The sequence below is a fragment of the Gadus macrocephalus genome, chromosome 9 (genome assembly GCF_031168955.1).
Source record: "Gadus macrocephalus chromosome 9, ASM3116895v1".
Taxonomy (NCBI): domain Eukaryota; kingdom Metazoa; phylum Chordata; class Actinopteri; order Gadiformes; family Gadidae; genus Gadus; species Gadus macrocephalus.
This window is the reverse complement of record NC_082390.1, coordinates 17,629,146-17,772,378: the sequence shown is the minus strand read 5'-3', so window position 1 is coordinate 17,772,378 and position 143,233 is coordinate 17,629,146. Positions and strand designations below refer to the sequence as shown.

General features: G+C 43.3%; 8 protein-coding genes across 13 annotated transcripts in view; 5 read left to right on the top strand and 3 right to left on the bottom strand.

The window, feature by feature from the left end:
- The window catches only part of LOC132464730 (RNA polymerase II elongation factor ELL2), a 20,774-nt gene extending 9,857 nt beyond the window's left edge, over window positions 1–10,917 (top strand). The window contains exons 3-12 of the mRNA XM_060061268.1: window positions 1,812–1,939; window positions 2,625–2,779; window positions 4,703–4,947; window positions 5,526–5,650; window positions 6,292–6,406; window positions 6,586–7,045; window positions 7,550–7,613; window positions 8,055–8,226; window positions 8,357–8,401; window positions 9,243–10,917. Of these exons, the coding sequence (XP_059917251.1) occupies window positions 1,812–1,939; window positions 2,625–2,779; window positions 4,703–4,947; window positions 5,526–5,650; window positions 6,292–6,406; window positions 6,586–7,045; window positions 7,550–7,613; window positions 8,055–8,226; window positions 8,357–8,401; window positions 9,243–9,353 (1,620 nt within the window). The 3' untranslated portion in view covers window positions 9,354–10,917. The remainder of the gene's footprint in view (window positions 1–1,811; window positions 1,940–2,624; window positions 2,780–4,702; window positions 4,948–5,525; window positions 5,651–6,291; window positions 6,407–6,585; window positions 7,046–7,549; window positions 7,614–8,054; window positions 8,227–8,356; window positions 8,402–9,242) is intronic.
- Window positions 10,918–13,146: 2,229 nt separating this feature from the next.
- On the bottom strand, window positions 13,147–16,506 carry pex11a (peroxisomal biogenesis factor 11 alpha). The gene is made up of 3 exons (XM_060061273.1): window positions 16,189–16,506; window positions 15,984–16,099; window positions 13,147–14,429 (listed from the first exon to the last, which is right to left on the bottom strand). The coding sequence occupies exons 1-3, from the start codon at window positions 16,242–16,244 to the stop codon at window positions 13,861–13,863; spliced, it is 741 nt and encodes a 246-aa protein (XP_059917256.1). The 5' UTR covers window positions 16,245–16,506; the 3' UTR covers window positions 13,147–13,860.
- A 12,372-nt stretch (window positions 16,507–28,878) lies between these two features.
- gnrhr4 (gonadotropin releasing hormone receptor 4) lies at window positions 28,879–35,688 on the bottom strand. Its single transcript, XM_060061265.1, has 5 exons — window positions 35,409–35,688; window positions 34,081–34,748; window positions 30,529–30,733; window positions 29,780–30,116; window positions 28,879–29,703 (listed from the first exon to the last, which is right to left on the bottom strand). Exons 2-5 carry the CDS (start codon window positions 34,633–34,635, stop codon window positions 29,580–29,582), a joined length of 1,221 nt encoding a protein of 406 aa, XP_059917248.1. The 5' UTR covers window positions 34,636–34,748; window positions 35,409–35,688; the 3' UTR covers window positions 28,879–29,579.
- Window positions 35,689–65,527: 29,839 nt separating this feature from the next.
- slco3a1a (solute carrier organic anion transporter family member 3A1a) lies at window positions 65,528–92,152 on the top strand. Its single transcript, XM_060061259.1, has 10 exons — window positions 65,528–66,218; window positions 68,114–68,570; window positions 86,404–86,502; window positions 86,627–86,908; window positions 87,532–87,696; window positions 88,333–88,531; window positions 88,658–88,826; window positions 89,293–89,465; window positions 89,623–89,687; window positions 90,482–92,152. The coding sequence occupies exons 1-10, from the start codon at window positions 66,060–66,062 to the stop codon at window positions 90,838–90,840; spliced, it is 2,127 nt and encodes a 708-aa protein (XP_059917242.1). The 5' UTR covers window positions 65,528–66,059; the 3' UTR covers window positions 90,841–92,152.
- Window positions 92,153–92,289: 137 nt separating this feature from the next.
- Window positions 92,290–100,275, top strand: st8sia2 (ST8 alpha-N-acetyl-neuraminide alpha-2,8-sialyltransferase 2). 2 transcript variants are annotated; one of them, XM_060061261.1, is made up of 5 exons: window positions 92,290–93,027; window positions 94,117–94,260; window positions 94,352–94,609; window positions 96,178–96,471; window positions 98,462–100,275. In XM_060061261.1, the coding sequence occupies exons 1-5, from the start codon at window positions 92,930–92,932 to the stop codon at window positions 98,784–98,786; spliced, it is 1,119 nt and encodes a 372-aa protein (XP_059917244.1). In that variant the 5' UTR covers window positions 92,290–92,929; the 3' UTR covers window positions 98,787–100,275. The 2 variants fall into 2 exon arrangements, with proteins under 2 accessions (XP_059917244.1, XP_059917243.1); XM_060061260.1 differs by having other exon boundaries at window positions 94,099–94,260.
- Window positions 100,276–101,197: 922 nt separating this feature from the next.
- Window positions 101,198–104,089, bottom strand: fam174b (family with sequence similarity 174 member B). The gene is made up of 3 exons (XM_060061263.1): window positions 103,534–104,089; window positions 102,951–103,082; window positions 101,198–102,378 (listed from the first exon to the last, which is right to left on the bottom strand). Exons 1-3 carry the CDS (start codon window positions 103,806–103,808, stop codon window positions 102,375–102,377), a joined length of 411 nt encoding a protein of 136 aa, XP_059917246.1. The 5' UTR covers window positions 103,809–104,089; the 3' UTR covers window positions 101,198–102,374.
- Window positions 104,058–107,187, top strand: LOC132464725 (sodium/nucleoside cotransporter 1-like). The gene is given in 8 exon segments (XM_060061262.1): window positions 104,058–104,198; window positions 105,568–105,652; window positions 105,758–105,838; window positions 106,033–106,139; window positions 106,141–106,156; window positions 106,236–106,366; window positions 106,730–106,925; window positions 107,076–107,187. Coding segments are annotated over 6 exon segments (576 nt in total). The 5' UTR covers window positions 104,058–104,198; window positions 105,568–105,652; window positions 105,758–105,769; the 3' UTR covers window positions 107,133–107,187.
- Window positions 107,188–107,198: 11 nt separating this feature from the next.
- chd2 (chromodomain helicase DNA binding protein 2) lies at window positions 107,199–141,496 on the top strand. Of its 5 annotated transcripts, none has more exons than XM_060061254.1 (44): window positions 107,199–107,327; window positions 107,411–107,516; window positions 115,209–115,465; window positions 116,557–116,619; window positions 116,751–116,814; window positions 119,396–119,450; window positions 120,476–122,253; window positions 125,495–125,732; window positions 125,934–126,020; window positions 126,344–126,405; window positions 126,737–126,838; window positions 127,584–127,760; window positions 128,316–128,455; window positions 128,745–128,970; window positions 129,071–129,171; window positions 129,281–129,322; window positions 129,458–129,645; window positions 129,728–129,852; window positions 130,132–130,348; window positions 130,454–130,543; window positions 130,671–130,861; window positions 130,983–131,171; window positions 131,665–131,827; window positions 132,029–132,181; window positions 132,520–132,591; window positions 132,716–132,865; window positions 132,963–133,117; window positions 133,225–133,321; window positions 133,410–133,502; window positions 133,689–133,862; window positions 134,367–134,536; window positions 134,690–134,731; window positions 134,840–134,979; window positions 135,255–135,393; window positions 135,524–135,674; window positions 135,768–135,890; window positions 136,040–136,153; window positions 136,256–136,396; window positions 136,480–136,593; window positions 136,785–136,963; window positions 137,095–137,194; window positions 137,351–137,534; window positions 138,764–139,004; window positions 139,567–141,496. In XM_060061254.1, exons 7-44 carry the CDS (start codon window positions 122,192–122,194, stop codon window positions 139,874–139,876), a joined length of 5,442 nt encoding a protein of 1,813 aa, XP_059917237.1. In that variant the 5' UTR covers window positions 107,199–107,327; window positions 107,411–107,516; window positions 115,209–115,465; window positions 116,557–116,619; window positions 116,751–116,814; window positions 119,396–119,450; window positions 120,476–122,191; the 3' UTR covers window positions 139,877–141,496. The 5 variants fall into 5 exon arrangements, with proteins under 5 accessions (XP_059917237.1, XP_059917238.1, XP_059917240.1 ...); XM_060061255.1 differs by lacking the exons at window positions 107,199–107,327; window positions 107,411–107,516 and adding an exon at window positions 114,265–114,644 and having other exon boundaries at window positions 120,476–121,821; window positions 122,145–122,253; XM_060061257.1 differs by lacking the exons at window positions 107,199–107,327; window positions 107,411–107,516 and adding an exon at window positions 114,265–114,644 and having other exon boundaries at window positions 129,458–129,639.
- The last annotated feature ends 1,737 nt before the right edge of the window (window positions 141,497–143,233 follow it).

Here is a 143,233-nt window from a genome sequence, read left to right as displayed (position 1 = left end):
CACAGGAAGCAGAGAGAGAGGGTGCGGGGGGGATGGGGCAGGTCGGGGATGAGTATGCCACTGGGTTACCATGACTACCAACGCTAACCCCGTAAATCTGAAACGCAGTACTCTCACCTCTGCGTAAGCGAGCTTTTGATTAGCATTTTTATCATATTGAAGGATAAAACACTGTTTATTTATATTCAGCGGGCTTTGACCTACTTCTGCAACCTCATTTTAATGACTTGTTGCTTCTAAATCCAGCAGAGATGAATGCACTGAAGAGACAGACCCAGTGTCTTTAAGTAATAGCCCTGAGGATATAACGTATATTATGTATGATACATGTAAATATATATATACATATTCATATGTATAGATATATGTATACGTATACATATTTCTATATTTGTATTTATATATATATATATGTAGATATATTTAAGTTAGTTATATTATGGATATGACTAATGGTATATATGTTTGTTGTAGTTAATTGGCAAAAAAAAAACAAGCACACATTTATGGCAATGTGCCCTGACCCCTCACGTGAGGAGAGAGACGTAAATAGGTCAAAATTAATGGTCAGTTGTACGTCTGAACCCGTCTACGGCCTTCTGGGCTGCCGTGCGCTTTGTGGTGTTCACATTAAGGAGGGCTAGAAGCTGATGGGGGGCAGGGTGAGCTCCATGTGCTGAGCTTCAGAAGAGGAGGAGGAGGGGAGGAGGAGGAGGAGGAGGAGGGGGACTGAAAGAGGAGCTGCTCATTGGCTCTGTGCTGCAACAAACTGCTCCTGGGTTTGCTGCATGACTGGCCATTTGTGACAGATAGAGTCCTGGCTGACACATCTGCTAGGGGCACTGCGCTCTCTGCCAGCCAGCCCATAATCAATCACTTGCCATTGAAGACTAGAGAAGCCAATTTGAGTGCACTGACTGGCGTGTTTTCACGGGACCTGCAATAAAAATGTTCTTGTGCTTCGATTGTCCCCATGTGGCTTTTGACAAAAAAGAAGCCTGAGAATTGACTGCTGGGAATAAATAATAAGACTGCAGTTCATGGAATAAAAAGAACAACATTCTAGCCAAGCATATCTTTATGAACAATACAAGCTCGGCATTACACCACATTAAACGTTATGCGAGGGGTTATATTTTTTTGGGACAAATAGGCAGTCATTTGGCCGACAAGGCGAGGGAGCTCTGTGAAGAAGACGGAGCCAGCATTCATTGTGTTGTTCAGGCACACATGAAGGCTTTATAAGTACTTCTATTCTACGCCAAACTTGCCTTTTAGGGATAGGAGGTCATTTTGCCTGCAGTGCCATGCTGCCCTGTTGGCCACTTAGTCCTCAGGGACAGAGCGCCTATATGTTGTTACGGTGGGGCTATCAGAGAGGCTCCATTGCTGGCTGAAGGTCAACCTCTCAGGCAGCTAGCCTTGGTCTCTGTGATGGCTCAATTATTATTAATTAGATCACTTTCTTGTCAAAAGACACTGAACATCATTTTGTATGACACATACATGATGCTGATAACTGATAAAAATTGAATGCATTACACCAATGAGGTCCACTGCTTTGTAGTTGTAGTCAGTCATTTTGCCAGCTACAATTCTTCATCAGTTGTCATAAAATCAATACTGTGCAGTCAAAGTAACAACATTAGTATTTTGTAAATCTTGTTGTTATATCATACATAATTAATACAGAATGAGTATTTATTTGTTTTTGATAGGTCATCATGTTGTAGTCCGCCTCATCACCATGCCATTTAACTATTTTAATGAATATTGTAATTAACTTTATTGTTGATTTCATTTTGTAACAGTACATTAAGATCCCAGCCTCCACCGCTGAGACGCCAGACGCACTCCGAGTCTTCTCCTTCTACCTGTCCAGCGACAGCAAAGACAAACCTCAGGCCAGCTTTGACTGCATTCACCAATATGTCTCAGGGTAAGCACCACCACTCTTCAACATAGCCTCACCCGGTTCAATGTGGGACTGACAACAGCCACACTGTGACACGCACCCACTGTTTTTAATGAAGCCATTGCCTCAATGTAAACCACAGAATCACATAATAGCAAAGGCCAGACGGGCTATTTTCTAATGTTGGTCAAAGAAGCAAAAAATAGTCCCGCCTGGAGAAATAAAACGTGTATCCAGATGTGTGTATTTTTACAACAATACCAAAACACTGACATGTCTAAAAGAGTCTTTAGAGAAAAATGGAGGTTGTTATTTAATAAATTGTGGGTCTATTGAAATTTCCATAATAAGCCATAATAACACATAACAGGCGATCCCTTGAATATAGTATACGTGCACACAGGCTATACAGGGATACCCCCTCCTCCAAACCCTGACTCAAACCTCCATAGACATGTGTACACAAGAACACAACACAACAGTGTCCCATGGTGTTTGCGGCTGGCCCTTAAAGCCTTAACAACTCCACCACCATTCATTAAGGACAGGAACACTAAACAACAACATTAAATGTCAGATAAAGATCACGTGCATTGTGTGAGCTCTGAGTTAAGGCAAGCTCTCAACATGTGTCTACCGTCTTTCCCCTGCCCTTTGGTCCACTTCCTGTCTGTGGCCCACCGACCAACCCACCATCCGACCCACGCAGGGAGGGGCGTGAGCTGCTGGCCGGTAAGGGCAGCATCCAGGACAAGATCACGGTGTGTGCCACGGACGACTCCTATCAGATGACCCGCGAGCGAATGTCCCAGGTGGAGAAGGACATCTGGAGCCGCGCAGCCATCGAGATCAAGCCAGGTCCCAGTACGTGTTCAAGTGGATTCATTCATCCATGCATTCACTCATTCATTCATTCATCCATTCACGAGGGGTGTTACACAATATATTTTTTATATGACGTAAACTAATTCCCAATGAGGCGTACGGAAACAGGAAGTTTTAGCATTCCTGGAAAATGTGTCATTCCAATGTCGGTTGCTATTTTAAGGAAGCGTCATACTGGCAGATGGTTAAGTCATTATCACCAAATAACCGTTATGACAAGTGTTTTTTCTTCCTTGAATATTTGTGTCCTCAGCTGTTGAGGCACTCGACCAGCCGGCCTGTCTGAAACGTGAAACTGATTGAGCTTGTCAGCTAGTATGCGCTAACTAGTGTCACGCTGAGAGAGACCAAGTAATTAATGAGACTAACGACTTTGCTGGAATATAGTTTCATGTTTGAACATTCAAATAAAAAAACGGATAAAAGTACTCTTTAGATGAACAAGGCTTTGTTGGCTGTTTCAATCTCATTAGAATGGCCCTGAATCTGATATAAAACATTAATGATACAAGAGAGATAGTGGTTTGAAGCAAGGCTAGCTTAATTAAGCCTTAAGCTAAAACTCTTATTCATGACTTCTCACTTGTTTCGTTTTTTTGCAGTATCCTTGTGTGGTTTCATAAATAATTTGATTATTTTAACTAGTAGTAGAGTATAAGATCAAGAATGTCTTGTTGCAGTTTGGCAACTTTGAACGTAAAGGTCCCACGGGCACGTTTGGGTCACGCCTCCTATATCATCATCATTATTGATCATGGTGGATGTTTTTGGTTTTCGTAACAACACATAATATGTAGGATTGACTTTCTACAGTCCGCCAGAAACATGATTAATACTTAATGGTAAATGATACTGCATAATTTGAACACTGCCAAGCATTGTAGCGGTGAGTTAAAAACCCAGGCTGTACATTAACTGCATTCTGTACACTAGACTTTACGGTCCCCACTTAAAGAGCCTCTGGTTTCCTTGTCCTATAGCAACCTCCAAAGCATGGCTTAGTGCTCTGATGAGATTACAGTTGAGACAGCTTTTTTCCTGAGCGCTGCCTTGCAGTGCTCGCCGGGGTCTGGCTGAATGGGGAAGAAAGGGCCTCTCTGTGTCGGCCGCTTTGGTTTCCATGCTTCTCTGTTTACTCAGCAGCAGGCCTGCCCCATAACTGTCAGCCCTTCCTTTCACTGTGTCCCACTCTCAAAGACCTCGCATGGCCCCGACTTCCAAAAAGCACCGCCTTTTAGGATTAGAGAAGGTGTCTCTTATTTAACTATTCTCTTCGCGGCCATGTGAAATACTTCAACAAAAGACAAAGCATTTCTTGTTCTGTCTTTTCATTGACTTTGAAAATGTTTTTTCTAAAATTGGAATCAAGTGCACATGGGGGCACTCGGTAGCTGCTGCTGTTGGAAAAGTTTCCGCTGACTAGAATGAATTAAAGGGATCTGATAGGATAGGCTAATATTTGGGTATGCTCTGGGAGGCTGTGTTCATATTAAAAACGAGTGCCTTGTTTGCATAACTAGCCTGAGGACTTGATTTGGGGTTGCTTTGTTAACAGACAATTCAAAGTATGTATATTTAAATTCGGACCAACAGTGATACTATGTTTAATCCCTTCTGCACTTCCCTGGTCTCCTACGCCGCACAGAGTCCCCATTCAGCGAGTGTCTCTGATTATCTCTGATACAGATGCTGCTATCACCAACCCAATCACTGCCCAAACAAACCCCTGTTTATCTTGACGCCACCACATGGAAAGGGAAGCCGCTGAGGCCACAATCAAATCTGCATTGCCCCAACTTCACACTACTTCTAATCGTACTCCGTGCTAATACTGAGGCTAATACTGACGCGAATACTGACGCTAATACTGACGCTTATAGTTGTTTTGTTTGCCCTCCCCAGGTAAATGCGTGAAGGTCCAGAGGAAGCAGGGCAGCGCGGTTTCAGGCCTGGACGGCAGCAACAGGCAGTCCCCGAGCAACAAGAGGAGCGCCGCCCCCAGCTCAGTGGCCCACCGGCCCCTGAGGGAACGCATCATTCACCTCCTGGCCTTAAAGCCCTACAGGAAACCCGATCTGCTCCTGTGGTTGGAGAGGGAGCGGGCCAGCCTTAAGGACAAAGCAGACCTGACCTCCGTGCTGGAGGAGGTGAGACATCTGGGCCAAGTGCTAACAATGGAGGAACTCTGGCGCCGTCCTGGGGGGAAGACGGACAGACAGTCAGGCAAAACGCAGAGAGAGTCGTCTGATGTGTCATGTGTGTTGGATATCGGGAATGCTAGACACAGTAGACAAACTGGACATAGAACCAGACATTGACGGTGACACTGTAGTGCAGCTGAAGCTATGAGGTTAAAGGTGTATATCTGTGATGGAGTTCACTCCAGGTATACTAATACCTGGGATCTATAGTTAAGTGGTGCACTGCTTTCTAGTGTGAAGCCTAAAACCGACCTCTGGTCAACCGTGATTAGGAATGTTGGGGGATTATCTTCAGAAGGCGAAGATTGAGTTTTGTCAGGAGAGGTTAAGAAGAGTGTCTTTAGGCTATCCCATTTGTTAAAAGGATGAACCTAAAGGGATCCCTGACCTGTATGTGCCAAGATTACATTATGGTCTAGGGAATGCACTGCTCACACGCAATAGCCCACTCAAAAATGTGTGTTCTAGTCAGCCTTGTTTTCCTTTTGGCGTATTGTTGACATTCTGGGTCTGCTGATTTCCAGATTGCTAAACTTAACCCCAAGGACCTGAGCTACACGTTGAAGGAGGAGCATTACAGGCACGTCCAGCGCGATTGGCCGGGCTTCGTAGAGGAGGAGAAGCAGCTCATCCACAGGCTCCTGGCCAGGTGAGCATAAAGATGGTTCATATTCTTCCATGGGCATCACGCCAACCATTAAACCTGGAAGGATATTACCCGTTCTCGTACTCATTACCTATGTTCCGGTAAAGTAAATCCTGAGAGATAGTCAAGTTGGAATCCCATAATGAAACATAGTTTCAGTTTGTACAGGAACCAAGAGACGCTGGAAAGAGTTATTTCAGGAAATTGGGTTGGATGCACATTGACAGCTTACTGAAATCAGAGCTTCTAAAGGGTGATGCTTCATCAAACAAGACAAATATTCACTACCCGTTGCTGACAATGATATTAGTAATGGCTGATAGCATTAGCAGAACCCAAAGCCCATGGATTTGAGGCCGAGATGCATCCCTCTTGCATTTCTTCTTGCTACCTGTGACCACACTAACTGGAGGGTTCCATCAACTCATGGGTGTTTCGGAAAGAAGCCCAATCCTTACTGGTTGAGTGCACCTCAGGGAGCACTAGGGCGGATGAAAAGCAGCTCAGTTGTTACAAAGTAATTCCAAATAGTTTTGCTAAGAGAAATGCTCTAAGGTAGTTGTATATTGTCCTGACCAGGTGTCTTCACTCACTCCCCTCCTCTCTGTCTAAGTGAGGATTTGTTCTTCTCCTTGTTTTTTCAGGAAGCTCCCACCCCTCCATGGCAGCCAGGTAAAGAGCCTGCAGTCCAACCCTTCATTGCACAAAGCGCCTGGGGATTCCCCATCGCAGCTCAGCCCTGCCAAACACCTCTCTGTGGTAAATATGAGCTCCTATCAATGATAACAATCTTCACTTCCACAACATCGTGCGATACCCCATGGAGTGGAAACACCCATGGGGAGCAATAAAAGCCTGCCTTTATCATCGGTTTGATAACGACGGATCGAATGTAAAAGGAAAACTCCTGAAACCCTCCTCTGTTTTGTTTCTTCCAGAAACGCCCTTTGCCTTCTGACTCTCAGGTCCTCTGTCAGACGCCCAAGAAGCAGAGACTATTGGACCACGTTTTGCCTTTGCAGTCCCCGTCTAACGGGGAGGTCGGGCCTGGGAAGTCCCGTAGCTCTGCGGCTCCAGGGAACACCAGCGTACAGACCAATACAGAGTTTGAAAGGACCCACAGTCACGCCCAGGGGAGCCCCACCGGCCCCTACCTGAGACCCACCCTAAGCCAACCCTCTGCCGACCCCAGCCCCCAGCGGGCCGAGCGGGCCCCCCCGGCGCCCAGTCCCCGGGCCCCTCAGGCTAACGTCTCTGTCTGCGCGGAGCAGCGGCTCGTCAACGGCCTGCAGAGAAAGAAGAAATCCAAAAAGCACAAGGACAAGGAGCGAGAGCGCTTGAAACCAAACTGGATCGAGACCAGCCCAGACCAGAAGCAGAATCAAGAGAACATCAACGGTACGTACTACGTAGCGATAGACCCAGGTGCTTTGTGATCTCTAGGTTTCTGTCCCTTATCTTTGGACTGCTTTCTTCCTTATTGTTCGAGATGTTTTTCTTTAGTCATCACACAGCTGTGTGTGTGTGTGTGTGTGTGTGTGTGTGTGTGTGTGTGTGTGTGTGTGTGTGTGTGTGTGTGTGTGTGTGTGTGTGTGTGTGTGTGTGTGTGTGTGTGTGTGTGTGTGTGGTGTTTGGACACGTTTTCTTTCACACACCGTCCTCCCAAGTCAGCCTGTTAATGTTTGACTGGAGCAGCTGGCTAACCTCTGGTCCAGTGATACAGCGCGCGGTGCTGGGCTGCACCCCACTGTGCCACTCACCTCGCTATGAAAACACTGTTATCAGGCCCAGATATAATTCACTCAATCACCATTCAGATGATGGATGCGTTATCACGTTTGCAAATTTGCATTGGCAGCATGCCTGGCCCCATTTTGATTTGTGTGTTTCGTTCATCCACAGACCAAGAGGGGGACAGCGCATCTGTTACTCACGCCTCTGACGAGGAACTGCCCGACTATTTAATGTGAGTAGAAAAAACAAACCTTAGTGCTTACTGGAGCCATCCCTAAACATTAGATATAGACATATGGACATAGACATTCAGAATGCAACTATACCCCACTCTCAAAGAATAGCTGTTGGTCATAACATCTTTATCATATGATCTGCCACTTTCATATTGTGTTGTCTACTCTAGCTTCAAATTATTTAAATCAAGTTAACTTAAAGGATTAGTCGTCATGATTTGTTCACATGATTAGTTGAACTAGAAGGCTTTAAAGCACATTTGGTGCTTTAAAGCACCAAATCACTATATACTGCCATCTACTGGCAGATAAGAGTAAATAATGTCTCTTGTTTTAAAGTCTCATTGAGGTAAATAGGTAGCAGCGTCAGCATGTGCAGGAAAAAGAAATATAAAGTCAGAATAAAATGTAAGCATACTGTCTGTTTCCTTCCTCAGTAAATACAGAGCCATAGCAGCATTGGAACAGCGCCAACAATATAAGGACGACTTCTGTGCGGAGTACGATGAATACAGATCCCTTCATGAGCGCATCGGCACTGTAACAGAGATGTTTGTTCAGTTGGGCTCCAAGATCAACACACTCTCCCCGGGCACACAGGAGTACAAGGTACTGCAGAATGTATAGAACAAACTGTTGTGAACAGCAGGGTTTTTCATCAACATATACGAGTGTGAAACTTTTTCCGACTAAACTGAATAAACAATGCTATTGCTGACTCTATTTGTACTCTTTACAGCTCATGGAGGACCAAATATTACAAAAATATAAAAAGTATAAGAAGGTAAGATTAATTTTTTCTATCAGTCCTAAAAGAAAACACATTTTTCATTTTATTATTTTATTAAATTAGATATGCTGAGATATCTGTCAGTTGGCGCTAGCTTGAACTACCCAGATCAATTCAACATTCATCATGGTGCGTCCAAAATGGGAATTCCCTGGGGTAGCATTTGCTTTACATTTGCCCGTTCCATTGATTTGCATAGTTACAGTAGCCTAGCTCTTCTTGATGTGAAGGGAATAACATTGCACTACTTTCCACATATTTTGCCAGGGTTTGCTTGTTCAAAACTAGCACCAGTCTGCAAACCCAGATAGTTTGGCACTATTTTCTACGTCGGCATTGTGAGGCTGACTGTGATGCGCTGCTGCCTGGTACTATGACATTATCAGCCGCTTCTGGCTGGGCAGCCTCCGCGGAGGGTTACCTGTGAGCGGCGTGTCACAGGTAGCCTAATAATCGCCGAAAATAAGTGCCAAAAATACTGCTCAATTATCTGTTTAGTTTCAGACAAACGACTATCTTGTTGTGTTGTTACTGGCCCCTCGTTTTTAATCGGCATGATAGCATGAACACATGAGAAATATTTGGAAAGAAATTAGAAGTGTTTTGCCTCACATGAAAAGGAGCTAGGCTTCTGTAACCCTGCAACTCAATTGAAGCGGTTAACGGAAGGTAAGTGTTGGGTTAGCATATGCTCTCCCTTAGCTGCTTCCATTGAGTCCCCAGCTTGACTCACAACCATTCATTTTTGATTAACGTAAAACTACTCGTCTGAATCTGGGTAAGACAGTACAGTTTAATTGAATTTGGGGTTAACACTTTGCCTTTGTCTTTTCAGAAGTTTCCCGGTTATCGGGAAGAAAAGAAACGATGTGAGTACCTGCATCAGAAACTTTCTCATATCAAAGGCCTGATTCTGGATTACGACCAAACACAGACTCCCACCTAGCAACTGGCATTTGTCCTAGCTGCTGAGTGTAATCCTCTTGGGACAAATTGCTCCATATGGACCAATAGACTGTCAGGCCATGGGGCCGGGAGAACTTGGATGAGGCTCGTGTTACTTCACCAAGTGTTAATTGCATCAACGAGAAGTTTGGTGTCGAACACTTTTTATTTTTAATTGGACCAAGACCACAAGCTTCTTATCAAACGATGTCCCCTGAGAAAATGTTTTTGGAGTTGATCTTTGATGCAGTCGCTGGGTATTTTCAAGCTGTAAAACGGTTAGATTACTGTGAAAGCCAAATGCATTATCATGTTTTCCCGTGCAACATAATTATAAACAATCCTGCTGAATTAATTTGATGCTCGGCCCTCCTCCTACGGAATTAAAGTGATCTTGATTGTACAATCATAAGGGAAAAATAAATGCTGCAATATAATTCCAAACAAGAAGGTTATTGGCAGTGTTATTGATGTAGACCATAAACCTTGAAAAATATGAGTTAAAATCCATATGTGAAAATAATGAAATGCTATGTAATAACAACATAACAAAAGACTTATCATGTCAAAAGCAGTCTATTATTTGCCACATATAAAAGGAATCGACCACTTCAGACGCTAGAGGGAAGTGCCATCTGTGCATAAACTATGCATTTGAAATGCATACATTTATGTCAAGCAATGCAATATATTCTAACAGGCCATGGTACTTTTCACACCAGTATTGCCATCCTTCCAAAGCATATTGGACTGCAAGCACTCCTCTGAATAAACCTGTCGGTTTATAGGCCTGCGCTTGTCAGGACCAACGTTTATTGGATCGACAACTAGCATACCGGAAATTGCCTTTACACCATGTCATGTAAACAAATCCTTGATGCAGTGCCATGGAAGTATCATTTTGTAAACGCTGAAACGGCAGTCCATTGCTGCTGTGGATGTATGGATTTTGTAATAATGTCCAAATGCCTTTTTTTTAAGCTTACAGGGTATTACACGCATGATCATCTCAGTGTTTTGGTTCTTTTTGGTTTTTCTATCTTTATTGTGTATTTGTGTGGGGTAATACAAGTTAGTTCTATAATGTAATTTGGTGAATGTTATATTTTGACATTGCACTACTCAATGTGGTCTTACGCCTTCTGAAATGGATTGTTTCATGTGAATTTGTTACATATATGTGTGCAGGTACATTCCCATTATTCAGGTATATTTGCAGGCTGGGTTGGAAATGTCAATGTCTGTTGACAAAATTGGAATCAGTCGTTAAACCGCTGTGATTTCATCATAGAATCTGTAATAATGCCTGATACACAATTCTAGACCGCTGATACCCCATTGTGCAACTGTTCGTTTTGTGAAGTTTAAATTATTTGTTTGAATGTTCTTTTGTTTTGTTTAATGCAAATATGAATCAAGCCAATTGTTTGTTTTTTTGTGCTGCACTTTTTTTGCCACAATTTTCTCTTCATAAAGGTCTTACTTGTTTTGTGTTTTAAAACAAATTTGTTTTCTTACGTCATAAATTATATGAAAGAAATACATAAAATGACTAATTCACTGAATTACTTTCACTTTCAATAACAAACAATGAGAGGGTAAACATCTGGACATGTTAAGCTTGAAACAACAAAATTACAATTATTATTTTTTACTTTTAAATTCAATCCAATAGGATGTTTATATTATTGGAGTGTAGTATTCGACATTGACAAATATATCTGATACCACCTTATAGAAGTATAAATAGCAATAGAATAATAAGTATACTGTTTGAAAAGGTCAGAAACAATGTTTTCTATTCTTATTTTAAATTGGTAGCCGCCAACGCTTGGAAACGAGGTAAAATAAAAAATATAATAGATGATTTGCCCATGGATTACAATTTAAAAAGATGATATAGACCAAGACCTGTCTGTTTGAATGGACAACTTAGGCAATCTTAATTTTTTACAATATGACAGCAGCCAGCACATTAATGTGTTCTTTCTTTTTTGTTGTTTTTTGCTCTAATTGCCTTAAAGGGGACATACAAACTTTGAAAAAAGTCTGTACATGATTTTTTGAGTGAGATATGCATTTCTGAAAGTACCTTTGCCTACAGTTACCAAACGAGCGACACAGTTGAATATTACCTCCCACTTCCCTACTCCCCTTCAATCAGAGCAGTCCGGAGGAGGAGAAAGGGATTGTACTCCCGGAGCTGAGCTGCCGGACTGCCGCCGAGCTAACCCCCGCTGGACTTCCGCCAAAGCTTCGGCGGCTGTCTGGCCGGTGGCCGGACGGCTTCGGCAGCTAAGGGCCCCCATGGCCACCGGGGGGCCCCCAAGAGAGCTTGAAATGTTTTTTTTGTGATATATTAAGTCAAGGTCATCATTGAATAAGCATGGGCAATGCTGGCAAAAAAGATAAATATTTGCAGTGACCAGACGTGTTGCTCTTGTTGGTCCCAACGTGCCAATGTTGCACCACAAACGGCTGGTGGAGCAGGTCATAGACTACGCTATACAACGCGACATGATGCAACATGATTCTACACGATGCAACGCAAGGTGACGCGCCACTTCACGACGTAACACTTTTGTGCTCAGTGTAGCTCCTGTTTTGGACGTCAACTTTTTGGCATTTTGATGCAAGCACAGTCCGTCTGACTAACTAGGGTTACCATCCGCTCATGTAGACAGAAAAGTAGCAAACTTATTTTTTTACAACGGAAAACTCCTAAAGTGGTTGACATGTTTATGTTCAGTACTACTTAGAACTGTATAACATAGAATTTGTAAGTGCTAATTAATACCAGACCACACCATTGCCTTTTCAGGTTGAAAACCATAGGAGGGTAAAACGTTGGGTAGGTTAACGTTGGGTAATGGGAGCAACACAGCTTCAAAATACAATAAGTGATAATGGACATGTATGGACGACCATTAGATTTGTGAATGATCAAGCATTGACAATAGTCAATGCCATGCCGAGGTGGTGGGGGGCCCAAAATCAAATTTTGTTTCGGACCCAATTGAGGCTTGAGCTGCCACTGGTGATTTGAGCTACCCTTGTGCCATGGTTGTTTGTAACTCCATGATGGCTGTGCCCCAACATCAATGAGTTAATTTGCGATGCTAAAAAACATTTCTTTAATGTTGACTACAAACATGGTTGGGGAATCCTACCACAAAGAATGGATACGTATTACATATAGCCTACATTGACCTTCACTCCCATTTTGTTTCAGTTCCGCTGAAATTTGTTTTCCAAGATAAAGTTATGCTGGCAGGTTATATTAAAATAAAATCCTTAATCCTTTAAATAAGGAAATTGAAGCCAACTAACATCTAAATTGTCATTGTCCATCTAGCAAATTTGCCAACAATCTACCTGTAGGTTGCATAGTTGTTATTGTAAGCAGAACAGTGCTTGCAAGTTGGTGGTTTTCCCAGTTCCAAGCTTCTAAACCAGTTTTGGGTGAACAAGTCAATATTATTAACAAGTAAACATTATGTACTTGTTTAAACAATTTAAAAAATGACCCTTTTTAGTTACACCTCAGATCCCTTTAAATTATTGTAAAACTAAGGCTTTGCCCAATGTGCTCTTTGAACTGTAGTTAAAAACAGAATGAACTTTACTCTGTTGGAAGAACACATGAGCCAGTAATCTGCACTACAAGTATATCTAACACACCTGTAACAATATAAAGCAGTATTTTTTTTACTATTAAGTTGGACGTTTATGTCTAAATAATACATAGCATGAACAAAAGTAACTAATTAAACATGCAATCACAAGAAAACGAGTTCACAGCAATGTATTAATAATTTAATTCAAGATGTACTTCATACTTATTACAAATCTATTAAGGCTTTCTATTCGAGCAACACAATTTGCATAGATCAGGCTTGAGAGCACATAGATTACATCATGATCAGCAGTGCAATCAATTACCCTCTTCTCATTCATGTTTTTAATCTGTTCATATGAACGTGTGACAAGGCATTAAACAAAATGTGAGGTAGTCAATTCTTTAAATGACCCAATAAATGTGGTACTTCCTCCTGTTGGGATACAATGAACACAATTCATGAATTTTGTGAAAATCATCATCATAAAAAAGTGCAGAGGAACACCATTAAATTGCAACATCGAACTTTAGTGTGTGCCCTAAACTATTTAAGGTTAAACTCCTACATATTGATAAATGCAGAACATTGGGGAGTTATTTATGAATAAATGCAACACATTGTAGATGGGGAGACCTACATCAATATTTCACTTATGATATTGAGTTATGAGCAAGTTGCGCCTCTCCAGTGTATTAAACATACAAACAAATTATAGGCTGCATTACAAAGTGCTGTAAAGCCTAACAAACATTAACATTCACTCACAACCATCATAAAAGAACTTTGCAAGAATGTTGCGTATCCTATAAATTACATCCTGGCCTTCAACACTCAAAATGGTATTATCATCCATATCTGCACATAATCAAAAAGTGTCCTTAGCCATCATCACGGCTTGATTTTTAGGCTAGGCTTCAGCAGTGTTACGATCCCTAACAGAGATGACACCAGCCCACAGAACCCAACCACTCCGCCATTCGTTTTGTATATGCCCAAGTGGTTCATTGGAATGAACAGGTCGCAAATATTTTTCAGCGTATCCAAGGCAACAGCAGGATTGTCCCTGAAGCTCTCCTGGAGGAGGAAGAGAAAGGCGTCCAGCTGGGGGACGAGAACCTCTGCCACCTCAGGACTCTGGTTGAGGTGCTGCCGCATTCTCTCCTGCATGTGCTTATCTCTCGCCCTCTGCGCCATCATCTGGGAGGTCTCGTAAACATCCCTGGTCAGGTTCAGCACCAGCGTCACAAAGTAGAAGCGCGAGGCGTTCCGGCTCCAGCGCTCGGCGTCGATGTCTCGGACCAGGCCCAGGCTTCTGGCCCAGAGCACGTTGTCGCAGAGGAAGTAGAGAGCACGGTTGATGTTGGCTATGGTCAGGCACAGGTTGAGCACGGGGTCGGCCAGATGGATGGTTCTCTTTGCCGTCTCGATGGCGCTCACAGTGTTCCCCAGTCTGAGCACTGGCAGGGAAAACATCAGCAAACAACATTCACTTTTACCTTGTGATATCCATGAACATCCTAACATCTTCAAAAGGGACTTTGTTGCACTTGTTGAAAGTCTAATCTACGATGATTGTTCTCAGCCCTGCTTCACGTGGAACACTAACAGTTAAATACAATCTTAGGTGCATGATGAGAATGGGCCAATAACATACTATCGTCATATCCCATATCACTCTTGCCAAGAAGTTAAGGCGCATATGGATATTTCACAAGCAGGTGCCAAATCTTATTTTATTTTTGAAAAAACTTCAAGAAGTGCCTTGACCTTGGACTTAAAACATCTCTTATCTGTTCCTGATGCTTGGTTTATGATAAATCCCCAAAAGGAATTTTAAGTGTTGGTGTGGCAAAAATACATAGCATTAAATCTGCATTTAAATATTTAACCACCCTGTCTCGAAGATATAAAGCGCTGTCAACTTCACAGTTGTTGATCAAAATATTTATATGTATATATTTTTTAAATAAAATAAATATATACTATCTATTAGGGAATAGATAAAATGCATAGTTTTATAATGTAAATATCATTATATGCCATCATATAAATATATATATATATAGTCTTCTTCACAGTCATTACACATGATGTCCGCATACCATCAGCACCGAGGGCGGCTTTCACTGATAAAGCATCGTGTCTCACATTAGCGGCCTTGATTGTATCTCTCAAGCTGAGTTTGTTTTTTAATATGGCTGTATTTATGGTACAAAGCCAGCAGCACAGACACATTATACTTCTTACACCCATTAAACATTGATGGTGAAAAACCAATGCCGGATTCTGTCACCCTACCCTTTTTGAACCGATTTTGATATAGAGGCCCATATTCTACTGTCAGGTATTCAGGTTATCTGTGAGTCAGTAATGTGGACACGTAATTAAAACCAATTCCCAAAATATCCACCAACACACCATGCATGCACTTGTGTGAAGTAGTAAAAAATGTATGTGCATGGGTTGGTATCTACTCATGTATCTAGTATCTACAGTTTTGGTTTTTCTCTTAAAATATTCCTTTCCAATGTGTGCTTTTTCACATTAGATATGTAGAGAGGTTGGCTGTTGGAATGTTACCTCTCCAGCGCATTGTCATTTCTGTAACTTCACAATACTGTTAACTAGCACTACTGTTATTTTCAGCAAACTTGCAAAAGATGTTTTTGAATATTGGCCAATATATTGCTACATACACACACATAACCTAAACTTTGAAACACCATAACAGTTATCAAACAACAAGTGTGAAGTGAGGTGGGCGTGGTGTAGTCGGATTGTCTTAACTAACTGCACGTTGTAACATAACAAGCTATATGTGGCATGTCATAGCCTATATTCTAATAAATAACATTTGTAAGGCATCAAAATGTGCAGAGTGGTGTCTACTTATACTTCAAGATCTTGGTTAGGGTGAAGGCATGAACGTTGCATTGTTTAGTACGTGGATCCTGCAGAACAGATGTGCATAATTATACAGAATAAATGGAGCATTTCAAGTGTAGACTTACATTTTCTCCCACTGCTCATGCTCGACTCCAGACTTTGCAGTTTTGCAAGGAGTTTCTTCCTTTCTGAACTGTTTCGGAGTAAGTATTTCAACAGAGCACAAGCATATTGGGTCGCCCTGAAAACAAAACATCGTGTTTTTAGCCCGCATTCGCAAAGTTCATTCATTATTATTTACTTACTCAATGATTGTACAGAATGTATTACCTGAAAATCCTATCACGTCCTTGACTTTGATTCGAGATTTTCACAAACGTGTCCATTGGATCAGATTTGAACAATTTGTTCTAGATCAGCTATCCAGTTAGCTTTAATAACTTAACGCAACACTGCCTTTAATTATTGCCAAATGTTAAACGTCTATCAAGCAATAACGCTCCTAAACTGGTTGTAGCGTCTTTTCCGTGTCGGAATGAGTTATAGACAACAGGTACGATAACCCACTAAACCCATAAGTAGATAGTAACTACACTCCCTACTATGCTGCCCTGGATGTTTCTGTCCGGACAGTTTTGCAAGCGGACCAAAAATAACAGGATGTGTTACCTAGAAAAAGAAAGAGAAAATACTCAGACTTCTATACTAATAATGAGTCATGACTAATGACTATATAATGCTTTAATGTTAAATATTATTATTATTATTATTATTATTATTATTATTATTATTATTATTATTATTATTATTATTATTATTAATAATAATAAAAATAATAATGGGAATTATTATTTACATTCTTTCATCTTTGTTATTTATTATATTGATGATTCAGAATAAATTAAAACATATAACTTTGTCAAAATATTGAAAATGTATTTTGTCCATTATAGTAAAATAACTCAAGACGATTCTATTATAGATATTTCATTCTGTTCAAATCTAATACCTAATAAATATTTAACTGAAACTGAACTAAAATAGAAGGAGTCTCTGTATGTATGCAATTAATGTATGTCCTCCAAACACTCAACAACATCATCTGATCGCCTTCACACTTGGTGTAATGTTGAGAACCAAGGAGGGGCAGCATGGACTTGATTGGATGAGCAGTTTTTGATATAGATGCAAGCAGTAATACCGGCTGTCAAGCAATTGGGCCTTTCATCAATTGGTGAGCAGGTAGCCCAGAGGTCACAGAAGCAGACTAGTAGCCTGCAGACACACAAACCAGATCAAATAGGTTGCTGGTTCAAATCCTTTGCCATAACACACAAAAGCCTGGAAAAATGATACCTGGCAGCAATTTTGTTCCAACTTTGTAAAAACGAACTTTTTTGTTTTATACAAATTAGCTTAACGCTCCTTGAAGCATTATGCAAATCAAACATGTGTTTTAACCTATATCGAAAACAACCAAGCCACACTGACAATGGATTGATCTCTCCACAACATGAACTAAACTTATGTTGCGTACTTCTCCAAGATTTTTCTGTTCGTCCTTGCAACAGCAGCATGCCCGAGAGACTTTGAGTGCAGCTGGGAAGGTCTCCCTCAGAGCTCTGCGTGTCTGAGCCTGGCCCAGATGAGAGGAGGGACGCGCGGTGGGGGTGAATTTGGAGAAGGGCTGTAGGCTGGCAGCCAGCGCTACTGGTATTTTCTATGCTATTTTCCATTGGCTGAACAATTTTCTTTCTAGACTGGGCGGGCAAGACGCATCTTTGGTGGGCCGAGTCCAGCCCTGCCCCTAGGTACCAGCGGCCCGCACTGCACTTATAAAAGGATCATCTTAAAGGACATTTATTTGGCTTGTGCTACTTGAGTAAGGGTGCTTTTGGATAGCCGTAGCATTTGCCCTTGTATGGTCATCATTTCTATACCTTGAGGATAGGAGCTCTTTTGTATGCTTTGATCTCCTCTGATTCATCTGAAATATTTTCTCAGGATCATCTGAGAAAAGATTTCTCAGCGGTCGATATATTCTTTGCAGAATGGGTTTCTAATCACATAAATAGCTAGCATCAGTAGCTATGAAATCCTTCTCATTGTTGTTTGTCTTGTTAGGTAAATAATCTATATTCATAGGATCCGATCTACTCTAATTTTGTTGACACTGAATTTGAGATTAAAATAATGAGTAATCTGGACTGAATAAGTGGGTGCTGAGCTGCTGTCCACCGCCATGAACTACTTGTTAATTAACTTTTGGAATTTGGATGGATGGTGAGAGCCTGTGTTAATTTAGGAATGTGTGTGTATGTGTGTGTTCAGTGTCACTTTGTTCAAAGAATTATGTGCTCTGGAGTCAACAGAGTATCATTGCACTCAGGGGCGCCGAAAAGGGGGGGTAAAGGAGACAGATTCTAGGGGCCCATGATGGAGGGGGGCCCAGAGAGGCCCCTAATGATGATGAAATTATAATACAGAAAAAATAATGACAATAAGTAAAGATTATTTTCATGGGGCCCAAAATCCCTAGCGGCGCCCCTGATTGCACTGGCATTGAATCTCCAACTCATTATATTATGATTATACTTAATTTATTACTTTAGATGTTGTTCTTTTAACTCAAGTTTCGGGAATTTGAAAGTCTTTATTGTATTATATTTCTGTTGTGCGCCACATATAGGCCTATCTTACATTTCGTTGCATATTATAGCATATCACAAATATTGTGATGCTCCCATGTACAAAGCAAGGATTATTTCATCACCATGCCATGGGAATGATTGTAAGATACAGCGACGCATTTGTAAATCAGCCGATGGTTTAAGGCCAAAACAAATCTGTGAAGCTCCATCGACGCAAACAGTCCAGACCACGAGTCCTCTCAGACGAGCCAAGTAGGGACGGGATGGGGGATCAGCCCAGAGGATGTAGAACCTTCTTTCTGGGCTTAATTAGTCAAATTCATGAATACTCAGAAATAAGATGTTTTTATTACACATTATGCCACACAAACCAGTATACGTCAATGAAATGTAGAATGAGCAAATGAAGAGTTGTTAAGACACAAAGGGTTACAACAGCGCTTGTTGCATTTGCTCCACTGATCCATGAAAGGTTCAGCCCTGCTGGTTTCTTTCAGTTAGGCTACTGCGCACCGCACAAAGCGTCAGTTAATAGAGCAAACATACAGCAATCACACATGATACAACCCATAGGCTAGGCTGCACATTCATACAATACAACAATGCCCCAATATATATATATATATATATATATATATATATAATGGCATAAAATGATCTATACATTATAAAACTATACATTTTATATATGCCCTATAGATAATATATTTTTATTTTATTCATAATTAAATAAAATATATATATACATTAAATATTTTGATCAACATTTCTGAGTAATCTTTCATTTATTTGGCAACATTAAATTACATATGAATATTCAAACAATGCCATTTAAACCTAGTCAAGTTGAATAAAACCTTGTTCATGGTATTACTTCTAGCTAACTGATTCAAGCTAGCTATGCCTCACTCACAATTTTTGAAGTGAGGCAAGAAATAAGAAAAATAATTGGTTGAGTACTTTGACCACCAGTCTATTTGTGTTTGAAGGCATGGATGTTATTTTTCGGTTTTGGGATTCTATGTAGGCTGTTAGGTTTGGTTTAATAGGGGTGAACGCCATGGCCAATTCCACGTTATTCTGCATTGAAATCGATTCGTAAATTAATGAATATTTACACTACATTTAGGGCATTTAGCAGACGCTTTAATCCGAAGCATGTCCTAAATATCTAACAATGACACTGTTTATCAGCCCCCCTGTTGAGGACGACTCTCCTCATCTGTTGCTCTCTCAAGCCACTGTGTGGGCAGAGCTGTCTAAAATCACAAAGCCAACAGCAGCAGCTCAGATCCACAAATAAATAAAACCAAAATATTATTTTTTTCTCCCGTATAAATCTGCAGTAGCAAAGACAGAAATAAGTGACCCCCTACTGATCCAAGTGAAAGGGGGCCCAAGGGCGCCCCCCCCCCCCCCCCCTCCTATCGCCAACCTTTCATAACCTTGAGCAAACGTGCAGCTCAGAGAAGGCTCCCACAGTGGTTCCTTATGAAACCAATTCGTCAAAGCCATAAGTAATCATTTCTATCTTGTATTGCTGTATTTCTTCATGTTTGTGTTCAGGGCTGTTCTTGTAAATTTCTTGGGTCTATGAATTGCGAAAGGCTTTTTTTTGTGCTGATAGGTTGACGTATTTGTCGCTTTTGGTATAAGTTTAATGTAGTTCATTTTTTTGTTGCTCTTTTTGTTCAATAATTATATTGAGTAGGAGACAGAGAGAGCTAGCAGCAAAGCAGGTCTTTATGTCTACATTTATTGAAACAATACTTGACCTCCTATCAAAGTTAAAGTCAATTGACTCTCCCACAGAATTGTCATTTATGCCAAGTACAATGACAAGTCCGTGCCAATACTAAACTTGTTAATATTTAGCTTTTATCCAAAACAAGTAACTGTGATTTTAGAGGTCTTATCATTAAGGAGCATGTTTTGTATGCTTTTACAAGGATGCCTCGGTTAGGCTGTGGACATCGGAAAGCTTTAAACACAGAAACTTTCAGCTGGGGATTGATCCCCCCGGCCACTGCACCATTTACCCCCACTATGTCAAGTCGTGTAATTACTTAAAACCATTTAATGGACCTAACATAATTATTACATTAGATGCTATGGTTTATAATCAAGTTTTTGGACCACCTTACAGAAATAATTTGAAAGTCTTAAATCTATTTGTATCATCAATATTATATTATTATTATATTTAAATGCATTATATAGCAGATCGTACATATTGTGAGGCGCTCATCTTAAAAAAAAAGTGCACATGAATAGAGAGAAATTACTGATAAAATCACAACAAAGCGGTCACTGCACTGCAACAAAGCAGTCATTTGAACAAAGCAGTCAATTGGAATAATATATTTTAAAACAGTTTTGGCTGTTGTCTTTTCCCTTTGGAAATCACTGTCAATTAATTTAAAAGTTGGCCAGTTAACCGTCCTTATATCCTGCGCATATAAAGAGATTTTGCCTCAACCATTTACTCAGTGACAGCCAGAGGCATTTTATTTACCTGAAGATCCTTTGTGTAGAGTAATTATACAAGGCCTGTGTGCTGTGAGACTATATGCTAACAGCACATTTGTAAACGTCTATTGCTTTGTAAAGAGATGAGGGACTGGTTTTGGGATGCCCCAGGTGACTACAACGCAGCAGCAATTAAACGGCCAGAAAACTCCCCCTGTTTAAGCAGGCGATCTTCCGCCTATGAGTTTCAAAAAATGTGCAGGTTTTAGAGAAAACAGCCACGTAGGGTTCAACAGGAGCAAGTGCAAAGGGCATGGTGATCCCCCATCGCACAAGCAGGGATTGCCATAGAAATACATATATTCATAGACGCCGCATTGACTGCTTGGCCCATTGCTGCGATACAGAAACGTCCCCACCATATTGAAAAGGCCAAGACTGGCCTGTTAACAAATACAAGTAAACAGGGCAGATTTTTCTTTTCTGGAAAAAAAGCCCCGTAACATGTACATTTCTCCACCGATTTCAATTAGTTGTTTTTATTAAAGTCTTATTGATCCACGTGGAGTTGAAGCGACAATCATCAACAGTGATTATCGATCCAAAGATTAATGCTGAATCTATGTTTAATGCTGAATCTATGTTTTGTGTTAAAAATCACTCTGAACCCATTGGTACAACGATATAATAAAATATAATACACATAATTTAAATCCTACAAACACATATTGCAATATTACGAATCAAAGTGTGATATAACTTCAACGAACACTTCAACAAATAATTTCACTCTTAATCTATGTTTGATGCTGTCAGCTACAACAAGGTGGACAACCCGGAGATCTGAGCTGCAATCCAAATTTCTGCCCTGGAATTCCAAGTCGGACACCAAGTGTAAGCAAATAGAATACTAGCAGTGGGTACATTCCACTGGACAGGATGTTCGACTGATCTTTGAAGCAAACATCATAGCACTGCCCTATGACTTCTATATGTCTTAGTGCTGGGCAGAATATGAAATGGCTTGTAATGGCTGATCACAATCACAGCTGGTGGCAAAAAAAGGGTGCTTTAATATCCCCTAACATCAAAAGACAGTGTCACCTATTGCATTTCGCCGTTGAGATAAGGTGGAAGGTCAGAGCTCTTAACGTGACCCGGCTGTCTGTCACTCAGCCTGTGCCTTCCGGAGACATACATCTCTGCCCCACTATGGAGCCAAAACAAGCTACCTGCTGAGGATGAGCTACCTCAGCTATTGAGCATGCTCACGCCGTATTTTGTATGGTGCCCGCGTCCAATCTGCAGAGACGGTACGAATAAACTCTAAGGCATTTGATTATGTAGCAAATCAGTTCACGTCAAATGTGTAAATATCAAGGCTCCACCTTTTGATTTGGCTGGACTTTCAGTATGCAATGGACGAGAGAGGGATATATTGTCATCTAGCAGCCAATGAAGACGAAGCACTGAGTGATGTGATATGGATGTTGGTGCGGAGGACTGCACTTTCTGCATCTGTAGGCAAGGAGTCTGGTGCCAAGGTTGGAGGATATCATATTCCTTGCCTCAGAACAATGGAGGCTGCAATCAGGGACTTGGTTGCATAATTAAATCGAGGCTGCAGAACTAGGGCCCCAGCTGGGACAATCTTCAGAGGGGCCCACTGCAGGAAAGTGTATTTAAAGAAATTGATTGGTTGTTTCGTTTGACCTTGGAAGTGGTCATTTCCGAGTTCCCAGTCAGAAACGACCACATGAACAACTCCTTAAGTCGGATTTTCGACTCAGAGTTGGAAGAATCTCACAACCCCAAGACCCATGATGGCTGCTCCGTACATCAACCGTAATGAAAGCTGTTTATTAACACAAACAGTCATACACACAGTGGTTTCCATCCTCTATTTCTGGAAAAGATGCTATTGTGAATGATGGGTAACCTGGCTAGCTATGTGTCTAACAAGGTCTGTTGCTACACCCCACCTGGGTTGTTTTCTTTTGGACTCCTCAAGAGAAAGCACGCAGGGGGGTGATGTTGAAAGCCGTTTTATTGTAGAAGTTGGTGGTTAATGATACATGGCGCTGGTGCTCCATGCTGCCATGCAGGAGACCTCCCTGAGTGTGTGCATTGACGGCTGGTTGAACCTCTGCACGTTGTGCAGCCTTACCCAGTCCGAGAGTCCAATCAGTCCGACTCAACGCCTGCTTAAAACAGCCATCACCCACACACACACACACTCCCTCACACTGATATTTGCTAAAGCGCATATCGTTTTTTTCTGAATTGTTCTACCGGAACACTGCTGCGACATCCGATATCAAAGGTAAGTAAACTGGAATAGCGGTACATTCTGTTCAGCCTCCAGTCCGAGCTCCAACACCATTCAGAGGAGATAGTGTGGGTTGAGTAACTGCTTCCCAAAACAAAGGAGGCCATTGCAGTCGCTGTGTGCTATGGACCACCAATACAAAATGAATTGTATGAACTATTGGAGGTGGAATATAAGAGTGCAGCCTACCTCTGGAAAAGGAAGGAGTGATAATGGGGGATTTGGAAACAAATGAATTTATGCCTGGCAGAGTAGATAGCAGCCGACTTAAATCCCTTGCAAGCTTCTGTCATGAATTTGGGTTGCATCAAACAATATTGAAAACCACTAGAGGAGGCCTATGTGTGGACAGACTTGTTCTGATAGTAGAGTCTGATAGGATAGGCTGGCATGCTGGACATGGGGGTTAGTGTTCAAGAAACACCACTAAAACCCCAGGTGTTACTGGTTTTCATCATTCTGCTAAGATGAGATCCACCAGAGAGTATTCTAAAGACACCTTTGAACCACAGCTCATGCTGTTGGCATCGATGTGATGAATTATAAATCTGTACTTTACCATGTACAATGTTTCAAAGAAGAAATATCAATAGTTTGAGGCTAAAATCTGATGGGACACACAAGTAAAGCTGGTCATATGCTCATCTTCTTCTTGCTGTTTTTTTTTAACAACTCATTAAAAGCCGCATTGCTTGAAGTTTGAGAGCAATACTTTTTCATTTGTTTGCAAACTTTTGAGTTGTTAATTGCTTTGTTTCACTAACACCGAACAACGAAAAGCACATCAATCCTGTGCATATCTTTCCAACGGCTAATTTAATTCATCTCTCACATTTCCATATTCCTGAAGAGAGAATTAAACCAAAATTAATTCTCCAGGTGCTGCCAGCCACAGAAGTCAACCACACAAGCTGTCAGTCTGTCAGCTGACCGGTATGAATCAATATTGAGGGACAAGTTCAGCGGATAACTTCGAGCAAATTCAAAAACTCCCCCGACCATGAATAATGAAAAATGTTTGGGCAGTTTCCTCAACGGCTCAATTCATTTATTTTTGTCAATCAACAAACAATAAAAAGAGTATCACAAAACAGTCGGAAAACGTTATGAGCCTGTGCCCAATGGGAATACAGAGGAAGATTGAGAATACATTTTTCGGAATCAATTATGAGCAGGCGAAATAGCCGGCTGAAGCAAACAGCGGCCCCAAAAGCTGTTTCTTAGTTGACACTGTGCAGCATGTTATCACTGCTAACAACCCAAGGCTTTAGAACAACACGCCTCTCAGGATAAGACATGCGTTCCTGCTGGTTTCAACGCCTCCTTTTGAAACCACACGTTACATTTATTTTTGGGAAAAAATATGGAGAAATATGCCTCATGACACCGCAGAGGAATGGCGGTCTGGATTAAGTTTCTATTTTAGTTTATATCTGGAGATCTTAGTTTATACTGACATAGAGTCGAATCTAAGGTAGGGTACTGCCGGAAACCCCCTGCCTATTACACTGGGACAGAGGTGTCTGGGCTTTCTGAATACGATTCCCTGAACCAGGTCACTGCATGGAGGAAGAGGCTTCTTGTGGCATGTGACTGGGCTGTCGGGGTGAACGTGTTGCTATCATCACATTAGCTTTGTGCAGGATGCCTTTGGGAGTGGCAGAGCAGTCAGGTGCTCATATAAAACAAGACAGGAGCAAGAACCCATTCCACTTATTATTCACTAATTTACTTATCAGACTTCGGGGAAAGTTTATTCCGGTCTGCAGGGAATATGACCTCCCTAACCGCCTCGCTGGTATCCGCGTGGGTATTGATGTCTCGGTACATTTCAATGTGTTGTGCAGGGAGGCGTCTCGCCAGGGGCTGTGTTGTGTAGGAGGCAACGTAGTGCCTCATTCCCCCTGAGCCTCCCAGAGCTATCGCCTGGGCAACCCGCCAACAACACTCTTAACAGCACAGCGCTAATCTTTTCATATCCAAATACAATTCCCCAAGCATTTTGAGAACCACACAACGGAAAAAATACATATCGAAAACGTGTATTTTAGACAAACACACCTTTCCAGATCACCTTTCAAAATGACACCTCTGTTGATGAGACAAAAGGGTTTTTTAAATCAGCAACTGCTGTCATCAAGATTGTTTAATCAAAGATACCTGGTTTGTTATATGATATTTATTACAGATTTAAAATCCCGTAACAACCTTATATCTGAGGTATATTTAGTTCAGTTAATGAAAGATTAAATTTAGACTGTATTGAAGGGCCTCCATCCAACAGAAAGTCGAACCATGGCCTGATGCCAGTCAGCTGGGACACACTCCCTGTGTTACACCTCGCAAATTGGCTTTAATTCCATGTGAGTCTGAAATCATCCCACTCCAGAGAATATGTAATCTTACAAGGAGAGCCGAGGTCCGTCTCTGTTCAGCTGTGTGGCTTGGATGGGACTCCACATCCTGTTCCTGGTTAGGATGACTTTATATAACCTTCTTCCCATTCCTGCTTTTTATTATATCCTAGTGTGTCATTCATCAAGGCTTTATGAATATATTAAGCAGTGGTTTCTACCTCTGTCTTACCATCTTTCCCCAGTCTAAATAATATGGTCTAGATCCAGACGACACTGTCATGAGACAGGGCGCACATCGTTCTCAGCCAGAGGAAGTCTTGGTACATTTTGAGTGAGGAAAAAAGTTAAAGGACATCATAACAAATATATATGCCTTATTGTTCTTAGTACTGTGGAAGAGATGAAAATGGGTTGATAATTGATAAAATGTGTCACTTTCCTCTTCTTCCACCATGCCTATTATGTTGTACTATTTTGTAGATTTTTCCAGAGATTTGTGCAGACTTTATTCACACTTTTGAATAAAATAACTCACTTTCTGTTGTTTCCAGGCATTTTTTTATTTTTTGTTCTCATTACCTTATCTTAACCTGAACCAAAACGTAAGAGGATCGAATTAACAAACTCAAACGATTTGATGGAAACAATCTCGAAGTGGGACGTACGTATGAGCCAGAGCAAAAAAAGGCCAAAAAATATATGAAGGAAAAATAAAATGGAAACCTTTGATATATCAACTGTGCTCTCATATCACAGCTGATATATTGTCTTGTTGTAGCTGCAGCTGTGTTTTCATTACGAAAGTTGAGATCTGGCATTGTATTATTTTGCAGGGTACCTTCAACAGCTGAGATCTTATCTTCCAGGACATGGTTTCTGATGTGGTTTGGGAATAGCGCGGTTGATGTTCGGTGTTTCTACGAACATGGAATAATGAACTGCTATCTGATCCATATGGGATGCCCCATCGCTTTCTCCAGGTCACTAATGATTATTTCCCCATGAATCACCAGCTGGAGCCATCAGCCATCTGACTGTTTCAGGGCTCATCGGCCTTGGTGTAATCAGAACGACTTTTGAATAGTTTTCATAACGCTTCAGCAGAGTACTGAATCTGCTGCATTCTGTGGAAACTTACTAGAAAAATCCTGTTTGCAATAGTTTTGTTTGGTTTTGCATCAATAATCAATCAATAATTAATTCATAGCACAATTGCCTCAGTGAGTGTGCCTAGAGACATGACGGTGAAAAAACAACCATTTCCACATGGAGCTATCAAGCCAACCCAGATGCCTTCGCTGTATTCATGGCACTCAATTGAAAAGCGTGATGTCATGGTCGGCCTCTCGGGGTTGAGGATTGTATTAATTGTTAAACAGTTAGATATGGCTTTGCCTCATGTTGTTTTCCCCCTCCCTGCCGGATACCTTTCTCTGACCCCCAGATGGATTAGTGGATAAATATGTTTCACCTTCATCCTGTTATTAATCCCCCTCCCTGCCACCCATCTGTCCCTATCCCCCACTGCTCTTGAGGAGTTGATGAAACAATGTAATGGTATTCATCTTCATCCTGTTCTCATCCTCCTGCCTGCAATACCTCTGTCTCCAACCTTTGGTCAAAGGGGGTTGTCCTGTTGTCTTAAAGCAATTGATCAGTGGAGCAACTGAGGGGTTGGTATTAGCATCAAATGCCCCTTCTTTTGTGTTGACAAAGGCATGACAGGTGTATTCTCCTTTCCCTCAGCGCAGACCAATCCAATTTCAACCCCCGCCCTCATGGAAAGAAAAAGTACAAGTAGTCGTACACAGAAAGCGAGACTTGTTTTCTCCGACAGCCTGGAGGAAGAAAAAGAAGAAGAGCGTTCCAGTGTTAAAGTGATGCACTGGCCTCAGTCTTAAAGGGCCTGCCAAATACAATGCAACTGTTTGAAAATGTCCTGAGAGTAATAACAACTACATAACAAACAGCAAACAGCAGACAAAGCTTGAAGCGGGCAGAAGAATTTCAAGTAGTGGTGTACAGGGTGTACTGAAGGACACGGCACCAGACGTACGGCGAGACATCAGCGAAACGAGCGAGATGATTTTCTGTTACGACAGACAATAAAGTTTTCTGAATCTGAATCTGAATCTGAATCTGAACCATCGGCACAGAGGTGAAACCTTGTCCCTCTCCTCATTGCTCATTGGTTGCCAACAAGGACAAAGTATCAGGGAGTAGGACCAGCAGACCGACAGCACAGACCGACAGAAGAGTCCAGCAGACCGACAGAAGAGTCCAGCAGGCCGACAGAAGAGTCCAGCAGACTGACAGAAGAGTCCAGCAGACCGACAGAAGAGTCCAGCAGACCGACAGAAGAGTCCAGCAGACCGACAGAAGAGTCCAGCAGACCGACAGCAGAGACCAGCAGACAGCAGAGACCAGCAGAATGACACCAGAGACCAGCAGACAGCAGAGACCAGCAGACAAGCAGCAGAGACCAGCAGACCGACGGCGGATGCTGCTATCTTATCCCCCACTCTGCTTGTTCGTTCCTCCTGGACTTGAATAATGTGCGGATGCATGAGTGCTCAGTTGTTTGTATGTTTCACGTTGGAGTGCGGTGTACAAAGAACTTTGGGCAGCTATGTGTTTAATGGAAGCTGTACACAGAAACTAAGTTGCACGGCACATTATAGGATGATGGTTGTTGATGTTTCGGTGCGGTTTCCCTGCTCCCTGCTGGATCCGTTTCTCAGACCCCCAGTTTTAGTGGATGTTGTGTTTCACCTTCATCCTGTTATTGATCCCCCTACCCACCCACCATCTGTCTCTATCCCTCTGCTACACTTGAGGAGTGGATCAACAATGTATTTACCTTCATCCTGTTCTCATCCTCCTCCTGCCAAATGTTTGTTCTTAAAGCAATTGATCAACAGAGCAACTGAGGGGTTGGAATTGGCATCAAATGGCCCTTATTATGTCTTATGGCCCCACAACCCCCCACCAACACATCAACATTGGACATATTAAATAGGTGATTGCATTGTTTCTCATTAAAATCCCATCGGCAGTCTTGAGGTTAAAGTGACCTCCAGGTGATTGTGGTTGTCAGCTGTGTTCACCGGGCTGCTCCCACTCACCTGATGGAACAGCTGAATTCTATTACTTTCATTCTTCCCAATCCTCTTTTCCTCAAAGATGTGACATGCGATTAAAAGTGTAGGCGTGATTGATGTTTTGGTTTTATTTTCCCACACTGGGAAGATAACGTATGGTTTTTGCATCACAGACAGCATATAAAAATATCGATACGAATGTGTACAACTCCATGTGCTGCATTTGCACACATCGATGGCATGCAATTATCCACATCTTATATGCAATTGTTTATTTCGAGAGAACAGAAGAAGGGGTGTGAGCTCATCAAATTCTTAGTATACTCCAAGTACAATTTGTCCTGAAATTATAATTTTTTTGTAGTTCACACCTCATCATTAGAGCAGCAAAAAGTACATAAAATATGAATTGCTGTTCCCACATTCAACAATTCAAAACAATTTAACAGTAAGTTCATATGTAACATTACGTAAAATAATTTGAACAGTTAAAGATAATTGCACAATATAACATGGCCTTATATCGACTAGGATGGTTGTGCTTCGTATGTATTTTCATAATTATAATGTTATCTATAATAACAAAACATTATAAATACTGCGCCCAAACTGTTTCACACAAAGCACACCACAAAAGCAAACCACATAATTGTACATTCTGCTGGACAAATCACGTCATATTGTAACTTCCTCTGAAAATAAAACATTACAACACTTTATTATTTTTAATAGTCAAGTATTTCAAAGTCCTTACAACTAAACCAATCTCTTTTGCACACATTCCGGCGCTCCGTGTGGCAGCGATTCAGGAACGTTATCCTAACTCATTACACCTGGCTGATGGGGTCGGACTTCTGGGCGTCGTCCTGGCTCCCGTTGCTAACGGACACAAAGCTGCTCTTAACGCTGTGGCAGGTCTCCTCCTGCCGGCCCCTCTGCTCGCTGCCGCCGACGGGGCCCGCCGTCGGCCTGTGAGCGGGGAGCCGGCGCATGTGCAGAGCCCTGGAGAGCAACCGGTTGTTGTGGTCGGCCGAGGCGGTCGCCGTGGCGGCGGCGGCATTCAAGTGATGCCTCTTGAGGCCGTGGTGGAAGTGGATGGTGAAGAGGCCGTACGTGATGGGGTCCAGGCAGGCGTTGAACAAGCCGAAAATGAACAGCATGTGCGTCAACGAGTGGGACACGGTCTCCTCCATGTCCTCGGGGAACAGCCAGTACCACAGGCCCAGCAGGTAGTAGGGGGTCCAGCAAACGATGAAGGACGTGACGATGACGATGCTCATCTTCAAGGTCCTCATGCGGGCTTTGGGGATGTTGTTGTGCGAGCGGCGGAGGTGGACCTCTCGAGAGAGCCCTGGAACACAGGAAAAACACTGATTTAAATCTGCTCACGCCGGATTCAAAGGAAAATGTGTGTCTGATTTTACACCATCTGCTTCATTGGCAATTATGCTTTAATCCAAATCGACTGACATTGAATTAAGATGGGGGGAATTAGGGGCCGGTAGGCGTTGGGGAATCTCAGGTCATATACATCCCTGTGGACATCTCTCCATCACTATAGACATACCTATGTGGACATCACTATGGACATCCCTGTAGACATCACTATGGACATACAAACATATGGGTTTGGGTCTGCAGAGGTGGTGGTTCTATACAGCCCTTTGGTTTGGAGTCCAGCACCGTAAGCTCTAGGCTCCCCTGCACCCTGACCCATCGACACATGCATGGATACGTCTCGTGTGGATTTGATGATCACTCACGGCTGCCTCTCCCCATGTGGCTGGAGATCTCCACCAGGATGCGGGCGTAGCAGAAGATCATGATGACCAGGGGCAGCAGGAAGAGACACACGAAGGTGAACAGGTTGTAGACAGTCTCCTGCCAGTGCCGCACGAAGCTCCCGCGAGTGGTGCACTGGGTGAAGGGCTCTGGCACCGTGATGGTCACGTTGTGGAAGATGAAGATCTGCACAGAGACCCATGGACAGAGGCAGCTCAGTGCATGGCTCTTCTATGATATAAACGAGATTCATTCGATACGTTGACCAAACGCTCAGGATGGCCCTTCCCATCTTGTCAATCAACCAGTGAGGAGTCGATAGAAGGAGGGTTGGATTAGGATCAAAATATCATTATATAACTTTTTATTCTTTATCAAATGTGCATCCATCAATCCAGCACAATTCACACAATTTACGTCAATTGTGATAAACATAAAGGGTTTGCGTCATGTCTTGTGCAGATTTGAATGTCTCAAATAAAGAATTTCAGCAAATAAAATAAGGCCAATGCAAAAATGTGAATCTTTAGTAGCGTTTTAAACTGGTCCATAGACAGGGCAGTTCTCAGACTCGGGGGGAGACTGTTCCAGAGATTGGGAGCGGCCACAGCGAAGGCTCTGTCACCTTTTGTCTTTAGTCTGCACCTAGGTACATCCAGCAGCACCTCCCGAGCTGACCGTAATACTCTAACTGGAGCCTGAATGCAGAGCAACTCTGACATATATTGAGGCAAGTGCACCTCTGTGCAGTTATTCATTCATAACTTGTTTCAAACATGAACTCCTACTCTTTGCTTACATTCAATGTCATATTTATTATAAATAATATAATCTAACATTCTCAAGATGTCTTTGTTAGTTTTTAGGCTTGTCAGAAAATGACAGGAATACAATGTGTAGTGTATACATTTTTTTAATTATTCCATCAACATTTTTATTGACTGACAAAGGCTCTCTCTCTCTCTCTCTCTCTCTGTCTCTCTCTCTCTCTCTCTCTCTCTCTCTCTCTCTCTCTCTCTCTCTCTCTCTCTCTCGCTCTCTCTCTCTCTCTCTCTCGCTCTCTCTCTCTCTCTCTCTCATATATATTGGCTATCACATCAAACAAGGGCATACTTAAGTGAAGAGTTTGAAACCATGTCATGTTTCTGTGTTTCATCCCTCATCACAAGTGCAGTCTGCACTTGTCATCACGGCTCGATATACAAATAAAAACATTTAAAATATGAACCAATATGTGAGGGATCCATCCTCATGAAGATCAAAAGATGATAGCTAGAGAATAGAGTCTGCATAGTAGTGAATTGATAAGGACTCCTGAAATAAGATAACAAAAGTGTCACTGTAGAAGTAAATGGGAGTTAGTCTTCTGCTTATAGGTGTGTCTGATTCTAATCAATGGATCCACGAGTGCAGAAATAATAACAAAGGTCGTGGGAGGATTGAGTGATCTGATAACCGGCAGAAGAGAAAATGTTGGAAGTTAACCGCATCCCCTCACCTTTTGCTGAACGACAAAGTATTATCTTGTCTGGTCCGTCTCGCTTGCTGCATGTTGATCAAGACTTTACACGTTCAAGGCTGTGTGTTCTAATAACCATCTTCTTCACAATCACCATCATAATCATCTATTGCCCTGTAAGCACAATCCTCGCCAGAAATGGGTTTTAGATAACTGCAAAATGAGGCTGGAGTACCCAGCCACAGGCAGACTGAGGAGAGAACAACCGCTGTGCCCTTGTTAGTGTGTCAAACACCGCCTATCTACTGGGAACATGTGCTGTTGTCTTCTCCCGTGCGAGCTCAAGGCTGATGCCGGATTTATTGCCGTCTCTCGATGACTTTTCAGCTGGATGTCTGTTACATGGTAATCAGCATGTCGCCATGCAGGCTCTCTAGTGTTAGATTGATGTCACACGCCGCCGCCAAACACAAAGTACCGGCCCAATTGAACCAATCATGAACGAGCCAACAGCTGCCTAAGCTGGATTGACTTGAGCAATCCATCACTATTTTCAACATGCACCTGTTGCTTGCTGTACCGGTACCGTTTACGCCCCGGGCCAAGATCATGGATGTTCACCCCCTGCAGGGAGGATTGGGACTCAGCCAATGAATGGGCCAGGCGCAAAGGGACCCCTGTGGATAGACCAGGGAGTCGGGGGGGTGGGGGGGGGGGGGGGGGGGTTAGATGCAGACTCGATATTCTGTGCCAAGCAGCAGTGCCCGGGGGCAGTGGATCATGAATCACAGCAGCGACAAGTATCAAAAAGGGCATTATCAATCCAAATATAAACACACAGCACACAAGGTGGGGGAAATGGTCGGTGAGGTTTCGGAAGAAGCCGACCCCTGTCTCCCAAACAAGGCTCCCACTACAAAGCGTCTCTCCATCTCTATAGATCGACTCTGAACTACACCGCCCCGTGGCATACGGTGCACTGATAAAAAGCTCTGCCTACTATAACAGTAGGTGGTGTGTTTGGCAGTGTGAGAGTGGCCGTGTCAGCCAGGAGACGGGCCGAAGGCCGGCAGCCGTAGTCACATCGTAGACATTTTACGTAGTTTAATGTTTTGTTTTTAGTGTCTTCCTGGCCAGGAACTGCAGATGCTCATTAGCCTTATAGCTCACTATGGCCCAACGGTTGTGTTGTTGACGGTTCCTGTTAAGTAATCAAATGAAATAAATTAAACTAGTTATTTATTGATGTTTTTTGAATGGCTGATTGCAGTGGTGCTAATAATCCAGCGGAGGTGCTGGGCCACTTGTGGATCAGTGTAGGGGAGACACCGCTACGCCAAGATATATCGTACAAGAGGGTACCATTGTGCACTCCAGCATGTGCAAGACATTGATAAAAAAGTTGTCAATAGATAGAAAAAAAGACCTTGTCGGCGCAGCCTAGAATCCAACTACTTCATGCCAAGCAGCTGCTGGATTTACACTTGAAATCACATGTACCTCCCCTTAAGAAAGGGGAGGTACAAATCAACCTGACTGACGGCACATTATCACTCGGCAGTTGTGGAGTGTGTGTGGCTTCAGCGGCCTCACCTGGTCTGAGTCAGGCTGATTGGTCTCCGGGGCCGGGTGAGGCCTTCCTACCTGTTGCCTTTTTAGAAATCAATGTGCACAGCTTAAACCAGCCACCATCCACCGCACACACCCAGAGATAGATCCCCTGCATGGCAACATTGGAGCAGCGGTGTCGTGACTCATTGTCTGCAAACTTCGACAATAAACCGGCTTTCGACAACACCACCCTGCAGCCTCTGTCTGGAGGAGCCCAGAAAAGCCACCTATGAGCCGCGTCGCACAGACATTTCTACAGCAGTGTTTTCACGCTGTTGTGTTCAGATGGATCTGTTGATGACAAATCAATTGCTCATCACAATTATCGCAACATGTTTTCCAACCATGTATCTTCTAACAAGATGGTTAACACAGCTTGCGCTCGTGTAATTAGACGACGTGCACGTGCCCCCGAGACCCAGAGAGAGAGCGAGCACATCAATAAGACCCTGACGCCTCTTACCTGCGGGAGCGAGAGCAGCACGCTCATGGTCCACGCCACCAACAGCATGATCTGACTCCTCCTCTTGGCCTCGCTGATGCCCAGCGGGTTGAGGATGGCCGAGTGGCGGTCCAGGCTGATCACCACGGTGACGAAGGCGCACGAGTACATGGCCACCAGCTTGAGGAACATGAGCGCCCGGCAGGCCACGTCTCCCGCCTGCCACTGCACGGTGATGTTCCACGCCGCGTCCACGGGCATCACGATGAAGGTGACCAGCAGGTCGGCCGCCGTCAGGTTCACGATCAGGATGCGGACGTGGGACTTGCGGCGGCCGCCGTGGCTGGCGGCCCACAGCACGGCCAGGTTGCACACGGCGGACACGGCGCACAGGGTGAAGGTGATGACGACCCGCGCCTTGGCGGCGGTGGAGAAGGTGGGCAGCAGGAGCGCGTCCCCCCCTCCCCCGCCCGCGCTGGAGTTGCAGGCGGCGGCGGAGGAGGAGGAGGGGACGGGCGAGGGCTGCTCCTCGCAGCTGGCGTTCCCGCTGGCCTCCTCGGCGGCTTGGTGGAACATGGTGAACGGCGTGCGCTCGTTACGGGATAGAGGGCGTCTGAATGACTTCCAGTGTGTCGTCTGTCTGGGGATTCTCCATCAGGGACTCCGCGGCAACTTCTCGCACAGTTAATCTGGGCGTTTTAGACAATTCGCAATTAGTGACGGAATGGGCTGTGTTTTTTTAGTGGGAACGTCCTAAAGCTCAATCCTATAGCTATAATTATACAGATTATATTCCCTCATTTAGTTCCATGCCATTCATCATTCAACACGCATACGGGCTAGATGCTGAGTGGCGCATGCCACCTGTTTCTATTGTTTGTATTTCTTAATATTCTCTCCTTTTACAAGGCAGCCTAAAGCTGCAATCATTTAGACACAACGCATTCTAGACATTACTCTCAAAGGCAGTGGAAAACACAATGAGTGATATCAATACCACAGCAATTAGAAATATGATTGCATTAACTGACATAACCGCATGAGGTAAATCTCCCGGTATTACCCGACGCCACGATCAGAAGAATCATTTTTAAAAAGCAGAAATTAAACGATTGTCCTTAGTCTGAGTGACTTTCTGTTCAGCTCTATGCAAATGACCCCTTTAGTCTATATACTGAGTCGTAGGTGTACCTGCCCCGAAATTACCTCATATTCGCTCTTGCACAATTATTTGCTCACAAATAGCCTACAATAAAGACGCTGCCGCCCGTAATGAGGAGGCGCATCTCTCTTTTTTTGTTTTTCTAAACTAAGATCAAATTGAAGAGAAAAGGCGAAGAGCTGCTTACCTGTGAAACAATCACGCCATGTGAGAGCTGTACGATGCTTCTCTCATTGTTGTATCTCTGTCAGTGTTCCTCTCAGTGGAGCAGAGCGGAGCTGGTGGTGTCCAACGGTACCCGGTGTGTTACTGCAGCTGAACCCCGGCTCCCTAGCATTCCTTTGCACAGCTCTAATGCGCGACGCAATCCACCACAAGTTACAAATATGTGGTGGCTCTATGATGATGTGCTGATGGGCGGTTTTATAAACTCAGCGTCCACAGTCCACCGATGTCTTGAAATGAAAGAATTCCTATCGATTTGTTGTTCGAACGGAGTCCATCTGCCCTTGTCTTTCTACTGGAAATAGGAAAGTAGAGTGTACAGAATTTGAACTTACACATTGGTGTGATTGTTTTTTTTATATATGCATGGTGTTGTTTCAAAGCGCTGGTAAGCATTATATAAAAATAGAAAAGTAATGCCCGTTTTATAAGTAGGTTATCTGTGCAAGAAGAGGTCGACACTGTCTCGTGGCCAATCATTTTGTCTAACAAAGGATGCAGAAGGGTCAAAGGTACAGCCGAGAACGAGACGAGCCTGCACGATTGAAATTGTTATGCGCGTGCATGACCTTGTTGAAAGGAAAATGATGAACCAGCTATTTTTCTTCTCATTGTTTTTTTAGTTTGGGTTTGTTTTGACGATGTCATTTTCTTATAAAATTTTCATGGAAGACAACACATTTATTTTAAGTTAAGTTAAAGTTAGACTTAAAGGTGTAGTGTGTTGGATTGTGTGGCATCTAGCGGTGAGGTTGCATTTTGCAATCAACTGGATTCCCCCCTCCCCCTCACCGTCCCTCACTCCACCTCACTCCACGACTACGCAGGAGAAGCTGTGTCCTGTACTGGTAAGGTGCCGGTATGGTACTTCCAAAATGATGTCCTCATCTACAGCATAGAGAGGTCAAGGGTGTGATGTGATGGGGTTCCTTGATCGATTTGTTTAATTGCATTTAGTTATTTAATTTGTTTAACTATTGATCAGCTTACAACTAAGATGGTGATCCTAAGATGAGATGAGAAGTTATCTGTAGAGCCGTTTGTCCATTCTGAGCTATTGCTATTGCGGTGAACATGCAAACATGTAAAGATAAAGAGTATTGTATTTCAATTGTAACTCATGCTTAAAGGCCTCTTCTTTGACTTCCCTGGAGGATTTCTTTTTATTCTACACACCTTTGAAAAGGCCTATATACGTATATAGAGGGATGATTCATGGCCTCATGACCTCTTCAATAGAAGACTGTTCCAGAATTAACTTTGAAGGGAACTAATTATTAGTCACTATTGATGTCCATAGACCACAACAGGAGAGCAATGGGTAAACAATATGTGATCCTATTAAATTGACAAACCCTGATGAAGAAAGTTCCCTTTTATAGACAAGTGTAACTTCGCACAGCCTTGCATTTCAGAAGGCCTCAAGCGACATGGGTCTACTTGAATGAAACAAAGCAAATTGTGATTCAGCATTTTAAGTTTTGTGAGTCACAATGCTGAGCAGAATAGTTTCCTTTGACTGAACTCAAATCCATCTTGAATGCCACCAAAGAAAATCGAGTTGAAGAGTGTATAATTTACTGTTTCGTCATCGTGGAGAGTTGCTCTGAAGCCTTTCCGCTATACAAGGGCTCAATTTCCAATGAAAGAAAACAAATACATCCAAGGGGCAGAAGTTGTGGGAAGCAAAGTAGTGAAGTAATTTGATTGATGTCCTAAAGACAACCTGAAAGCCTGAAGCCATTGATGAGCTGCGTGGAAGAGAAAGTGCTTCTGGTGGTAAACAAGAATATAGCTCTAGGACATCAGCCCATAAATATATATATGTAATATGTCTGTATACATATTCAAGGTGAACCACTCTATAACATGGACTCCACCCCCCAACCCCCTCAACTTCCGAGCCTAGGCGAGTGCCTGGGTCCCAAGAACCGTCCTCTGTGCCTGAGCCCGCAGATCTATCCTCCATGCCTGAGGCTGACCATGACCCAGGTCTGTTAAATATACCACTGTAGCAGTGTACGTGCTACACGCCACCTAGGTGGCTGCAGCACATGTAATGACCAGGACACAGGGTGAAGATGATTCAACCACCCACACTTCCCTATCACGCCCTGTCTATGCCTCCTCATGATGTGGCAGCAGACCTCCTAACTGGTTCCCCCCTTCCGAGCAGTCGCTTGTATAATCTCTCCTGATCCGATCGGTAATTGGCAATTTTGAGAATCAAGTCCTGCCTTTTGGTCTCACCAATGCCCCAGCCTTTTTGCAAACCCTTGTTAATGATGTCCTCCGTGCATGCTTAACATTTCAGTTTCTGTGCTTTTAGAATACCTTTTGGTTCTCTTCCAGGCCTTAGCAACACGTGTGGCAGGTTCTCCAACGCCTTCTAGAGAAAGAACATTACTTGAAGTTGGCGACATGTCAATTACCGAATCCCTCATTGTGTTACCTTCAGTCAATTATAGGCCAGGGGTAGTTAAGGATGGATCCCACGAAAGGAAAACACCGTTACGGAATGGTCCACTCCGTCAACCATCAAGCTGCTACGGTGGTTCCAAGGCTTGGCCAATTTAAACAGCTGTTTTAAAGCGTTTTTGTGTCTGCACTTATTATTTTTTCACCCACACCCGTCTCTCCAGTTTGTTCTGAAAGTAGATGTCTCAGACACATGGGTAGGTACAGTGTTGTTCCAACGCTGCTGCTTTTTCCCCAGGAAAGAAATGATGTCTTGAATTGGAGCTTCTGACAGAGAAATAAGCACTGGTGTAATGGCGTCATTGGCCGGGAGACACAGAGCAGCCATTCATTGTTATGATGGACCACCGAGACCTGTCCTACATTCAGTCCACCAAAAGGCTGAACTCCCGGCAGGCCAGGTGAGCCCCTTCTGGCCACGCTCCCGCTACGTCAAACCTGACGCCCTGTCATGCCTATACTTTGCGAAGGACCCCTACGCAAACTTTTTTAAAAGCGCCTTTCAAGGTACCCAAGGACACTACAAATAAAGTGCATATACTCAATAAAAGTACATAAAGAGTCAATAGCAGTCAGACACATGATCGGATAACACTGACAATATGAACATAGTACACTCAGTACTGGCCCCCCAAACGCTTATTCGTCCCGTCCCGTCTCTTTTATGTGCTCACTCTACACTACTCACCTGCCACCCTGGCATAACCCACAACCGGGATTTCCTGGTCATCCTTGTAATCAGTACCTGTTGCACCTGTACACAGAATATGTCCTCCTGCAGACCCCATTCTGGCCTACTCGCTCCCTGTGTCTATTCCCTGGTCGTTCCTGGTCACACACCTCCTTGGACTTCCTCACCAGTCTTCCACTGTCTGGAAGAAACATGACCATTCCTCATCATCATCAACAGTTTCTCCAAGACAGCCCACATCATTTCCCTACCTAAGCTTCCCTATGCTAGGGAGAATGCTGACCTGCCTGTTCTTGATGTTTTCCGTTCACATGGCATCTCTGCGCACATTGTTTCTGACCATGGGCTCCATTTTATCTCTACCCGGGGTGGTGGGCGTTCAGCACGGCTGTGGGACTCTCCGTCATTACCTCTGCAGGCTACGAACAGCAAACCATCAGACAATCTGGCAGAGCTAATCACGAGATGAGTGACGCTCATCAATGATCAATCAACAATCATCGATCATCAATCAACGCTAGCCCCTCCACATGGAGTTCCTAGTTCCCCTAAATGGAACAAACACATCACTCCCTCACCAAGTTTTTCACCTTCCTGGGTTAATGTAGTGACATACGTAGGATGTAAGGAGCTGTATGTAAGGAGGTTGGGGAAGGTTTATGGGTGAACACACTGTTATGTAAACAAGCATGTAATAAAGTACCCGAGGCTACCCTGGCAACACGAGTGTCTCCATCTGTAAAACCTGCACAGCATATTACAGTTTTTTTAAATTTTGGTTTTGCAAAACTTTGCTCAAAACTCAACACACAAGCAAGACGCACCACTGAGAAATATACTATTCACATCTACGTCAAATTGAAACTCTTCTATCGAAACCTAACAAACCTTTGTCAAAATGTCACTCTGATGACAAAATGATACACACTTGTATAATACAGTATGAATACACTTTCAGATCTGCATCAACACACTAGTCTACTTTACATAAAACACTGCAGTCTTCCATGTTCACTGTTTTTATTCAGTTCCACAGAAGGCACGTTTTCACAACAACCAAAAAATCTAATACTCAGTACTATACATTGCAGTACGGTACTTTACATTGCAGTAAATTCAGTTTAAGCAAAAATAAAACAAAAATACACAAATGTACTGTAAACACAGAAAAACATGGCAATTGTGCGTGCGTGGGCTTATGGATCCTCACTTGTGTGCCGAATCCATCCATGGATTGACCTTACCCCAATGTCTCCGCAGGCCTGTTCCATTGCCTGCAGAAGAGGCATGCGGGCATGTGGTTGGCGCAGATAAACACGCCATCTTCAAGCCAAAAAAAAAACTTCTATAGGGTTTAGAAATGGCGAGTATACGACTTCAAATAGTTTATGGTTGATGTACCAGTGCCGGACCAAAACAGCCCGATTAAAACAAACATTATCCCAGACAACAACAAACCTGGGCTGCTCTGATCTGTCCTGTTCAGCTGCATCAAGAAGTGCATGTAGAAATGTGATGATATGTTGGGTATTGTAGGGATCTATTTTTGCATGATGGTGCAGTTACCCTCAAAGGCTTAGGGAGGCACACAATGATATATTTCCCCCGCGCTGCCCCGGGACGTGCACAATTGTCCTTTGGCCTTTTTGTAGCTGGCTGCTGGTGTTCAGTTTTGCGAGGACGTTTTTTCCAGGTGTGTATTTAAGTAATTTAAATTAACCAATGTGTTCTGTGTTTTGAATCAATGTGTTTTCCCAATGGTATTCCCAATTTTAATTTTGAATTAAGTGTCTTATGTATGAAATAGTGTGTAGTTTGCAGGAGTAAGTGTGTTGCACAATTGCAACTAAAGTGCAAAGCAGCGCTTTTTACAGCATAGTAACAACAACTTCAAGTTGTGCTACTTTTGTCTAAGCATGTGTCCATTTGTGTTCAAGCAATTTGAAAAAACGGTAACAACCTTGTTACAGTTACAAGCCCCCCTTTTCCCCCTCCCTCCTCTCCAGGCCCTCCATGTGCCAGTGTCGGTCTACATGGTGACACTACCGTCCTCCTTCACCGGACCGCACTACACCCCAGGCCAGAGGGTCTGGCTCCTGTTGAAGGAAATGCCGTTAAAAAGTGTTTTCCCATAAGCTGTTGAGCCCTTTGTGATTGAGCCCTTTCTGAACCTTGGCGCTAGCCATCTTAAACTCCCCGCCTCTCTTTGTGTACACCCCGACTTTCATGTGTCCAAGGTCCAGTCTGGGTCCCCCGGGGGATGGGCTGGGGCCGTTCGCAGCACAGTAGACAAGATCCAGTGACTGGAATCAAAATGGGCCAGCTACCATTAGCCAGTGTAGTGTTCAGAGGAGTGATGTCTTGTGGGAGAACTTGTGTAGTGTTAGAACTACCAACCTGCCGCCCATCTTGTTCATCAGCAGTATGCAGTATATCAACCGCGGTTCTCAGGTATATCATCGCCAGCCTGTGTTTAGACCTTTTCAGCGGGTGTCATTTGTGGGCCCTCCGCCCTATTGGGTCATTCTTGGGAATTGTCCTGTCTCTTTCAACCCTCCCTTGCCTGCCATTATTTTTGGCCCCTTTATTATGTACACTCTCATTACGTTCTCATTCTCTGTGTTGAGCATCTGGGTCCACTCACTCCTACAACTATAATGCATGAGGGCAGGCTTTAACCTCATTTCATTTCCAACACTCATATAAAGCCTTTTCTCTATTGATATTTTATTTTTATTTTGATACGTGAATTATCCATTATGTTTTTATTAAGACAGTTGGTAGTGATGTGCGATTTTATTTCCTTGCAGTCTGTTGATAATTGTACTTCAGTCTTAAATGTTTTAAATGGATAATCGTAAAAGTCTAATGTGGTCGGAGAGGGAACATAGGAAACGCATGTGAGAAGGAACCAAAACACTCATTGTCATTTGTTTCTTTTAACGTTTGCACATTTTAGGGGTAACACCGGAGAGAGATTAACTGGATACTTGAATAGATTATGACATACATTATACACTAGATACATCAACTCAATATCTCCCTACTCATACTCTGGATCTGTTGCTAAACATATGTACTAAAACAACATTTGAATACCCAACGTTTCTCAGAGGGGATAACAACTTGGAAAAACTCCAAATGAGGAAGCCGAGCGGCTGACCCAATGGGAGCAGATGTTGTGATTAAAAGTAACTAGGCTGCCTTGCCTGGTCCACGTCCAGAGATGTGTAGAATCCTATTCTAACAGGAATTCTCCATTCAACTTGACTTCAAACTCATTCATTTCAGGACATTGGTACAAATCACCTGGAAAGTCCCAAATGTAATCCACCGCTGTTAAAATGTTTACAGCCATGTCTGGCAGCACTCACTCCACTGTTGATGAAGGGATGTACATAGTTCAACATTGATCCAGAAGGGGTGCTAAGATGCCTTCAAACACAGAGTGACAGATCGAGATGGATGTTCCCATCACTTTGTTTTCTTCAGGGCGATACGATGCAGACGAGTGGATTCATCATCTGTTGACAAAGTTCATGATGTGGCAGCTCAAGCTGTCACCAAGGTTGACAGAATGTCTGAAAGTTAACCCTGCTGCTGTCAGCATCCCATCATGCTCGGTGACCTCAGTTCAATCGTCCAAGTGTCAACAAATGGTTGCTTTGAGGATAACTGTGGATGGAACAGGGTTACTCTTTCGGATCACCTCCCTCCCTTATGTGAGTTGTGTTAGAAAACATGAATGTCAAAAGGTCAGTGAATCTTCAGGAATTCAATGACTTCTGCTCCCCTTGCACTGACCAGGAATGTGTATACAAGCTTTTTCCGACTGATCTGAGGCTCGTATCAATCAGTGTCTCTTGTCTCTTCCCACCGTTCATGATGACAAGACTGGAGTGCCCTTATGCACCTAGTCCTCATCGTTCATCTCCAAGCTCTCTTGCGTCAAGTTCGGTTGGACTTATATGATGGGCGACACAGATGAGTGAAACACACTGAAGAAACCCTTTATTGGTGGACAACTTTATCGGCACCTGCCAAGGCAACACTTTAAAGCCGTTATCGTTAATATGTCCAGACAGTTGATCCAATTGAGAAACCCGCCTCCAGTATGTTAAAAGAAACAGATTGTTATATATAGCACTATAACTGTATTATACTTCAATTTATTTATTTTAAGTTATCCAAATGTATATGTTTTGAGGTCTTTATTGTTAAAACATTCAATGTTAACAGCATTCAATTTCACCATAGACAATAAACCAGATTTTATGGTTTTACCTGAAACTTGGTTAGACCAAAACAACAATGGAGTAGTTGTGGTGAATCCGCTCCTCCTGATTTCAGCGTTAGGAGTGAAGTCAGGGAAGGTAAGAAAAGTGGAGCAGCGTTCTTGTTTAACAATGCTCACCAATGCACAATGCACAGCAGGGCCCAAGAACATCGTTTCATTATGGATATGGAAGACTCCACATGAGACAGGACGCACCACCTGTAAGGGGCACACACTGGATTTAATTATGTCCAAAGCTCTTCGTTTTTCTCAGTGTGTGGTAACTGATGTTAGTCTTACCGATCACTTTTGTGTTTTCTCTGAGATGTCGAGACCTACTTTAATTTGGACCGATGGAATCTTGCGCTCATTTTACCCTCTCCCGATGATCTCACAAGTATTGTTGATGGCTTTGCACCCACAAAGGTCAGCACAATCTCTGCTTAAAAAAAAGGCCTGTGGGATAATCCCATATCAGTAAAACTCAAGAAAAAACTTCCATACACAAAATGAGACAATGATGTACAAAGATAGACTTTTAATGCACAATTTGGGAAGGGAAAAAGAGAAAGAAATATTATCTTTTCCAACTCAACATAAGATAGGGTTAGGGTTAGGGGCGCACAGGATTTCCCAACCCCACAAACAGTACTTCAGTATTAAGCAAAACTCTAGTACTGGCTTGTGTGACTCAATTGAAGCCAATTGACCATAGAAGCCTTGATGAGATTCTCAAGCATTTGAAAACCTCTGCCTGCAGCCTTGATGCTCTGCCAGTAAGCATCTTTACAAATATAAGAAAGTGAGTTGGGTCAGATAAAAAGTGCTCTTCTATCAGATGCATTTCCACAGGCCTTGAAAACTGAAACTATTAAGCCTCTTCTGAAAAGAAAAATCTTGATGAATCAGTAATGAGTAATTACCGGCCTATTATCCAATACTTCCTGAGTAAATTCATTGAAAAAGATTTTCTTATGCGTTCAGCAAATTTTGTGGTTTGATTCCATCGCAGCACTTAATCTGCTCTAATTAAAGGGGTAGTTCGGAATTTTGGACATAGGGCCTGATTCCCAAGTTAGCCTTGGTGTTCTTTATCATTGGAGACAGTTTTCAACACATTTCATTCAGTCCTGCAGAGTTTGCTCGTGCTAGGCTAGCGCACGGCAACGGGCAATACTAGCCTGCTAATAAAACAGTCTTAACCACTCCACAGTACACCCGAGGCAAATCAACTATAATGCCAGACTATAGATGTAAATGTCTGTGTTAATAGAATATATTTAGAAATAAAACCAACCTTGCATTGCATTGCATTTTGAGGTACTTGCTGTGTCTCAGCAGCAGTGTTATATTCCTTGTAGTAGGCTACGGTAGCGGCGGACTGATACCTAGGTTAAATTCCGCTGCTGCTAAGAAAGTAGTCCCTCAAAATGTGATGATTCATGCGATGCAAGGTTAGTTTTATTTCTAACATTATTCTATCAACACAGACATTTACATCTAGAGTCTGGTATTATAGTTGATTTGCCTCGTGTGTACTGTGGAGTGGGTAAGACTGTTTTAGGCTCTATGTCCAAAATTCCGAACTACCTCTTTAAGGTTTAAAATAACAAGCCAATGCCTTTGATACGGTGGATCACAGCATATTGATTGACAGTTTCAACTTAATTGATTGACAGAGTCAACACTTATACTGAAGCTTTATCGTGGTAGATTTCAATCCAAATCAGAAATCTTTGTGTAGGTATGGATTAGGACCTAAACTTAAATAGCCACATAAACAGAATAACAAAAGAACTATGACCTTAAAAATATAGCAAGAATTAAAGGGTTGGTGTCCAAACAAGTCCTCCAAAAACGGATTCATGCTTTCATTTTCAGAGGGCTTATTACAATTGTTTCTACTCTAAAACTTGTGAAGGTCTGAATGTGAGGTCTGCCACAACTATCTATTCTTCAAATGATGGCACAGAATATTTCTGTTTTCCACAGCATTAAACAAAAATGTATATCAGCATCTTACATTTCTAGTTCTCTTTTTAATATTTTTTAAATGTCTTGTAGGCCTACTTTACATTCCTCCTTTTCTTGTTGTATCCCCTTTATTAATTGTCCTGTTTTTTTCTCTTCTACCTTTGTATCGCACTATGAATGGCCTTGCGTTTGACTGGTGCAATATAAAATAAACATACCTTGCCTCACCTTACAATTTAATACATCACTGCCTATTGTACATTTGAGACTTTATTCGTTCCCATGGCACACGGTATACCAAAACTGAAAGTTTGAATGGATAAAGAGGGGCTGAGATTCAGGGAGCAATCCACATTTTCTACTGTAGAAAGACATTTATCAACAGCTGAGCTCCAAAATGTCAACACATTTGACATGTTGAGCACGTTGTGGGATCCAGTTAAGAAGCTACTGCCGTTTTTGGGCTTTCCTTTGCTGCAGCGCTGAAGTGAAGTCCTCCCACATGGGGTTTCTGTGTGCAGACAAATCTCCCCAAGCGTATTCTCTATGAAAGTCAATATTTTGTCCCAAGGCCTGCACATCAATTGAACACACACTGTAGAATATATTAATAAAATGCATTATTTATCTGGTCACATGTTATTAAACTGTCTTGGCATTTTACCACTTGTACATTTGTCTGTTGCTTGACAACAGTAGAAAGTGTTATCACAATCTTTTGAATAAGTTCTCAAGCAAAGCATGTAAATAAAGTGGCCTATAATACAGATGCTGTGGGTGAATATGTGTCATGTTCTATTTATTCATGACGGCTACAAGACTTTAAATTGGTTACATTCTCATTCATCATACCGATATCCCACCATACATCACAAGCTTGTACAGATTAGATGAGGTATGGAAAATGTTTGGTTAAAAATCAAAAAACGAACTGATGCAATTCATGCAATCAACAATTTAACCCTCCCAGACATTTTATTCATTGCAGAATTTGAAAATGCAACAGATCTGGTAGATCGATAGGCAACACTTAATGCACTTTATTTATATTATTTTTTTGCAATTTGGTTACCCACTAAATCCCACTCAAGGAGAAGTCTTGCGAGAGTTAAGTTGCTGCAGGAACAGAACGTTGGAAACATGAGCACGGCGAGGAGCGAGATTTGAGATTGGGTTGAGACTGGGAGGGTTGAGATTGTAATGCCAATAGGGACATTTCCTGCAGAAAAGCAACCACCCAATTTCAGAGCAAGACTTCTCATTGAGCGAGTTGCAGTTCTCTTTAGGGATTCTTTCCATAATGTTAGAACATAATCTGGGCTTTACAGTGGCAAAAGATCCCTTTTAAGGACCTTCAAAAAGAGCACTTTTGCAGGATTTTCAGATTCAGATTTTATTTGTCACATACACAATACATTGCAGTGAAATGTTCACCGTCGGCTCCATGCTAAATAGACACATAACAAACATAACAAAACAGTAAATACATTCAAGATGTCAGGGGGTTATTGCACATAGGAATAAAGGGGGTTACTTAAATAAATATATAAGTGCAGTTGCTCAAAAGAGCTTAATCAGTGCCATTAAGATACCTGACAGCTTGGGGGTAGAAACTCTTCCTGAGTCGTGGACAGGGAGTCAATTACCAAAATGATTACATTGCAGGTCGTTTTTTCCCGGATTACAACCACAGTGAGCTTGCTAAATAATGGACCAATTTCAAAAATGATTGCTCGCCTTAGTCAGTTTGACCCAAAATGATAGGAAAATATGATCCAGGTTGAAAATCCTGAAATTCTCCTTAAAGATCCATTCAGTTTATAATGTATCAACATGTTCCACGAGGGAGTCAAGACCACCATGCTCCTTGACACCATCCTCTTTTGGACTTTACTTTATGAATCCTGCAGAGTGAAGATATGGTAAGGTCATGTGTCTCTCTCTCGCTCTCTCGCTCTCTCGCTCTCTCGCTCTCTCTCTCTCTCTCTCTCTCTCTCTCTCTCTCTCTCTCTGTCTCTCTCTCTCTCTCTCTCTCTCTCTCTCTCTCTCTCTCTCTCTCTTGGTTGAACAGCTTCTCTGGCCAAATGGATTCAGTGTGTGCTCATTGAAAACCCCTCCACATAAGTTGATCCTTATCAGCTACTTAACTATGAATCCCATTTCCTTTTAAATTAATTAGCGGGTTAAGAGAGTGCATTATCTAGTCTTCTGTCATTACATTTAGGTCAAGGAATGTTCTTCCTAATCACAATTTCCGGGCTGGCTTTGCAGAGAGGTCTTAAGTCCCTCCCCTCCTACTTGTTGTATTTTGTACGTCCTGGCACTTAATGTACACACTTATTGTATGTCGTATATAGTACTGAGTAGCATCTTATTGATATATTGATATTGATACATACTTAAATTTCCCAAAGTGCAATTTTTATTGGACTCACTGGCTGCATACAAAGCACAACAAAAATAACAGCACAGTACAGCCATACAGCATAAATAAACAGACTTACATAGTTTAATAGAACAGACAACCTCCCCTCCCCCCATATTGCACACACCCAAAACTATCATCGCCATGGTAAACTATTGCACAGTTGCTACCGCCTCAGGCAGTCTCATTTAAAAGTTTGATAGAATAAGGCACAAATGACTTTTTAAAATGGGATCAGTTTACAGAGTGGAACTCGGTATCGCCTACCAGACGGCAGAAATGTGTATTCATTATATGGGACATGTGATGGGTCGGATAAAATCCTCTGAGCATACCTGAGCACAGACTTGTCAGATAATAGTTGAAGGCTCTAGTACTCCTTCTTTCCCATCACCTTCATGGCTGTGTGGATCAGACGGTTGAGCTTTGTTTTTAATTGCCCAGTGAGGTTGCCAAACCACACTGACACCCCAAACCTGACCACGCTCTCCAGTTCAGCCTGATAGAACCAAAACATGATACTCTAGTCCACAACAAACACTCTCAGTCTAGGACCATCTCCTTGGTCTTCGAGACATTTAAGATGAGATGGTTGATATCGCGACTCGCGCCCCTGAACAAAAGAGTGTATACTGATATAGATGAGGCTTTGAGCAGTAGGCTAAGGACAGATGCATGATCTGAAATTTTAAAAAAGCAAAGTTTCCCAGGCGGATGTTTGTGCATTCGTTTGTGCACGGTGTGAATAGAACTGGTGAGCTGACACCCCCCTGTGGAGCACCTGTGCTGCACCTGTCCCTTCCACTCAGTGATCACTCAGTGACCTGGACCTCACCTCCCTCATTGGATGCTGGATTTCCTAACCAACAGAACAGTTTGTCAGGGTGGACCACCGAACCTCAATCCTGCCCACGGCGCCCCCCCAGGGCTGTGCGCTGAGTCCTGTCCTCTCCTCTCTCTTCACCTGCGACTGCACTCCTGCACATGGTTCTAGCGCCAGTATCAAGTGTGCAGAGCTCACCGCCGCTGAGTGGCCCACGGGGAGGAGGACCTACGGGGAGGAGGTCCGGCGCCGGGCAGCGTGGTGGGCCTCACTGGTGCTGAGTGCAGTGTTGCCAGATTGTACGGGTGCCCGCCCAACTGGGCTTCTCTTGACTACGTCGGGCGGGGGGGAAAGAGCCTTAGGCGGGCAGATAAAATGTGGGCTACTTTTAACGAGATTGGGTGGTTTTGGTTTTCACACCGATCATACATTTCATCAAACACAATTAAAATGTTGTTCTAACTTAAAGCTTCTCAATAGCCTGTACATAATGCAGCGATCACACCCTGCCGCAGACATAAAAGCTAGACAGACAGATTTTGAGCAAAGTCATCGAAGTGGGGGAAATATAAAAAGCACTACAGAAAGGAGTGGGAGGCACCTGTCGCGTAAGATCCGTCCACGGTACTGTGGGAGCAAGATACAAGCTCAACTAAGAGATCTCAAAGACCCAGCTGAAATGGAGAGACATAAGGCTAACTGGCTCCCGAATGGGACTGTCAGCATTAGGTCGTTCGCTAGGCCGAGGCCAACATGCTCTGGAGAGGGAGACATCAGTAATAATCAGAAGAGAAGGGAACTTCGAATCGCAACATGCGTGGCTGTTCCACACGTCAATCAATGCCGTGGACGACATGTCCAATATCCTCGAAGAGGAATTGAGAGAATTCAAAATGCACCGCACCAAATTCACGGCCATCATATGGATGGACTGCATTCATGATGTAGCACTTTTATCCAAAGCGCTTTACAATATTGCCTGACATTCACCCATTCATGCACACATTCACACACCTACGGCAGAGTCAACCATGCAAGGCATCAGCCAGCTCCTCGGAGCAGTCAGTGTGAGGCGTTACACTCAGGGACCACTCAACGCTCAGCTAGGAGGAGTCGGGAAACCAACTAGCAACCTTTCGGTTACAAGCCAACCCACTCTTCCTCCTGAGTTACTGATGCTACTACTGCAGTAGCTACTGGAGCTACTCCCCATCAGCATAACATCTGTGCTGGCCCCTCCCTTCAGATGTGAGTTAAAGGATGAAATCGGTGAGTCTGCATTCTCCCTTTACTTGGATGAGACCAGTGATATATCTTTCAATAAACTGCTGCATATGCATATAAATGAAATACTGGTCACTAAAACATGGCAAATTCATCAGCTCTTACCTGGGGTTAGTTGGAGTGATATGCACAAATGCCAGGTGCATCACAGACGCGATCCTCACCTTCATGCAAAAGTATTGCCAAAACTTAAGGAACATGGTGAGGATCGCCACAGAGGGATCAAGCGTTATGGTAGAAAAAATAAACTCTGTATACACTTAACTCAAAGAAAAACAGCCGGCAAACAAGTGGCAAACAAGGCCATAGATCAACTCCCTAGCGATCTAGAGTATATCATTTTATTTCTCACTCAGCCCAACGTCAAACTGACAACAAAATTCTCTGCGTAACTCCAAATGATGCAATGTGCCCACTGAAATTACTGTCACCAACGTGCACTACTCGTTAGGTGTAGCTGACTGCATCGACAGAATTTTGCAAAAGCAAGATGCACTGAAGCTGCACTTCAGTCTCGCAGCCAGTACAGAACACTGCTACTCGGCAAGGCTGTCATCTCAGAGAACCTGATCTAAAATCAAACAGAATATACCTCTCCGCACAAGACGCAGACTTCGGCTACACATTTCAAGAGTGGCTCAGTGCAAGCTCATTGAAAATACATACAAGCTCACCTCAAATAAAGGAAATTATCTCTGTGCGGCGCTTCACTTTTATCGAAGAACTGCTGGTGCAATATCAAATGCGATTACCCGAATGTCTGGCCATGCTTCGGAAACTGCTCTCCCCTAAGTCAGTGATGTCCACCATAAACAGACCACGGTCAGAGAGTTGCCTATGTAATTGTTTTCATGCTCTGGAGAAATATCACATCTGCTGGCTTCTCAAGTAAGGGCCACTGGCACGTTTGGGATGGAGATTGAAGCCTTCAAAGACGCTGCGGGGAATAAGTGTTTTGATGAACTAGCACTGGATACCATCAGATTGCTGTCTCTGCCAATATTCGACCACTTAGACTAGAGGGAGCATTTTCCCAAGTGGCACTCTTGAAAGATGACATGAGGAACCATATGGGACTGCCGCTGCTGTCCGTTCTTATAGAGGTGCGCTCTGGCCTGCGCAGAAATGAATTGGCGTCCGCTACTTTCAGACCTTCCCAGCAGTTGTTGCGGAGGTTTGATTCTTTAATGTATGAGCAGGCCTTGGGTACATGTTTTGCAAGATTGTCTTGCTGTAGGCTACATATTGATATGTACATTTTTTTGATGAATATGCTGTTCTACATTTTAAATAACTTGCTTTCTCAATACTGGCAATGTTAAAAACCTAACAATGGATTGCATATGTTTATTCAAATATGAAATGTTTTTTTCGGTGACAAATGAAAATCCTGTTTTACATTTGACATAACATGCTTTCTCAATACTGGCAATGTTTTTAAAAAGCCAACCTCCTCTCCTAGGGAGGAAGACCGGCACCAGGCAGTGGGGAGCTGAGGCCCCGTCCACACGGAGCCGAAACGGGCGAAAACGATCCGGTTTCGTTTTATGCGGTTCAGGAATATCTCCGTAAAGACGGAGTCATTGCGAAACCTCATCGAGCTGTAGAAACGCTGTAGTTAATATTCAAGGCGCTGGTTCTCCAAAGAAAAAAGGGAAGCGCATCAAGCCTGCGCGCATACAGTATATAAACATTCAGTCATGTACAGTCAGTAATTACATTTATCAAGGGGCTTTATTTAAAGCTACAAAATCAATACAAATAAAATAATAGATAAAAATTCAGTGCAACTCTGACGTCCCCCAGCTGGTGGGGGGCTAATGACGTCATCATTTGCGTTACATGCGTCCACACGAATCCTAACAAGAAACCGCATAGGTCCAGATGGATTTGAAACCACCTCTGAGGGTGGTTTCGGAAATGTGCGGTTTCGGGCACCGGATTCGCCGGCTCCTTCTGGACGGTCGGCCGAAACGCACAAGACGTACTATGCGGTTTCACCGAAAAATCGGCTCTGTGTGGACGGGGCCTTAGTGGCCTACAGGGAGGAGGACCTACAGGGAGGAGGTCCTACAGGGAGGAGGACCTACAGGGAGGAGGTCCGACAGGGAGGAGGTCCAACGGGGAGGAGGTCCGGCAGGGAGGAGGTCCAGCAGGGAGGAGGTCGGGAGGAGGTCCTGCAGGGAGGAGGTCCAGCAGGGAGGAGGTCCTGCAGGGAGGAGGTCCAGCAGGGAGGAGGTCCTGCAGGGAGGAGGTCCAGCAGGGAGGAGGTCGGGAGGAGGTCCTGCAGGGAGGAGGTCCTGCAGGGAGGAGGTCCAGCAGGGAGGAGGTCCTGCAGGGAGGAGGTCCTGCAGGGAGGAGGTCCTGCAGGGAGGAGGTCCTACAGGGAGGAGGTCGGGAGGAAGTCCGGCAGGGAGGAGGTCCAGCAGGGAGGAGGTCGGGAGGAGGTCCTGCAGGGAAGAGGTCCAGCAGGGAGGAGGTCCTGCAGGGAGGAGGTCCTGCAGGGAGGAGGTCCGGCAGGGAGGAGGTCGGGAGGAGGTCGGGAGGAGGTCGGGAGGAGGTCCGGCAGGGAGGAGGTCGGGAGGAGGCCCGGCAGGGAGGAGGTCAGGAGGAGGTCGGGAGGAGGTCCGGCAGCGGTCATGATTGTGCACCCACAACAACACCGTGGCTAACGGGACCATGGCGTCTCATCTCCCTGAGTAGACGGAGAAGGTCCAACCATCTCCTCAGGTGTCGGTGCTTCTACCGCTGCACCACTGAGACCAACTGCGTCACAGTAGAGTTTAGTTTCGGACCAGAGAGTACTGCAGAGGGTGGTTAATAATGGCTGAAGCATCACTTGTTCTTCACTCCCACGAGCGAGGTCGGAGGAGGAGGGCGAGCCGCAGCGGCGGGGACAGCTCACCCCGGCCACAGAATGTTGGCCCTCCTACCCTCTTGGGACGTGCGACAGGACTCTGTTCCTAGACCAGCAGGCTCAGGTTCACCCTGGTGAACTCACCACATATAGCCTGGCAAAGGCTTTCTCAGAAAATATGTACCCCCATTAAGTTGCACAGAACAGAACTTCAAAACACAAGTTGTGCGCCCCACACACACGGACGCACGCACAAACGCACGCACGCAGACACACACACGCACACGCACACACGCGCACACACACACACACACACACACACACACACACACACACACACACACACACACACACACACTCATACGCACAATAAGCTTCCATTCTGAAATATGATTCATGGTTTGAAGCAAAATGCACAACTTTTAAAGTGGTCCCATCAACCTACAGAGAGCTTGCTTCTGATTGAAGGCTATATATAACAGTGATAAAGGGGTTTTCGACAGCTCCTGGAAGAAGGTCTTCACTGCAGGTATTTTGAATGCTCTCAATACATTTTTCATTAAAAGATGACTGCAATATAGAGGATCTGACTTGTTCACACATTGATTTAAAAATATACGCTCTATCTGTGGGTATAGAAAGACAGTATGACCTGAAAATGTAAATTAGATTTAGGACTGCATGCAAGCAGACAATTACTCGTTCCCCATTCATCAATATTTAACCAATGTCATCATGGGGATAAATCCAGAACATCTCCAGCACAGGGTTGAACCACTTGTTGAGCTTTGGCACTGCACAGGGTAGCAGGACTTTGCTATCAGTCTGACAGCCTCTTGAAATGCAGCAAGACTAAGGACCCTGACTTTGTCACACACACACACACACCTACATACACACAGTCACGGAAGTGGTTCTCCCAAAGTAAGAGATGGAATGCAATTTCACACTGTATTAAGTAGAAATAGGACTATATTTGCTCTTTAAATTAAAGGGGAATCATTGTCTAAAATAAATGTAATAGAGGAGCGGTAATAGAACACCCTGTCCCCCCAGAAATGATTGTGACAGTTGAATTAATTTGAGTATATTTTCATAATTACAAAGAATGTATTGTTTTGCCTGACAATCACACAATCTCCCGAATCCATTCTCCTGGATAGTGTGCACTCAACAAATAAGATAATCACGGATTTGTGTTTGCGACTTCATTCTTATGTTTATTTCATGTCTCATCTTGCTTATCCACACGTGTTAAACAGTGTTCGCTCTCTGATCCTCCCCTTTGAGTTATTCTTAGAACCACCTCATTTGTTACCTTGACATTAACAACATCTTACTGGTGCCTTCACAGAGGAACTGGGTACGATGAAGGAAATATAGACCTCTGTCTGTCTGTCTGTCTGTCTGTCTGTCTGTCTGTCTGTCTGTCTGTCTGTCTGTCTGTGTTTGTGTCTCTCTCTCTCTCTCTCTCTCTCTCTCTCTCTCTCTCTCTCTCTCTCTCTCTCTCTCTCTCTCTCTCCATCTCACACTTACATTGAGAGCCATGTTATGAAAGCATGGCGAGGAGGCCATGCCATGCTATTGGTTTTATCTGTAGAACATGCTACTAGCAAAATCTCGAGTGGATCAAACCTATTGTTCCATATGCATGAATATGCAAATTGCAGAGCCCGACCGATATATCGGCAGGCCGATATTATCGGCCGATATTAGGCATTTTTCAAACTATTCGGTATCGGCATTATAATGGCCGATAAATGAATATAAAAAAAAGAAGAAAAAAAAGTTTGTCCACCAGAGGGCGCTCTAACGCCCCAAACCCGCTGATTCAGGCAGAGTGAATGACGGAGATCGACGGAGATCATCGGTGTTCATAGCTGTGTTCGAAATCATTCCCTATCACGGATATAGTGCACTATATAGGGGGCTCGCCATTTTGCAGTGGTGTTCGAATTCTCAGTGGTTAATTTCATGCACTAAAATTTGAGTGTACATACGATGTTCCCTACTTGTTACTCCGTATACCACAATGCAATGCGGTAGTGTTCTTCCGGAGGAGAAGAAGAAGCTGAATAACCGCAAAAACTAATACATTTAATGATGGAGTCTCCGGCTTTCGTTTAGAGATGTCAACAATTTAATTGGGAGTTAACATAGAAAATGTAATATTCAAAATTAATAAAAAAAACTTGATGAAGGAAATGTTGCATTCAACATCAATACAAGCTCCAGCTTTCCTCGGGATTGCCCGGTTTGTTTACATGATGTGGGAGCATCTGTCTGCGTCACACAAATACCCGGCGCATTTACTGACGCAAATGACGCTTAGAAATGTTCAGCGTAGTGTCCGAATTCTCGTTTGTTCGTTCCCTATATAGTGCACTATATCATAAACACTATATAGGGAATAGTGAGGGAGTGAATAGGGAATGATTTCCAACACAGCTCATGTGTGCAAGTGTGTTCATGGTAAGTTGGCAACTGTCACAAGACATACATTGCTTGAATAACAATTAAAAGAACATCCCCATCAATTCTCTAAAGTCGATAAGCATGACTTAATTCATGACTACCATGTCCAGTTTTGCTGTTGTTACGTGTTAGTTGAGAGTGAAAAGGATTTAAAGGATAACTACAAATAACCAATGTTAGGGAAATCTGTTTGTTTTGTTGCGCGTTTCTGAATTATTTTTTTTTATATATATCGGCATATCGGATTTTTTAATCACAAAATATTCGTATCGGTATCGGCCTTAAAAATCCTATATCGGTCGGGCTATTGTGAACCACCGAGGGAGGGGGTGGAGGGGTGACGCAGGGAGAGGACTACGTGAAACATTCATTGCAACAGTTATCCAGACCTAGAGTAAGGTCTTGATAGGCTTGCTATGCAATTCTCAATGTTTATTTGATCTTAGCAGGGTCTAGAATACATGCAGGGGAGGTTTTAGTGAAGACACTGTTTCTGTCAGCTCAAGAAGACTTATCACCCGAGCATCTGTTCCTTGAATGGGACTAGAGATATACTGTCTATATACATATAGCTTTAGTGACCATATGCAAATTAGGTTGTGTGTTGATCAAGCTGACATACGAAGCGTTTATTCAAACCAACCTAATGCAATAATCCCAGCCATCCCTGCCAAGTGTCAATAGGTCTCATTACAAGTAACTGTTAGCATTCTCAATGCACCGCTACTGAGTGGACCACAGTATAAAATATGAATGAATTGCAGCCTTGGCTCTTCGTGTAAGAGTTTTATAATTAGATTTATGCAATTTACCTGTAGAGAAGATCCCAACCAGCCTTAATTTTTCTTCCAAATGTTAATGTGCATAACTCAATAGGTTGGCTGAAATGAAAGGCCATCCATTTAAAGTTGGATTTTATATAATTTTTTTCACCCATTATCACTAATCCAAAATGGACAGATTTGTCTGAGTTATGTGGTGATCAGGTTGTCATGTTGTCCCCAATGAACCCTCTCACATTCCACCAACATGTGTTTGCTCAGAGGCCGAAATAGTGTTGATGCGGGCCGGTAATGAGCCAGCTGCACAGTGAGATCACTCTTTTCCTCAAGGAACTGAACCAGTCTTTTGATATCCATGTAAGCTGACGGCCATTTTAAATCAGATCCTGTTGCTACAGTCAAAACCATCTCCAGAGTAAGACAGTTTTTTCGTGTTGCTGGTTATTAAAGAAGCGTTAATAACGCATGACTGCGGTCCATTAACCAGGAAAAGTGCTCCACGTGGCTATCATTAGTACAACTCCAATTCATCTCCATTTGCACACTTTCATCACAACATAGAGGATTAGCTAGTTATAGCTATGGTGGAAGGAGGAGACCTTAAGGCCGATATATGCTCTGTTTTAGACGTAACGCGTAAGCACGTAAGATACATAACCCCCCCTTGCGCGATAAAATATCCCCCCTTACGTGCTTCAGTGCGTCGCCCAAAATTCCTGACTATGCGACTAAAACCTATGACTAAAACACTACGGCCCTACGCAGCTCGCAAAGACTGTGATTGGCCAGCTAACCACATCCTTTCAGGAGTCTCACATTTCCGGTTTTACAGCATAATAGAGTGGCGAAGTCACGCCTCTTCCGGTAGGGCTCATGGGACCTATGAGATCGAAAAATATGAATGGGTGTCAATGGAGAGAAAATAATTATTTTCTGGTCCCAGTCTTTATATGCCCTGGATTACACATATGTTGTTTGTGGATTTAAATGATAATTTTTCATCCAAAGAAAACTAAAAATGTTCGTGAAGAAGTTTGATAATTTTAGGTTTTATGTGAGGCCGCTTTGTGAACTACATCTTCTGAGGTTCTAACTCTAGATATACAGTTAATTCCTGTACATTTGTCTAAACTAGGTGATAGTCGAATACCTTAATTATTTAGGTATCAGTGTAGTGTCTGTTGCTTTTTGAGCCCTCTGTGAACATGCAGGCTTGCTTGGGTATTTAACTTGTATGCTACACCTCCATTACAAGAGGAGGCTTATGAAGTGAGAGGCTATCCCCATAGATAGGCTGTGTGAGTACTATAAATGAAATTATTGAGAGTAAGGACAGATAAAGGTTAATTAATTTTCTATGGGAGTACGCCAGTATCAAGGCAAAAAGTGGTGTCAGACACTCGCAGCGTGGAGTTTTACCATCCCTCTGTGTAATTATTCAACCCCGTCTCACGGAAATACGTGACACTGTCACGTCATTTAATCTATTCATTCGTGATCTGGGACACGTAATTTCAATATTTTCGTGCCAAAAGCACAATTTTCTAACAATATGACAACTTTTGGCCACCTGTTCCTACTTTCACCTTGATTCTGAGAAATTGTGACAATTCACGGATATATTTAATGCAGGTGTGCTGCTCTCTAGGCAAACCGCGGCGGAAAAAAGGTAGCTGCTTCGTCTCTTCTTTTTAGAATGAGTTTGAAATATGTGCTTTTGGCACGAAATAATTGAAATTACATGTCCCAGATCACGAATGAATAGATTAAATGACGTGACGTGACAGTGTCACGTATTTCCGTGAGACTGGGTTGCAGTCTCACATTACATTAGTTATTAATAGGCCAGTGTGTTATCTCTTTATTGTTCTGCTTCATGTCTCAGTAGGTGACGACGACTTACATAAAGTAAACTGAACGATTTGTTTGGGATTTTGTATGTGTCCACAACTGAAATCTGGTACCAAACACTTGAAACAATCGCCCACCTGTCCTGCTGCAATAAGGAAATCTCACCACTGGGATTTATACAATTCTTTCAGATCTAATCTTATTCATATATTTTATACAAAAATCCCATCCCTCCCTTTACGCCTCCCTCGTGAGCACTCCCCGAAAAAAAACATTTAGAAAAACATTCACAGTTTTATTCGAAATGTCTTTGATACCACTACACTACCCATACAGTACTAATCCAAAAGTGTAACACGACTGGTGATGATTGGTGGAGCTCGCTATTATCAGGAAACGTTTACTGCACCTGCGAAAGTCAAGTCGTAGATGACTGCTGCAACTGAAAAAAGATTTTAAAGAGCTAGAGGACATGAGTTCAACATGTTGAAAAACATGTTGAAAGAGAATATATAATGAAAAGAAAAAAATTCAAAATGTATGATATAGCACTAGCAGTGCTTTTTTGCGAAAAAGTTTGCAATGGTTTATGGGATGAGGAGTTCCACTCGTTCAAAAAATACCTTGATGAGCTATCGACTTAGTTCCAGTCGTTAAAACTCTTTATGTAACAATTTACGTCAATGGATAAAAGGAATGGGAATCTTACTACTTTCAGAACCGGTGTGGGTACCAGATTGACTCGGCTGCCAGATCGACTCGGGTTCCTGCGCTTACAGATGACGTATCGACACGTGACGTGACGTATCGACACAAGCCAAAGGGACAAAATCCGGAAGGGTTGTTTATAAAGCACTGATGAATGCATATATTTTTATTTTCACACATGTTAAAGTAAGGATTGGCATTGTTAAAGTTATATATTAAGACAGTATTTTCTAGTTTCTATTCACTGAAAATTAAGAACTTGAACAGTCGTTTTATTGAATTTATTTATTATGCTTGTACAAAAAAATAATTAATACGTAGGGGAGAGTGGCACTGATGCCCAGTGTACACTGGGTGTTCTTTGCTGTTCGGTCTTTCTGGCCTTTGGGACCCTATAAACTGGCTCCAGCCACCCTGCAAGCAATGCTCGGGCTTCGTTGGTCCAGTACGCAAGCCTCCGTTCGTGGCTTTTGAGATAGTAATATAATAGTTAACCTATTTATAAAAAATTGTATTTAAGAAATTACTTTTAAAGTGTTGTCATACCCATCAATCTGGAAATGTTCCATTAGTGAAATAGGGTTTGATTATTATTCATAGATTAGAAAACAAAAGGAGATCGTTAATACTTACCTAAATAGCGGAATAACATAGGAATGAATTAAACTTTTTTTTACAGGAAGTGCGTCATTATTGCGCATCTAGGACCCGGAGTCGATCTGGCAGCCGAGTCAATCTGACACCCACACCGGAGCCGGTAAAAAAATGGGGCGGTCACTGTTACCCCCTATAGATCTCCATAGCCTTGTGGAAAACTCTGCTCATACACAATGAGTGCACGGGCAGAATGCACACACGTAGCTTGGTAGGGAGGGAGACAGGTAGGCCAGCCAATCACCTAATTAGGGACGAATCATCTCAGGTTTACGGCCGCCAGAAATAACGCATCAATATATTGTCATTTTTTTCCCTCGATTTATTGATTGCTGTCGGGATATAAAGGGAAATGTCAGCAAATATAATAAAAAAATACCTAACCCTACCTTTTAAGTGATGTTGGAGATTGCCGTTTTGTTGTCTTTGAAAACATGTTTGCCTTTAAGCAGTAAATTCCCTCAGAGACACAAATGCCTATGGCAACAATCAGTTTGAATCAACATATTACCAAAAATGCGAGGGCGTTCATCAGCGGGCCATACTCAATCACCCTTATGTTACCTCATTCAGCGATAGATAAATACTTAACAGACACTTATCAACATGAAAACCTTCAAGAAGCAACTTTAATGGAAGACCTGACAGAGCTGTTAGGCAAGAGTCACTCTCCATGTTCAATTCAATGTTTATAACAACAGTTTTACTTTAAATCCGAGGGATTGCATTCCTAGCATGAGACTCTCTAGTTGTAGGAATCCGTCGTCTCATTGGCGTAGCAGTGTGACTCACCACGGGTATAGAACTCATTGATCTCTTCTGTCTCCCATAATAATAATTACGCTGTTACAAATATGACTCATAGATAATAACCCCAATAAAAGGGGGGCTCCCAACCAACCTAAAAAAAAAAAGGGTTAGGAAATAAAGTTACACAAGCGGCTCAAATAAATGAAAAAAAGCTAACATACGCCGGTAAGTATTTGGCAAAGATGACACACTTTTGTTACGGCTACTGCTGGGTATGCAGACAGCAGCAGCAGCAGCAGCAGCAGCAGCAGCAGCAGCAGCAGCAGCAGCAGCAGCAGCAGCAGCAGCAGCAGCAGCAGCAGCAGCAGGTGAAGACCTGTGAGAGGACGTCAATAAGTAGGACTCTGTGTCAGAAGCGTGTGATGTGGAGAACAATCTATATTTTCTCTCTTCTCTCTCTCTCTCTCTCTCTCTCTCTCTCTCTCTCTCTCTCTCTCTCTCTCTCTCTCTCTCTCTCTCTCTCTCCCTCACACTTTGTACAATGTTTAAAATGTTCAATCTCAACTGTAATGTTAATTCACTTACAATATCCTGTATCTGGTGCATGAGTTTGTTTGTAGAATGATTGAAATGTCAATCTCAAGTGCAATGCAAATTGCAACCTCACTCACAAAGTAAATTATTTATCTTATCTTTGCTTAGTATATGGCTGTTTGTGATGTTTTGCTAAGTATATGACTGTTTGTGGGGGTTTACTCTAACTAATTGTCTTGCGAGTTATATTGATATTGATTTGATCTTAAAAAAAATAAAAAAAATTGCTGATTTTCCTGGCATTTTGGCAAAGACCGGTGCTATCTGAAACCTTATTCTCTTTTGGATTCCATCGTGACTATTAGTACATTAGCTTTACCTGCATATCCACCATTCAGTCGGTAATTGTTTTTTCTCCGTTCTCTTTTAAAGATCGGATGAGGCCACATGCATATCTTTGCCTTGGGCCCCCAATTTGCTAAATCGGCCACTGATCTGATTAATTAATGTTTTTGTTTTTTTTACCTGATCCATGATTTAATTTCTGTCGATCAAAACACATTATGTGGATGAGTTGTAGGCTAGATGACAGGGACATAACAAGGCATTGAAAGCCAAGCCCTCCATAGAAACAACCTTGGGTCCGTAAGCCCTTAAGGCTCTATTGCTGCATTATTTACTGTGGCCACAAGAGGGGGCTACAGCTTAATGCAAGTGCTAGACTCGAGGTGCTGCACCACGATGAGATGTTGGGCAAAACAAAAATTACACAAATTCAACTGAAATGCACTTTCCTGAAAGCTGTTTTAAAGCTGAAGTTACTTTTTATTGCAGGTATCCTACTTATGCAGATCTTTTTTTTATAGACCTAGGGCAAGCACTATAAGAAATAGGCAAATTTATTTCGTCCTCATACTTACAAGAATGTAATTTGCATTCGTCTACATTTTTCTTATTTGTTTAACTGGGATTTACCCAGCTTGAAAGCAAAACAGATATTAATAAGCAACTATCAAATGATAGTTGTCAGTTTCTTCTGTAACACCACAGACAGAGATTTGTTTTAGGCTTCCTACCCATTGTGTGGGTAGTTCACTCGGGGCAAAGTAGATTAGGCCTATAACTACCGTAGTTATACTTTCTGCTGTTAGGCCTTTGCCTCCATGCCAATCAGGGCTTCCAACAAGGATGCTGGTAACCGGCAACTTTAGTATTCAAGGCAAGCTGGTGAGAACACTGAAGGCATCCGTCAGCCAGTCATACACTGATGCAGTCATTAGACAGCTGTGGTGAAGGACCACTATAGAGATAGGAGGAGACGTTAACATGTCATTACCCTGACAGGAAGGAAGCCCTCCCACTGCTAGTAAAATTAAAAGATGAGGAGAAAATCCTTCAGCACGCTGCAGGACGTATGGCAGATACTGAGGGCATACAAAAGAATCATCATCTCGTGTTTCGCTTTCAGAAGCTTTAATCGCCGCAGTCATTGCCGCATATATGAGGGTTTTGAACTTGAATTGTTGTTGATGTTGTATTCATACCAACATAAAAATAATATATATACTAATATCCATATACCATACAAAAGTATGGTATATGCAGAGGCCAAGGATGAGGTCACAGAAGATCACATCACACGTGTTGCTTTGAGTATGGTCAGCATTTGACTTGAGGAAATGCAGGGTTTATATCCGGTGAAGCACTCCAGTCATAATTGATAGATTAAATATAGTAAGTGGTTTGTAATGCTTCCCCAAAGAGTCCTGAGAATGTCACACAGTATCATTTCTATTGGCCTCTGCTCTACAGTATTATTGCTTGGACGAGTGTTGTGGAGATCAGCATGTCGAAAATGGCTTGTGGATATAGAAAAAATATGGATGAATGCATATCAACAAACAACACAATAAACAAACTACACAAATGAAATGCAAATAATACATAGTAGGTAAAATTGTTGAAACCAGCACGCACATGGGGAACATGCAAGTACATGTTGAGCAACAGTGAATACAGTAGATGGGCTCTAAGGAGGGGAAGAAATTTACTAGACAATAAAGAATGCTCGGTATGGAAGCTTTACAGAGCCAGTTCAGCAGCTGTCCCTTAACACAAGCCTAAGAACGTGCATTTACATTTGTGGTTTGAGTACATTGTTTAACGACATGATGCACGAATGTTGCCCTGAGGAATATGTAGGACATGTGCCATGTGATATATGTTCCATATATTCACTCAACTTTTTGTTCGAAAGGACAGTGGGTTAATCAGAATATATTCTTAAAAGTGTTGCTTTGAAACAAGTAAATGTTTGATTTGAGTTGCTGAGTTATTTAAACAGTAACTGAACCTTAACTAAGATTATGGGGTTTTGTCCATCATTTACAAAAGAACCGTAAAAGAGGTTTCAGTGCTTCACTTTGGACTGTTATCATAAAGGGATTTTCCAATGAAAACATCAGGAGTCCAAGCGTTGGTTTTATATTTTCTGCGTTGAAAGAGAAGTTCCATCATGTTGATGATTAATATTCTCCATTAACCAACGCTGAATATACAGAGCAGACATCTACTAATCTGCTGAACAAAAATCCATATTTCAAACATGGATTATGGTTGGAATATGGAACATTTCTCAGCACACTTGTCCTAGATCGTCCTTTAGATAGAGCTTCTAATTAGTCCAAAAATGACCTACTTTAATAAATTGTATCTAAACAGATTGTAGTTAACATTTTTAAAACGAGAAATGTAAATCATAGCATTAACTCTGAATGAATACGATATTAATATGATCATGTAAACTGGTTGCATTATACATTAAGCATAAATAGGTTGAAGTTGACAGTATGTTTTCAGGCAAATGTATGCAGATGTAAGGTGAGGCCCGGACCCATTGTCCCCCGCTCTTAAGATACAGAGAAATACCAGTTGGATTTTCACAGCTGGCTTCAATCATTCCTTTCGTTTCTCTTTTGAAAGCAATCCGACGTGTATTTCTGGTAAAGGTAGGTAATGTTTGTCTTTCGTTTACTCAGTGCCTCGTCGTCTGGTTGGATTAGCCTTTTGAAGAGCCTCGAAGGCATCAGCCAATATCAACATGCTGTCTAACTGGGCCACTGAATAGAGCGGGGCGGAGCAGCTCCAGCTGGGTTTTGACTGTGGTGTGAATCAGGTTTGTACTGTTGGGCATCTAGAAGTAAAGCCTTTACTTCTGTATTCTTTGGAAACACTTTCGCATTGAATACAATATGTTGCCACGCTATTATTCAGCCACAGGTGCATAGATGTGTGATAGCTTTAGACATTGAACAGGGGCCATGGCACAATATTTTTAGACAACACGTTCTCAAGAAGTGCTTCTTGACATTTTAAGTAACTCTCGCTTGGAGTGGAAATGCCATTTGATTGCCTTCAGCTTAATTCAATATTAAAGTTCCCTGAAGAAGCAAACCTCTGTCCTGGTAGTGAGATGTATTCCAGGCACCACGTCCCTATTGGTCACCACACAGCAGGGAATGCAAATTACATGTAATAGCTATTTGTCTTCTAGGCAAATATGTACGACAGACTCTTTCAGTGGCTGGTCGCATGTTAAACCTTCACACTGTCAATTGTTTGTGTGTGGTGCTGTAGGGGCAGTTAGCGACCATGGGATACAAGCCAGTCAGAAATGCAGTTTAGAAACACTTTTTTTTCCATAAACTCTAGTGGGAATTCCAAGATTAAAGTGATGCGTGTATCCAAATTGGTAAATAAATCGGAGGCACTGCTGTGCTGGGGTTATCGCCCCTTTGGAAGGCCTGTGCGGAGTTCATTTGACATCATGAAGAAGCCCCCCACACATTCCAGCCCAGAGGAGGAACACTTAGCAAACTTGTGCTGAGCGCCAGATACGCTGAAGGCAACCGCCAATAAAAAGAAAAATACACGAAAAAATGACCCCCAAATTCGAGTTGATTCATTGACTAAACGTGCAGGGACTACTGAGAGAAAGAATCCAAATGTGTGCATTGGGAATGATCCTTAACTCAGTCACTAAGTATTGTTTTCACTCAAATAGTGGTACATTTTAACTTCTCTGTACTGGGGCTACAAAAGTTATTGGTTATGTGTTATTTCAGGCCTACAGACACATTTCAATGGTTGCAAGACATATGCATCACATCGCTCAAAGCAAAAAAGTTTTGAATTTTAGTTATAAGGTACTTTTTAGGAAAGGATTAACAACTAATGAAGCATCTGCCTCATTAACCCTTAATGTGAAGGTCACGTAAGGATGACACTCAAAAATGCTCTCTTCTTTGGCTGTCTCTTATAGGTGTTCTGAGAATGTAAGGGTGCCACAATGTAAGGGTGACACTCAAAAAAGTCTCCTTAGTGTGTTCAGTGTAAATAACTTTTGTCATTCACTCTATCTTTCTCAACCCTTTCACTAACCGGTGCTACGGTTATATTTTATTCTAAAATATAAAGGATATTTTAGAATAGATGTATGGCTCAAAAAGTTAATGCTCATTGACAATACGATGTACGGATAACTTAATAGAAAGACATCATGTGACAGCCTGTGCTACTTCGCTTTGTTCCACTTTCACATCAAATAAAGGTTGATTGTATGTCAGTTTCACATGTTAACCAAATTGATGACTTTGTACTACTTTATCACATTGTATTTTATCTTATTGGGGCCTTATCATTAAAGCTAGTTAGCTAGTTGATTTAAATCCAGTGGTTGGAAACAATTTATGTCAGCCTTGTGAAGTGATAGATCTCACATTTGTAAGGGCTTTAGTGTTCTCAGTTCACTCAGTCTTTCCAGCGCCTGCTGTAAGTTTCCAAATGTTTCCCCACTGAAGGGCAGGGCCTCCGTTCTATAAACCACCCTTTCCTAAAATGCTATAAATAGCAGCCAATTCAAAGGGGGGTATAAACTTTGCATGTTTTAACAACCTGACTCAAGTTCTGAAGAACAGAAAGTAGAACAGTAAGATAAGTTCAAACAGACACACACTTTCATCACCAGAAATAACCAAACTCAGGCCACAACACATCAACAGCTAATATTTCGGATGTGTTCATTATATTTTATCTGCTTTTTGTTTTATGGCAAAAGGTTACAGGAGTAGTGTATAAGCTTTCTATGTGACTTTAAGCATCTGATCGGACACAAACAATCACAGAGCAAACGTTTGTGTGTGTGTGTGTGTGTGTGTGTGTGTGTGTGTGTGTGTGTGTGTGTGTGTGTGTGTGTGTGTGTGTGTGTGTGTTGCTCTATGAAAAGACCATTTGGATTTGAGGATAAGATAAGATTTGAAGGCATACTGCTATTATACTGACAGTAGGCCTATGTCAGAACGGTCTCTCCGGTCAGTCCAATAGTAACACAACGTTGTTTTTTGTAGTAATTTTAAAAATGTAATTTCATTCGTGTATTGCACAATCCCAGATGTACAGCAGAACTACGATCGACGTTATTGGTCTTACTTCAAATCACGCCTACAAGTTGAGCTGCAGACGGTCACATGCCGTGCACCGCCACCAGGGCTGCGACCATAAAGCCCATTTGAATCAGAGAGGCACAGAGCGCACTCACGTCGTTCAGACAACACGCACTGTGCGTTTACCACCAGAACCATGACGCGAGGGAGCGATGGCAACGTGGCGCACCGGATTTATTAACTGACATGCAGCGAACACAGGCCGGCTGAGGACGTGGTCGGGTAAAAACATGATATTGAACCCAAACTCGGCGTTCTTCATTCACTTGTGCCTTTAGGGAGTTCACACGTCGTTCAGAAGGCAATGCTCGGCTGATACGGAAGGACCGCACGTTTGAGTTGAGTGTGTTTTACAGCACGTTGTTGAGGTTGTGTAGTACAGACATGAGTGGAAACGAGGGAATCGGCACAGTGCGACAAGGACACGGAGCGTAGCAGTGTTTTCGGGGAGCAGACACGACCCGGTGTCTTATGTTCGTCTGCGGGCCAGCCGGTGGTCGTCTTCTGTCTGTATCTTTCTGCCATGCTGTAAAGTAGCTGCCCGGGAAGGATGCAGGTGAAAAGACCAAGGGACTCGGAGAGGACTGGCGGGGACGTTCTCCAACCAGATGCTCCCCGCAAGAAGTCCTCATGCTTCTCCAATATCAAGATATTCCTGATTGCGGAATGCGCCCTGATGTTGGCCCAGGGCACTGTCGGAGCATACCTGGTGAGTTAAACACCCCCTCTCAGTGCCCGCTGGACACTTCCTAATGGCTCAATATTATGTATATGATGGTATGTTTTCACTCGGACATTGACTTACCGTGTTGAATCGTGTGTAACTTTGAGTCTCTGTGTAGAAGTTGACTTAACAGATAGCTAGCTTGTTTACTACGCCGTCGGTTTGCCGCCACCGAGCCATGATGACGTGAGGAAACGCAACCGGCGGCACCACAAGCCGGTTCTGTTTCCTCGAGTCATGGCTCTACTAAATGATAACGTAATATCGTATGGAGGATATGATCTACACTGTCTTGGTGCTACATCTGCTTTATATGTTCAATATTCAGTTAGGCCACTGGACATTTTTTTTATGTAGAAAAAATATTTTTATTGATTTATAGGTAGCTTGTAATCGGCTATATGTTACCAACTAAATGCCTAGATACTTTTAGATCACAATGGTGCTAATTTAATCCATCAATATAACATTCGATGGAGGCAGAAGTCTCCAATTAGGGAATTTGATAAACACTTATACACTTATTAATTAAACACTTGTTTACATGCATATTTATTTGTAATTGCCTTGAGTACTTAAGTATTTAAGTGCCCAAACTAAACACTGTAGGCTAAAAAACAATGTATTACTGACATTCAAAAAATATTCTAAAGTGTATATCAGTTTACTGTTTGCTCTAAAAACTTGGATCCCAGACCAGACCTTAGTAATAGATTGAAACAACCATATATGGAGCGGAAAGTTTTTTATCTATTCAGCTTCAAGCATCCCACGATGCAAGAATCTTGATAGTCCGCTCTCCATAAGATGGATAGTAGTCTGTTCATAATGCATCACAGATACATGGAGTTGCACGTGGTCACGGAACAGGGCGTTATTTATCACGCCAGTCCTAATTTACATGGAGCTTGATTTGCATTTCCTTGGTATCAGGCCCTGGTGCCGTCGCAGGATGATGACCGAGCTGTGACCCACGCTGATCTATTGTACAGCATCCATGATTGGATGGTTGGACTTAAAGTGTGTGTCTTGGTTGGCAGGGGCTCTATAAGCTAGGGCTATAGAATCCATGCCATGCCCTCTCCTGTGAGCTCCTTAGAAAGCATCTTGACACCTGTCTGCGTGTCTTCTTTCATTTATTATTTATTTATTCATTACCAATATTGGAAATGTCACAAATGATGACACTAAAGAGTTAGGGAAAGGAAAATAAATGTGAGCGCTGTCGTAATTTTGGTGACTCATTGAACCTCAGAAGAATGGCTTACCCCTTGGCTGCTCAGCTCTGCAGCCCACACTGCTGGCCACACCTCTCGCTGAGACCTGTGGTAACTGGATTGGATCAAAAGAGATCCCCTGTCCTTCTGCTGTTTGTAAACTGCCTCAGCCAGCGTGAATCTGCTTAGGGCCCGAGCTCCAGATTCAACAGGTCTCTTGTTCTGTAGGCCTATAGGCTTGTTGGTACTGGGACCACCAGCCTTATTCGAGACCTGATGAAGCTTTACTTGTAAAAGCCTGCTTTTAGTTAAAAGCTGTACTATTTTTGTCTTGCAAAGGCAGGTTGTTCTCATCTAACGGGTTTGAATCCCGAAAGGATCTGTGTATTATAACTGCATCTACCCTCATCATTTTCAACTTTCTATCCTATCCAGAATTATTAAAGTTTATATTTTTACTTGAATTCTATAGGATAGCAGTCTGATAAATAATAGCCCTGTTGTAAAGCATTCTCATTGAGGCCATAGGAATAACTAATGTAGGGCCAAATATCATTTTAACTTGTTATAACCCCCAACGACCAAAAGCCAAGCCTTCGTTCAAGATGTTGGATGACATAACGCTATGATGTCCCATCGCTCATGTTTCACCTCCTCTCTCAGGTGAGCGTTCTGACCACCCTGGAGCGCCGCTTCAACCTCCAGAGCGCCGACGTCGGAGTGATCGCCAGCAGCTTCGAGATCGGCAACCTGGCCCTGATCCTGTTCGTCAGCTACTTCGGGGCCAAGGCCCACCGCCCTCGTCTGATTGGCTGCGGGGGTATCGTGATGGCGCTCGGTGCGCTTCTCTCCGCGCTGCCAGAGTTCCTGACGAAACAGTACGAGTATGTGGAAGAGTTGCGGACGGACACTGGGCGCGACGTGTGCCTGAACACCACCAGTGTGGAGGCCCAGCTGGTGGAGGATAAACTGTGTGACAACAAAGCCAACACCAACATGATGTATCTGCTGCTGATCGGGGCCCAGGTCCTGCTGGGAATAGGAGCGACGCCCGTGCAGCCTCTCGGCGTGTCCTACATCGACGACCACGTCAAGAAGAAGGATTCCTCGCTCTATATCGGTGAGTGAGGCAAAATCCAGGCTCGTCTGATGCAATTCAATCACCGCACAAGCACACATTACGGCTCTGTTGGTCATTGTGAAACAGTGTTTTTATGCTGTGTCGCTTGACACCAATGGGTTCACAACATTGAAAATGTGCCCATGCCGCTTATGGCCCGAACAATGTGTAACTGCAAAGTGGGCAGATTGGTACCCTCAGTTAATCCTCATTACAGCGGTAATGACCCCTGCTGCTGAGGGCAAACAAGGTAGTGACAAGTTAAAATCTTCTCTGTGTGTGGATGCTGAGGAGGCTTTCCATGGTTTAGAAGGTGCCATTCAGAGTGCTTCCATTGCATATACAAAACGACTCTGTGGCCCTTTAGAGATCTTTGTTATTTGTTGTACATAATCTGTTTTTTATTTGGGTTAATGCAAGGCTTGCAATAATAGGGCTGTGCTTTGGATGTGGACATTATAACTATAATAGCTGTGTTTCCTTGCGTGGATGAGGAACACCTCCAGGTGTTGTTTGAATGGCCACAGCCATTGTAATGAATAGGTGTGTATGCATAAGCTGTATTCGTTATCAGCCAAGCTCAGGTACCCTATGATCACATTCGCAGGGACACGGGGCAGATGCACGCCCTGTTTCATGTATTTACACAGCGGTCGTTTACGGGCCTGGGCGGTTTGTCGGAGCAGTGCCGTTGTGTCCCTGTGAACAAAGGCAGCAGTGTGCGCTTATCTCGGGTCCAATGCTGATTTACTCAATTTCTGGTCTTTCTGTCCATTTAATTAATGGAACGAATTTTATTTTATTTTTAATTCTCTAAACACACAAAAAGCATTTCAGTTGGGCAAGGAGAAGAATTATTTTTTTGACGTATTGGAGAAATAACCAATCGGCAAAATAATCCATTTGTGATTTGATGCTAGCCCAGCAGCTAGTGGGGGGTGACGTTGTGCAGAAGGGAAGTGTACAGCTCATGATTGAAGTGTGGCAGGCACACACGGGGAGAAGACTGGCTCTGTCCTTCCTGATAAGCAGTGGGGGGAGCTGGGAGAGCAGCGAGCGGGGAGCAGCAAGCAACAATGCGGTTTTGAGTCGCGCTCAGCTGATGGTTCTAATCCCCATGCTGGGGCCAGCGCGTCATGTGCTCGCCACCCTATGAATGGGGGAGATTGTCCCCGTCTCGGAGAGATTTCTGTTATCACTTCGCACTCTGATGAAACATTTGTGTTGTTTCCTCGGTCTGCATTGGAGAGATCATAATATTATAACCCCAGCGAGTGGGCATTTTTCACATGCACAGAAAATGTGTTTCCACGTGCTAGCATTAATCTGTTCGGCTTGATTTAAAGATTTACATAATGTTATTTTGTGTACAAAGGTCTCGGCAGTTTATAAAATATATTATGAAGAGGTATTCGGTGAGGTAACACTGAAGGACGCGAGAACTGCCAAACGATGATGACAAACGACAGAAATTTGACCCTTACAGACGATGTGATGGGAGCTCTTGCGTTTGGACACGCACGCACGCACGCACACACACATGCGCACACACCCCCCTGCAGTAACTTGTGAAATGTATCGCTGTGTTTCTCACTCTGTCACTTCTAGATTCAGGCTGGTACTCACCCGCCACATGAGATGACACACTTAAATGTAGTACCTAAGGGCGTAGGTTAGGAGAGTAAGTGTACTCTACTCTTATTCAATATTTGATGAGGTGGAGGATAATGACATCATCGGGTACAAAACAAGTTCAAAGTGAGATACAAAACATTCTTACCCTCCAGGAATATTAATGAATCAATGCTTCTAATTACACCCATCTGCTCCAATTATGGTTTGACGGCACTGACGTCAACGTGTATTTTTCTGTTATTGTTGTTGAAATCCGAGTCCGAGCTAAACGGCCAGGTAATACCTGTGCTACGCAGAGAGACGGGGTGGGACGGGCCGCGGGTAACGGGAGCTCCGGAGCTCCAGAGCATCCTGGAGTGGAGCCATAATTACAGAGCAGCGCAGGAATGCCAACCGGCCGGCCAGCCACAGGGAAGGCTGCGCGGCCCGGGAGTGTACGCGCATACCACACACCACACGGAGGGTGGAAAAACAACGCCTCCGCCCCAGTAGCACACAAGAGAGGGAATGTACAGCTGGGTGCTGCCCGCGTCAGCCCGCCCCGCTTGTGTACACCACGCCAGACGGGCCTTCCTGCTCTGCCTTAAACAATGAGAAACAAACCCATTGAAACCGAGTCTGCGCCTTTTTTAAAGGGTCGTCGTATTGTGTGTGTAAGCTTTTAAGTAAACATGTCCGGATTGCTTTTGTCGGTGATTCACGATCTGTGATAGTTTTGACTTTTGGTCTCCGTGGAGACTCGTGTCCGCGCCCAAACCACTCCTATGCAGTCAGAAGTGTTTTGCTCGAAATGCCTAATAAAAAGAGCTGTGCCAGGGCGTAAACACAGACCTCGCCTCGCTAGATCAGCCGTCGTTTCGGCTCGTCTAGACGCGAGCGCCTTGTTTGGACCATGTAAACAAATATGGCTACAGACTGAGCGCCAACCCAATCTCAGCCGGCCGCTGCTCTGTGACCTTTCTTTGTCCACTGCTATATCTGGCCCGTCCCACAGGGCCCTTGGCCGCACAGAGATACACTACAGGACATGCACCCGGCATGGATGTTGCATGGTACGGCAGGGCCCCCACCCAGCTGCCTGTCATAGCTTGGGAAGCTAGGTCAGATTTAAACTACACCAACAGGCTGGCAGTTAATTAGTCGGCGGGGGGCAACTGCAAGGATCACATTAATTCGTTCAACATTTGGTCCTTGGGGCTCAAAGTTTGAACGTGCTTTTTATAAAGAATGGACCTATAAGCGAACTTGATGATTTTAATTGGATGATCAAGCAGGTGGTAAAGGAACACATCAGCCAAAAATGTGTAGTTCGTTTATTGATTAATTACTTGCCACTAATAGCCAGGAATGCAAGAAGAAAAATGCACTCCATTCCCATTTCTGGAGAAAAGTGCTAAATGAAGACATTAATGAGCACTAAGTGAAAGATGGACAAATGATCGCTTTTGCATTGTAGACTAGTTGTGATTTCCGGCTCGGAAAAGAACAACCTTGCCCGCCCACGCAAAGCTGTCTAGTAGAGTGTGATGTGATAACACTGACACGCTTTAACAGATCAGACTGTAGGGAAAAAATACTTTATCTTCAGAAGTAAAATGAGTGCACCTGCGAGAAGAAGTGTCCCATAGGAGTTAACTATTCCTGGCTTTTGCAAAATATTGGCCGGACAGACTGTGGAATATTATTGAAGTAAATTATTTATAGACACCTCAGTGTATAGCCAGTTAGCAACAACATGTTTCTCTTTGCAGGCCAAAATATGACTCTTTATCAGGTGCCTCACTGACGAGATACACCAGTACATATTAATATTTTACAGGTATTCTGAATCCAATTGCGCTTGGCGTAATTCAGCTTTGGTGAGGAGCTGCCACAATTCCGGGGCCTTGTGAGTAAAAGCTGATGGTTGCGGTGGCAAAGGTCTTTGTGATCCTCAAGACACTTGGCAGCGCTCCTCCCGAAACGCTCCGACTCCTGTCTCGGTGCTAGGGCACGTTTATATAAGCTACTTAAACTCAGCGCATGTTAATGTCATCTTGAAGGATTAGATTCTAAATAGGTCTATCCATCCCTGCTTTAAGATGCGCGGCCAGTTTGCCTAGCAACACCGGCACACCCTCAACAAGAAGTTAAACCACGTTGCAATAAAGGCAATCAACTCCAGCAGCTTCTCCTAATCATTAAAGTAAATTGCAGCCTTCGGAGTATTCCCCCCCCCTCCTTCCATGACAGGATGGATGCCTGCTGATATAGCAGCCATCCATCTGCCTGCTGATATAGCAGGCAAGGCATCCATCCGCCTGCTGCGGCCATAGTAGTTGCACTTGGCCAGGTTCCCAGGCCGTGTTCAGGCTCTGATTGGTCCTGGAAGATGGGGGGACATAAGGTTTATCTTATAAGAGGGCGATCAAACAGCAGAACCATTGTTTTCCTATGGTGGAGCGTGCTTGCTGTGCACTCCTCTCTTGCGCTATGCTCTGTGCTTTCTAGTGGTTTTACATAAAAACCATAAAAGTAAAATTACAGTATCAACTTTTCAGCACAACGCGCTGAGTCGCACGGCTCGTCAATGTCACACTTGGCCCGGGCAGCCAATCAAATCAAGCAAGAGGCAGGCTTTACAGCTTTAGCACGTCATTCCTGTTTTAAACTACTCTTTCTGTTTTCTTCAGTATGTTGTGAAACCAAAAACCTAATTTTTATGGCCTTTTCCCCATCCTCTCTACATGTGATTGCCCGGTGGAACACGCAGCCCCGCTGGTTCAGTAAATAGTATTATGGCTAGTGTCCCTGGTGTGTTCCTTCATACGTTTTCTATTGTAATTTATTCAATCGATGTTTGTATTGAATAAACACAATGGGAGCATTTAGCAGCGTTGCTGGGTTTCCACTGTTTCTCACTGGCCATGCCCTTTGTTCTTGCAGTAATAATTGCTTTGTTTTTTACTCCCTACATATGTGGTGGTCTGCGAAGGGTCTTGATGACAACTTAATGGTACAACTAATTTCAAAGGCTGCAAACCATTGTTCTAATTGGTCAAAAGCCGAGTGCACTCGTCTCCTAAGTAATCAGCTGTTCATGTTGGTCCAACCTAAATACTTTCCATGGAAAATCATGTGAAGGGATGGGGATCCAGCTAATACAATGCAGAGGGACATGGTTCACATGCTTTAATGATGATTCATTTATTAGTGGAAGCCCTGTGAAGGGTTTTATCAAACCCAGGCAGGAAGCATGAGTCACGTTCTGTATATGGATACACTGTCCCACAATCTAAATACGATCTGTTTTCTGTCCGACCGGTGGGACACATGGTTGCCTTATAAGGCCATAGTGTGGTGGTTTGTTGCTTACATTATAAATGTCACTTGATATGTTTTTGAGTGGTTAATTATTTTTCATTCCAAAGCATTAAACATACTCTCAGAAAAGTCTCAAACTGCAATGGAATACAGGAGCACAAATAAAAAACGTAGGTGTCTGTGTGTGTACGCACTTTAGATTTGCATATTAAAAGAAAATCTTTGCTAAATTATTCATATATAAACTAAGATGTATTTAAGGAATATAAAAAACATGTAGCCCTATGTTTGAATTACGGTAGTTGATTCAAACAGTTATTGTGACAAGAGGTGTTAGGTGGGAAATTCCACTATGACTTCATAACCCTGACCGAAAGACGATTTATGTCACTTCAACCCAAACATGACATCATATTTGGTTGTTTTGTTTTGAATGCAGCACAAGCCAAATTGGGCACAGTAATAGCATGGTGGATTTTAAGAGCAGGTTCTGTGACCATACATTATCACATCACCTGCCAAGATCCAGTAAACATAGCAAAACGGCCTAGTATAGTCAATTAAATAAATGAATGGAAAAACGGGAACCTTGACAACAAGCTTCCCTTATGTATCTTCTGCAAACTGTGAAACCGAACGATGGCTGAGAAGGTCCTCGCTATAGGATAACAGTCAGTCACCGTGAGCCTGGCGTCCTCTCTCCAGACCATGTCAAGACGATGTCTGACCAGCACCCAGTGACACACATCTATTGGCCCGCTGCCTCCACTGAGCTGTGAGGCTTGGCCCCGTGGGAGCGCACTGATGCTCACGTTTGCCTTTCGCAGTGAGCATCCATCTGGCCATGGCCCAGCGGCTATCGATTTCCAAATACGTCTACAGCCTTGCGTTGAAAAAAAACCTCCAGCCATTCAGACGGATACTCTCGTGAATCCGCTTGGAAGTGAAGCTGAAACATGCCGTCCTCTGAGAGGAGCCTTACCTGCAGATTTCTGTTCATCTTTTAACAACCTTATTCAGTCTATTTCGGATTCCATTGCTACACTTTCCTTGGGCAGCGCCATCGGTTCCTCCATCCAGGAGGGTGCTGCGCTCCTCCGTGAGCGGAAACTCCCTCCCCGGGTGCTGATTGGTCCTTTCAACAGGCTGGAGGCCAGATCGACACCCAGGTGGGGCTCACCGGGCGGTCCGTGACCGCCCCTCCCGCTTTGTTGGAAGTGATTTTGTTGTGGCAATTTGGGAAGCATCATATCTCCTTACTGCGCCTAAAGGAGAGTGGGTGAGTTACGCGCGGGGAAACCAGCTTTGTGGTCGTAGCCTGTTTATTTGCCTGTCCCCACGTGCCGGTGCCCCAGTAAAACACTGTCAACACGGCCGTCTGCGGGCAATCTGGGTCAGGCCCTGTTGCTGCTGATTAAAAAGAATTGGCTTTTTTTGTAGTCAAGGGGGATGGGCGAAGGGATAAAAAGGAGGCTTGGGCTGACCATAAACATAACATCAGCTAGGTTGCCATAGAAATGACTGCCTGTTTTACTATTGGATTGAGATGCTCCCTTTTACCAGTGGCTCGTTGTGGCGGTCCTCTTCAGAGTATTATTAGTGGGAATACACCAAATATATATTTTTTTATTGCTTGAATTTTATGAACTACTTCTGATAAATTTAGCCATCAACAAGTCAACCCCTGGCCAGCGCTCACAATCAGTGAGATTAACTGTTTACTTTAATCGACATGTGTTTTGGATGCCTTATTCTGTAGCCCTTGTCCTGGACGGCGTCAAACAGAAAGTCACGGCTGTGGAAGGTTGCCCAAGTTTCCTGTTACAGAAGAATGTAATTTCTTTCATTTTGTATACTTGTCACGGGCAACCGCCTCGCTTCCTTCTTTTCCATTTTGTGGAGGACGTCATGGAGGGACATAGCTGATCCTCAAGCCCAGGCACCTGCTGGAGAAGAAGTCTGCAGCTGCATCCCTCCATCCTCCTCCTCCATGTGGTCAATGGGACATCTGTGGGCACTCCAGCAGTGAGCAGCGCTAAACTGCCTGCTCTACGCTGTGTGTCGGGCCCTACTTAAGTCCTGGTCTCGGTCTCCCATCCTGCCATCAACTAAGGCTTGCAGTCTCGTCAAAAAACCATCACACTTTCTGTTGGTAATAGGTCACTCGCCCCCTCCCTATATTTGAATGTCAAGAAGATGTAGCTTTGTTGTACACCCGACAACATTATTACGTTTCTTTTAAACGTTGAGTTAGTTTGACTCGGCTATGTCACAATGCAACCCTAGTAACGTCACAGTCCATATGTAGTCTCATATGGCAACAATGATGAAAGGAAATGGAAAGCTCTACCTACCATCCTAGAACAATGAGTGCGTCTCAGTCTGGGTTCTGGGAACACAGACAGATCACTGTACCGGGGCACAATGGGAGGCTCTGCTGGGCTGTGATCTCTCCCACCCAATATTTAGCACTCTTTCTTCGCCTCTGACTTTGCCTTTGTCTGCGACTCACTTGCTGACCTGGTGCGGACAGAGCTGTCTGCTGGGAAGAACCGGGCCGGATGGCTGGGAACATCTCTCGCCTGTTTCTAAACATGGTCTTCCTGTTTTTGTATTATCATTGTGTTATGGTAATTCTCTTCATTTGTAATATCATGGTGTGATGCTAATGCTCTTCATTATCATAATTATGTTATTGTAATGCTCTGCATTTGTATGATCATTTTGCTATTGTTTGATAATACTATCATCATGTTATTGTCATTGTAACCGAGGTGACAATTCCATTAATACGTAAAAAAAATAATAATAATACTGTCTGGGCTCAAAAGCAGCTTCTGATTTCCATTGGGAACAGTTCTATTTAGTCTTAAACTATGACCGGGAACTAGAATTTCTATCTTGAAATATGCATTGAAATTAATCACGCAATATGTCTTCCAATATGTCTTATTCTTTAATGGAAGATGAATTAGGTACATTGCCGTTTGGCAAACTACTTTTACGTTTATTGATTCCTGAATACAATAACTACATTAAAGTGAACCATAGCAACATATGTATTGCAGTAAAGGTCATGGTTTTATAGCATTTAGGGATGCAAACAATTAATCGATTATCGATTAATTGTCGATAAGAGATTACTCGATTAAAATAAATTACTTGCAATTAATCGCATTTTTAACCCGTAATTCCCCAACCGTCCACGTGAGGGCGCGCTTGACGCCAGACGTACTTGACGCACACGCGGGAACACAAGCGAAGAAGCAGGACAAGACAAACGAAAAGCGGGACACTAAGCTGTGTTCGAAATCGTTCCCTATCATGGATGTAGTGCACTAAATAGGGTGCACGGCATTTTGTAGGGTGTTCGAATTCTCAGTGGTCCACTATATAGGGCACTATATAGTGGACTTAAAATAGGCTACATACGATGTTCCCTACATGTTACCAGAGATGTTACTCCCGTATACCACAATGCAATGCGGTTGTATTTTTCCAGGGGAGAAGAAGCTGAATGACCACTGAGAATTCGAACACCCTACAAAATGGCGTGCACCCTATTTAGTGCACTACATCCATGATAGGGAACGATTTCGAACACAGCTACTGACACGATGAAGAGGGCAAAACGGAGTGCAGTATGGAGCCACTTTAAGTTGGTTAATGACGACAAAGACGCCAAATGCACAATATATATATATATATTTTAAAGTACAACTAAACGACTTCGTTGAATTACCACCTAAATGTGTCACATTCAGAAGGAAATTCAGCTTCTCAGAAGAATTGCCGCTTATCAATTAATCGATGATCGATAAGATGAAACAACTATCGATTAATGAATTACTCGATAATTTGCATCCCTAATAGCATTGTATATGTTTGTATTGTTGCACAGCATTTATTGGAAGTGAAAGTTCCTGGTCCACCCCAAGTAGCAGTGACCATGGTCAGCTTATACTAATGTTGCTGCCATTTAGGTTAATGAGGACTTTCTTTCCTTCCTGTTAAAGTACGTGTGTGGCCCCCAAGGTTAATCAGCCTCAAAGATTAGGCCTGTTACTATACAGTATGTCTGGGTTAAGTAGCCTAATGCCAGTTAGCTGGACCCAAATAGAAGATACAAAATGTGGCAAAGCACAACACTCACAATAGTGTCCAAGCTCAACATCAAGTCTAAATGTGCTGTGTGGCTACGCAGCCTGCAATTCTTAGCAGTCATTACATGACATCTCTACTTGACACCTCAATCTAATGCCATCTTTTTTTTCTATCCTGAATCATTTAGTGACTGTATACATTTATTTGTATATTAGGTTATTGTTATTTCAGGGATGTTTTGTCCAGGGTCAGTTTCTTATCCCCGTCACATTAATCATGGCTTTTATGAAATTCTTAGATGTTCAGTATGAAACTGACCTCATGCATCACACATTTAAATGATTTACAACCCTAGGTCAATATTTGGGCTACATAGAAAATATACAAATGTTTACACAAACATATGCAATTTTATGCAAACTCATGCAAAGTCATCCAAGTATCGGTATGCAAAATATACACAAATGTAAGCAGAAGACAGACAGTCGTTGGGCTGTGCAGTCAAACTGGTTTATGACGTTGTGGCCTCTAGTTTTCCTTTTAGAGGGACATTTCCTTTTTTCTGCTTCATGTTAAAAAAATATTTCACCTGTACTTTGCAGAACTGAAAGGTTCTGCAAAGTACAGGTAAAATATTTTTTTAACAAGAAGCAGAAAAAATGACCTTTGCAGAACCTTTCTGTTCTGCAAAGTAAAGGCGTGATCTTAACTCCCTCCCACCATGCCATTAATGAGTAAAACCTTAACGAGTGCTGAAACCTCATCTCCTTACACTCGTCCAACATGGATGGTAAAGGAAGGAGGAAATATACAAAGTAATAAACAAAAACCAGGATCCAAGTCGAACAAACGGCGGAAATGCGTTCAATCAAGTTCATCAAACTTGTTTAAAGGCAGTTTCACAACCCACTGTTGTTAAAACCTGTTTTCATTGCTCAAATAACTACGAGGAATGGAGTAGTCAATCGAAGGTGGGACAGCTTGTTGTAGGACAGCTTGATGTGGCGTTAAGCTGTGAAGGGGAGGGCCCTGTGTGCGCCCTGAGGGAGCGATGTTGTAATGGGGGTGCAGGGGGGAGGCATGAAGACGCGGGGGTTCTCCTCTCCCTCGACGCACAACTGACAAATCCATTTGTTGTCTAAATTAATTCAGCATTATCCGCCTACCCTGCCTGAATTCAAAAGAATACACCTGAAAACAAGTCTTTTTTGTTATTTTGGTGTTACACTTCGGTCATAATGTCGTAATACGTAATGAGTAAATGGATCTTATCGTTTGCAAAAAAGTTATTTTTAACTTTGCCATTAGGGGGAGCAGCCACCGATGGGGGGCCAGCCTGTTGTTGGAGGAATGGAGCCAGTACTTTGCAGCCCGTAAAGCACACAGAATAGTGTGCCAAATGTACTATTATGTGTGCTCGAGGTTTCATGTTTGCACGCCTGCCTGCGAGCGTCACGGCACATTTGTTGGTCAGGGGGTTTTGTGTGAGGCTTCAGCGCTTCAAGAACCCTGCGGTCGACCGGCCTTGATACGGAGGGCTGTTCGCTGTGGTTACGTTTTCGTTTTTTGATTATATTTATAATTATATTAAGCAATTTTCAGCCCTCATACCATTCTCCTCCCCAATCATGCTGTCTTCTGCTACTCCTCTGCTTCTCTGCACTGTTATTCACCTTATGCTGTTCCTCTGTGTTTGTCTGGGAAGGATGTAAGGGGTTCATTTCTTGCCTGGTTGGTTGCTTACTTTAGTAACAAAATGAGGTACATCCCTGACATTAGCATTTTATTTACATTTCTGGGGCTTATCTCTTTAGTTATTCACGCATGATTATTTTTTTATGGTTGATAATGAGAGCCTAACAAGGTTTAAAAAGGCCTACGTAAATAGGCTGGACTTGGCTTATTTTGTGTCTAAAAGGCGGCATTAGTGCAGAGGGTGAAACCGTTGTGAAACCAAATGTGCAAGTATTTGCTTGTGTGTGTGTGTGTGGCAGTCACTTCCTATTCCTTGATACTTTGGAGGCTTACCATCAACCACAAGCACGTAGTGCAACATGACAAGGTGAGGAGAAACAGCAGATGGGCTTCCGATCAGCTAGGCTGCTTTTTGTCTGCAAGACGACCTGCATTCTGCCCACCGATTATTTTTTTTGACCGCATTCAATATAGCTGAAGCCAATTTAAAAAGGTTTTGAACTTAAAGAATAGCCGTCAATGACAAGCTATTGAAAGGTTAACTAAAGCATACATTTATAAAAATGTACATTCCCATTGAACACCGGCAGAGTGGAGAGGTGCACTGGTCTGGGCCGGTCTTGTTCAATATTTTAGACTTTGACGTAAGCAAAAGTTAAAGTCGGATGATCCTGATGTAATGGCATTTGAACGGGAGTTGAGAGCCTACTTTAAGCTTTGGCCCGTTATTTAGGTCATGGTTTTGTGGAGCCAGCAGGGATAGTATAGGATACAACAACATTCCCTTGCCTCGGGAGAACAACATCTTCTATATTGTTTCACATATTGGTCAGCTCAGCTGTAATGAAACCATTAAGAAATGTGCCAGATTTATTTATTTATAATCCATTCTTTTGACTTTTTTCCAAAGGGTATTACAAATCAGTGAATTACATTGAGTGCATACATTGTTAGTATTGTTGGTGCTTTGGGAATAGGCCTCTTTAATGGCACGATCAATCAGCGAGACAAGTCCATTCAGTATATTGTGAGGTCTACTTGAAATCGTGTTAAATACACAATATTCTTGGTGTCAATATTTACCAAGTTAGTATGTAAAAACAGGACTTTTTAAAAGTAATATGCATCCAATAGGAAATACGTTGGTGTTAATGTTGACACTTAGACGGACTGCTTAGCTTAGGGTTTTACCTCCCGGGCTAAAGGCACCAGTCTTAGACTGGTAGCAATCACCCAAGGTTTCACAGGCCCTAATCCTCTTACATGCTGTACCTCATCAAAATAGACTTCACTTTACTGCACTCTCCTACTACTCCCCTTCGAAGACGGTCCGTTTATATTTTTTTCTAATCTATTTGATGTTGTTTTTGGCCATCCCTACTGCAATAAATGCAACCTAATCGTGTTTCTTCTTTTATGTATTTTACAGCCATGGTCCGAAAGATGGCGAGGAAAGCGGTTAATTGCTAATTACAGAGAGCCGTTGTGTGTGGTTCTCAAAATGACTAAATTTGTGCGGATTTAAGGAGTGTAATTAAAGCGTTGTATTAAGTGATTCTAATCTCTATTGCTATTAGACATCAAGTGTTGTGATGGTTAGTTCCCTTTCCCATTAATTACATATTGTGTCTCTTTTGCTGTTAGTCTGAATTAATGAAGGTAATGGCTTGTGCTGAGGTCTTCAACATCAGTTTATATTGCGCCGTACAGATGAAGATACACAGTGGCAGGATTTCAACTCAGACATAACTTGGGGAGGGAGGGTTTAGTTCAGAAGGTCAAATTATTTGTCTGCTGCAGTTTCGTGTAACCAGAATGTTTTCTGGTAAAAGTATGCTACATGTCTCATCCCGTCCACATGTTTGTTAACCATGGCATTGGCCACCATCACTCCCGGTTTACAACCGGGGTCTCGCAGCTCTGAACAGGCACGGTTTATAATTCAAACCACAATTTTAAACTGTCATCCAGACACTTTTGGTGAGGGTTTCAGTTCAAACGACTATTGTTTTGAACAGTATCACCGATGCATTATTTAGCTTTATTTTTTGTACCTGATGGAAGTATGTTTTCTTTCCCTACGGGAGTTTTGTTCTTTGTTAATGCATAATAATAATAAATAAAAAAAAATTATATATATTTTATTACTGACTATACCGTACAGTGGTAGTCAAGGCGGGACCCTATTGTTGTTAAGGCGGCCGCCTTAACCACACAGTGCTGGGGGAAACACTGACTTGCTTCGACTGTCACCATCCGCGCCCGTTGGTGAGGCGGTATGAGGCGGTTGTGGGTCCTCCCATGATGCGTTGTGTCCCAATGCTCTTGTTTGGCTCAGAGGATTACACAGGGCACTACTCGGAGCAGGGTAAACCCAGGAGTACGCACACGCGCAGACACACAAGCGCACACACACTAGAAGATACACGCACAGGAGTACACACGACTACATACCCAGGAGTACCCAGGAGTTCAGACAGGAGTACACGCACAGGAGTACACGCACAGGAGTACACGCACAGGAGTACACACACAGGAGTACACAGGAGTTAAGACAGGAATACCCAGGAGAACACTTAGGGGAGTAGACACACAGAGGAGTACACAGGAGTACACTTAAAAGAGTACACACACACACACACAGGGTACACGCGCAGGTGTACACACACAGGTGTACACACACACAGGTGTACCCACACACAGGAGTACCCACACACAGGAGTACCCACACACAGGAGTACCCACACACAGGAGTACACACACAGGTGTACCCGCACGCATGTGTACCCGCACGCATGTGTACCCGCACGCATGTGTACCCGCACGCATGTGTACCCGCACGCATGTGTACCCGCACGCATGTGTACCCGCACGCATGTGTACCCGCACGCATGTGTACCCACACACAGGAGTACCCACACACAGGAGTACCCACACGCAGGAGTACCCACACGCAGGAGTACCCACACACAGGAGTACCCACACACAGGAGTACCCACACACAGGAGTACCCACACACAGGAGTACCCACACACAGGAGTACCCACACACAGGGGTACACACGAATACAGTCCACAGAGGGTTGTTGGAAATGAACTGCCTCGTCTTTTGTATTGCATCATGTGTGTGTTGATCAACACACAAACAGATGAGCTGTACACACAACGTCCAACTGTGAACTACGGTTATAGGGCCTTTATCGAGAAAGTGGCCAATAGTTGTTGTAGTACATTGTATCAGCGCTGAATGCAACCCCTTTCAAGATAGTTTCTGTAAGATCAAGTTATCTGCATTACTAATGTAACGACAGTGAAATGATACTATGAGTGTAGCCGTTCCTTGTCTTTGATAATTGTATGTTATGCTAATCGTTACATTTAATTTAGGATCAGCATGAACCCTAGAAGAAGAGGTGCCTACATGTTTCCCCCATCATATTGAAGAGCAGAACTAAACATACCTAATTAAGATGTTATTGCTTTGCGTTGAAGGCCGTCCCAATCTAAAGGTTCCTTCAGATGAGGGAGGAGAAACGTCAACATTTCAAGGACACAACCGATGTAGCCTTCTGTCCTACACAATCCTTCGCACACAAATTGTACAAAATGTCCTTTTCGCCTTCTAATCGCAAAGGGGCTTTTTAGTTTGACTGATCTTCATGGAGACTTGCGGTAGCTACATCCTTGTTGCAGCGTTTCAGTTCTGTTTTCCTGGGAGAGGAGTGTTCGTAGGACGGTGCAGCCCTCGGGAGACCTGTCAGGGCCACCGCTGGGCTCTGGGACAGCTGCTGTTTTTAAATGGATGTGATTTAAATTCTTTCACTTCCATACCCATACAGCCTTAATGAACCATGAAGACACAAATCTTACCATAGCACAACATTTTAGAGGATTTAAAGAGTTTTAGTATGTGGGTGGAGGCCATTCATCTGTTTACTATCCTAAATAATAAAACATAAATAATAATATAATATAAACGATGATCACAGAGCATTGTTAGGGGCGTCCACTGCCTCAGTGCGTTAGTTAATCTTTGGAAAGGCCAGCCCTTATTGACTGTAGCTTGCAGGGATTATTATGTTGGTCTCTAAACATATTAGTGGGTAACAAAAGCACCAGTGCCCAGCTCCTTTATTGAATTACATCAGACATGCGCTACAATATAATTAGCACGAGACTAAATGGGGTTGGTCATAATCCACCACAAACAAATTAGAGAGAGAGAGAGAAATGAAATTGTTGTCACTGCTTCTTTTGCATCAATTGATTAACTGTTTAGTATACAACATGACCACATTAATGGCACCTGCCACCTGCCAAAAAAAGTATTGGTAGAGAGGACTATTGATTTTATATTTATAAGAAAAAGTCAAACATTGTTAGAAATCGATCCGAATTTAAACCAAAATTTAAATCGACAGTTGATTGTCTGTCTGTCAATCAACTATTGACTAATGATATTGACACCACAGAAAAAAACGGTTTAACAGTTGAACTGAGGCCGACACATAGTGATACTTATCTTGGAGTCATCAAATCCAGGTCAAGGATGAAAAGGCATCACACCCTCTCATGCACACGCAGACAGTTTCAATCCAGTTTCACAGTTCATATATGAAGGGGTTCTTCAGAAAAAGAGACTTTAACCTAACACAAAATAGCTGGCCTGGTTGGAAGGTTTCTCTTGGCCTGTGAATTATGCTTACTTACACAGCTGAAATGCAAGTCATGGGTAGAATAAGCTGTAGATGCTAGGAGAGGTAAACAAATCAGCTCCAAACATTACACTTTTGCCCTCCTGATAGTAAGACAACTCACATTGTCTTACAGTATTGGTTACTGTATACAACATCAACAATCCCAAAAAAAGTGGGAGTTATACCCGCTCCCTGTGAGAACATTTAATACCATTGATGCTATCAAATTCCTTCCTTTTCTGCAACAAAGCCACAGCATTTTATAGATCGTCTCCACATGCAAAGACCTACAATAATGTACTTTGTTATCAGCAAGGGCACAGAGATTTTGATGACAGCCAAGGGCAGAGAGAGGGAGAGGTGGAGGGGGAGATTGAGAGCGGAGGGAGGAAATGGGGAGAATACATAGAGAGGGGAGATGGAGAGAATAGGAGGGAGAGCTGAAATGGAGTGAATGGAGACGGAAGATGGAGAGAATAAGAGGGGAGATGGAGAGGGGAGATGGAGAGAATAGACAGGAAATGGAGACCACAGAGGGAGAGAGAGAGAGAGAGAGAGAGGGAGGTGGAGATAGAGAGGGAGGGAGGGGGAAAGGGGGAGGTGGCCTCTGGAACCACATTTCGCCCTCATTGGCTCTGGACGAAAGCTAAATATCATTTCTTGGAAGGTGATTTCACTGTTTCCTTTGGTTGGTTTCCAACCAAAGGAAACAGAAAGCAATTGTGTTGTTGCTATGAGAAGACAACACTCAGTTTCCAAGGATGCAGAGTAGTGCGCAGAAAGTCCTAATTCGAAACACCACAGGCACATTAGCAAGTCAGATGGAGTCCGCAGTCGTTTACTGTTAAACTGCCCTTAGGTCTACTGTTGGTATCGGGTGGTCCCCTCTTTAATGGTGTTGCCTTTATGGCATGCTTTGATTGTTCTTAGCCTAACTTTTACGTTGCTTTGGATAAACGCATCTGCTAAATGGCTACATGTAAATGTGGCCTTGCTCCATTTGTACGATGTCTATACCGTGGTTTTGTCTGTTAAAAGACATGGTGCTGCAATTTTTTTAAGTTGTTTGGCTGTGGAATTCACTGTATTAAGGCAGTAGGGCCTCCGGGTACGACAAAGATGCCCAGGTCGTGATTTTCAGCCTAAAGTGTGACATTAGTCACTGGCAGTATGTCATGCTAATGGCTATGCTGCAAACAAGGAGTAGGGTACATACCCTACTATCCCTGCTTTCAACAAAGCATAAATGATATGGGTTTGTTTTGTTCTCGTTTCATGTGCAGGTTCAGTCGGGGGTCAATACTATCCTGTACAGAAAACTAGATCCAACTCATATGAGTTGGGCTCTATGTCTTCTCTCATACAGTTACATTTGTGCGGTTATCATTCATTGGATCCCCCAAGATTCTGGGACATCTGTTGACGTTTAAACCAGTGCTAAATACGGTTAGCCACGCCATGCGGTTAGCCCGAGGGCAGTGGGGGTCATATCAACGGTAGCCAACGCCAACTGTCTTTCAGCTTTAAACCTTCAAGCCGTGGCTAGTTTGTGCTCAATGCAAGGGTGACCGCAACTAGCCCTGTTCAGGCACCGGCCACACCGACATGCTGATGGCTCTCCTCATTTGAATGATGTTCCAAGGTTGAGCTCGGACGGCCATGCAAAGCGCCTGGGAGAGGAACTGGGTTCGCCATCATTTGCTGTTAAGCCGTGGCACCTGTTTTTAAACTTGTGATTTGCAACTTTATAAGTTGGGAGGTCAATCAGAACCCGGCCAGACTCTACACCACTTTAATGGGAATTTGCTCTAATTCAGCAAACAAGTTGTAGCCAGGCTAATTTAAAAAAGAATACTATTCTTCTCTTACTCAATGTTTTTCTTTATCTTTTTGAATATGCAATACTTGCTATGTGTGGACTCCATATGTTTGAGAAACACAAGAATCTTCTGCCACATTCCTTGTGGTCTTGTAATTGAAATGTTTGACCTTGTAGCTACATAATGCTCTGGCCTTCCTTAACCAGCGAAACCACTCCTGCAACATGCCTTGGCCTTCACATGTCCTTGGAAATTGCCCTCTGATTGGCTGTCTTAAACACAAAAAATGACTGGATCGTCCAAGTTGTACACTCCTGTATGACATGCATCAAAGATACATGCAATGTATGTTCAATTTTCCTTGGATTAGTTGTTGTTGTTGCTATCAAGCATACACTTATGCTTGATAGCATAAGTGTATCTTTGTGAAAATACAAGACTCTGTAGTGCTGAATCAAATTATTGATTATTCAATTAAAAGGAAAGTGTATGCAGGCTAACCAGGACAGAATGCTGCAATTTGAATCCTAAGTATCGTTAAAATGATGTGACCTAAAGGTGTGTGTGCGTGTGCGTGCAGGGATCCTGTTCTCCACGCTGGTGTTCGGCCCGGCGTGTGGCTTCATCCTGGGCTCCATCTGCACCAAGTTCTACGTCGACGCGATCTTTATCGACAGCAGTAAGTAATGACTTCCCCTCCCACCGCTCACCCACCGCTGTGGGTCGTGGTCTCAAACTGTTTGTGAGGCAGTTGATCTAATCAGTGTGGTTGGCACCCTGCTCCCCCCCCCCTCCCTCCCCAGGTAAACTGGGGCTCTACCCGGAAGACCCGCGCTGGATCGGGGCCTGGTGGGCGGGCTTCTTGCTGTGCGGTGCCTTACTCTTCTTCTCCGCCCTGCTGATGTTCGGCTTCCCCCAGTCGCTGCCCCTGCGGGACGGCGAGGACGGCGGGCAGGAGAGCGAGCAGGCCATGCTCTCCCCCGCGGGGCTGAACACAGAGTACCAGATGCCCAAGCCCAGCAGCAACGGGGCGGCCGGGCACCATGAGCCGGCCAACAGCCCCACCTGCTGTCAGCAGCTGAGAGGTGACACTGGGGCACTGGGCGCACGGCACACCATGTGTTATCAATGAGAGGTTAACCAAACCATGTATGAGTGGTTCAACCAAACCATGTGTTATCAATGAGAGGTTAACCAAACCATGTATGAGTGGTTCAACCAAACCATGTGTTATCAATGAGAGGTTAACCAAACCATGTATCAGTGGTTCAACCAAACCATGTGTTTATCAATGAGAGGTTCAACCAAACCATGTGTTTATCAATGAGAGGTTCAACCAAACCATGTGTTTATCAATGAGTGTTTAACCAAACCATGTGTTTATCAATGAGTGTTTAAACCAATGGACATGGAAAGGAATACAATAAGAGCGGTGGATACTGCTATTTACAGTTAATGACATTAAGTCATATAACTTTCTTTAATTGATTAACTATATCATAAATAATAAAGTAATACTTGCTTTAATTTCAGAGAACTACCTAACTATTCAATTCTGCACACAAAAAGAGGAGACTAATTAAAAAATACAGAAAATATGTAGCTTTACATGTACCAATTTCCAGCCTGGTATAAAAGTAGAGTCTGTCTTAAAGATAGCCGTGCCTTTTGGAGCACACCGATCTCACCCGGCCGTCCTTGTCCGTAGTGATCCCCAAGGTGACCAAGCATCTGCTGTCCAACCCGGTGTTCACCTGCATCACGCTGGCGGCCTGCATGGAGATCGGCGTGGTGGCCGGCTTCGCTGCCTTCCTGGGGAAGTACCTGGAGCAGCAGTTCAACCTCACCACCACCTCCGCCAACCAGCTGCTCGGTGTGTATGGAGACGGGCACTCATGCATCACACGCCCACTCAGACCTCACACATGGTCCGCGTGCATGAACGGCGAGAACAGAGATGTAATCAGGGTCCTCTCGGCGCCTCATCGCCCATTTGTGAATGAGGAGCTCTGGGTGAGCAGACACCTAGTGCGGTCCGCGCCCCTAATGAGCGGGGAGACGCAGGAGTCATAGAGACCGCTTCATGGGTGGGAGTGGCTTATCTCTGTCCTGATCATATGTGTTTAAAACACTTCGGTCTGAAAGTTACAAGACTTTCTTTAACCTAAGAAGACGGGTTTTATGGAGTGAGAACGGAGGGAGGAGTGCATAGCACAGGGCCATTTGCCCATATTGGGTCATGTGACTTTGGGTGAAGAGGGCAAGGTGAGAACCAGGGTCAAATGAGACGAGGAGGCACCATGCAGTGTGTCCATATAAGGTCACGTATGCGTCGGTTCCACTTGGCAGAGATAACAGCTTGCTCAACTCCACCTAAAAAGCACTACAATCAGACCTGTATACATGTCATTTTATCCATGTGTCCCAGTATATCACACGTCCTGGTGTATCACTCTTACACGGGTCATAGATGCACTCTTATACATGTTCCTGGCCTTCCCTGCTGCAGGCATGACTGCCATCCCGTGCGCGTGTCTGGGGATCTTCATGGGCGGCCTGCTGGTGAAGAAGCTCAACCTGTCGGCCCTGGGAGCGATCCGGATGGCCATGCTGGTCAATTTGATCTCCACCGCGTGCTACGTCTCCTTCCTCTTCCTGGGCTGTGACACGGGCCCTGTCGCGGGAGTGACCGTGCAATACGGCAACGAGTAAGGAGCACGTACACACGCGCTGCAGCCACCGGGGGGACGGCAGACGGGCACTCATAGGAGAACGTGACTGACACTGATGACTGATGCATGGCTGACCGCTGGGAGTGTTCCTTCTGCTCCCAGGACCCTGCGGTCAGGGCATCGACCAGACGCCCAGTGCATGCGCCACTGCAGCTGCTACACCTCCACCATCAGCCCGGTGTGCGGCTCCAACGAGGTCACCTACCTCTCCGCCTGCTTCGCCGGCTGCAGCAGGGCGGTCGACCCAGACTCCCCCTCCGGCTTCTCCCCAGTGAGTGCTTCCCTGGTCCCTGACACCGCGGTCATTTTCCCTTCCCAGATCCTCCCGTTGATGTGGATTAATGTGTTATGTTTTTCCTCGGCGTGAGCACTTGTTTCTTGGCTGATTGGTGGTCCGGCTCCACCTAGAAGGTGGTGTTTGAGTATCGAAAGGATGACTCTGGGTTTGATTTGAATAAATGTTCAATGAGTCCTGGCAACCTCAAAGTTAAACCCAAAAACCAATTATTCACTCTTGCAGAGTTTTCACACGCAAGGGCTATCAAATGGATATCCTTGACACTAAATTAGAGGATTACATTTCAGAGAGAATTACTGTTCTCCTAATGTGGTAACTGCTTTGAGCATTCCCTGTTTAATTCAGTGCATCAGTGAACGAGAACATTATCAGCCGAGGTCTCTCCGTCTCTCACGATACTGTGTGTGTGTGTGTGTGTGTGCGTGCGTCTGTGTTCCAGAACCTCACCGGGTGCACGTGTGTGTCCAGCGACCCGGCGCTGGCCTGGGCGGTCCCGGGGAAGTGTCCCACGGCAGGCTGTCAGCAGGCCTTCCTCACCTTCCTCTGTGTGATCTGCGCCTGCAGCATGATCGGCGCCATGGCCCAGACGCCCTCCGTCATCATCCTGATCAGGTACCGCCCGGCCCCCGGCGGCAGAATGTGGACCGCTCTGTCCACATACATCAGAGCACATGGCTCTCTGCCCGGGGGGCTTCATATGCCTGCAATGCGATGCAGGAAAACTGAATCACAAATGTATTAAAGGTCCCTCATTTTGTTGTTCTTGAAGGACTGTGAGCCCAGAGTTGAAGTCGTATGCCCTTGGAGTCTTGTTTCTTCTGCTTCGATTGATAGGTAAGCAGCACTTAAACATGTGTTTATACGATATTCATCACTTACAAAATTATTATGAGACACAATTTCTGCTCTTTAAGATTGTTTCTTAATAGGCCGTTTTATGGATAACCTTGATTCTATTATCCAAATGTAAATACATTTGACACAAGATATTGATTAAATGTCTTTCTAGGATACAAAGAAATATTTTCATGAGACAAAGTCAAAAAGCTAGAACTATGGTCAAATTCAACTTCACCTACCTTTCAACCATAATATCTTAATCTACAGTCAGAGAAGATAATACGTCGGAAAAGGGATTATGACAAAGTATAATTATCTTCCCTTAAAAGGTTAAACGATAATTATGAAAACCCTTCTACGATCTTCTGAGAAAAATGACAAGTATTGAGATGAATTGCTCTGCCAACTGAAAGGTTCCCAAATACTGCCCTCGAATATGGAATATATGAACTAGAATGACGAAGACCAATACTTGTACTTGTATACTTGTGCGCATTGACAAAGGTGGGTTTCCCTTGGTGGATGAGTCAAATGACAACGTCCTTGCCAAGATCACCTTAAATCTAATAACATTTTCATGCTAGCGGGTTGCCAGGCCTCCCCCCTTCCCTTTACAAGGTTCTTTACATTAAAACAGGTCTGAAAAATGTTTGGACATTACATAAATAAACACTTGGAAACTAAACAATACCAAAATCTCTCCGGTTCAAATTGATAACCCAAACTTTGAGTTCAACTCTCTGTAGGATAAATGAGAACAACGCCCCTATCCTGTGTCCTTCCCGTAGGATTCATCCCACCCCCTCTGATCTTCGGTGCTGGGATCGACTCGACATGCCTTTTCTGGAGCTGGGAGTGTGGCGAGAGAGGCGCCTGCCTGTTGTACAACAACGTGGCCTACAGGCACCTGTACGTGGGCCTGGCCATCGCGCTCAAGGGCATCGCCTTCCTCCTCTACAGCACAACGTGGTACTGCTTGCGCAGGAACTACCGGAAGTACATAAAGGCTAACGAGAACCACATGACGCAGACAGAGTTCTATCCGTCCCTCACAGACACGGAGGGCCCCAAGCTGGTGGACCGGACAAAGTTCATTTACAGCCTGGAAGACCACGAGATCTGTGAGAATATGGAGTCGGTTTTATAACGTAGACTTGCACAGCGGAAGGAGGGCAAAGATGTCATAGAATATTTGAAATCGCTCGAAAGATACTATTATTTAATTTTGTTTTTATTATGTTTTTGAAAAGATTAAGATGTTTTGATAAAAGCCAATCAATATAAATGCCCGTTTAGGTCATAGGAAGATTTTCACTTATTTTTGTTGCACATCCTTGGCAACTTTTGAAGGGTCCATTTTTGTAGTTAAACTGTCAACAAGGTGTTGTTTAGTGCCAGTCAATTCCTACTTTGAATGGGTGGCAGACAACATGGCTCCGTTTTAAAGTCCTTCTTGATCTGATGCTGGTTAACATAATTGTATGCTTTTAGTTGCATCACTACTGGCCATATCTGCTTAGGTCTGTCATCTGTCTGAAACGACTGAGTCTGTTCAGCCCGTGTTCTGCGTCGGTCTAAACAGTCTCACAAAATAAATTGTGATTTAAACAAAAATAAGTCATGGACGGTTCTTCATCTATCCATATTTAAAGTTGCCAAGTGTTTACAAAACAAATGTAATTTAATACAGATTTTATATAAACGGCGCCGTGCAGTTTCTGAAAAAGAAAGAAGGAGTTAATATTGGGTTGTTTTAGTGTCCTTGACAAACTTACTAAGCGAGACGGTGTGTTTATGCAGCGTTCTCTTGTGGTTCTGCTGCTGGATAATAGACACTGTTTTTGATACTGTTTGGACTAGACTGCCAAGTCTGGCTGCTAGGATTGTAAAATGTCTGTCAATGTTTTTTTTTGCGAGATTGAAGTTTGTTTTTCACTATAGCAGATTGTAACGTTCCCAGAGTTTAATCAACTTAATATCTTAATGATAGATTTTAAATTAAGGATTTTATCGGCTATAACACTAGCCGACACTAATTTTTTTTTTACTTTACAAAAAGGTTTAAATTTATATTTGTTTAATAGGTATTTGAAAAGTTCAAATTGAAAATATATGATCTTGGTTCTACCAAATGTTGGTATGTTATATGTGGTTGCGGACAATTCACAGCTTTGATGTATTTGTTGCATCATTAAACAAAAGAATACAGCTTGTCACTTAGAATGAAAGGTGAATAGTGTTTCTTTTTTTTGAGGTTATGCAAATCTCAAAGAAAAAAACAATAACTATTCCTAGCCATGTATTTAAATCATTTAATTGGACTTATTGGCGCATATGGCTTTGGTTGAGGGTTTCTCTACATTTACAGTTTGAGCATTATCCCTTTTCTTACACCTTTTTGTATGGCAACATATCATTTATTTTATTCTGAAATAAAACATTTTTCAGAAAATTAACAAGTGCTTTATTTTAGTTAAGCAAACACAACAGTGTGCACATCAGAAAAAAACAAGATCTGGAAACGAGCAACAGACTGGTATGAGAACATTGCTTGTTTGTTTAGGCTAATATGTTATCGGTTTCAAGTCTATCTAATGATAAGTTGGTAAATAAAAATGACCTTGTCAATGTTAATTATATATTTTTATCGAATTTAATATATGAAGATGTGCATGTGTTTTTGTTTTTGTTTTCGACGGGCCTGTTACATCCTATTCAATTCAATAAGCAATTGGTTATGCAAGGAAGGGTAGCAGATGTGAGGAACATCACAGATGGCTATGCCAACAAAGGGACGGGGGTCGGGGCCATAAAGCGGCGCTGTTCCTTTAAGGCGGTGGTCCGCTGCATGGCCGTGTGAAGGTACCGGTTAGGTATAGTGTTGCCAGATTGGGCCAGATTTCCCGCTGGGGGGCAGATTGGGCCAGATTACTGGCAGCAGCGCCAGCGTTGCCAGATTGGGTGGGAAATCTGGCCCAATCTGGCAACGCTGGTTAGGTACACGCTTTAAAGTTTGATTTGGGAATAGAGGGTTTAGTCCATGTAGCGGCCCCATCGGCCAGGGTGTAAAGATATCAGTTTCTAACTGAAATGAGATCAATGTGTCATTTTTGTTCACAGGAACGACCGGGTCGATTTACGTTAATACAAATGAAATATTGGGCTAATGTAGCATTTGTTCAGCGGGCTTTGGCTGCAGTTGACCGCTAGCTGCAGTCACCGACACCCACCTCATCATGCGGTTGGGATTCCTCACACTGATGTTTGGGATTATCACACTCTTGGTTATATTGTTAAAAATGTCCGATATTACGGAGGTAGAAGAAGGTACTGCGTAAGTATAATGTCGTTTTATCTACGCAGTGCATGATTCAGGTTTACAGTAATTGTCCTCATCTTGTACCTTGCAACACATGGCTTTAAAACTCACCCATCCCGCCTTATATGAACTATAAGTAATGTCGCAAGTTCTTTAAAACATGTATTCATACAATGTACGTATGACACATGGTTTAGCAGATATGTGTGTGTTGGTGTGTTCAGACCCGACACACTGGTATGGTTAGGTTACTAGTGGATGAGAGTGAGAGATCTGGGCTATAATTCACTTGTCCTGTGAGACAGGGAGAGAGGGAAGGAGGGATACATTTCCCTTGTCCTGTGAGAGAAACAAAGACCCTTCAGGATGGAGACAATAGGAGGTCTGGGCCCCGGATTTGTAGTCGTTAAGAAATGCAGCTTAGATTCTATTTATGAATCCCAATTAGGCTCCTGTGTCTCATTCTGCAATGAGGTCATATTGATCCTTGCATACACTTGAAGAATATATTACGCAATTGAGGATCCAGTTCAGCATAACACAGTCAATGTGAAGTCTAGACTTGATGTAATTGCATGCATTCATCTCATATGCATCTGTGAACAATGATTGAATGGTTTTCTATACATCAATTCCATATCTATGTTGTTAATGTTGGAGTATAGTTAATTTAACGTTTCATTTAATTAAATCAACCCTTCTAAAGTTGGCTTAGCATGTCCTATGTGTGACACCGAAAACTTTGCAAAATATGAGTAGGCAGACACAGTGATGCATCCTCACATATCCAAACCTCACATTTCCATTGACATTATTGTGTATGCGATGCCTGTTGTTGATCGATTTGCAACATATAACAATTTATAGATATTATTCTTGTTCATTACAGTTCACAATGTCCTTCATATTCATGTACAGCCTCATCCCTCAAGTATTTGACTCAGTGTTTGTATTTCACACTGACGCAAATGGGTTATGTGGCATAGTTATATAACACATAAAATGTGTGAAAATAATTGCCTTGGGAAAGTTGTTGGGCAGATTTAACATGGAAATGATGTAAAACGAAGTTCATTGTCTCTCAAGACAAATATTGTCATTTAGGAAACCTGCAGGAAAGGTGGAGCCAAGTCCTCTGTCAAGTGTAGACAAATACATGAGCCATCAGTCGGCCCGGAGCCCAAACAACACTGCCAACGTGTCTTCAGATCACTGGAGCTTTAATAAAACCCTTTCCAACCTCATCAGGTAAAAGAACACATCCCTCCACCACATACATACACAGGCAGGGTAATAATGCATTCGTAACGCGCTGGTTTTCTCTTCCCCTCTTATTTAGGAAAAACATTCTGAGATTCCTGGATCCCGAGAGGGACATATCTATTTTAAAAGGCACATTGAAACCAGGAGATGTCATCCACTATGTTCTCGACCGGCACAGCACTACGAATATCTCAGAGAACCTGTATCGTCTTCTACCCACCGTCTCTCCTATGAGGAACCAGCACCACAGAAAGTGTGCCATCGTTGGGAACTCTGGGATTCTGCTCAATAGCAGCTGTGGACAAGAAATCGACTCTTATGACTTTGTCATCAGGTATAAATAAGTTGCAAATGAAAAGATACTTATTACATTTCCGATTTGGAATCTTGGTTGAAAATGATAGATTATCTTTTTCATTGCACCTACTCTGCAACATTTGTCCCCATGTTTTGGAAGAATATGTTGGGTCCTCGATAATCTTCGATCGAGCAGTCCACTTATCCAGGACACTTATCGCAAAGAGTAGGGGTTTCCCCGGTGTCCTGGCCCAACCAGGCTACTTCAATCTGGCCCCCTAATAATCCTCCTGTACAATTGGCTGACTCATCAATTCCCTCACTCTCCACCTCAAGCTGGTGTGTGGTGAGCGTTCTGGCGCAGATTGGCTGCCGTGCATCACCCAAGTGGGTGCTACACACTGGTGGTGGTGAGTTAGGTCCCCCCCTTCTGTAAGCGTCTTTGGGTCATTGAAAAGCGCTATATAAATATAATGAATTATTATTATTATTATTACTATGTTACAGCAGAACTTCTTGGGGATGCGGTACAGAGTCTGGGCAAGAAACCAAAAACAGCAAGGGTTGGAGTTACCACTTGGGCTTGTTTCGTTACGGAGATATTCTACCAAAGAATACTAATTTGCGCGAGTGCATGCAGCTTTCAGAAGGGCATTTTATTATGTGTATTTCTACATGGCCACTGGCCAGTCTACAAGGCATGTTGATTTGAAACCCTTTATAAACCCTTTTTTACAATTTACTCTGGCTGGCTGAATATTTGTTGGCAATATACCAGCTACAGATCCCTGCCTCAAGCAACATGATTGGTCGAAACAAAAATGAAAGAAAATAAAACGCATTGTTCCCCCAGATTTCAGCCTGTCTGCCAACAGACTTTAAAGAGCCAGTGAACCCAAAATCACTTTTGTTTTAAACGTGGTCAATTGTCTTATTTGATCGTCAACATAGTTATCGTGGTCCTTTTTCACCGTTACTGAAATGAGTCCTACTTAGAGATTTTTTCTTTGTAAAATGGGATGTTTTCGGGCATTCTTCCCAAACCGCTATGGGATCGTTCCACTTTGCTGCAAACGCAGGTGGCGCTCTTGTCTTGACGTCAGACTAGCTTTTCCGAGATAGTCTGACATCACAGCCAAGGGGCACTAGCGGCGCGGTTTCTGTGGAGCTTATAGTACTTATAGTTAGCACTTATAGTGTAACGATGCGGTGTGTGTGGAAGGTGAAGCTCCGTCTGTGCAGTGATGTATTTAAAGGCCACGTCCTAATGAGGGTAAGGCCTCAGACACCTATAGTATAACGCTACGGTGCATGGTGGATTTCTACATCATTGCTTATTATAACACTCACCGATCAACTGAAAAGGTATCCTAAAGTTGACGTGGGTCGTAACCATGGGAATAACACGCCCCCCTCTTTAAAATCGCATATTGTTCAAATTCCATCTGATACAGTTGACTCACTGGCTCTTTAAATATTAGTCTAAAGACTGACTAGGTCTGTTTCTCTGCAAGGGAAAATTAGTGTAAAAATACCTGAATAAAATGGAGGAAAAGCAGCAGATGTTTAAAGAAGGAGTTGAGACCCTGATTGATTCCTGTCTAGGTGCAACCTGGCCCCGGTGAAGGAGTACTCGGTGGACGTGGGCCGGCGCACCAACCTGGTGACCATGAACCCCTCGGTGGTGCAGCGGGCCTTCCAGGACCTGGCCAGCCCCGAGTGGCGGGACCGCTTCGTGGCCCGGCTGCAGAGCCTCCGGGGCAGCGTGCTGTGGATCCCCGCCTTCATGGCCAAGGGCGGGGAGGAGCGCGTGGAGTGGGCCGCACGGCTCATCCTGCTGCACACCGTGGGCATCCGCACCGCCTTCCCCTCGCTGCGCCTCCTCCACGCCGTGCGGGGGTGAGCAGGAGAGCCACCGCCGCTCATTACTTTGATTTGTTTTTTTATCAACACAGACACACACACACAGACGCGTGTACGCACACGCACACACCTTATTCTCTATTTCATTTATTATTTAGTCTTTTTTTAATTTTTGAGGGAATAATTTTTAACTTGTTTTGAAAGACCAAATGTAACAAATACAAAGAAACTGATACATCGAATTATGTAACCAAAAAATAAGAATAGACATATAACAAAAGGACTGTGATGATGGATGGGGCGTGGAGCCGACTGCCTTCCGCTGTGCCCGCCTAGCCTGCTTTACCTGCATTCTCAAGTCTCAAGGGGCTTAGAGGTACTACCCACCCAACGTTTGGCCTGTTGGCTATTTATAACCGGATCTTTAGAGGCTGATCACTGCAGGCAAAGCTGCTCTGTCCTCTAGTCACCACTGCTTCACTACACTACTATACTCTCTCAGTATTATGGGATGGAAGCGTGTGTGTGGTTTGGCTAAACTGAATCAGTGTGTTCGAATCGATGCAGCAATACAATTTAGCGATCTGGAGCTTTGGATATCTCCCAACTACATTACTCAACAATTACAATTTCTCCCACAAATGGATAATATAATTGTTTTTTTGTTTTTTTGCAGAACAGAATGTTAAGGATATACTTCCTGCAAGGTGTTTATTTTGTAGTTTTTTTCTTACCTCAGACCCACTTCCTGCTCAGGGACGTATTATATTACCAAGCGGCACAGCAGTCCATTGGCAAACAGCCCAATTGATGAGGCAGCGAAGTGCTCATCCAGGAATGAGGTTAAAAGCTTGAGTGAGCTTCTGTTGACAGGCAGAGAAACGTAAGCGGTGTAATTCTTGACACTTACCCCTTTTTCTCAAGAAAGGCGTTCTTCGATTTACACGCCCACTCTTCTGGGCCCCTTGGGAGATATAGATACTGAAGGCGATGCATAGAGACTGCACAAAATTATATATTTGATCGACAGAAAGCGGTTAGAGTGAATGCTCATTTTACTCCATTACAGCATTGAGTTGCAAAAGATTGCAAGCTGAAGTCTGTAAAATACTGCATGGGGCAAAAGTGGGGAAACTATTGGAGTTGAAATGCTGTGTGTGATGCAGCACAGGGCTTTTGTCCATTTTGAAAGACTAAGAATTGCTGGTCTGTCCTATTGTTATCTATTGCTTGCTTTGGGCTCTGTAAAAAGTTCTCCCTCTGCTTTTAAATGTGACCTTAGCGGTAAAGTGCACAGCTAGTGGGAGGCGTAGACAAATTACACAACAGTGCCAGTCGCTGTTGAGCGGGTTTCAATCTTGTCATCTAATCTGGAATGCAGAGCAGTCCCCTCCCAAATCTCAGCAGACCTGATTCAAATGTCTCTCTCAAATGAACCTGTCTCCAACCGTGATGGCAGAGCTTCTAATTAGGAGAGCAGCAGCAGGTTTTACAGTTGAAGCTCTCTGTGAATCCCGGTAACCAGGGGCTTGTTAGAAGGAGACCAAACAGTTCATGTGTGCTCGGCAAACATTTGATGGGTAAATACAAGTGAGAATGTAATTTGTTAAAGGGTCTGAGAAGGCGCAAAGCACTAGTGTCAAATATTGCCTTGCCTTGCCTTGTGTCAAATATGGGAATTTGGAATTGGTCTTCATATCAGTTATCCCCTGATGCCTATTCTTTCAAATTAGCATGTACGAAATAAATCTCTTTGGGGAGTAATTGTGTTGGAGTTTAACTTCCAGTTAATTGTTTAGAAGAATAGATTGTGTTTGTGTGCTCCTGCGTTTAGACTTCCATTGGCTACAACATACAAGAAGTATGTACACGATAGCAAACGCAACCCATATTCTGGTGTAATGTGTGTTAGTCAAGGCATAAATATGACTGCATTATGTAGTACATTTGAAAGTATTCGCCTCCTCTTGTGTTTTTTCCCCCATTGAACCAGCCTCCCCTTGTGCACTGTGTCTGTGTTCTGTAGATATTGGCTGACGAACAATGTGCAGATCAAGCGTCCCACCACGGGGCTGCTCATGTACACCATGGCCACGCGCTTCTGTGAGGAGATCCATTTATACGGCTTCTGGCCCTTCCCGCTGGACCCGCACGGCAGGCCCGTGAAGTACCACTACTACGACGCCCTGGAGTACGACTACACGTCGCACTCCAGCCCCCACACCATGCCGCTGGAGTTCAGGACACTGAACGCGCTTCACAGGAAGGGGGCGCTAAGGCTCCACACTGGGACCTGTCCTACTGGGCGACTGCCAATGGAGAGCGGCCAAGACCGACAGGGCTCCAAGTAAGGTCGTCGTGGAAACATTTGGTTGAACTGCTCGGGGAATACCTTGTGTTTGACCAAGCATACAAAGGCCTAGCCGATGGGGCCAGCATAGAATGTAATTTATACATGTTAAGATTTATATTGTAATCTTTATAATTACCGTAAATGTTGTAGTAAGTGCTAAGATCAGCTTTTGGCTGGTGCTAATTGTTTACAAATATTTGATGCCTGTTTTATTTCATTAATTTATTTCATTCAACTTTTTGGTTCATTATGGATACATTTATATAAACAATTTGAGTAATGATACTGCGTTTGTATTGTAACCTTTCTGGGACTGAACAGTATTTTTACAGAATGTATTGGCTATTTTCTCCATGTGGTCAAAAATGTTCACCCTTTGAAAAAAACCTTTATTTGAGCAATATGTTTCAATATAAATTGTAACACTTTGAGCACAAGCACCAATGTGCAATGTTGCAGCTTTTTTTGTTTTTGAGGAATTGCATTCTTCTATTGATGAAAACCTATAGCTCACATTCCATGCGGTTTTGGTCTTCCTTTATACCTTTATTAGTAATTATATGGATGTACAAAATCATCATGCCTTAAAATATCCAGAATATTTTGTATCGAGAATTTGTATTAACCTTGAATCCTGCTCTCGTGGTGTGACTTTTTTTGCCTGTTTACAAAAAGAGAGCTCAACTAATATGACCTTTCTTTCAAGCTTATTGGAAATCAAACCCAGTTGGTTTGCTCTCCATTTGACCTTAATCTGAGAAAATCCATGATAGGCCTGAAATATCTTTTTGGCATTTCCTTTTTTCTGTGTGTTCACTTTATCTTGGCATGTATAGAATGTATATTCCGGCCATTTAACATTGGCAAATATTTAAACTATCTACATCTTCATTAGTATAACACTTTAAATCTCAGAGTGCCTGTAAAGCTGCCTCTTTATAAAGTATAACAGACAAAAAGGATGATACATTAGGAAAGTCCTATTTGTTAGAATGTCGTGATCTCCATCTATGTACACAGGCAACAGTTCTTGATTCCAGCATTTTTAAGCAAGCATATGTTCATTAGAGGACACACCTGTTGATGGAGGTTACCACTGTTTGACTTCACTGAAACAAGGAGTACCCTTTGTGTTATCGACCATCAAGTAAACAGACATTTGGTTCCCTTTTGACCGGATTCCTCCGTAGACTTTACATTTCCCTGATAATGCTGCTAATGAAGTTAACTGATAATAGATATACCAGTGACGTTAGACATCAGCCGGCTGAGGTCACAAATGTTTGTTTGTATAGGTAGAGAGTTTGGCAAAAATGGGAAACCTCCTCTGCCCATACTGCTAGGTTGATAAGCCAACCTCCCAGCAGCAGCACTTACGGTACTATTCCACTGAGGTGCAATTTTCTGATTGTAAAATTCATGGTTTCTATATAGCGTTAAACTACTTATGTATGTATTATGCCTATGTATAATAAAAATTAACAATACTGCCTTTCAAGAAATGCATGTCTGATTAAGATGTGATTGTGTGGCTCGATTACTTTTGTGCGATGAGAACATTTAGCGACAGAAAAAATAAAAGGTTATTTTTACAAGAATACTTAAGCGGATGATTCCTTTAAAGGACTTAACAATGTATGTTACAAACATCCCTGCATCGGTGTTTGGGATGTAAAATCCACACGGGCAAATAAAAGACACTTGTAGACAAAAAATCCTGTTATCTTTGCTTTAGAAATAAAAAGGGAAAACATTTATTTGGCCTGGCTTTTCTTGGTGAACATAAGACGATTCAACTTGAAATGAGGGTGAGGTTATGAATTCCAAGTGTCAACACCTCGTATCCACTATGATCAGCCTCACAGCCCAGCTTGAAATCCAATAGACCTGCAGAACATCTCCTTATTGACTCTGGATGGAGTCTGTTTCAGAGACAGCACAACCTATGGGTAATTGTGTCTCAGTCATTGTGCTTCATGTAGTGAATACATTCAACGTTACTAGTACAGTTTGATTTTTCTCAAATGATTCCTTAATTGATTAAAGGAAAAATGCAAATGTCGTACACCGTGAGACCTTTCTTCTGCAATGATACCTTTAAGCCTTTAAACAAATTAATGAGTTTAGGACCTTTATGAGGATCAGTCAAACATTAGACGGATGAATAGCAAAGGATGTTTGCACTCAAGAGGGACCGTGAGACGCCAAACGCAGCTGTTACCTGGGGGTGTGCAACTGGTTTATTTGGATTGTAGATGGGGCTTCAGAACTTCAACTATCGTGTATGAATATATTAGTGTCAACCAACCCCAAGTGTGTAATATTTAACTGATGATAACCTAGAATGTAATAATCTAGGTATGTTTAATCTAAATAGGACTCAATGGCAACAAATGTTTCACCTAAAACGATAATTGATATAATCTTTAATATATGTCCAATGAATTTACAGACATGTACAGATAAAGCTTTGTAATATGTATTTTTGTACAGAGGAACACCTACAAGAAAGGTAACACAGGACTTCAGATATTGTCCTAAGACATTAAAAGCAGTATTCATTCTCTGGGTGGGAGGTCAAAGCCACACACACACACACACACACACACACACACACACACACACACACACACACACACACACACACACACACACACACACACACACACACACACACACACACACACACACACACATCCTGTCCAATTGTCCTTGAGGAAGGTCAGTGAAAGCCTACATTCCTTTATAGACAAAGGAAACTTGATCTTAAAAAACACCAAGAAAAAAAATTAAGCCAAAGGCCAGCCATTGTCAAAGAATAGTTATCAGCTCAGAGTTTCAGCTGTGTGACCGAAGAGTCATTGGTAAGCAGTTCCATTTTTGCCATCCCACTTAGCAGCTGATATCAGCGATTATATCAGAGGGTTGACTTTATAGAATTAATTCAGTGCAATCATTGACGTGAAAGTCAGCCTACTCCTAGCTAATGGAATGATATTTTCCTTTCCATTAATCAGTAGATCTGCAACTTAGTACAAGCAAAGAACTGACTTCTCATATCATATGAGAAGTCAGTTCTTATATGTGCCATAAGAACCACCTTCAGTATGGCAGTAAACAGCATACTGTTAAAACACAAATGGCATCTGTAAATGAACAATGCTTCGTACATTTGATTCAGCAAATATTGGTCTTGGCTTTAGTCAAGTACACTTAAATGAATTGGCCAGGCTAACAACTAGGGCTGAAATTAAAACATGTTCTGTTTGAGTCTCTCTGTATGAGTTTGTGATAGTACATGAGACAGAATCTTACAATGAACTCCTGCCAAACATGTGGTGCATTGTCTGAAACATTCAAATGTAGGTTTCAATTCATATCTGACGGGAAATTTGTTATTATGGGATGATGGCAGCCCAAATATTAAGACTTTATAAAAAATGTCAGAAGAGCAACCTTCAATAAAAATCACATTGCTGAAGTTTGGGGAAATTGTCAAGTTTTCAACATACAATACAAAGTGTGTAATGTAAAGTACTTCAGATTTTCTTCTAACAAAAAATGATGTTGACGCCAATGCTTCCATTCACCTGTAAATAAACAAAATAGGAGTGAGAATGACACAGCACTAGTAATAGACGATGAAACCGAACTAGTATTGAATCATGCAAACTATGAAGGAAGTAAGCCTACAGACTCTCGTAAGACTTGGAAGTCAAGTATATCAGGTTTACAAACTTTGAGAGGAAATGGTTCTCGGAACAATAGCAAAGTCGGAAGGGGCAAACCTTGAGTAAACAAAAGTATTGACGCAAAGGGCTAAGATGTCTTGGATTGCAAACGCCTAGCTATTAAAATAACGAGAAGCTCCCTGGCTTCCTACTGGCAACGCCTCATCCTTCCATTTTAGTTTCAGGAACAATGTAAATTGGTCATGAGCCTGATTAAAACCAAGAGGGACGCAGCAGGGAAAAACATGCCACAACAACCAAGTCTGAAATGCAATATTATCGGTGTTAATGATTATTGAAGATGTTGAAGTTGTTGATGCATACCAGAGCTGGAACTTCTTTGTAAATACATAGGAAGGCCTAGAAGCTTTTTTTTAAACATATTAAAAACATTTGATCTTGGATGACGTGTAAATTACTTAATCCCAAACCTGTACTTGACATCAAAGAGGGTTGAGTCGTCTTCATCCTCATTATCGTCATTGAGTGGCGCCATCTCCACTCGCTCGGCGGGCGTCGTTATAATGTCATACTTTCGTGTTTTCCGAATTCGTCTTCCAGATCTAAAAGGGAAACACCGAATTGAAAACAAAACAATATCAAGCCAAACTTCTGCATAGGAAATAATCCTATGTTGTCTCACATGATGTACCCTATGTCTATTGACCATATGTTAGCATCTGCTTGTGTCCACGATAAGCGGGTTTAATGGGTTTATTGCTCGTGGCAGCTGTGTTGATGTATATGACACGATTCAGCTAGCGACAATGTTAGAGTTAACCATCGTTGTTAATAGCCTATGCATAAAGTGAGGAGGAAAATATTCTGCTCCATCCATCCCTTCACCTCCCCTCCACATGTAGCCTAGCTGCCGTTCACGACTATGACCCTTGGCAAAAAAAACAACAACACATTGAGATGCACGAAATGCGATTTTTGGAGATGATTATTGGTTATGTGGTCCTTGCCAAAGGACCACTCGAGCGATGCAGCTGTTTTTGCAATCGGGCCTACCTGATTACTTTAATGACCAGGCACGTGATGAGCACAGCTGTCACCACGACGATGAGGATAACAAGGACCTTCAAAGTGGGTAGGTGGGTCAGTATGGATGAGATACGAGACTCGGTGGAGGCCGTGGAAGAGTTCATCTTCGACTGATCCTCAGTCATGGATGTGGTTGAGTTCAAACGCGTCGCAGGTGAGGAGAGAGTCTGTGGTTCACCGATGGTGCCATGCCATGACACCGCCATCAACATAAATGTTAGGATTAGTTTATATTTCGTCATAACGATGGGAAAAATAAATGACAGCTGTCAAAAGTGCGAAGCCTTTTGGAGGTTGCTGGTTGAAGTTTGGCATAATCCCGATGTCACATGATTGAGGCTTGTTTCATTGCGTTAGGGTAATTCAGCAAACAACGAATGCATCCAATAGTCCATGTATCTGTCTGTTTCCAGTGTGATCGAGACGCCGTCCCCAATGCTCCTTGTCTCTGCTCCTTGACAGTGTTGCCAGATTGGGCCAGATTTGGAGTGTGTGTTATCCGTGACGCGCGTCCTCTCGTACCTTCCTGCGCGCGTTTGAAACGCGGGGAACAGGACATGGGATTATCTGGCACCGGAAGAGCTCGGTACAAGAGTGTGGCGACAGCTCGTGCCGATAGTGTAAAGACCGAGGTTAAACATTTTAAGTTTATTGAAGTAGTTAACACGTTGTTACATTTTCCATCCAAATGAAGCCCCAACACGAACCCCAACCCAAAAACACACACGCGCACACAGCTCCCTCTCCTGTCCCTCTTTCCCTCACCATTTGTGAGGTGTGTGTGTGTGTGTGTGTGTGTGTGTGTGTGTGTGTGTGTGTGTGTGTGTGTGTGTGTGTGTGTGTGTGTGTGTGCAAATGATCGACCTCTTCATATTGCACACCAGGGGGCAGCACATAATAACAGATCCATTGAGTGGCGAAGTCACGCCCATTCCGGTAGAGCCCATGGGACCTATGAGATCGAAAAATATAAATCGATTTCAATGGAGAGAAAGTAATTATCTTCTGGTTCCAGTCTTTATATGCGGATTACGCATATGTTGTTTTTAGATTTAAATGATAATTTTTCATGTCAAGCGATTGACCGTTTATTGTGCAATTGTTCAGTTAAAGGCTGTAGAGAAAACACAACACGTCTTCGTATGGGACGTCATGCTCCCCGACTGGCGTGGACACGACTGACAATCTCCCCATATGCATTACTGAAACTCTCCACATGCGCCGATTTATAATGGTTTTCACCTCTTTCGATGCTTTTATCCTCCCCTTGGGAAAAAAAAGCGGTGAAGTGGAGCAGAGAGATCGCCATGTCTGTACCGGAGTTCCAAGTGCGGGTGGTGACGTATATTATTCGCGTCGAGAGCAGCGAGTTCACAAAGCGGCCTCACACAGAACCTAACATTATCAAACTTCTTCGCGAAGTTTAGTTTAGTTTTCTTTGCATGAAAAATTATCATTTAAATCCACAAACAACATATGTGTGATCCAGGGCATATAAAGACTGGAACCAGAAAATAATTACTTTCTCTCCATTGAAACCCATTCATATTTTTCGATCTCTTAGGTCCCATGGGCTCTACCGGAAGGTAGAGCTCTACGTGACTTCGCCACTTTGTACGGGTGGCTATCTAGAGGTTACGTTAGGTTAGTTATTGTCAAGTTATTGCTTTCGTTTTGTTACTAAACCATATGTCACCACATTGATAAACCACACCTTAGGATTCGGAATATAAAATAAGAACCTACTATCAAGTGTGCAGTTATCAAAAAATAAATTCAGTAATAGTAATTATCATGATTTATTTATTAAAGCAGATGATTCCCCATTTGATTTGTGATCATTTAAGATAGGGTTAGGCTAACTCAAGGGTTATCCTATAAATTAAAACCTTAGTTAACATAAACGCCACTAGTAAACGATTACTAGTCTAGACCATAGCTCTGGTCTAGACCATTGCCTGGCTGGATTATTAACACAGTTGGTTCCATTTGTTTCCACAGGCGTTGGCCATTTTGGTGTTCTTGAGCAGTGTGATGTCAGTCCTGTACTACCTTGGGCTGATGCAGTGAATCATCGTTAATTAAGGTAATGCAGCCAGGCAGATTCCAATCCAAACACATGTGAATGGTGTCCTTAGCCTGAACCTATGTCTATGAGTTATTGAAGATTTCTGTTTTGGTCCACCTATAGATCTCATGGGTTATGCAGCTAACATTGGGAACCTCAGCCACAGAGACATTAAGCGTGGTTGGCAACATATTCATTGGACAGGTATACAAGCTACTGTTTGTTTTCTTTATCTCGCTGACTAATTTGTGACATTTGTTTCAAAAGGAATCAAGCTTCACATTTATTGTGTCTAGAAGCTTTTTGAAGAAAATGTTGTTACGAATGATTACTCCACATTAGAATAGAACAATTGTACCTATTTGTACCTATTTTATCAACCTCTTTATTTCCATTAGACAGAGGCACCACTGTTGATCCGTCCTTACTTAGAGGAGATGACCGAATCAGAGATCCATGCTGTCATGACTGGAGGATTTGCCACCATTGCAGGCAGTGTAATGGGGGTTCATCTCCTTTGGTGTAAGTGCTGCTGACTTTCTGCTCCCGCCTAGCTATTGGTTTTGGTCCCTGATTTGATGTTTAACCCATATCCATACAGATTGACGCGTCCTCTCTGATATCCGCCTCAGTGATGGCTGCACCGTGTGCTCTAGCCATCTCAAAGCTCTTGTACCCCGAGACAGAGGAGTTCGCCGACCAGTCAGATGAGGACATTATGGTGTCTTCCTGGTACGTCTATGTCACTTCCTGAAATACCTCTTGTACCTTGTATTTGGTTTGTTTTAAAAGGTTTATTTTGAATCCCACAGGGAGGAACGTAACGTTCTGGAAGCTGCGAGCAATGGAGCGTCCGCAAGCATCGGTCTAGTCGCTAACATTGTGGTGAATCTTATACTCTATCTTGCTATCGTGATGTTCATTAATGCCACTTTAGGGTGGCTGGGCAGCATGGTTGGATATCCTTCTGTCTCCTTCCAGGTGTGTTCTCTGGACATTTACTTGGGGCTCATGCTGCGTTCTGTTGCACAGATCTGTATATTATGAAATCAACGGAAACATGTATGGTTTATTGGGGTTGTCTTCTACCTGCAGCTCATCTGCTCCTACGTGTTCATGCCCTTCGCCTTTTATGATGGGGATACCCTACGAAGAGTCTTTCACGGTCGCGGAGCTGCTCGGCACCAAGCTCTTTCTGAACGAGTTTCTGGCCTATAAGAAATTGGCCAAAATAAAAACGAATCGGGTCGAAGGACTTGAAGTGATTGATGGAGTAAGACAGTGGATCTCTGTGAGTGGACCTTTTTTGTTGTCTTTTTGTAGTCTTCATTTACTGGGTGCATTGCCAGTACTAGTGTTAGTTTTGCCGGCATAGCGTCATGCAGCTGTCATTGTAAAATGGGTGCATTTTCTTCGACACTCTTGGTTGTGTCCATCAAAGGTCCGATGGGAAGTTATCAGCACGTACGCCCTCTGTGGATTTGCCAATATTAGCTAAATTGGCCTGGTGATGGGAGGCCTGGGTCTGTATAACCTTTATTATATAACCGTTATTTCCTTGTTTTGAATCCAACCGATATTTCTCGATTCAAAGCATCCATATGCCTAGCCAAAAAAAAAGATGTAGCAGCTTTGGTAGTCAGAGCACTATTCGCTGGGACCTGTACATCATTTATCAATGCTTGCATTGCAGGTAAGCCAGTCAAAATTCCTTCCATTTTCCAGGCTGACCACATTTTTTGCATATGGCTAACAGCGACTGTAACTCTATCTAAGGGGTCCTCTTTGTTCCTCCTCTGGACTGCCTGAGCATCTTCAGAACATCTGTGTTCAACGGGACGGAGGGGAACATTCAAACATGCTGCAATGACCTCTACGCAAGGTACGTCAATCTGCTATGTCAAGAAAAAAAAAGCTGGATCATTCATTTAGATTTAGAAGGAACCTTTTATTTTGAATCTACTAAATAATTTATATAATATACACAAAATGTGCAATATATAGTTTGTGAGGATTATTTGGCATGTAACATTTGGTAGGCTACAGTTAGTACAATTTAGTAGCAACTACTGGGGAGATTTTGGAGGTAGCAGCCAATTTAAGTTTGTTAAAAAAACATCTTACTCCTACACCTATTACTCAATCCATAGTGGTTAACTACTTTCAAAGACCTTTAATTATCACTGTTATATTTTGATAACTGAGCCCTTCGTTTTTGATGCAAACTTCCTGTGAAAGAGTAATGGCCTTTCAGTTTTTGAACTGGAAAATAACCTCTAAAACCAACGTCTCAAGAACAAGGAGGTAGTACAGAATCCACACCCATTTATTATAATCCCCCTCATCCACAAACTGCCATTCGCTACACTATTTCACACGTGGATTAAAAAGGGTGTGAAACGCCTTCTAATTGAATCCTCTATCCTCTAGCATGCTCATCTTCCCTAAACTGTAAGAGGCGTGTCCGGGAGAGGGTTAAGCTTCTTTGATAATTATGGTATAACGCCATGGTGTGTGTGAAGATGTATGTTGCCTAGCCTAGCTAGAGGATGATTCTCATCATGTCCGCAAAAGAGAGCGGATAAGCTTCTCGGACACTAGTAGTACACCACGATGTGTGGCGGATTTCATATACGTCATCACTCATTATATTGCTCCTACACAACGATGGTAATTAATTATCACAAATGGGTGGTAGACATGGGGATAACACGCCCTCCTCCTTTCTAGAACTCTTAAGCCGATTTAATCAAAACCATAATCTCTCTAGATCCATTTGTCCATTCTGGGATACTGTAAAAACACTGGTTGCAACATGACGGCACCCATGAGGAGGCCCAAGGGCTCATTCTAAAGGTATGGCCACACTGAACGCATTACGAGCGTAACGCGCCTAACCCCGCGGGTCGGCTCGGGCTCGGGCAGAGAATCGAAACTCTAGTGCATGACATCCTCCGTAGGTGCTCACAGCTGGCACAAACCCCATCTCTATGCCCTGAACCAAAACACTGGAACCACAGAATGAATCACCTGACAATGGCACTACATCAGAGGATAAACGACTGGGCCTCCCCAGTGTCTCGGAGAATCAGAACCTTTTTCTGGTCCTTTGGATCACCGGTCAGTGACACGAGACAACTCAAAATGAATGGTTTGTAGCTGGGGTCAGGAAGGTCAGAAACGCACACATTCGGCATAACGGCCACAGAGCGAGAAACTGTACTTGGAAACTGGGCGGTGGATGATTTCTCATACGAAGCTGACAGTCAGCAATTAAATGGCCAAGTTCATGACAATAAAAACACTCCCGTTCATCCCTAAAGCGTAAAGGAAGCGAAACTGACTTGCGAAACTGAGTGGTGGGAGAGGTAGAGAACACATGAGCGGGCTTTTGGGTCAGTACAAACTCGTCCGCTAATACAGCTGCTTGGGACAGTGACATTCCTTTTTGCTCATTCAAGTATGTTACTATTTGTTCGGATATACTATTCTTAAATTCTTCCAGCAGGACTAATTCTCGAAGAGAGGAAAAATCTGTAGTTTTAGTGGCGGTGCACAACTGATCAAACAAGGTGGCCTTCTCTTGAGAAAACTCCATGAAAGTACGATCAGGAGACTTTTTGCAACTCCTATACTTTTGTCTATAAGCCTCAGGCACTAACTCATACGCATGAAGAACAGTGGTTTTAACAATTTCGTAATCTAGACTCTTCGCCAACGAAATGGACGCCAACACCTCTTGAGCTTTACCAGATAGTTTACACTGAAGCAAGAGGGGCCACACCTCTTTAGGCCACTGCATAGAAACTGCGATGCGTTCAAACACACCAAAATAAAAATCGATTTCCGATTCCCGGAACTGCGGAACCAAAGCCATTTGTTTAGTCACATCCAATGTGCCAAATGAGCTAGCTAGTGGAGAGGAGAGGGTGGTTTGGGGTGAACTTGCCGCACTTGCAGCCTCCAATTCCAACCTCCGTAGTTTCACCTCCTTCTCTGCCTCAATCCGTCGAATCTCCAGCTGGTGCTCACGCTCAGCTTGCCTCTCTCCATGCTCAGCCTGCAGCTCTCTCTCCTGCGCCTCCATACGCAAGCGGGCGTCCTGAGACGACCTTGATAAAGTAGGCGACAACGGATTAAAACGCGGTAAGGTAGCGGGTGGCCTAGCCTCTGCCCCAGCCTGCATGTCCGCATTGGCATCACTACTGGGAGAAGCCACTGTCACACCAAGCACCTCCTTGCCCACCAGCATATCCACGACACACTCCTTAAGTCTCGCTTTGATCAGGGCCCCCTGAACTGGAAACTCAAAATGAGCCGCTTTGGCATATAAATCAGCCTTCCGGCATCTGTCAATCCGATCCATAGACGGATCAGCCAAAAAGACACCCAAAACAAAAGCCTCCATAACGAGCCCTACAAAAACAACTACTGCCTATCCTATACACACAAACCAGCTACACTATGCGCACACCTGCACCGAATAACTCACAGCCAGCCCGACTTGGAGTCCTACAATGAGGATCCCGGACGAGCCCCCAAATATGTTGCGGCTCCAGGATGTCAGCTTGCTACGTCTAGGGGGGGGGAGTAGGGGAACCATAACACATGTTGCTGTTGGACTGACTGGGAGAACAATAAAGCATGACAGCAAACCAAGTACATAAGTGCATTTATTTGGCAAATGTTCCGCCAAGGGGAATAGGGAACTATAAGCGGAGCCAAATCAAAGAAAACGAGATAAAGTGACAACTTACTAGTGCACACATACAACCTAGCTAATACATACAGAGGGTGGCCCGCTTCTAACCTGATGAGATAACGGAGGAAAACTACTTGAGGGTAGTGTACACCCAAGGGTATCTTACCTATTCACCTAAACCCCTATGGCATCTCAAAGACAAAGGCAACGGCATGACACAGCCAACAAACAGGCAGACAATGACGTGTTACAATGGAGACAAACAGGTGCAAGTTAAGGCCTGATGACACTGATTGGCCAACAGACAGCTCCTAGATTGGACAGGGGGTTGGACGATGGTGGAGGAACAGCCAATGGCGTGAGACCTACAGAGAACGAGAGGGGAGACACAGGAAAACAACCACACATGTAACAGTGAGTTTCACCACCTCCTCATCGTTTCAGCACACACACTGAAACGATGACTTGGTTGTCCATGTTCTTCTGCTCCTGTGCGTCCTCCGTCTCTCTGCCAGTGACATCGGGTCAAGCTCAACGCTGATTGGCTATCGCGGCTAAGCGTCACGCGTAGGAGCGTCAAAAGTTAAATTTTTTGAACTCCGCACATTGGTGCGTTGGGCGCGTTATTTAGGTGCGTCTAGCGCCTAACTGTGCATTCACACCAAACGCGACATTTGTCGCCCGTTCGCGTTGTCGCCGAAGTTTTGTCGCGTCACAAATCATAATCTGTCGCTGTGCAAGTTTTGTCGAGTATGTCATGCCACAACACGATAACCACCATTGCCTTGTCTTTACCTTTTGTGGAAGACGGAGAGACGTCGGAGGACCCGATGCAGTCTATTTATAATATTGTAATGACCACGGAAGAGGCAGTGAACGAAGTATTGATTAGACAGAGATTTATTAGATGGGCCTACCTAATAAACCGTTGGAACACACAAGACCGGAAACCATAGCAACGCCGGTAAACAAACCCTGAGAAGCCCAATCCCTATGAGCGCTCCCCGCGCTACGGCCATCCGGAGGCGCACAGAGCTTTTGGCCGTGATCTTATCTATACAATTATATTATATACTATTATATATAGAGCTCCGGGAGTCGCAAACGGCAACAACCACTTTCTCCTCCATGCTGCAGTTCACCCCGGACTGCAGTGCACTGAGTTTGATGGTTGAACGCTGATTGGCTGTTACTTTACACACGTCACTCAGTGGGCACTCTGTTGAACGCTAATTGGCTGTCATCACGCGAAATTCGCGACAAAGTTGAAATATTTCAACTCGAGCGAATTTGTCACGGCACAAATCCTCGTGAACGCGCTCGCTTGTGCACGGCGAAAATGTTGCGCGACAAATCAAAACTTGTCACCGGTTTTCTCTCGCGAAAAATCTCTCCCGATGCGCGTCTCTATATTCACTTTGCATGGGATCTTGTCGCCCCGTCGCGTTTGGTGTGAACACACAGTAAGGCAGTGAAAACACACATTCTTATTTACATGGGACTATACACTAATGAAAACCTACTTAAAAATCGTAATCAATATTGTGTTCCGCTAGATGCATGCTATTATAAACACTGCACCTTTAACTGTTAATCAACTGTTAGTTAATTAATGTTTAATCAATGTACCCTTATCATAAAGTGTTACCGCTGTTATATAGCCTGCAATTACAAGCAGCAGTTCCATAATATGACCTCATATGAGCGGACTGTTAATCTGTGATTGGGTTAGGCCTGGGCGTTACTCTGATAAATTAAATTAGGCTCCTAGAGCCATCAGATTGACAGCCATGATATGTATGTTCTTCATAAGAAAGGATAAGAGGATAAGTCAAAACTGAATGACATTAGAATTCTGTGTCAGAACAGAAGAACAGATTATATTTGACATTGTTACTATACATGTAAGTGCTGTTATTGTTGAATAAAAAGTCTGCTGAGTCAGGATCGCTTTGACTCACTTTATTTGGTAATGGTTTAGTCTAGTCTCTATGAAGCAAAAGGAGAGGAATTGTATTATGCACGCGTGGAGATACACTCAGTAGGGCATCTGATGCGTTACCTGGAGCGTTCTAGCCCCCTGGGCCATATGTTGTGAATTATCTACTGGGCAGGCGTTGGCTCAGTTATGTGCTCTGATTGGCTAAGCATGGTGCTGAACTCCTGCCTCCTGGATACCCGAATGTGTCTCTATGCTGCTCTCTTGTGGCTTTATGCGGGAATTACACTTGTTTTTGTGGCCTTGTGCGTCTGGGTCTCTCGAACATCTTGACCGCTCGAATCTCTAGAATTGACACATGTCATGATGAATGGCCTCCTGTATGAGCTGGACACCTCCCTAGGCTCAGGATCCCTCCTTATTATGTTACATAAGCCTAATAATAGCACTATCTACAGACAATGTTACCCAAGCATACACAGCACAGCCTTGCAACAATGCTTTCAAAATGTCATGTGACCAAAGTTTGAGATGTTTTCCTGAAACCATGCAAAGGCCTATTACAAATTAGTTTTTGCCTTCAATCCAACTACACTATAGAAACCTCTATTCAAAGTCTCAAAACAACCACCACATATGAAACCCTTGCTCTCTGTGTTGTATGCATGTTCTTTGTGGACGAGGTAAGGTTCCAGCTCCTGGTCCGGTCCTAGTGGGGAGGTCCACATTGAGGTACCAGCTCCTGGTCCGGTCCTAGTGGGGAGGTCCACATTGAGGTACCAGCTCCTGGTCCAGTCCTACTGGGGAGGTCCACTTTGAGGTACCAGCTCCTGGTTCAGTCCTAGTGGGGAGGTCCACATTGAGGTACCAGCTCCTGGTCCGGTCCTACTGGGGAGGTCCACTTTGAGGTACCAGCTCCTGGTCCAGTCCTACTGGGGAGGGGCACACTGAGGTACCAGCTCCTGGTCCGGTCCTAGTGGGGAGGGGCACACTGAGGTACCAGCTCCTGGTCCGGTCCTAGTGGGCAGGGGCACACTGAGGTACCAGCTCCTTGTCCGGTCCTAGTGGGGAGGGGCACACTGAGGTACCAGCTCCTGGTCCGGTCCTAGTGGGGAGGTCCACATTGAGGTACCAGCTCCTGGTCCAGTCCTAGTGGGGAGGGGCACACTGAGGTACCAGCTCCTGGTTCTGGAGAGGAGCACACTGAAGTACTTGATGCTCCTAACTGTCTCCACTGCGGTGCTGCAGTGTAAAGTGGGGGGGCAGGTCAGTCCTTTTCATCCTGAAGTCCAGAACCATCTCATTATAACAATAGTAAGAATCATTTCGGTTTCAGGTTCGGTTTCTATAAATAAAGATATAGAAATGTTCTGGTTCATGGTAAGATAACAATAATAGTAATAGTTAGGTCCTATGTTGGGGATGGCAGGTTTAAATGTAAGAAAGGGTTAGGTCTGGACTGGACAGAACATTCATTTGAATGAAAGTTCAAATTAATAAATTATTATTATAAACTTTCCCACCTTCTTATTGCTTGGTATGTCACAATCGACCAGACCCGAATTCCAAGCAAACCAAAATACTATGTTTTATTTGTTCCACAAAGTTTGACCATGATGTAATTGTACTTGTTTCCTTAACCGCCCTTAAACTAGAAAAGTGTATCAGCTATCACCCTGTGTGACTGCAGTAAACAAAGTAAGTAAAAAAGAAAGATAATCACAGTTTGTTAAAAACCTAACCAGCTGGTCTAGTTGAACGTGTGTTGCTCCAACTCTCACTCACTCCTCCTTGCACACCTTGAGGTGTGTCCGGAACTTGTTTTCAGTGTGGTTATCCTAGTTAAGGGATCTTTAAGATTAATTGTATCTATAAGATTCATTTTTGAAGTGTGGCATTATACCAGAGCAGCCCACAATATCCTTTACATTACTTTACATTAAACATAAAGTTGTTGGACGGCTGAGTGTGCTGCATAGATATTATTATTAATTATAGGTTGTATTATGTTAGGAAATGTTAGGCATCTTATTCAATGTGTTTTATATTGTGGTGTATGGGCTTCAACAATTAAGACTACGATATTGTCTGGAATCATCATCTTTTAGGGGAACCATGTGGCTGGCTAGTTGTTGGTGGCCGTTGATATGTTTATTATACGTATAGGCTATCATATGTCCCGAAATGTGTTTGTGTCAGACTTCAGACTTAAAGCCCGGATGGGGGCGGGACGTCGGAACTCTCCCGTTGCTAAGCCGATGATCTTTTTAAAGAAATCTTCCACTGCCATAAACTCAAGCTGCCCGATCTCGTAGCTCATTGGCCAGTGGTGTGGGTGGAGTATTGACCAAAGCCCATTCCCGAACAATGTAGGCAAAATATGTAAACCGCATCGTAGCCCTGCTTTGCAAAGTTTTCCAAAACTGGATAATTTACTGTATATGACCATTACCTGTTTGCAGAGACTAATACCATTGAAATATATTTTTTATTCGGTGTTATGGTACCACCGTATCAATGAAGACCGACTTTATTCTTAGTATTTAATGTAAATTGTTTTGGAAATGTCCTTATTCACCATTTGATCATTGTCGTTGGTCCACAACCTTCTAGATAAGGCTATATGCTTATTGTGGTTTAATCGTCTATAGGCTCACGTTGCCGTGTACGGCAGATAGCTCGATTCATTGCATTGCATTCTGAAAACACTATTCTATATTTTAAATATAGCCTATGATTCTGTATAAAAAAGTAGGCCTACTTAGCCTAGATTTGGTCCCCACAAGTTAAAGATAGGTTCAATGGATAGTTGTTATTATTAGTCCTAATTATTATTCAGATATGTTAATCAAGACGTTTATCTAAATGAACAGGATAAAACAAACAAACCAAAATGCTTGTTTCATTGCGTTGTGGTCTATTCAACATTGCAGTGTGACAGACTTTGTCCTGGGAGCTGGTCGGGGAGTTGTGCGTGCTTACGTTGAAGGAAAGTGGGCAGAGCCAGCGGAGGATAACAGCGTAGGCAGACCCGGGGAAGAAGACAGACACGGCAGAGGAACCGAGCATCCACACCGGCAAGACGCAAGACGACACGATGGGGCCGAAGAATCGTCTAAAACGTCCAAAAACTGATGCATCTACCACCTTCCAAACAGATGAAATGGGATAGTGGTGCCCTGCTTCACGGGTAAGGATTCTCCAGTCCTCATGTTCAGTGTTCAATACTTGTGGTCGAGAGTCGAGGCGAAGAGCAATATGGTGGAAAGGACGACACTAAAAGACAGGAGGGCAAAAATGGCTATGGTGTGTTTTAGTCGAGGAATATAACCCTACTCCGTCGGTGTTTAGTACCCCCACGTTCCTATAGCGTGTTTATCCTATGGGTTTGATAACACTCCAGTTCTTAGTATTTGGAAGAGATGCTGTAAAAGTGTTGGGTGTTTTTCCTCAACTACGCATTTAAAATGGTCTTTGTCCTTGAAAGGGCAAATGGCCTTGTCGTCTTTTGTTTGGTTCTTAAACGACCAGAAAGGATCATTATCGTGTTCAATGCTTACAAGTTGAAGAGTTACCCTGAATACAATGGACTTTGGGGATTTTTGGACTCTTTTGGATATATTTAACATTTTGTGTATTACGTCATATCTAAAATAAAAGGGGGTAATGGGGAAAAAAGTTTAATTTGACGTTCAGTTTGAGGTATTACAAATGTGGAAAACAAGAAATGTCAATGGACACTGGAAGAGATGAGAGATTTATATTAGAATGGTATAAAATGCATAGATAAATTGCATAAAAATGATAAAAAATAAAGCATCAATTAGTTTCTTCTGTAATGTCAAGATGTATATATATGCAAATGAAATGTTGTGTTTATGGCAGGTAACATATCAGATAGCTGAAGTTTTGTCGAAATCTAAAATAGGGTGTTGGCTTTTAACCCTTCATGGCAGTGAATAGAAAAAATACCAAAAATATTTATTTTATTTTGTCAGGTTGCCTATACCTACATACATGATGGGGGGGAGATTACCAGACCACACCAAGGATACATGGAGAATTTTTTTAACAAAAAACATACTATTTATTTTCCACATAAACAATTAAAAGCTTTTTCTTATGGGAAAAGGGGTTATCTGCCTACTTAAGGAAAATCTGGAGTAAACAGTATACTAGATTGCCCTTTCCTTCAGCATTGTTTAATGTAAATGTAGATTACAATTTTGTTGTTACAAATTACACATTAGACTAATAATTGTTTATCTCTTATATTTGTAGGTTTGCTCCCTAAAGAGGATTGAGAAGAAAACGATGAACAATGCCGATCATCCAAGAAATATGGTATGCATGTTACTTTTAAATGTTTCGGACTTAAGAAACGTGAAAATGTTTGACTAGCGCACATTTACAACCAGTAGGGAGTGCTGTTTAAATATTTTTTTTCCTAAACCTTTTCTTTCACCATATTAAAGGTGTAACGCATTGGCCATGACGTATGGACCATGACGTGGAGGTGACTGAGTGAAATGGCACTTGGTAAGTTGATATTTATTGCCAGAATTATGAATTTTGGTTTTTTTTAAATGTCAAATTTTCATTATTGCCCTTTCACGTGAATGCATACTATCAAACAATTGTTTGATTATGTTATTTATAAACTATTGTGTATATTAGCTTTTTCCTTAATAGAGGAAAGCGCAATAAGGTTTTATAAATATTAAGAACCCAAAGATGTTTGAGACACAGACTAACCAAAGTCAGATTTTCGGCCTGACAAACGCTTGTGCACCCAACACCTTGCCAAACTAATTGGAAAATATATTCAGTCACAAAATAGTTTCCCTAAACAACGCCAACATGACCTTATTTAAAATGTATAACTAGTTTGAAACAAGAATCTTTCTGTTATTACACTCAGTTTGAGAAATTGCAGATAAGAAAAAAACGGAAAAATTGCATTGCATTGAATTTCAACATTTGACAATCTTACAGTTATTGCAATGTGTAAGTTTTAGCATTTGCAATGTTATTGTCTCACAATGTAGTCTTTCTTAAACCATGAAATGCTACAACATGGAAGCACGTTAAAAATCTATTGGGCGTTATCTTATGATGAAGGGAAATGTATACAGAATTTCCGACAATATTCCACTTTCCAAACTAAATTTTTGTTCGTATTCATACCACATTGAAAATCTTTTAAATCTTATCCTAATGGAACCGTTACACCTTATATCTAGTCATGGTGTGAGCTGCAGTGAACCAAAGTGAACTTATCACGTTCACAGTTCATTCATGATAATAAAAAAATCCTGTATCTTGCAGTTTTGAAGCTATGCAAGCATAATGAGCAAACTGCATGTCCACAACAATAGATTGGCAAAACAATGAATGTGCATAGACGCCCTCCCGCCTCTAGGAGCATACATTTATTGTCTTCAGTTATATTACCAAGAGGTACACAAAACTTAACAGCTTTTGCTTTCAAGTTGGGCTTTTAAAATTTTGAAGCACGAATGTATGCGCGTGCGATTTTTAAAATAGAAAGGGAAAATTTTTCTCTTTTTGAAAAGAGACCATTAATGTGGGACTACAATTCTTTCGAGATATTATGAAACCGATAAATGGATTTCCATGATGATTTTAACTTTCGAATAAACTTTTAAAAAAGATACCAAAGACATGGCACTGAAGCCAAAAATGATTTATTTGGCGTTTAAAACATTTGAAGGGCATATCTTGCATGTTAATTTAATAATGCTAACTTGGTATCACCATACGGCAATCTTTTTTATTTTTTAGGAAGCAATGTATAAAACAATGAAGGCCAGTGCCCTAAATGGATATTATGTAACATCCTATTCTTAGTAGCATTTTTGCTAGTAGCTATATGTACAGCTTAAGATACCTCTCCCCTTTATTATTATTTCAGCAATTTGCATCATATTCTATGTAGCAGCCATTCATTCTCCAGTTTAATTCGTAATCATAATTTTTTAGATTTCTTGTTTTGTGAATTTCCGGCCTTTGTTGCACAACACAAAAAATAACTATGATCATATTGGTTCAACTGCGAAAGCATACTGCAAAAATGTAGTGTGGCTTTTTATTTTGCCATGCTCAATTTGGGAAGTGAAATTTTTATAAATAAGGTACGTGAATAATAGAAAATAGGGAATCCATGTGGTTTAATAGCGTAGTTCAGCTACCTAACAACAAGGTACAGAATAAGCATATCCATTATTTAAAGTCCAGTAAAAATCTTTAATGGTAGCAATGAAATGCTACATCTTGCATTGGTTTTCACATCGGCATTCGAGAAATGTTCACGTCGGGAAAAATTAATTATTTCCATAAAGAGTTAAAGGTTAGCCTGGTCCTACCAGACACTCGTACTCTGTACTACATTTTATTAATAGAGAGTCTGGACCTACTCAATTGACAATGTTAGCTCACTTGAAGGCGGGTGTCTGAAGTTTAAAACGATTGGATTTGCCCAGTGCCACTCTGGATCTGCCATAAACAATCGCTAACGTTTGGCCGGGAATCACGTTGCGCGCAGGCTGTAAACAAAACGATCACCGTGGGTGAAGATGTCCGTCAACGAGAGCTGACTTTAACGTCATTGTTCTCAGCCACTCCCTCTGTTCGCTGATTGGACGCAGAAAATTTAGACGGAGAAAGCGCACTAACACACCGCAGACCCAGACCTGGTACTGAAGGGAAATGCAAATTGAGCGGAAAGTACTTAGGCGGGCGGAGCCAGGCCAGTAAAACGTTGCTTTGACATTAAAAAAAGTCATGTATTAGAGTCAATTCAGACGATGTTCTGATAGTCTACGATTGTGGGCATTCGATACCTCATGAACCAAAGGATGACCCAGTAATGGAAGGGAAAGACTTTTGATATTGCTTAAATACCTTGAATTTCCATCAATGCTATGATCTACAATAGGGACATCAAAACAAGCATTAATGTGGATTTGTAAAACAAAATCCTCTTACTGCATCCAGCTGCGGCATTCAATTTCCTTAAATTAAATTTCCTTTCCTTACTGTAGCATCAGTCCATAAACACTTTATATTAACTTTGAATATGTTCTTTTGTCTCTTTTAGAGATGAGCTGGTAAGCAGTAGCAGGATCTTCCATGGAAGGAAAGAAGTCGACTATGTAAGTATAATTTTGTGTTCGAAAATCTTTTATAACCCAAATGCATGTTTTTGTTCAGGCCATCAAAAACAATGTTTATATAATGTTATTTTTTTTGTTTTATATACTGTTACTTATGCACGTTGCAGGTCATTTCTAGATGGTTTTATTTAGATTGATGTGTTTGATTAGAGGCTTTTGATCCCTGACGTGTGTCGAAGCTCATTTATTGAGATGTATTATACCTAAAGAGAGGGGGGGGGGTAGTTCATTATTGCCAAATATTTGCCCCTCCCCCCATGCAATCTATAATGGTTATTTCCATTCCAGAGATTTGTAATAAAGGCTTTTTTTTGTACGGTATCTTCTGAACATTTGGACAATTGTGTTTATTTCCCAGTATACATTTTCAGATTTTCACATGCACATTATAATTGTTTAAGTATGAATACAAATTTGAATCAGATTTGCTTCCAACATTTTCGAATGGGTCCCCTTGACACTTGCAATGCATGGGGGTAGAAGTTGAAGTTCGCTGACGTATATTGAACCCCTTGTGGACAGATGTATATTAATGTTTAGATTATAATAGTGTGTACTTTTTGTGCTATACTTTTGCTTGAATCACAGACTTCTCAAATTAATTGTTTTTAACCAAAAGCACGTAATTCGCTTCAGATTATTTATTTTTTGCTGGACCCAATTTAACTGGCTGATACAAATGCTTGTTTTTGTAAGTCTTTTACATTAACAATATTGCATAGTTTTCTTAACCACTGAACATATTCAAGAACAGTGTTACGTTTGACCTCCTTGGTTAATGGTTTATCAATGGCTACATTAGCAAATCGTAACCCATATACAAGCGTTTTCTGATAGTTTGCTCATAGAATAACAAACCAGCTAAATCCTAGCCAACATTTGAGCCTTGCTCAACATTTGACGTCGGCTTTGAATTCGTTTTTTTGCTTCAGTGCATTGCAACGGTATTTATTTATCATTTTGCATTGTGAGCTTACACTTTTTTCCCTCTTTATCCTATCAAGACCTTATTCGTCGGGATTTGCGGAATTCGGCAGCGTTGTTTGATACGAAGACGACCAGTTGTTTGGTGTAAAGCCAAATAATGACGAGATGAACCCTTTTTCTGGACTATTTTCAACCAGTGGAAATTTTTTTCTTTTGCGGACATTTTGCACAATTGGCATTTTTGGGAAATACCGATTGAAAAGTGGACTCTGAAGTTGCCGGATTTTTTTCCGAAAGATGCTGTATTTTATCGTTTGAATGTTTTCATTTGAATAAACTATTCTAATTGTATTTTTTCCTTGACTGGTTTATTAGCGGTTTAGGTTTTGACTTAAAAGTACCAAACTTCAATCTTATTTTTCACTGAAAACAATTAAATGATATTTCACTTACTGCAATTGTCAGTAAAAGTGGGGACCTGGAATTACAACGTAATACTGAAGTTGCTAACAAGGAGTGTTATGTAATTGACAGTGCTATGGCAATATTTTATCAATGCCTAACGTTTCACAACATGAATAGAATCAAAACTCAATTGTGTAGTTTGTAATGGTCACACTCGTTTGTTCAAATGACCTGAAATGGTTTCCACGGGCTCTATAAAATGGCTCCTTGTGTACTGCTTCCTGTTTCAACAGGAAATGATGAAAACCCTACACAATTTACCTTTAAAATGTTCTTTGAACCATCAATGATCGTATTATTTTATAGGGGACTATTAGTCACATTAATGTACTTCATAGTCATATGTCATAAATATCATTCCTTAACTAAATAAAAGGGGTGGGACTTTCACATCACCTGAGTGTGGGGTAAATGGAAATAACGTCAATCAAAGGCATAGCTTTCAGAGCTAGGAAGGAGCTCTAGATGGCGGATCAGCCTTGGGAAGGGTACTATAGGCGTTCGTTAGTCTAGTCCTCCTGGAACTATTTCTGCCCGTGAGTGGTCCTTTCTGACCCGCATTTTCCCAGTGATCTATTCTTTATCCTTTTTGCTTTGATTCTGGCTTTTCTGCGTGATTTCTTGGTTATTTTTGAGCCGTCCTTGTCGTCCGTACGGAGAGCCTGCTCGTCGTTGTTTTCCACAGTGAGCTGTGGCGGCGGCCATGGCGGTCCTCCATTTTTAGTGTGCTAAGCTCCTAGAGGAGCTGGCGACTATCGCCCAAGAAGACCCTCTGTGAATGAAGAATGATCAGCCCCTTGTTTTCTTTTTGATTAGCGCTATTTTTTTTTAAACAATTGGAATTGCTTACTTTTATGTCTTTTTTTTAGTCTATCGAGTATTTATATTTTAGTATAAATATTAATGTACTGTCGCGGACGTGACTCTAATGCTTCATATCTTCCTGTACAAGGAATTGGTATGTTCGTATTTTATACTATATACATGACTTACAATATGTGTCCCCTTATTTGTTTCATCTTTGATCTTATGACGCAGTTGGCATTAATGCAGGCGTCTTGATTCGAGGACAGTATTGTAGCTCATTACAATAAATACAGTTTAAGGACTATTCCCCCCACCCCCTGTTTTTTGGTTTTAATACGGAATATACGATTCCTAAATCGTTTAAAGATTTATTCCACTCCATTTTAAGACGTCTATGTTACATCTGCCACTTGAGCAAAGGACAATCTAAGGAATCCTCTGTGGTCGTTGATGTTTCGTCTAACTTTTTGACAGTATATATCGGGACACCAATCAATAACAAATAATACCAAGCCACAACGATGATGAAGAATAAAAATAAAAAGCATGAGGATGAATGTTCAACACAAAGCAATGCATCAAGGTATGATCCCTATACTTTTTACGATTATGACATCTCGTTTGATTGTTTACCTTGTCAAGCATGGTTGGTCACCTGTTCATATTTTTCAAACATGGATCCTGTTGAGTATATGTATATATAAATGACCTTGCTATTGTTAAACAGCCACACCCTGATTATCCTACCATTTCTTATACTCAATACTGTGGTTTTAGGCCTGTGTTGGGGTCCCATGCCCTTGTGATCTATGTGAAAGTCCACAGCAAAGCTAATTTGCACTATTAAACTCCCTGGCACAGATTTTTGATATCTGACGGCAATTATTTATTATGACCTTGTCTTAACGATTGGCACTGCATTGCACCATTTCTATCAACGTTGAGTCGTTTTCAAAGGCAATACATCTCTATCTATTTTTGGTCTCTGTTTGACTAATAGTGATTAGTTATACTACCAATACATTTTTTAATATGAATAACGTTACAAAGCATGACTTGGTTGTAGGTACCGATCGGTATGGAGTATTTCAACTCATACTTCCACTGTTTTTGCATGTCTGGTTTCTGTAACTATAGTTGTTCCAAAATGCTACATAGGCCACACCTGCTGCTGATAGCCCAATGGTTATATCAAGGATTTGTTTACATTTTGATCAAAGATGCTCTCTCCGTGTTCCAACATATTGGTATAGAAAGTAGCGCTCTTGATGAAAGTTATGTTCAGCCTGCAATAACTTTTGAAACAGGCTGTAATTCCTCATTTTATATTTTCTGTTTACAAAACAAAGTTTACATTTAAAATTACGTATTGCCTACATCCACTTCACTGCATTTTCCTTCGGTGATAGGCACATTTTGTATTCACTTTGAGTAGTATAGTTATATGGGATGGCTGGACAAGTTAACTCAAGTTAAAATCTCTTAAACTTTATTTTGTTTACCCTCCATGGGGGTTATATATCCATGTCTGTGGTTTGGTTATGTTGTCAGTTACCAGCCCTTAACCTGAACTTTGTGATACTTGTTCACAACTTAAAAGCCAAATAAGGTATTGCTATTTCATCTTCATAAATAAAGACATTTTTAAAACCCTATCATTTGTATGGTATACTGAACTAACACACGTCTTGACCGGCTATGAACATGGAAAATTGTAAATTATACAAAAAAAAAGAGTTTGAGGCCATTTATGTTGCCACACTAAGTTTTATGGTCTGCAGTAGTGTCATTTTTCGAGGAGAGTGCTTTATTCTTTAGTGAACTTTAAGAAACCTTATGCTTACTAGCTTTGGTCCATGGCACCTCCAGAGTTCATGTTGTGTGATATTCTCATATGTCAAGGAAATGTGAAGATGAAAATGTGAGCAAAGATCCCCAGAACCAGGTTCAGGAACGGTCAGGTTTAATGCCTGCACATTGAAAGGAGCAGGCCTATATTCATTAAGACATTCTATCGTTCTCAGAGAGTAGTTATGTATAATATATATATATATATATATATATATATATATATATATATATATATATATATATATATATAGGCAAAAAAAGGGTGAGAATCAGGGCCTTAGCATGATGCTATATCTGTATGAATGGAACAAAGATAGCCTGTTGGAGTGTTTAGATGAGAGATCCATGCAGTTTTTAGGCTGTATAAGGTTGAGATGAAACCTGCTGGCTTTGTGTATGTATTCAGGGTAAGTGTAATCATGTGTGCTGTGTGTTGCTTATGTGATGCTATAACTTTGTAGAATGTAGGTGATTGGTTTTGAATAGTTACATAGGTGATGATAATGTAGAATGTACTGTAGAACGTACTATGGGTAAGATTGGATTATTCTTCCACACCATGGCAGCCATTTTAGTCCATGAGGAAAAAATATGCTGTTATTTGTTTTGTTTGTTTGACACAAGAAGTTTGACGTCGCACACAGTAGATCATATTAGAAGTACATTTTTAATTACCGCAAAACAATGAAACGAACATATTTCAAAAGCTATTAAAGGTCATAAAATGGCACTAGCTTTTGTGCATAGATTGCTGACAGTCCAATGTACTTCAGAACTACATGGAGGAGGAACGGGAAGTATGTTGAGGTTAAGAGGCACGCCTAGCGGACAGAGATGAGCAGTGATAGGCTAATCCCCTACCTAGTAACTCGGCAGCCTATCGTAATTTGAGATGACTGTTAGAACCCGCCCACGAATGACCTTTACTATAATCGGAGCCTTTTACTTCCGAGTTTAATGGTTGCATGTGGATTCTATACATATATTATCATTTCTGTCATATAAAATAGGAACACACATATTAACATGGGATTTTAAACAGACCCCCTTGTATAACCGAGTAAAAAACCAAGGCTATAGTTTGAATACAGCTTTTTCATTTATCTGACGAGCCATTTATGGTAGCGCTTGGAGATTCTATTATAAGCTTTTAGTGCCACCAGTAGTTCACTCTTGGTATCGCATTATGTTACTTATTTGTAATAGTTTAAGCTAGCTGGGCCTTGCACCCATTTTATATTTGTATACATAAAGGCAATTCGATATTATAGTGCTGACCTGAATAATTCATAGTTGTTTGAACAAATGATTTTCATATTATCTCAAACCAAGGGGGCAAGCAATAAGAGTCAAAATAGGATAACATAGTCTATAGCCTGTCTTGAAGTCTGCCTATTTATGGTTATCAAATCAGTATTTAAGAGGATTGGTGTGCCTTAGAGATACACATCCTATTTTCATCTTAAACATTAATGGCTGCTTGGTGTTGCAAATTGCTCTAAGAATAAATGAGAACGGTATCTTAAACAGTTTATAAAGATACTTGCAATAATGCTACTGGAAATAGGATATTATATAAATCCCATTTAGAGGACCAGCCTTCATTGTTATTGACTTGACAAGTGATTTTTTTAATTCTCCTCTCTTATTCCTCTCTTATTCAACCTCTCTTATTCATAAAATCAATTCAATTAATTTGGGAAATGCTTTGAGATCGAATAGCATCATGTTTTTTCTGTATCTAACTATTTAATGAACACCAAAATGATTGTACAATAATATGTTCTAAATTATATTAAAAAAAAAAAGAAGTGATTTCTAGACCTCTCCATATCCGCCATATTCATTTGATATTTTGATTGGCTCTATTACTACAATATGAATATGCCTCCTCGGCAACAACAAAGGCCTTTGTTAATTTGATCCACTAAAGGCTGTGTGCTAACCATTCACAACCATTGTGTTCTGTGCAGCAATTCAGCGTCAGAGGAGTCCAACCGATCCGTGTCGGAGTCGGGCAGCCAGTCTGAGAGTGATCATGGCAGCGAGAGGAAGCAGCGGGCCCACCACTCTGAGTCCAACAGCTCCTCTGAGTCAGAGAGCCACTCAGAGTCAGAGGGCGAGTCCACAGGGTCCAAGTCACAGCTGGCTGCAGCCGAAGTCAAAGACAAGCCCGTTAGAAAGAAGGAGAGCCTGGCAGATGTGAAAAAGGTGGGTTGGTCCGGGTCCGCTATCATGAATTCTGGTGCCCAGTGCACCGTCGAGCCAACAATCATTAAGGCCTTCAATCGTTTGGACTTAGCAGTTTTAATGAAGGCTGCTATGGGCTGAAATGTGGATTTGCATGATTACACACTTAAATATTCTAAAGGAAATGACTAACTCGGTGGTGTTTTGACATGGTGGCTACAGATGTGGGAGGAACATCCAGACGTCTACGGGGTCAGGAGGTCCAGTCGTAGCAGACAGGAACCCGCCCGTTTAAACATTGGTGCTGGGGTAAGAATGGGCTCATTCAAATGGAGAACAACTGTGTCTTGACGTACTGCTGTTAAAACAGGTGCCGTGATATGTCTGCCAACATGGGGGCAGCTGGCCAGCCGTTAAACAGAGAAAGACAAGCCTCCCCTCATTGTCCTTCTACGGCTTCTCTTTCCATTTGGAAGGAACGTTTTTGTCTCTTCTAATTTCCTTTTAAAATGTCTGGTCCACGCCTCTTCTCCAATTGTTATTTAATGCCCCCTGGTGGATATTGTGTGAAAGTGCTGTTATCTCCTCAAATTGACAAAAAGTGCTGTGTGTGCATTGTGATCTTATTTCAGGGGAGCAGTGATTCTGAAAATGAAAGCCCTAAGAGAAGAGAAACCCGGTCTAAGAAAAGAGAGTAAGTACAGACAGCTTTTTCACTTTTTTTAGTCTCTTAAATAAAAAGTGTTTCTACTATGCATTTGTTTTTAATTTGTCATGTTTTTTGTCAAGTGTAAATGTTATGGCCTTTTTGACCATCTTCATTTGTAAATGGGTATCTGTTTGCTTGGGTTGGGTTTTATATTTGAAGCCTTAGCTAGCAATAGCTTCACGCACAAATGTAGCGGTCGGGTTCAATTAACAATACAATTGGTCTGAATTGCAAAAGAAAATCAAATAAATTTTATGAGAATTCTAAATTGGCAAAGGGCGAATTTCGAGGGTGATCTTGTATTTCTTTTTGAAAGAAATACCTGGGATGATGACTCAAATGAGGACGAGGAGGATTCCAGCAGTGCAGACAGTGATCAGGAAGAGACAGTTAGATCCAGAAGACTTCCTGCTAGAAGGTAAGAGTGGAGCATAGCCTGACCCCCAGACAGCTACCCACTGGTCCACCCAATCTCATTCCTGTTCATTTCTTTATTGTTTTACTGATTTCTTTCATTTGTGATGTATATTCTCTCCTTTTTATTCGATTATTATGATCTGTTATCAGTGCCGCTGCTAGCTATTTTGGGGCCCTAAGCATAACTCCTTTATGGCCCCCCCCCCCCCCGAATTCCCCCTACCAGCCCCCTGCGTTGAATTGTTGACGGGGGGGGGGGGGGGGGGTTGTAGCAAACAATTGTTGACGGGGGGGGGAAGCATACGTGGCCATGTGCAACTCCTAACACTATGGGCTGGTGGATAATTCAATATATATTTTTTTTTTATTGCCATGGGCGTCCAAAATCTTTTAAATTAAATAGTTCTCCATAAATACAAACTTAAAACCAGAAGTATACAAGTAAGAATTTTTTTTTTTTTTTGGGGCCCCCCTCAGGACTTGAGGCCCTACGCGCAGCGCGTAGTGCGCGTTATGAGAGCGGCGGCACTGTCTGTTATACAGCCAGTTCTAACACTCAACAGCCCTGAGAAATATGTTGAATGGTGTTAACATCACAGGCTAAATTTAATTTCAAGAAACTGCGCAACTCAACTTTTTATGACTATTATCACTGTGTTTTCCGTTATGATGTGATGATAGGGTGGGACAGTTGAGCTTTCTTTGATCATTTCCAATGGCCTCTATCGTCTCTGATCTGTTTACAGACCGCAGACTAAATCAACAGCCAAAAAGCAATCCCAAAAGGGAAGGAAGTCCAGGAAGGCGGAGTCGTCAGGGGAAGACGATGACGATGATGACGATGATGAGGACGATGATGAGGACGATGACGACGATACCCCAAAGAGGCAAACCCGGGGAAGAGCCGCAACAAAAGTCAAAAGGTATTTTCCCTAGCATTCTAGACAATCGTTGCCTTATTTGCTTCCAAACAACATAAAACCTGTTGGTTTACCCTATACAGATACACATTGATTTCAGCAATTTTCTCTGAACGCTCTTTGAAGATTTAAAGCATTCCCTCTGATCCTCCCTACTCTGAACACCTCATACATGTGTCTTCACGTGTAGATCGTTGTGTTGCATGTTTTGGATGAACATTATCATTTCAATGCAACCGCCCGCCTCATTAGGAATCATTAAAGTCACAATGTGTAACTATTCAACTAGCTCGTATCTTGCATATCTGTTGTTAATTGAAATCGATAGTGATTTCAATTTGATTTCTTATTGATATCATCACTAAGATCACACTGATTTATTCTATACATAAAAAATGCTGGCCCGCCCTTACCTCTCTTGGTTTAAAGAATTGCACGACGAACCAAATACCCCTCCCCATCACGCCATCCATCCAGCCGGAATTCTGATAGTGGGCAGGGCTCAATCGTACTTTCGGCTCCTTCTCCATTAAGCCAAGGTCTCGTTTGTGTGGGCAGTTACAAGGAGGACCAGCATGACCTGGAAACGGACTCAGACGACCTGATTGAGATGGCAGGCGACGTAGCGGAGGAGCAGCAGGACGACGACAGCGAGACCATCGAGAGGGTGATGGACACGCGCACGGCCAAAAAAGGAGGTCAGGCTCCTTCTGTTGACTGTCTTTAAAATGATGGAGATCTTTTTTTGTTGACTGTTGTGGAAATTCATCTTCATTCAAATATATATATACCGATTTTAGGCTTTGTTGAAATGTTGTCGAAATCTAGGTAAAAGTTTTTAAACTGTTTCTTATCATCAACCGTGTCCTTATATCCCCGTGAGGGAACATCTCCGCAAAATGTGTCTAAATTCAATAGAAGCAATTTTTTAAGGTGTTAATTTCTCATAGTGCACCTCGAGCTAATTATTTTATTGTATGTATGCAGCCACGGGAGCGTCCACTACGATGTACTCTGTGGAGGAAAACGGGGACCCAAGTGCGGGCTTTGATCCGGAGAAGGACGAAGGGGAGACGCACTATTTGATCAAGTGGAAGGGCTGGTCCTACATCCACAACACCTGGGAGAGCATGGACTCTCTGACCCTGCAGAAGGTCAAGGGACTCAAGAAGCTCGATAACTTCATAAGGAAGAACGATGAGCTCAACTCTTGGTGAGAAGAAAAAATAAGAAGAAAATTATCCATGTTTTTTTGGTCAAAGCGATATAATTGATATTTTGGTCAAATGTTATAAACGGATTGTCCTCTGTAGGTTGAATAGGGCATCTCCAGAGGATATTGAGTACCACAATTGCCAGCAGGAGCTCTCTTGTGACCTGAGCAAGCAGTTCCAAATAGTAGAGCGGGTCATTGGTAAGACATGCTAACATTATGGTATTTTTGAGTTATCCAATTTTTATTATTAATTTACCTTTCTTGTGACTGATCGGATCTTAATCTAATTCCTTAATCTCATTGACAGCCACAAGGACCGGGAAGAACCAAGGAGCCGCAGACGTCCCCTGTAAGTACCCCCGCTGCCATTTACTGTCCGTGGCGGCCGTTCACCGTGTGTCTCCATTTCATGATCACAGTCCGTCAAGGCACTGGGTCATCAGTAGTTGATGTCGGAACTAAAACTCTTCTGGGTCCTCAACAGCACCCAGCCCCAAGTCAGTCCCCTCCTCCAACGAGCCGGAGTACCTGTGCAAGTGGATGGGCCTGCCCTACGTGGAGAGCAGCTGGGAGGATGGGGCCCTCATCAAAAACAAGTTCCCCAAATGTGTGGAAGGCTTCGACAGCCGGAACTGCAGCAAAACCGTTCCCTCCAAAGACTGCAAAGTAAGCGTGAGTCCCGCGAGCTAAAGGAATTAAAATTTGCAAAAGGTGTGGTAAAATGTTATGAATCCATTTGTTACTGTAATTGCAGGTGTTGAAACAACGGCCAAGGTTTGTTGCCCTGAAGACTCAACCCACTTATATCGGGAGTGAAACCCTGGAGCTGAGAGACTACCAGCTGGATGGACTCAATTGGCTGGCCCACTCGTGGTGCAGGTACACAAAGGATCTTCTGTATAAAATTATGCATTTTTTTATGTTTTTGTTTCTAGACGACACAATCAGATTAGAAAGCAGGCGGGGGTACCCATCTATATAAACTCTGAAAAATAAAGTCTGTTTTGGCTAGCGGTCAGGGTATTTGACAGCCAACCCTTTCTCAAGACCCAAATGTCTGCATCTACCGCTCTCAAACAGTGCCTCACCCCCCTACCGTCTCCCCATACCTGTCTGGAACAATGCCTAACCCCAACGGTCTCTCCCTTCCCTCTGCAGGTGCAACAGTGTTATCCTGGCTGACGAGATGGGTCTGGGGAAGACCATCCAGACCATCTCCTTCCTGTCCTACCTCCACCACCACCACCAGCTCTACGGGCCCTTCCTGCTGGTCGTGCCCCTGTCCACGCTCACCTCCTGGCAGAGGGAGTTCGAGACCTGGGCGCCCGACATGAACGTGGTGGTGTACATCGGAGACGTGATGAGCAGGAAGACGGTGAGCTTAAGTCACGTGCCCCGCGCTGCTACTGACCCGTTGTCGTTGAGTCCCTCTCTGGGGAACGGTCTGCTGATCAGTGTTCTAACCTTTTGTTTTGAATAGATCCGGGACTATGAGTGGGTGAACCATCAGACCAAGAGGATTCGCTTCAATGCACTTTTAACCACGTATGAAATTCTTCTAAAAGACAAGGTATGCACCACATCCTGTATAAGTGTGTGATGTTAAAATGGATATAGACGCTTTGCATGCGGAATTGAGTGAGTGTGTGTGTTTATATATATGTTCTGTGATCAGTGGTATAACGTTCTGTCCTCAGGGCGTGCTGGGGAACATCAACTGGGCCTGTCTGGGGGTGGACGAGGCTCACCGGCTGAAGAACGACGACTCCCTGCTGTACAAAACCCTGATCGACTTCAGGTCCAACCACCGGCTCCTCATCACCGGGACGCCCTTGCAGAACTCCCTCAAGGAGCTTTGGTCGCTGCTGCACTTCCTAATGCCAGACAAGTATGAAGGCTATCACCTTTAAAACACCCCCATCCACACTCAACTGACAGCATGGTGAAGATTTGCATGGAAGTTGCCGATGAGCCTAAACAAGCCACTGGTGTACCTCTGCCCACCTCAGATTCGACTTGTGGGAGACCTTTGAGGAGGAACACGGGCAGGGAACGGCTAACGGCTACCAGACCCTCCACAAAGTGCTGGAGCCCTTCCTGCTGAGGCGAGTCAAGAAGGATGTGGAAAAGTCCCTGCCGGCCAAGGTGGAGCAGATCCTGCGCGTGGACATGTCCGCATCGCAGAAACAATTCTACAAGTACGTTTTCGCTTCTTCACCTTCATTGGGATAGTCGTTTGGATTTTTGTTCTTTGACCATATTTGCCTCCATATACATTCCCGTCTAATTTCTGAAAACCAACCCAATAAAACAACATCTATGTGTCCGCCTGCTCACCACCATTATCGGTCTAGTGGTTGTCCAATAGCTCCTTGCCATTGGTGCTCAGATCTTCCAGTGTTGTCCAGAAAGCAATTTAAAACAAGTCAGAGGAATAAACACACACGTACATTACCTTCTTCTATCACTTTGCTTAGATCGAGCATTCAGTATATCACAGGGACAACCAGATCCCCAGTGTGGCATCGTTTACTGTTTTCTGTACAACGTTTGAACTCTTTGAGTTGTTCTCTCAATGTTTGTACTTCATTTGAACTTTTTATGGTAGTTCCTCAGAATCCCGGGCAAACGTATCACCGCCGGCCACATCTTCACACACTAACACGAGTGACTTCCTTAATGTTTCTCCAGGTGGATCCTGACGAGGAACTACAAAGCCCTCTCCAAGAGCACGCGCGGAAGCTCCTCAGGCTTCCTCAACATCGTCATGGAGCTGAAGAAGTGCTGTAACCATGGCTTCCTTATCAAGCAGCCCGAGGAGGGAGACAGCGCCACGCAACAAGAGCACCTGCTGGTAAACACACACTGTGTGTGTGTGTGTGTGTGTGTGTGTGTGTGTGTGTGTGTGTGTGTGTGTGTGTGTGTGTGTGTGTGTGTGTGTGTGTGTGTGTGTGTGTGTGTGTGTGTGTGTGTGTGTGTGTGTGATGTTGCCATGAAAGAGGAGAGCTCTGATTCCCATGTGGTTGTGAACTGGTCTGCTCTCTCTCCCCCACAGAGCGTGGTGAGGGGCAGTGGGAAGCTGGTGCTGCTGGACAAGCTGCTGACCCGACTGAAGGAGAGGGGCAACCGAGTGCTGATCTTCTCCCAGATGGTGCGGATGCTGGACATTCTGGCCGAGTACCTCGCCATGAAGCGCTACACCTTCCAGGTAACCTTTTGTACTATGTTTGACACTAAACGTCTCCTGATTTCTTTTCTTGTTGTTTCGCATGGAGGCGGCATTGCAGAGAGTGCTCAGGGGGAGTCTGGCAGAGAGCTGGGGTTCTGACGCTAGCGGTGTCAGGTGGACGGGCTGAGGGGGATATTTATATCCACAAGCTATGTATGTGATGCTCGAGTGACCATTTAATGGCAGTGTTTATCGCTTGCTGCGAAGACTCTGCTTCGCTCTTAAAAGTAAGGTGGATGGAAAGTGTAGCTCTGTGATGCCAAGGTGTGAGATGGAGCCCAAGGACTCATAACTCGTTCTATTCTCCCCCTTGTCAGCGGCTGGACGGCTCCATTAAGGGAGAGATTCGGAAGCAGGCGCTCGACCACTTCAATGCTGAAGGTTCAGAGGTCAGTTCACTGAAGAGGAAAACAAAGCGACTTACAATACAGTACATTTGTCAGAAGAAAAGAGAAATGCTTGCAATAAAAACATTGCAAGCGAACAAGTCTAACAATCCATTGCTGTGTGCAGGACTTCTGCTTCCTGCTGTCCACCAGAGCTGGCGGTCTGGGCATCAACCTAGCCTCGGCAGACACCGTGGTCATCTTCGACTCTGACTGGAATCCCCAGAATGATCTGCAGGCCCAAGCCAGGGCTCACCGGATTGGCCAAAAGAAGCAGGTAACCTGGGCCTCAGATCGGCTGTTTGTTGTCTCTTGTTGCATGTCGGGGAAAAAGAGACATCTTCTAAGCTTGTATCCTCGCGGCCACTCTGCAGGTGAACATCTACCGCCTGGTTACCAAGGGAACCGTGGAGGAGGACATCATCGAGAGAGCCAAGAAGAAGATGGTGTTGGACCATCTGGTGATTCAGAGGATGGACACCACGGGTCGCACGGTTCTGGACAACAACTCTGGACAAGGGAACTCAAAGTGAGACCAGGACGGCTTGTCATGGTCAAAGCCGAGGGGCGGGTTTTGAACACTACAGGATACTCAAATCTCGATCAGCCATTACTTACTGCCTTCTCTGTACCCAGCTCAAATCCATTCAATAAAGAAGAGCTGACCGCCATCCTCAAGTTTGGCGCAGAGGAGCTCTTCAAGGAGGCCGAGGGTGAAGAGTCTGAGCCTCAGGTACTGCATCAATGAGCTTCCAAAAAGGTTCCCTTCAAGTGGCGTGTAAAGTCCACATGCGGATCCACAACCTGTTGGCTCTTTACAGGAGATGGATATCGAAGAGATCCTGAGGCTGGCCGAGACCAGAGAGAGTGACCAGGGGTCGAGCGCCACTGATGAGCTCCTGTCTCAGTTCAAGGTACAAGCTACCGCCTTCAAGTTGCTCATACTTAACGATACAACCCCCCCTCTTCCTGAAATATGAAGCTGAAGTCATGTTGCCTTTTCCGTCTTCTCCACATTCGTGTTGCTTACACTGCCCTTCATCCCTTGTCCCCCCTCTCCCCACCGCTGACCTGTTCCACGATGCGCTGAACGTTGGCAGGTGGCCAACTTCTCCAACATGGAGGAGAACGGCCCGGAGCTGCAGGACAAGAACATCCGAGACTGGGACGACATCATCCCCGAGGACCAGCGGCGCAAGCTGGAGGAGGAGGAGCGGCGGCGGGAGATGGACGACATCTTCCTGCTGCCTCGGAGCAGGAGCTCCACCAAGAGGGTGAGGAGGGGGCCGCCGTCTGAGGACCTGTGGCCTGGATTTCAGTGCTTCGCAATGGCAGAGACACTTAGGGAGGGAGGGAGCAAGAGGAGGGGGGGACGTCTGTCCCCCTTGCTCCATCCCTCCCTACGTTTCCATTGAGAGCCAAGATGGATTCCCTGATCCAAGCATGGCAGAGATTCACTGATTAGTCAGAATTAAAACGAGAGCGGTCTAGAATCAAAAATTGCCATACCTAGACAGGCGCAGTCGACTCGACACATACTGTGTCCTCACTGCGCATTGACTCCATAAGAGCTGACTGGCAAATGGCTATGCCATTTCTTCCAAATGACAAATAAGGGCTCCTTAATGTAACCTACAGCCCCTTTTGGTTTGACCGAGAGAGTAAGAAGGGAGGGGGGTGAGACAGGCAACGAGGGAATATATCACACTACCTTAAATATTTGACGAGGGATTCCGGGACAAACTGCTGCTGACTGAAGTGGTGCTGGTGGATTGTAGGCGAAGGCCAATGACAGCGACAGCGACGCCGGCTCCAAGCTCAAGCACCGCTCGTCTGGCTCGGACAGCGAGACGGACGACAGCGACGACGACAGGAAGCCCAAGAGACGAGGCCGTCCGCGGGCCCGCAAGAACAACGTAGAGGGCTTCACCGACGCAGAGATCCGCCGGTAGGTGAACCCCGCACACAAAGCACCTGGTACCTCCCCATTACTTACTTTACACTATATTTCAGAACTTTAAACTTTAAAAAAAAATATATATATATCTTGTCAATGACCAGAAGATGACGTTTGTGATTTTGTCCGTTGATGTTTTCATAGGTTCATTAAGGCCTATAAGAAATTTGGATGTCCACTTGAAAGGTACGTCAATCTTAAGTGGTTTGAAAAGATCATATCCTCAGTCGAGATCGACCTGGTTTGGTTCACATTGTTTGACGAGGTCCCCCTCCTCCCCGGTCCCCTCCCCAGGCTGGAGGCCATCGCCAGAGACTCTGAGCTGGTGGACAAGTCGATCGCCGACCTGAAGAGGCTGGCGGAGCTCATCCACTCCAGCTGCGTGGCCGCGGTCCAGGAGCACGAGGAGCACCTGAAGGAGAACCCCTCAGAAGGTGAGCCCGCACCACGCCGAGGCCTTCACTGGGTCGCGCAACAATATGAAGCCAAGTTCAGGCTCAGTGTCCTTGGGTGGGCCGTCCAACCCGACTGGCACGAACACCCGTCACAGTAATGCACCATGTCGGCTGATTAAGGCCTGGCTCGTCATTGATGTATTTCTGGTCCTTTTATTTCCGGTGCAGCTCTGCGGCTCAATCCTCACTCTCCGTGTCTTAGAGGCTTAAAAGTCCATTTAAACATAAAAACCCTTCTTCCCGTCTCCCTCTAGCAAAAGGTCCGGGAAAGCGGCGAGGGATTAACATCAAGATCTCCGGAGTCCAGGTCAACGCGAAGTCCATCATCCAGCACGAGGAAGAGTTTGAGCCACTTCACAAGGCCGTCCCCTCGAACCCGGCAGAGAGAAATAAGTACGCCTGCTGCGCTGTCACCGGTTCACGTCTAAGAGAGCCTGCAGATTAAACCGATAAAGATCAGCATGTAGAACCCGTTTGGGAAATTGTGGTTCGCCAAGCAAACCCCATCTTGTTTTATCTCCAGGTTCCAGCTGACCTGCAGGGTAAAGATAGCCCACTTTGACGTGGACTGGGAGATCGCGGAGGATGTTCAGCTCCTACTGGGCATCTACGAACATGGCTTCGGGAACTGGGATCTGATCAAGACCGACCCGGACCTCAAACTGGCTGATAAGGTACATGTCGACCGTGCTGCTTGTTAGGGAGGTGAAATGGGGCTTATGGCATTGCAAACTGATTTACCTTAATTCCCTGTTGTCATGGTCCAGATTCTCCCTGATGACCCGAGCAAGAAGCCCCAGGGCAAGCAGCTGCAGACCAGGGCCGACTATCTCATGAAGCTGCTCAAGAAGGAACTAGACAGCAATGACACGTCCAAAACAGGGGAAGAGGTGTGTGCTCCTCAAACCCCTTTTTCCATCCCATCTCTGCATTTGATTCGTTATGGCTTGAGTGTCTTAATGACCCAAATATACCACGGTCTGCCGGTTGGTCAAAATCGATTTCCCCCCCCCCAGTTAATCTGTGTCTTCCTCCGCAGGCCAAAGCGAAGAAACGGAAACCGCGGGTGAAGAAGGAAAAGGTGAAGGAGGATCAGAACGAAGGCTCATCGCCACGCCTGTCGGACAATCCCTCGGAGGAAGGCGAGGTCAAGGTGCGTGGTGACGTTCAGTTCAACTCGTGTCCCCCCGCTCGTGATGCGAGTATCGTGCATTATCTGTGCGTGGTTAACGTATAGACCTCCATCTCTTAACAGGACGACGGAACGGAGAACTCCCCCGCCAAAAAGCGCCAGAAGAAGAAGGACAATAAGGAGAACAAGGAGAAGCAGGGCACCCCTAAGAAGGAGAAGGACGGCGACAAGGAGAAGAAGGGAGCCAAAACCAAGAAAGAGAAGGTACTTCACCACTCATCCTACCGCTTGTTACACACCTGTGTATCCAGACACAGTTTTATGCTAATCCTTCCTGTTCATTTCAGGCGAAAGCCGCCAAGGGAAGGAAGAGTCAAGGGCCAGTGCACATCACGGCGGGCTCCGACCCCGTCCCCATCGGGGACGAGGACGACGAGCTGGACCAGGACACCTTCAGCGTCGTGAGTGAACAGCGTAGTCCCTCAATGCCCACCACACATGACCCCTGCCTTGTGGATCCAGAATAAAATGCCCATCTCTGTCATAATGAAGCCGCATTAGCCCAATACATGAACAAAAATGCAGACATTTCCCCTCTATGTTATACCCCAGCATCATGGTTCCTGGTGTGTTTGTGTGTGTGTGTGTGTAGTGTAAGGAGCGCATGAGGCCTGTGAAGAAGGCCCTCAAACAGCTGGACAAGCCGGACGAGGGCCTGTCGGACCAGGACCAGCTGCAGCACACGCGCACCTGCCTGCTGAAGATCGGGGACCGCATCACCGAGTGCCTTAAAGCCTACACTGACCCGGAGCACGCCAAGACGTGGCGCCGGTGAGCCCCGAACCCATCCCCTCTCCTCCCCCCCCCCCCCTCCCTCCGTCCAGGGTGGACCTGTGTTGTCCCCGGATCTTGTAAATGATCTTTCGTGTTTTCTTTTGTGGTTTATGTTTTTCCGGGGGCAGAAATCTTTGGATATTCGTATCCAAGTTCACAGAGTTCGGCGCTAGGAAGCTTCACAAGCTTTACAAAATGGCACTGAAGAAGCGGTCGCACGAAGAGGAGGTGAGGACATACAATTCAATAAAAAATATATATATTCATGACTCCCGTAGCCCTAGAGACATTGAATGTGAGCGAGCGGTGTCTTGTGAAACACGCGTGGCATTGTGGGTGTTCCTGGGGTTCCCCGCTGACCGCGCCCCTTGCGCTGCCCTTCAGAAGGACCACAAGAAGAGGGAGGACTCGGGGCGGAGCAAGCCCCTCCGAGCCGAGACGTCCAGCGCCAGCCGGGACTCGGCGGGGACGCAGCAGTCCTCCAAGAACCACCCCGCCCAGTCGGGCCCCCACGCGCACCACAGGGAGCCCTACAACGCGGCCCCCAAGCGCCACTTTGGGAACGACGGTGAGTACATGGGTCCCCAGGGACATGGTAGACCAGTTGTGTCGGGTGTTTTATGGTAGGCTAAATTTCTTTCAAAAGTACAGTGTGTATAATTTAGTGCCATTTAGCTGACCGGAAATTGAATATAATATTCAGAATTATGCTTTTATTTGTGTATAATTGTTCAAGGGGAATTGTTGTGTTTTTACTACCTTAGAGTGAGCCTTTTACGCTAACATTGAGAGCTGTTATTCATTGAGGCCACCCTGTTGCACCGCCATGTGTTGTAGGAAGGTGGGGGGCTTGTTATCACCATGGCTACGACCCATGTGTGATGATCTTTTCGTACCATCACTGTGTCAGGGCGTTATGATGATTTAAGGGATCTTATCTGAAATGTCCCCCTCACTCTGGCGCTAAACTATGTGTCCACGTCGGTCATCAAAATCCACCGTTGGCCAGACTGCGCTACACACACACTTTCTAACACGCCATGGAGTTATGTTAGAAGTGTCCTAGAAGCTTAACCCTCTCTCGGACACGGACATGGACATGAACCGCTGACATGAACACTTAGCTCCACACTTCCACTCAGCCGTGGCGTTATGCTATTAGTGTCTGATAAGCTTAATCCGCCCTTGGTCACGCCTGAAATAGCCTATGAAGACGTTTTAATCCAAGGAATGGGTCCAGCGGATGGCAGTTTGCAGATGAGGGGGATTACGATGGGTTAAGTGGGTGCGCACTCTTAATAATTCCATGTTTTGGAGTTTCCATACTCAAAGTAGGCTATCACTGTTTCGGAGAAAGTTGGTATCCAAAACAAAACTGGGGCGATAAAACTGCACACCTTCAGGTTATCAAAGGCAACCTAGGCCCACGTACAGCAGTGCAAGTAAACGTTGGATTAAAAGGAATGTCGATTTTTCCCGCATGGAAAATACCGGCACCTTACCCAATATAGGCCAGTACAGGCCACCGTAGTCGCTGGAAAGGTAGGTGGCAATCTGCTACACAACTCAACACAAGCACAAGCAGCGATCTTGAGGTAAAGTTAGTTTAATTAAATATTTAAATACTTTACGAAGCCAACTGCAGAGCTTTTCCCCTGGGCAAACTCGCTGTGATGTTATGTGACTTCCCGTTCCCACCTTATTAATTAAAAAATGTCCCAAATAATTCACTGGAGTAGGACAACATAAATGCATTGAAGATTCTTGTTATATTAAGTGGACCCTGTTTCGACCCAGATCGAGGAGAATGGCATCGGGACCGCAAGTACGGTTACGCAGGCAACAGCAACCAACCCTGGCAGGGAGACCGGCATCAACCGTACGACCGCTATAAAGATCACTATGGTGATCGCCGTCCCCATGGAGACTCGTACCGCAGCTCGGGAAGCTACCGCAACAACAGCTCGCCTCGGAAAAGATCCTACGACCAGTACGGCAACGACCGGGACCAGAGACCTCATCGACCCTATTACGAAAGGTACGCTGCAGAGGAACCAGGGATCGCCGAACTTAAGAGTCGCTTAACTCAGGCAGATAGAAAGATGGAGCCGGTTTGAATTCCTCTTCACAAATTCCACCAGTCTTGCTTATTCAATTCATTTTTCGTGCCCCCAAATCACAGCGTTAACAGTAGCGTCCATCATTTGTTTTTGATTGCTATACAACAGCCGTTGTGCATTTAAACAATAGAATAAAGGAGCATCAAAGTATTCAGTACTGTGCCGCTATTAAAACGATCAATCAAGCTTTTATTTTTGTGCCACAAATGGCATAACAAGAAGTAAATAAATAACTGTTAGAACTGTCAAACGCAACCATAATGCCCCGACACCATCAGGCTACTGTAGCACGAGGCTAATGGCCAGCAGCAGTTAGGTAACCACGTGCACCCAGCACCCATAGAACGGCTCTGTACTCACGGTGTCGCCCCCCCACACACACACACACACACACACACACACACACACACACACACACACACACACACACACACACACACACACACACACACACACACACACACACACACACACACACAGCAGGCACCCGGACAGCAAGAGGCGGCGTTCGGACGAGTTCCGGGCCCCCAACTACCACCAGAGCCGGGACGGCCCCCCCGGGCCCCCGCCGGCCCAGGACTTCAGGAGGTCGTCGGAGCGCCGCTCGCCCGGGCCCACGGGCCCCGAGCACTACCGGCCCTTCCACCCCGACAAGCCCCCCGGCCAACAGGACCCCCGCTCCCCGGGGGCCCAGAAGTCCCCGCAGGACTCCCGCTCCCCACCGGAGCGACCGGCGGAGCCGCCGAAGGCCGGGGCCGACCCCGCCTGGAACAACAGGAAGCCGTCGTAGGACTCGGGCCCGGGGGCTGTGAGGGGGGCAGGCTGCCAGTAGACCTCAAGGGCCCTAGCTCGGACCACCACAACCCCGGGGTATTAGCCGTGACCCCCCCCCAGAACCCTGGGGGTCTTGGCCATGCACCGCTAGACCCTTCCGGCCAGACTCTGGGGAACCACCTTCCCAGACCAACCTGTGCTCAAGCGCCTAGTTGGAAGACAATCCACCTGCACCCATCTTTTTTTACCAGCACTACGAAACTATGACGCTCCTCCTCCACCGCCTCCCTAGAGCGATTGTGAATATTAACATTTAACTGTCTAAGCGCAGAGTGATCAGTAGAATGTGATTATTTAAATTGAGATTACTTGTTCAGTCCAAGTGCAGACTGTGAAGCTCAAGGATGGTCCCGTGGACTTTTAGCCGAAGGACCCGTCTGACGACAGAGAGAGACTGATGTTGAATCCTCAAAGTGCCTCAGTGTTTCGGCCTGGTGACCATTACATGCAGGGGGCCGGTCCTAACCAATCATCACATCTCACTCATCATGTGAGTTTTTTGTGTGCACCTTTCATTGTTTATCTCCACCATGATGCCAAATCCACGAACTGGGAGTCATTTCCTATCAGGGAATGTTTGCTCTATGGGATGGTGAAATTATCTTTTGATTTAGGAACGATATTTAAATGAAGTCAATGGCAAATTCTCTGATTATGGTTCAACATGAAGTTCAAAAGGTTTTAGCAAATTTATAAATTTGTCGTGTCAATAATAATGGTTTCTGTCATTCTATACCGCTAACTTAATCATTGCAAACCTCTTCTCTCACTTCAGCCACTTTCTTGCGGGTAGGCATAATGGCATCAATGCTTAATGGACAGTATTTCTCATAACTAGTGCAAATGTTTTAAACACTATGAGCCAAGTCAGAAGAAAGAAAACATCCATTATAAGTTGTATGAATTATGGTACATGCTATATTTAGACATTCATTATATCTTGCTATTTTGCGCCACCTCTTCAAGTATTTCAAAAGTTCAACTGCTATCACCGTTTTGCTCTCCTGTAAATGGTGATTTGCCGTTCTTTGGTTCGAGGCGGTAGAGGGGTTCGAGGGGATTGCGTGAAGGATTACGTTTGAAGCTAACTTTAGTCAGGCTGTCCGTTTGTTGCAGTGCCAAAATCAAGAGACTGAATCTGCTCCAGTCCTCGCTTTCCTTGCTGTTTTTCCTTCGGCATGTCGTTTGTGTCGCCTTCTCTCTTTGTGCCTTATTTCTGTGTCATCGTGCTGTATGTGTGGGGAAATGGACACTACTTGGGTATAAGCTGGACAGGAGGAAGTATTGAAGTAATATTTCAGGGACATCGCTCCACAGTATTGAATGGAATCTGGTGAAGGAGACACATATAGATTAGCAATGGGAATCCCAAGAGCAAAATGATTTATTGTGAACTGTATTAGATCTAGAATCGCCAACACAACCTTCCTCCACCGTAAAGCAAGCTACAGTACCTGTACTTCATGTTCATCAGTCATGGCTAAATAATTTATATTTGTGACAAGACCACTCTCCATGGTAAATGTACTGTACATATGTTTATAGACATGTAATAAAACTTTGTTACATAATGCAATAGACTTTTAGTGATTTTTGTTAATCTATTTTCAACTGTAAAAAAAACTATAGATAATAGGATGATGCGCAGGGCCGGTTATAGGCATAGAGGGGGTCGCCAGGTTCCAGCCCATCAAGCAGTCTTACCGCTGAACAACTTAGACACTAACCAAGTGTCTTACCATGATTACCATGTGGATTATCATTTTTTATATTGGAAGACTTTGAATTGGTCGTGGTTATTTATTACCGAAATAAGTGGTATTTTTCCCCCATTTTTTACAAACGGCTTTGCCATGATAGCCAGTCCATCACATTCATAATTCTGCAGGGACGCGGGAAGTGGGGGTGCTTAGGGTGCTGCAGCACCCCCCCCCCCTGGCGGCCTCTGGCTGTAACTGCAAGTTAGAAGATCTTCTGAACAAATCAATACTTTTTTTTTTTGGAATTTTATCATACAACATGATTTTTCATTAAATTATTAACATCCACCCTTTTTATAATATTTATCATATCATCATTTCATTTTATTTAGAACATTGTCTGAGTAGGCTGACGTAGGCTATGACGCACAACGCAGAACTGTCGATAGCTGAATATCATACTATGCTGATTTTACATAAGCATGTTGGTGTTCAACATCTGTTGTAGTGAACATTCTAAAACTGGTGTAAAATGTTGCTGCCATATTAATAGACACGTTGAATGTTATCGTTATGATTCTGGAATCCCGCACGCAAACTGGTTGGCAAAAAAAGAGCAAAGACGGACGGTTCACTTGACGGAGAAACTGTCACTTTCCTCATATCAGACAACTCGTATCTCTGGATGAAAATGAAGGCTTTCTTTTATTGTCACTTTCCTTTTAAACCTTTAGAAATAACCTCCTGAATCCTTGTTATAACGCTGTGTATAATCCCGGACCGCAACAGCTTGTCGGCATGTTAGTGTGTGAAATTCAGCACAGTATCAGCCGAGTTGACTCTAATTTTCACATTGTTTACTTGCTGACGATTGTGAATAACAGTGGCTAGTTGGCAGAACTCTTTTTACACACCAGTAGAGTGTTTTTCAGAGCGGAGCCCTGAATGTGACGTCATCCGTCATCTCGTCTCTGTAAACAATGGATGTCGCGCAGCATTTATTATGACGTCATTATATAGACTCTCTCTCAGCACCCCCCCTTCCCATGATGACTGATGAAAAACAACAGTGTTACCCCTTATATTCTATTTGACAAAGACAACAGTGTAACCCCTTGTGTTTTTTCATGACGACCAATAAAAAACAACAGTGTTACCCCTTATGTTTTTATTCATGACGACTAATAAAAAACAAGTGTTACCCCTTATGTTTTTTTTCATGACGACCAATAAAAAACAACAGTGTCACCCCTCATGTTTCATTTGATAAAAACGACAGTGTTACCCCCTATGTTTTAATTGATAAATATCGACAGTGTTACCCCTTGTGTTTTTTTTCATGAAGACCAAAGAAAAACAACAGTACTGTCACCCCCTATGTTTTATTTGATAAATATCAACAGTGTTACCCCTTATATTTATTTCATTTTTTTTTGCGGGGATCCGAACATGAGCTGTTTAGAGTGTTAACCTCTGAACTTAACAATGCACCATCAAGAAAACGGATAACATCATCACAAAGGTTATTCTTGACTTTAAAATTCACATGAAATAGAGATATGAGTCTTCCACCAGATGACATCAACCGGACTTGAACTCCGGTCGCCAGGGGG

Bases quoted from the DNA above. Each gene is read 5' to 3' on its own strand.
- pex11a (XM_060061273.1), bottom strand. From the start codon at position 16,244: ATGGACACGTTTGTGAAAATCTCGAATCAAAGTCAAGGACGTGATAGG. The intron at 16,100-16,188 runs GTAATACATTCT...TTTTGTTTTCAG, and splicing joins GGACGTGATAGGATTTTCAG to GGCGACCCAATATGCTTGTG. The intron at 14,430-15,983 runs GTAAGTCTACAC...TTTCCCTGCCAG, and splicing joins CATGAGCAGTGGGAGAAAAT to TGCTCAGACTGGGGAACACT.
- gnrhr4 (XM_060061265.1), bottom strand. From the start codon at position 34,635: ATGTTCCACCAAGCCGCCGAGGAGGCCAGCGGGAACGCCAGCTGCGAG. The intron at 30,734-34,080 runs GTAAGAGGCGTC...GTCTCTGTGCAG, and splicing joins TGCTGCTCTCGCTCCCGCAG to ATCTTCATCTTCCACAACGT. The intron at 29,704-29,779 runs GTTGCTCTCCAG...GGCGGCAGCGAG, and splicing joins TCGGCCGACCACAACAACCG to CAGAGGGGCCGGCAGGAGGA.
- slco3a1a (XM_060061259.1), top strand. From the start codon at position 66,060: ATGCAGGTGAAAAGACCAAGGGACTCGGAGAGGACTGGCGGGGACGTT. The intron at 66,219-68,113 runs GTGAGTTAAACA...CTCCTCTCTCAG, and splicing joins GCACTGTCGGAGCATACCTG to GTGAGCGTTCTGACCACCCT. The intron at 89,688-90,481 runs GTAAGCAGCACT...TCCTTCCCGTAG, and splicing joins TCTTCTGCTTCGATTGATAG to GATTCATCCCACCCCCTCTG.
- st8sia2 (XM_060061260.1), top strand. From the start codon at position 92,930: ATGCGGTTGGGATTCCTCACACTGATGTTTGGGATTATCACACTCTTG. The intron at 93,028-94,098 runs GTAAGTATAATG...TTGTCTCTCAAG, and splicing joins GAGGTAGAAGAAGGTACTGC to ACAAATATTGTCATTTAGGA. The intron at 94,610-96,177 runs GTATAAATAAGT...ATTCCTGTCTAG, and splicing joins TCTTATGACTTTGTCATCAG to GTGCAACCTGGCCCCGGTGA.
- fam174b (XM_060061263.1), bottom strand. From the start codon at position 103,808: ATGACGAAATATAAACTAATCCTAACATTTATGTTGATGGCGGTGTCA. The intron at 103,083-103,533 runs GTAGGCCCGATT...TTTCCCTTTTAG, and splicing joins CTGGTCATTAAAGTAATCAG to ATCTGGAAGACGAATTCGGA.
- chd2 (XM_060061254.1), top strand. From the start codon at position 122,192: ATGATGAAGAATAAAAATAAAAAGCATGAGGATGAATGTTCAACACAA. The intron at 131,828-132,028 runs GTAAACACACAC...TCTCCCCCACAG, and splicing joins CGCAACAAGAGCACCTGCTG to AGCGTGGTGAGGGGCAGTGG. The intron at 135,675-135,767 runs GTACATGTCGAC...GTCATGGTCCAG, and splicing joins ACCTCAAACTGGCTGATAAG to ATTCTCCCTGATGACCCGAG.